General features: G+C 40.1%; 1 protein-coding gene across 1 annotated transcript; it reads right to left on the reverse strand.

Annotated features, from left to right (window-relative positions):
• Positions 1–1,990: 1,990 nt before the first annotated feature.
• On the reverse strand, positions 1,991–121,165 carry MARCHF11 (membrane associated ring-CH-type finger 11). Its single transcript, XM_030856594.2, has 4 exons — positions 120,517–121,165; positions 119,206–119,361; positions 23,569–23,761; positions 1,991–2,871 (listed from the first exon to the last, which is right to left on the reverse strand). The coding sequence occupies exons 1-4, from the start codon at positions 121,030–121,032 to the stop codon at positions 2,549–2,551; spliced, it is 1,188 nt and encodes a 395-aa protein (XP_030712454.1). The 5' UTR covers positions 121,033–121,165; the 3' UTR covers positions 1,991–2,548.
• Between the last annotated feature and the right edge of the window lie 23,014 nt (positions 121,166–144,179).

Below are 144,179 nucleotides of genomic sequence, written 5' to 3' on the forward strand. Positions count from 1 at the left end.
TTAGCAGCTGGGGCCTGTGAAGATGGTGAAGGAAGAAAATGGGTGTAGACGAAAGGTGCATCCAAAGGGCAGGGCCCTGGGAAGGAGAGGAAGCTCGGGGCACACGTTCCTTTCAGGCTGATAAACCCGCTGTACGTCTCATCTCCAGGTGTCTCTGCCTTGTGCACCCCATATAGGGGTTACAGAGAGAGGGTTTCCCATCCTCTGCCCCTCCTTGCTTTTGAGTGAGTTGATATGAATACAAAGGTGCATACTAGTTAGAATACAAACGTGTACGCTTGCTAAATACTGGAGCAGTGATAGTCTAATCTGTGTCTAAAGTCTCTTTATCTGGTATTTTTAACACAATGCTCTAAACAACAGCATCCACAATTATTCTCCATTAAATGTGGCGCCATTGATGACTTCCCTTAGTGATTAAAGTGTCCAGGACAAGCACCCACACCTGCGGGGCACAAATAATGGATTGCTGCTTTGACAGCAGGTCTGCATCCCTGGCTTCTCTATTAAACAGTCTGCCTTCCTGTCCCGGGTGGCTAAACTCAGGGCAGAGACCAGGTTGATAGGACTGATCTCCACCTCTCAGTGCCTCACCCAGGACTGTGCTCACGTGACATCAAACAATCAACGACACTCTCATTTCCTATATGTGCCCCGAAAGAGTGGTTGAATTTTCCTTCTTTCGTTACTTACTGATTCTTCATATTTCTGCAAATGGTCACATCTTTAATTCATTTGTGACACACTTTTTTAACTGGGGAAATATTATTTCAAGTGTTGGTAGAATTTGCTATGTAGGAATCACAATGCTACCTGTAAATGTTAACTATTCTATTATGAATCATTCAAAGGTTATTTTTTAGAAAATATTAATAGAATGTAAAGCATTTTATTTCATATGCTTTAAAATCTAATCATCAATTACTTCAAATGACCTACATGTCCAACTTCTGTTTCTAAGGAAAGCATGACCTCCTGCCTCATCTATTCTGTTGCTACCCATTAAAATATGTCATTTACCTCCATTAGAAGGAGAAAAAGGTGCAAAACCCCCAGGTATCACTATTTAGCAACCTGTTCATGGGGAGTCAATAGCCTCATTTTTCTTTTCCTCTTTTCATTTGAAAAATACTTATCTAGTCAAAGAGAAACACTTCTCGCTGCTGGAGAATATTGCTTCATTAAACCAAGTAATAGAATCAGTGTTTAGATGATTAAGTAGGTATATAAGCTTTCACAAAAGGAAAATCTAATTAAGATGGTACTCATAGAAATCAAGACACGAATAATTAACAAAAATAACTGCGGCTGGTCTATGAGAGGGCTATGCAAATGTGAGGCAGTGTTATTATTACACGTGCAATGGTGCAACATTTTGGTGAGCTTTCAGGGTTATAAGTATGCAGGGTGCCCTGTCTGTGTAATATGTACTGCAGGACAGGCACACCTTGTTTTATTGCGCTTCATTTCTTTCTTTTTCTTTTTTTTTTTATTGTGCTTCACAGACATTGCGTTTTTTTAGATTGAAGGTTTAGGGCAACCCTGTGTCAAGCAAGTCTATTGGCACCATTTTTCCAATAGCATTTGCTCACTTCATGTGTCTGTGTCACATTTTGGTAATTCTCACAATATTTCAAATTTTTCCATTATTAAACTTGTTATGTGACCTGGGATCAGTGATCTTTGATGTTACTATTACAACTTGAAGGTTCAGATGATGGCTAGCATATTTTAGATTTTTAAATTAAGGTATGTACATTGTGTTTTTAAGAATTAATGCTATTGCACACTTAATAGACTGAAGTATAGTGTAAACGTAACTTTTATATGCTCTGGGAAGCCGAAAAATTTAGTGGTTTGCTTTATTGAGATACTCACTTTATTGCGGGTCTGGAACTGAACCCACAATATCTTCAAAGTATGCCTGTAAGACTATTTTATTCCAATTATCTTTATCTTTTTACAAGCTCTCTGTACTGTTTCAGAAGTTAGAAAACAAGCCATAATTCCTAGAACTTGCATTCCTGGTGACAGGTTAATTCATCCTACACAAAAAGTCATGCTCAAGTGTGCCAACCAGCCTGAGGCATGAGGAAGACCAGTGCATCACAGAATCACCTCTGTGACTCGCCCTTGATGGGCACTTTGGAATTTGCCCACAGCATTCTAAACTCTTCCCCATTGGTAGCATGCCTGAAAAATTACACATGGAGCAAAACGTTTGATAAAAATATATTTAAAACAAGCAAGAAAAAAATAGTTTTGACCTTAAGGATAATGTTCACCATTCTTTTAACCAAGTAGAGTTAAATAATATGTATAATGATTTCAAGTACCAACTTATAAAAGATGTGATAAATCAGAAAGCAAAGAACAGGAGGACTCTTTTTTTCAGAAAAATGTATTTGCAATTCAAATGTTCATATAAAAAGCATAAATTTTAAAAAGTTCATAGATGTGTGTTTTTAGAAGTGCTATGGTTTTGCCATTCACTGCAATTACATTCCAAAATGTGCAGGGTGGTCCACACCGCACCTTCTTAGCTTTGTCACACTGAAGTCACTCTCATCACAACCTCCCCCGAGCTGTTATCTTCTGACAAATCTTCATGGGGCCTCATCCGATTGAACAGATGTAATAACATGTAGCCACACTGAAACCTTGGGGAGGTCAACTGTGTTGGGTGGACCAAGTTCCTGTTTCGTAGAGCCGTCAATGGCAACCATAAAGTTCTGCTTGTGGAAGACTCTCCCCGGCTGCTTTCTTCGATGTCTGTGGCTTTGTCATAATTTAATACATCCCAGTGTAAGTTGACAGCTCGCCAGCGTTTAAACACTCTGTAAACTGCAGCTCCTTCATGGACAATGAGACCTAAATTTGAGGGAAAAATGAAAAAGACTGGTCATCATCAAAAGTTGAGAATGTTATTTTGTATACAAGTAAGATTAAAGATATAGTCTATTCTCTGTTATGCATCATCATCAAAAACGTGGTATTCTGACTGCTCAAACACTATGTCTAATGGCAAGCTATTACCTGTATTACATAGGAGTTGTCAATATTCAAAAATAAGAATCCACTGCCATGCAGACAGTAAAGTCATCATGGGTATAAATTACTTGCTCCATTATGGCTCAGAACATCCTTAGGCATTTACGTTGCCTTAGGAGAACCATTAGGTTCGTTTCTTCATTCAGCATCTCTTTCTTGAGTGCCCACCATGAGCCAAGCAATGTGTTAGAGATTTGGTCCCAGTTGGCAACTTGATTTGTGAAAGAGACAAATATCAAGGTCACTGCCACCTCCTCAGCTTCTAGAACAATGTCTGACACACAGGAGATACGATCGAACCTTTTGTTATTTTTCCTCTCCTCAACAATTCAACAAATATTTATTAAGCGCCTACCTGAGAGATTTATGTATATTATCTCATTTATTTCTCACCAACCCCTTACAAAGTAAGCACTAGCATGTCCCCCATTTTACAAACAAGAAGTTGCTCAAGAGCAGACAGGTGGCAGCAGTGGAACAGGGATTCAAACCCAGGCAGGCGGGCTCCAGAGGGCTCTTTGCTGCTATACAGGGAATTGATGATTCCACATTTCTGAGACGAACTTTCAGGAAAGTAAACAAAATAATACGGGAACCTTGGGGACTACAAACTAGCCAACCGTAAGTTGGATATGGTGCCCTGTCGCATGGCTCCATCTCCACCATCCACTCCAGATCCCACCATACCCTGCATTTTTCACACATTTTATTTCAATGTGTAGTCCAAAAGCTTTTGAATCTGTGACCTAATACAAAAAGGAGTTCCTGGTGGGGAGGTCCCTTCAGGTAGAAAAGTGAGGAGGAGCTTCTCTCAGAGGAATTTGCAATTCCATTGAAAGTTGGAGGAGAAGCCAATGAAGTTTTTCTTAAGAATGGAATATGGCACGTAAGGAGGATGTGTCAGTTTTGACACAATCACTTTTAACCAAAATTTGAAAATGAGAAGATCTTACCACCTCCTAGCATTTAGAATCTCGGGAGTATGTCCTAGAGAAGCTCTCATAAATATGAAAAAGGAAGCATGTTCAAAAATGTTTATTACATATTTGTTTGAGAAAAAAAAAGCAAACAATCTCAATGTCCATCCTGAGAAGAATGGACAAATTGTACTGGGTGGATACAAAGGACTATAGCAATGAAAGAGAAGGGAACAGAGTCACATGCACTAACATGGATAAATCTTAAAATAAGAGTGGAAATCTCAAAGCCACATAACAAATGAAAATTTCAGAAGTATAAATGATTGGAGTGAAGAAATACTATAAATTTTTATGGATACAGATACATATGGTTAAAATGTTAAAACGTGCATGGGAATAATAACCATTAAATTCATGATAGTGGGGGGGGGTGAAATTGGAGAGAGGCTTCAAAGAGGGCTTTCTATTGTACCTTTAATATCGCGGTTTTTTTAAGCTGGGTGGTGGGGATATGAATGTTTAACGTGTTATTCTATATACTTTTCATGTACCCAAATAATTCATAATTTCAAAAGTTATGGAAAATTTATTAGGAAAGTTGACCTAAGATGGGTTGAAGAATAGACAACAGAAGTAGGGGAGACAAGTAAGGAGGTTACCACATTATATGTGAGGAGCAGAGCGTTAGCAGTAAGGAGAACACAGAGAAACAAAGCAATAAACTTGTCAGAGGAAAAACTGACAGAAATTGTAAATGCAAGAAGGGGAAAAAAAAAATCAGAGGCTCACATTTTTAAGGCTAGAAGCCTGGGTGACTGAAAGGATGATAGTAACCTTCCCAGAGGTATAATGAGTACGGGTTTTGAACAAGTTTTTATTGAGGAGATTCTTTCTTTTTTTTTTTTTGTCAATTAAAACAATGACACAGAGGTGATGGAGATACCCAGTCTTTGAAAAATCACACCTACCTAATATGAGAATTTAAATTTTACATCTATCCCTTACCAGGAGATAAACTTCTGGCACACGTGACTTAAGAGCATTCCAAAGATACTAACATAGGCCACTAAAAAATGCATATGCTCTAATAAATAAAAACGTCTTAAGCCCAATTATTGTACACCACCAAAATAATGAGAAGTAATGTAAACTTCTGCTAATCATAGCAATTCAATGGTTTGATTCCTTTTTCCTAAAGAATAATCAGAGTTGACCCAACTGACCAGATGTTTTGGGGAAACACTCAGAATTATAAGTCAAGACTACCAGAATTTAATTGGTAATTCTAATATTAGCTTTTTGAAATCTCCCTGGCTAATGATTTAACTTTTCTGGTTCTGTTTTTCCTCCTTAAAATGCAATTGGAATGCCTAATCTATACATTCAGTGGGATGGTATGAAGATAAATTGGAATTCATGAACTATAAAGCACTCAGATTTCTTTGGAGATGGCAACTATCTAAATACAAGACATTATTATTGATTAAAAAATCAATAGTGAATCTATGTGGTGAGAAGCATTCATTCACACTAATCATAAGACCATTACAGTCTGCAGCAGGTTCATTCTTGTTAAGTGCAGTGATGGGGGGCTGACTTCACCAGGGGAAACCACTTGTTTCACAGGATCCTCTTCTTTTTTTTTTAGTGATTTCCTTTGAAAGGCCAGAAATCAGATCATTTACTCAAGCTGAAAGTCATTTTCTGGGAATATATTCCTCGTAGCACTTTTCTAAATATTATACATAAATCTACCCAACGTGTAGAAATAAATCCCATAGGTCTTTATAGTACATTTTGATCTAAATTTAAAGAAAGAGAACTACTTGAAGTTCTCATGAAGACATAGTCCTCCTGAATTTCCAGCTCCATGTGCTGCTCCTTCATTGCATTCAGGTTATGAGTGACGTTTAGACTTTGCTTTATTCCCCGTGAAAGTTTGGAATTACTCCTCATCCTCTAGAGGCTTAAATTTTACTGAAATAGGAGGAACCCCATCTCACCCTCCTTTGTAATGTAAACTTTTCTCCTTAAGATTTTTCTGGGGCAGTGGCAAATGCCATTTGTACTAGTGGTTATGAGAAGACTTGACTACTGTGATCATTGAAATCCAGAGGTAAGGATTCATTTAACTCTAGTACAATGTGTTGAGAATCTGGCTATTAAAAGTCGTACTGCCCTCCTGTCTTGCTGATGATAGGTCCCCTCTTGTTTCATAACTGATCAGTTCACATCCTTGAGTAGCCTTCACTCTCTGTGTAATACCTCAAGTTAAGCCTTAAAATGAATCTGTCACCTTGACATTTCAGGTCATACGAAGACAGGCTTGGATTTGCTTCATCTGAGTCACTAACTCTGAAGGAAAAAGCAATTATAATTTCTATAAAATGTAAATATTAAATGTTACTTGCTACATTATTAATGGCAAAGGTGTCAACAAGGTGTGATTCATGGGAACTTGGGGTTTTGAAACTTGAGGACCGTGTGTGTGTAGGTGTCCCTGTGTGTGCAGTTGGTTGTTTCTTATCATTTTCTTGCCAGTAACATTAATTTGAGCATTGCCCTTATTGATGTGCAAAGGAACATTTTTGTTAGGGAATAATCTTTAACGACAGAGCAGGTTTAAGTATTTTCTGGTTTCATTGAAATAAGAGCACAGTGTTTATGTAAGTAAAATATATCCCAAATTTGGAAATGGTGTGTTAGTTGAAATTCTTACAAGGTAGTAGAAAATGGGCTAACTACCCATGAAATAATGGGAAGACTCTCAAGGTACACAGACTCACACATGTGCATGTGTGCGCACACTCACCATTTGTCTATGTTTATTTCAATATAGACAAATGGTGTGTTACAATTAACAGAGACTTGCAAAATTTATGTTCAAATACAAACAAATGTTGATATTAACTACCAAACCACCAGTCTAACCATTTCACTTCTTATGTTGCTTGTTTCAGCTTTTGTTTGAATAGATTTGGTCATTTTTCATAATTTAAAAACTAAATTTTTATCAAGGATCTGTTCTGTGCCAAGTGCTTTTACATGCACAATTTTCATTTAATCTTGACTGCGACTCTACAAATATATATTATTGAATAGTTTCATAGTTAAGGAAATTGAGACCTAGAGAGATTTAGCCAATTGTCCAACATTATGAAGATATCAGCTCTGAGAAGGAAGCCCAAAATTTGTCTATATGTAAACCTTGAGTGCTACAGTGCTATTCATTCTAAATATCCAGTGCATGGCAGCCTCTCCTAGTCATAGAATGACCAACTGAAAGAGATATTGCTATGGACTGAATGTTTGTATCTCCCCCAAATTCATTTGTTGAAGCCCCAATCTGCAACATGATGGTATTTGGAGGTAGGAGGTAATTCATGAGGGTGATTAATGCCCTTATAAAAATTGGGAGAGACATAAGTTTTCTCTGTGTGTGTGTGTGTGTGTGTGCGTGTGCATGCACCAAGGAAAGGCCATGTGACAACATAACGAGAAGATGGCTGTCTGCAAACCAAGAAGAGAGCCCTCACCAGACTGAATGTGCCAGCACCTTGACTTTGGACTTCCCACAGCCTTCGGAACTGTAAGAAATAAATGTTTGTTGTTTAAGCCACCCAGGCTGTGGTATTTCGTTAGAGCAGCTCAAACAGGCTAAGACAGACCTGGTATAAAAACTACATCATCCTCATTTAAAATATGAGTAAATTAAGCCCCGGAGACTATGATTTGGGCAAAGTTATACAATTAGTTGCCATTTTTAATATCCTTGTGTGTCACTGACACTGTTTCATCTCTAGGAGTGCCAATAAAACAGTGCCTTCCATCTGTCCCCATCCTAGGAGAGAAAAGGGTTGAGGAACCTCATATGAAGGCAACACTGTAAGTGGTGAACACTCCATCTGGTAAGCTGCACTCATCCTGAGCTTTCCCAAGAAATGTAAGATCCTGATAACACAGCCTAAACGCCTGTGTGCTGTTCAATCACAGAGACCCTTGGGAAAGCTAAAGAACTCGCAGCTCGCAGCGGATATTTGGCCAGAAAAGGCTCTCTTGATTGTGTGAAAATGTCTAAGATTTCTCAGTTAAATTTAACCATTCTCCCTGGCCAAGATTCTCATTCTCATTCTCCCTCTCTCCCCCTACCTCTCTCAGTGAGTTTCATTCTGGAAAGTCAGCGTGCACCAGAGCGGAATGGTGACTTTGGGGCCCCTATGGTTACAGTTAAGAAGAACAGGGCTTCCCTGGTGGTGCAGTGGTTGAGAATCCGCCTGCTAATGCAGGGGACACGGGTTCGTGCCCCGGTCCGGGAAGATCCCACATGCCGCGGAGCGGCTGGGCCCATGAGCCATGGCCGCTGAGCCTGCGCGTCTGGAGCTTGGGCTCCGCAACAAGAGAGGCCGCGACAGTGAGAGGCCCGCGCACCGTGATGAAGAGTGGCCCCTGCTTGCCGCAACTAGAAAAAGCCCACGCAGAGAAACGAAGACCCAACACAGCCAAAAATAAATAAATAAATAAATAAAATTAAAAAAAAAATAAAAGAAGAACAGATTAGAGAAGATTAGAGTCAACCTCATAAAGTGGCTCCATTTTTTAGTCCTTAATTCCCACTGGAACTTGGGGAAGACCAGAGTGTGGTTGCACAAAAGAGGGTTAACTAAATGAGACTGTGGCCCAAGATACCCTTTGTTGGGAATCATCGTTGCTAGAATGTAATCAAACGCATGAATCCTCCTGGCACATCTTCCTAAGATACTCTACATTTAAATGCCCAACCATTATGGAAACTTAGATGTAAGTGCAGAGGTGATCACTTTAAATGTTACTCTTCCATTGTTGAATCTTGTTAATGTGAATCTTGAAGAAATAACCACAAGTCATTTCTATATACACTGAACGATTTTTGTTGGGACTCAACTATATATGAAGCTTAAAGTAAAACAAAAGCCAGGAAAGAAAAAAAAAAGCAAAAATATAAAACTTAAAGAGAGATATAAAGATTGAAAGACAATACATATTCCATTACAGAAATCACTAAGCTCACAAAAGCAAGCTATCATCAGCTGATATCCTAAAATCTAGGCCTCTGGAAACTACAGTATCCTGATTATATATGGGGATTTTTGTGAAACATATTTCCAATATTGCCCATCAGAACAAATAATGAAAAGAAATATCCTGCATAAAATGTACTTATATCTCTAAAAGATGAGTTGATTCTTCTATTGTTGAATATTTTATATATATATATATATATATATATATATATATATATATAATAAGAACCAAGTTGAGAATGGCAGGTTGGTCATCAAAGTTTAAAGCTCAGGGGTTCAAACACAGATTCATCATTAGCATTGGTAGTAAGATCTGCTTTGCTAAGAAATGTGATAAGGACAACGAATTATTCAGAAACTTTCCACAACATGAAAACCCTTGACACTAGAGGCTGGCTAGTTTCCAAATATGGATGATCTAATCCACCTCACTCCCAAAGTAAAGAACAGCACACATGAAGAAATGATTATGACAATGATTATGACAACAGAGCCTAAATGACCGTTTCTCTGAGAGCACACAAAAGGAAATTCATGGTGTTTGTTTTACAACACTGCCACCCTCTATGTCTCCCTCTCCACTCAATGAAATCTGCCGTCATCAGCCTGGTTGCAAAGAACACATTTGTGCTGTTCCTTCAATGCTGAGGACCAACACTGCCTGGGCACAGAACAAGATGCAAAGGCAAATTTTAACATGGAGTGTAACCTCTCACTAGTTGGCAGTGAGGGAAGCACCCCCTTTTCTAGAAGGTCTTGACATAGGTTGGATCTGGTTCTTAACCTACCATCTCTATTTCAGTTAATGATCATCCCCCAAGTTAGTTAAGCTGAAACCCAAGAATCACCTAGACTAGTCTATCCTCTTGCATGAAATTCTGCTAATTCTCTCTTCTTAGCAAATCTGAGATGAAACCATGAAACACAGAATCATCTCTCCGTGACCCCAACCAGTCATGTGCTCCCTGAGGACAGGAACCCTATTCCTACTTCAATTACTGTCATGAATCCAATAGTCACAAAATGACGGTGCCCAGGCCAAAAGCCTAAGAGGCAGACATGGATTCCTCTCTTCTATTTCCAGGCAAAACAGGAGAATTAAAAAAATGCTGTCCATTTATCTGACCACTTGCTCTTCTAAGAAGCCAATCCATCAATCAATTATTTTAATGAATTTTTTTCTTCCTTAGTAGAGAGGAGATTCCGCTGAACTTTCAATTACTAGCCCTGGAGCACAAATCTACCATAGGCATATTCACAGAATATTCCTCAAAAGCTGCAAACTTGTTATACATTATAAAATACATGATATGTTAATTTTTTTAAAAAAGGATTAAAAGAATTCACTGGAGAGAAGAATTGTTATATTATCTAAGTTTCCATCCAAAAGTGCTTGAGGAAAAAAAGATCTATGGATATGATTATTTCAATAAAAGAAATAAAGGAATGAGTCCAATACTTTTATAGGTAATAAAGGTATCCTAGAGTTCCCCTGTAACTGGGAGCATGATTTAGAATCAGTTTAATTTCAGCTGAATGCAACTCCAATTCATGGACAGATGGAACACCTGGTAGCAAAGAGTAACATCATATCACAGAGATGAGAAGTTGTCAAATGTAGTCACTGAATTTCAAAATTAGGAAATATTGGGTATGATTTAACCCAACCTGTTCACATGGGGGGGGATGAAGTCTCTGAGGCCCAGAGAAGTGACATGGCTTGACCAACGGGCCACAGTTAAGTGTCCAAGCCCAGAATCAGAGCCAGACCCCTGATGCCTGGTCCAATGCATTCCCTCTGCAAGAACTCATATCTCAGGTGCCACCCCTGGCTGAAGCTGGTCCTCGCTAGTGTCTATTTGGCCCAAGGGATATTATACTGACTATGAAGTAGACAGAATCAAAATCTCTTTTCAGACTAAGCTGGTCAGTTCTCCTCTGGCCTTTATTCTAAAGTGTGCATTGCAGTATCTGGATGGTAGATGGGAGTGATCCTCTCAGTTTATAAAATAAATAACTCTGCAAACCTCAATATTACAGTATTTGGTTAAAAAGCTGATCAATGTCTATCTTCTGGGTTAATTAATGCCTCAAGGATTGGGAATCTACTTTGGTAGATTTCCATTTGTTTCCTACACTCTGGACCAAAGCCAGTTCTTAGAAGGAGTCTATTAGTGGACTTTTCCTAGCGGCAAGTCAAGATATGTACAACTAATGTTCCCTTCCATCTCCAATGGATAAACTGTCTACTCCAAACTTGCAGATTATGATTTTATTAATCTTTGGGGTAAACAATACATGTATTGATTGTTCCATTTCAGGGGTGAGAACAGCATTTTAAAAGTTTCAATTGATCTAATTAAAACCTGTGGGCTTCCCTGGTGGCGCAGTGGTTGAGAGTCCACCTGCCGATGCAGGGGACGCGGGTTCGTGCCCCGGTCCGGGAAGATCCCACATGCCGCGGAGCGGCTGGTTCCGTGAGCCACGACCGCTAAGCCTGCGCGTCCGGAGCCTGTGCTCCGCAGCGGGAGAGGCCACAACAGTGAGAGGCCCGTGTACCGCAAAAAAAAAAAAAAAAAAAAAAAAACCCAAAAACCTGTTTCTCTCTGGACCTGACATAGGCTATTTCATATTTGTTGGCTTTGCTTTTCATTTCTCTTAAATCACACAGACTGTGGGTAAAAATTCCAAACAGAAGCGGCCATCTCAGCATAAGTGCAGTTTCTAACTCTCTGAATTCATCCACATAACATCAGTAAGATTTTTAATTGAAAAAGCAATAAAAATTTTTATCCTGAATATAAAAATGCTCAGACCTTAAGTTTCCTTAATATTCTATTCTGTGATCTAGCAAGAAAATTCAAGGTTGAGATGTGATTCTTTACATAAATTATTCTTATCAAGAAACTGTTTCACTCAGAACAATGCAAAGAGAGAGACATGGCTTTTGGTATGGTATATTTTCCATTCTCTTTACTAATGTTTCTGTATGTTGTGGTTCTATGAATTTACAATAAATAAAGGCTTCGCAAAACAGCTACATTACTTTGGGTTTCTAAGGAAAATTTTTTCTTTATTTCTGATCTAAAATCAGTAGTTGAAGAAAGTATTTATTCCTGATTCCGTGCCTTAGGTGTTCGAGACAGCAACTGACGAAGTAGTTTCACTTTATTGAATAGACAACATTTTGTAAGTTAGCCATTTGAGCTCACCGTATAAGGAGATAGAATTAATCACATAAACATTTTTACACAGGCTCTGGAGTTGCAGTGTCCGGAGTCCAATCTTGGGTCCCTCTTCCAATCTGTGTGACCTCCGGAAACTGGTTAACGGCACCTTAGTTTTCTCATCTCTGAGGTGAGGAGAACGGTACCTACACCTCATTGGGTTGCTGTGAGGACTGAGTGTGAAAATGCACGTAAAGTGCTTAGAATGTTGCCTGGGCCAGGGTAAACACACTCTTAGTCATCACTGGAGATTTGATTTTAAAACCTCCTTTCAACGTATTTGGAAGCAGCTGAAAACATATACAGGCTCCACTTCTCTGCTCCTCTGTGTGCTTCCTCATGACCCCAGAGAAAGCCTGGCAGCGTGCCGCAGTCCCACATCCTCCGTGTGCTACGTAGGAGCATCATTTAGAAAAATCACGTTCACACTCTCCGTCGTGAGAAAGTTCTTTGTTGCAAAAGAGTGTGAAGCCAAGAGGCTCCCAAAGAGGTCGGTGCCAGTTCTGAAGAAGAATCTCCAGCTTCTCAGGTTAAGGGAGCTGTGTCATCTTGTCATTCCCATTACCACGGTCTACTCTGCTTTCTCTTGCAAGGAAAACGTCCCATGTCCAAGTTGAATTGGCCTCTTTAAGAACCTCATTTTAGAGTAGCCTAGGGATGTACTCAGATCTCTCTAAAGTAGTTGCAATTGTTCCAACCCTCACGTGTTTAGAAATCACACAACCACTCTCGTGGAAAACAGTAAAGACAAAGCAAGAGTGAAGTCGCACAAATCACACACACGTGCGCGCGCGTGAATGCTCACACACAGAGCGAAGCCACAAGGGGTGGCCCCTCCTGATGCCTCAGCTGACCCCTACAATCTCAGATGATTTGTCCCCTGGCTCCTGGATCTCCTCAGCCCCACAGACCCACACTCCTCAGGTCCATGTGGAAGACTTGACCATGACCTGACCTGCATAACCCTTGCCCTCTGCTGTCCCTCCTTCACTCCACCCCGGGCCTTTCCCTGCCAGAAACTGGTCCAAGTGCAAAAGCCCTGACACTGTACCAGCACTGCCGACAACCACCACCTCCACTGCTTCTCACTCACCCGCTTTCTTCCTTTCAATGAGTGCACCCGTTCTACTTCCTGAAGACCTCGAGCCCCTCTATTGGGCAATCTTTCTCCACTCTGCCAGCTTCTTTCTGGCTCTGGTTGCTTCCCCAGCCACCGAGAAAGCAACGCCATCCTGTAATCGTCCTCCACCACTCAAGGTGAAGGGCAAGGTTCATCTCGCTGCTGGTCTCCCAGCAGCTCTGTATATAAAACCTCATCTTAGCCCAGTCTCACCATTTCATCGCTCTGCACTCACTCTCAGCGCTAGTGGGTAAGAATACACAGCCTCATAGCCCTGGATGTTGGGGCCACCCCCGGCCCAGCCTCGGGAGGGCACGCAATCACGCCCAGTGGTTCTTCATGTCTCCTGGCTCAGCTCCCCTCCCCAAAGCCCTGCGCTGCTGACTGTCATTTTTAATTCTCTCCACAGACTCCTGTCCCCAGGCTGTGCCTTCCCTGTCTCCACAGATGACCATACTATCTGCCTGCCTGAAAAAGGGGAGATCTTTGGCAAGGAGGACCATCCACTTACCCTCCCAGAGCAGCGTGTGCAGCATCTCCAGCTGCGCCCGCCCTCTCCTCCCCCCCTGCCCATCTCAGGGGTGAGGGCGCCCTTCCTGTGCAAGACACGGATCCCTCCCCTGTGTGCTGGGCTCTATCTCCGCACCTCAGGGGCATCAAGCTGTCCCCTCCCACCTGGATCTTCAACCTGCCTTCTGATTTCTTCTGGGTCTGTCTTCTCAGCATTTTGCTCAAACCTCGCTCCACCATTAAAACAAATAAACAGGAACTTTCCTCAATTCTACACCCACCCCCCAGATTCTACCCTCATTTAACTGTGCCCCTTTTCCGCCAAGACTTATGAACTTACATTTTGAGCCCCTTCTGCCTATCCCAGCCATTCTCAGCAATCTTGTGTCTATCCACCGAACCCCCGTATTGCCAGATCCAGTGATACGTTTTTGTCTGGATTTCACCTGCTCTTGGTAAGGCATCTGGCACTGTTGGCCACTTGCTCCTCTGCCCCGGTCCCTTCCTCCCCTCGCCCGGCCCCACTCCCTCCTCCTGTGGCCGCTCTCCCCTCTCTGCCTGCTCTGTGTCTCACTGTGCTCCGCAAACTGCTGCTCATATCACCCAAATCACTTGCCCTCGCAGACGCTGGTTTCAACCACCAGATACAAACCCCCGGCTCAACTTTCCAACCCTAAGTATGATTAACCTTCCCCCACCTGCACTCACATACATTTCTCTCCTGGCACTTTCCACGTTGTATTTTATTTTATTTTTTATTTTTTTGGCATTACACGGGCCTCTCACTGTTGTGGCCTCTCCCGTTGCGGAGCACAGGCTCCGGGCACGCAGGCTCAGCGGCCATGGCTCACGGGCGCAGCCACTCCGCGGCATGTGGGATCCTCCGGACTGGGGCCCGAACCCGTGTCCCCTGCATCGGCAGGCGGACTCTCAACCACTGCGCCACCAGGGAAGCCCTCCAGGTTGTATTTTAATTGCTTATTTCCCTGACTGTCTCTTGTCAGCAGCTGGAGAGCAGGGAGGATGCTATATTCCAAAAGCTTTTCTGCAAAGGCCCAGATAGTAAATATTGTAGGTCATGCACACATCATGGTCCCTCTTTGATGAGGCTGCAAGCACTCACTGACAACATATCAGTGAATGGATATGACTGGGTTCCAAGAAAACTTTTTTTATGGCCACTGAAATTTATATATGATATAATTTTCATAGGCAGTGAAATAATATTCTTCTTTTAATGTTTGTTTGACCATTTCAAAATCATTCTTAGATCATGGATTATACAAAAACAGGCAGCAGACTGTGAACTACTTGTATTTCTATCCTGTACTTTATTATTGGGACACAATAAATACCCAGTGAATGCTGGCCTAATAGATGACTAATACTTATTTGGCTAAACCGCCCCAACTGAGACAGGCTGAAAGATTCACACTATTTCCTATGGAGGAAAGAAAAGTCAACAATAACAACATATTTGGTCTGCTGCTCGGCTTATCATGTCCATGTTTCTCCAAAAGAACTTGAACTGTACAAGGTCACAAGAGGGGAAGGTTTGGGGTTGCGTTTTCTCCCCCAGGAGGAGGCCTGAAGAGTTAACTCACTTTGAGAGACCATTTCAGGCACAGCCTTGAGGACAAGTAGGAAAAGCAAGTTCCTTTCTGCTTTCTCTCCGGGGGTTTTAAAGGCAGCGATACCACTAATAACAAACTATGATAATAATCTTTGGAAAAGTTGGTAAACATCAGTGTGATCAAGGCACAGGATAGCCTATAATTTGTACTTCCAGAGTAAAGAGATAATAACGGCCTGCTTCTCAAAGCATATAAAGGGTAAAGCTCTGTTCTTTCTCTAACGATGCTGAATTACAAGGGCCCATTCTGCCTCTCCGTCCAAGGGGCCTGGCTAGATTCTAAGTGAAGCTGGGGCACTTCCTGGGGCATCAAGCCCACGAACACATTCTGAGATCAGGAAATAATGATCTGTGCTTGTAAAGGAATTCTGCTCTAAGGAACGATTCCAAACAAGCCAGGAGAGCATCCGAATCTGGTAACAGGCACGGCTGCAAGGATGACAGACCAACCAGCGCGGCCCACCTCGCAGCCCAGTCCCGGCCTGGGAGGAAGCTTGAAGGGAAACCCAGAGGGGCTCTGGGCCAGAGTAGAAGGCCTCTGTCCAGCTGCTGGGCAAGGGTCTCCCAAGTGGCCAAACTGAGAGGCTGGAGGGACGTTGGTCCCCGATCAAATGAGAGATCAGGAAATTGAAGCAGGAAATGGAGCAGAGGTGGCTGACAGTTCTCTCCCGTCTGGAGGGAAAACTGTGATAGGACGATTCAAAAAGGAAACACCGGGCTAATCGACTTCCTTAGTTATTTTGCCAGACACCGTTCAAGCTGAGCTGCTTTTTTCTCACGCCTTATATGATTCACGCAGACTCACCCACATCCGTGCTTCCTATGAAACTCAGAGGGAGACAAGGGCAACACCACCTCCCCTCATCCGCTGCAACCTAAAGCGCCAACCAGGCACTCGCGCAGCCTTCTGCGTCTCCTCCCAGCCCCCCGCCTCCCCTCCGTGGCCGAATGTGGACCCACTGACGTCCAAGCTCCGTTTTCCTGAGTGATCCCAGTGGCTCAGATCCCAAACCTGGTGGTAGTGGTGGTGACTGGGGTGGGAGCGGGTGGAGTGTGATGAAAGGTGGGCTCCGCCCACCAAAAAAATCTACTTTACGTAGATTTGAAATCTTACGATCAAACTCCCTGACAATTTTAAATGAGTTGGCGCTGTACCATTTGGCGGTCCTGAGAAGAGGTGTCCCCACTTCCCAGAGAGAAAGTCTCTTCGATGCGGAGACGCCCCATGTCAGGTCACACTGGACTGACTCCGTGGTCTAGGCTGTCCCCTGGGAGGGCTGAGACGTCTGTCCAACATCCACAACCCCTTCTGTGAAACAGAGCGCCCCACAGGCCCTAGAGAGTGTGGTAAGCTTGAGTGTTCTCTCGGTAATTTTACATTTTTCTCCTGGAACTATTTGATAACTTTTATATTTGCCCATAAATATACTGCAGCTTAAAAAAATGCTATCTCTCTATCACGACCCAGGAGCTGAACTTTTTATAAATCTCGCCAACTGCTGTCCTTTCAATCACACATCTGTATGGTAATGACCCTGTGTGACAAGGTAAGAAGCAGAAGCCCTCTGGAGGGCGCTCCCCAGCAAACCCATTTTTCTCTGCTCTAAGTTACGGCATGTTTCAATTCCAATGTTACTTTCTTTCAGTAAATATGTTTTTCACCTAAAACACTTTAAGAAATATTGTCACCTTCTGAATCATGCTAGGAGATGCCAGCGAGCATGGACAATTTTAAACAGGGGATGGTTTCAATGTCATTTATATTTTGTTTGGAACGCATTAGAATTTTCTTCCCTTAGTTGATTCACTTTCTTACGCTTTGCTTATGCTAATTGGGTTATACGTGTTGAAAATGAGCCACAGGAAGGAAGATGACCTAAATGCACCATTTTAGGCGGAAGTAACCCTGGCATTCAATAGACAACTGGTCATCCTCCATGGCAAGGACTCATTTGTGGTAACCAAGACTCTGATTATCCTGAAATTCTTTGTCAAACTTCTTCACCTTTCCTCATACAATATCAAAAAAATAGAAAATGTACACTTTACATTTCACATTAATAAAATGTTAAATCATGTGTTACTGTTAGCTGCTCTATATGGAGAAAAAAATAGCAAAGTAAAGCAATACCAAAAGCAAGAGAGAATTACCGTGTCTTTTTTTTTCCCGGTACGCGGGCCTCTCACTGTCGTGGCCTCTCCCGTTGCGGAGCACAGGCTCCGGACGCGCAGGCTCAGTGGCCATGGCTCACGGGCCCAGCCGCTCCGCGGCATGTGGGATCTTCCCGGACCGGGGCACGAACCCGTGTCCCCTGCATGGTCAGGCGGACTCTCAACCACTGCGCCACCAGGGAAGCCCTACTGTGTCTTTTAAAAAGTAAATATAGGTCTTATATCACTAATCCAAAACCATAGGAATAGGTTGTATTTATCTATTGTTCTAAAGTTCTATAATGAAATGTGAATAAAAGTTACCAACTGGTAACTCTAGATAGTTTTCTTACATGTGCCTAAGTAGCTTTAGCTTGGTATATTACCAACTGTGAAAAACAGATTTTCAAAAGGGCCATGATATATATAAGAATTTATCTGAATTTTAAAAAAATTATTTAGATTTGAAACTTAGGAAAAGAAAACTTCATGTTGAAGAGTATGAGATTTCTGCAGAAGAAACATTCTTCAATACTGACTATAACTGATACAGAAAGAAGAAGAAACTTTGATCAGATCCTCGTCCTAGTATACCTCAGGTTATTTTTGAATACCATACTGAAATACCGGATCTGCGCTATAAACACTGCACTGATTCTTTTAGAAGATAAAATCCAGCAGGGGTGATCCAGATCACTGCCTCTCAAAACCCCTGGCTTCGCCAGCACGTTTAGGAGCTCTGGGGTCAGTTTGTCCTACCTATTATACTGTTGACACTGAGGGGATTTCAATTTTCAATCTCTTCTTTTCGTGTAGTAAATGCTCCCTGAAATTGCTTTAAGAAAAACTGCTTCCCTCTGTCGCACGGCTCTGTGGCTAAAGTACCGATTCTGTTATTGCTGGATCTTCTGATTATTCTATTTCTCAAATTCAAGTGCAAGCATGCAGAACAGAAGAGGTGCACACACACACACACACACAGGAAACAAGCAGCAACCAAAAGTACCTCTCAGGGCGCTTTTGAAATAATGAGATAAAGTATAAGATGGTTGTTTATGCCGTCCTGCTTTAGAAAGCTTCACGTGGCATCCCTGGTGTCCCCCAGAGATGCCAGGCAGGATGAGCTGCATAGCAGCAAGGCTCACTCTTACTTTCTTACATAAAATTGCCCCGCAAACCTAAATTGTCAGAGAATGGATTTTTAAGAAAACCACTAGAATGGGGTTAAATATAGTCCAAGCTACAAATGTCAAAAAGAAAACTGTGAAAAAGATCTGGAGGATACACATCAAAATGTTGAGAGGGGACATTTCTGCAAAGGAAGTGACATAACAAAAGGGCAGTGTGAGGGAAATCGTCTTTTTAAAAACGTTACATATTTCACAGTTGTAAACACAAAATGTTTTTTAATTTGAATAGGCATATATTTATACTGTGTGGACGACTGAGAAAATCTTTAAAAAAAAAACAAAAGTAATTCAAGTTTTTAAATTTTATAGCCATAACCAGTTCCTTCCCTTACCATCCCAGGGAAGATACAAATATTTTCCCGACGCGGTTTTGGCACTAACTTGGAGTGTTAATGTGATTAGGTATAAGCACTGCTACCTCTGTTTCGGGAATCCCACTAACATAGTAGGGTTTTCGTTTTAGTTTGTTGCTCCTACAAAGAGACTGAACTCACCTCATGAGGTTCCACCAGACACTGACGAGACTTGGTAAACTGCCCTCACCTTCCAGAGGCAACGTAATCAAATGACCCCCCGTCCTTATGGCCGAGTCTTACTTAGCCCCTCATTTCTGTGAGTCATTCATAAACGTATTCCTCTCGTGGCCCAAGCTTCCCTTGAGTTTCACGGCCGATGGAAGTGTTTTATGTGCAAAGTGTGGAGCTGAGACCCAGGTCCTGTGCCCGGAGCCTTCCGCCAGGCATTTGCTTTTCATTTCTAAGTTTGCTAATCTTTCTTTGTCCGCTGTGCAAATCTTCTTTGGGAGCCAGTGCAGGCCTGCTGTGCTTATTACGTCTCCCTAAGTTGCTGACCCTGGGCTACAACATCTTGGTGATTTAAATCCTTTATATTAGTTTTCCTGGTGCACAATCATAGTCTGAATGCCATCTATGTAAGTATTTATAAGAGCTCCACAAACATAATACAAAGTTATATCTCTTTGTACTTCCATTTCCTTAAGACATCTCCCTCTTACAGCTCCCTGTTTATCTCTTGACCACCACCCTCTCACCTTTAACACCCTTCTCCTAACCCTCTTGAACTCATTTTCACTTTATTCATCTCTCATGGAACAGAGTTACTTTATCGTTTAGGAAATACAGCCTGTTTATATAGACAAGGTGAAACTTGTTCATCAAACCCTCAGACATTTACTATTCCATCATCTAGAAATCTGTCCAATGTGGTAGCCACTAGCCACACGTGACTGAGTTAAATTTAAATTAATTTAAATAAAATTAAATTTAAGATTCAGTTTCTCATTCTCACTAACTACATTTCAAGTGCTCAACAGCTTAATGTAGCTAGTGTCCATGGTATTGGACAACACAGATACACAACATGTTCATCACTGCAGAAAATTCTGTTGGACAGCCCTGATCTAGGTATTTGAACAATAATGGTACCTAGACCCTTGGGATAATTCAAACTTTAATAGTAAGAAGAAACTGGATCTTGGGAAAGCAGAAAATATTTTACATAAATATAAATGAAAGCAACAAACAAATTTACTTTGCCTGGAAATAAGTAAATTTCCCCAAGTAAATAAATTTTCTACAAATCTTTACTTTTCTATTTAACACTCCAATAAAAATCTCTTCCTAAACATTACATGCACTGGCTGGATTATAACATATTTTTGGTTCTGCAATGGTCCTCTATGGATTCGCGGAATTGTTTTTTAAGAACATTTACGAAGCTGTCAATCTGCTCCTCGTTTAGGTACAAACAAGTTTGAAAAGCTTGGATGAGCAGGAATACGGGAATGTTTGCAACTACTTTAAAGCCCTCTGTATGGGGAGCCAATCTTACATCCTCCAGTGGTGACAGCGGGGCCATCTCCCCAATTGCCAAGCACCTCTTCATCCATCAGCCTGCTTGGCTATCACTTCCCCCATGAAATCTGCCTGAAAATGTTCCCTCCCTGCATAAAACAGCCAGCATCAATCTCCCCCTGCTTTGTCCAACGACCATCTCCTGTGCATACGTCCATCACTCTGCACATCCAGCTGAATTCTAGTTATTTCCACGTCTGTCCTGCTCTTGTGGCTGGGAGTCCTTAGGGGGACAGGAAAGTGACCGACTCTCCTTTGCATCCCCAGCACTTAGTACTGTGTTTGACACATACAAAGTTCATTGAACTGAGCTGAACAAATAGGACTCAGAGTTGAAAAGCCTGCTTTTCACTCTAACTCTGACTCTGGTCTTGCAGTCAGGGGTACGTATCTGAGGTATAATCAATGTAATCTACTTTGTTACCGTCCACATCTAATTAGAAGACATTTTAATTCATTTGAAATGGTAGCAGGAGCTATTACCTGCTATGATCCAGTCGGCTGTTGGTAGCCTACACGTATTTGCTTTCTGACTATAATGGTTTCTTGATTTCTTGGGAAAAAAAAAATAAGATTTTCTCTGGGTCCAAACAGGCTAACGAATGAGACTGCCAAATGAAATGAGCACTGTTGTTCAATCTGAATTCTTTAATATTTTTCAAAATACACATAAACTATTGTATGATGGGATTTTGATGTGATGAACAAAAAGACAATGAAAAGTATTGTCAATATTTAAAACTTAGATAAAAATCCACTCTCCAAAGCTTATTCAGGAAAATGTCAATTGGTTTTTGTCCCTAAGAAACTTGACTTTATAAAAAGGGCAAACACCCAAATTTCAAAAGGGAGGCCCAAAGACATCATACATTGTCAAAAAGATCGTTAGTTTATACATATGTGCTCTTAAAACCAGAATCCTAATAATCTTGATTAAAAGACTGGCATTAACAATGAAAATTTAAGATATAATAACTCAGCATTAAATTCAGGCTGCGGAATTCAAGAAAATGATTTCCTAACCAAGAAATACATGGCCCTTTTCAGTGCTGTAATAAAGTCAACTGGAATTTTTTTCCCTTCAGGTTGGATTGGGAGCCTAATGGCTCTTTTGCTTTTCATCTCCCCTTTTAATATCAGTGGAATACCACATTTTATAACTTTTATGTTGAAATATAGAATAAACACTGTTTCTGAATTTGCTGAGGGATTTGTAGAACAATTTTGTAATCCTTCTTAATTTAGAGCAATACCCCAGAGACTATATTTGTACAGAGATTTAGAATTTCCAAATGCTTACATATGCATTGTCACATTTAATGCAAATTGTTCATATACGTGATTAGCTCAGTTATTCAGGCAACATCTGTTCAGTTTACACATTATTCATGACATTTCCCTCCCTTCTTTTTCCGTTTCTGGCCTGAAATTTTATACATTTCTTTCTTATTAGTCTTATATTAGTAACAAGAGAGGAAAGAAGAAAAGGAGGTGAAATCCAAGCTGATCATATCTTTTAAATGTATAGAGCTCTTTTAGAAAAAAATGAGGCTATTAAAACTGCGAGTTAAATTAAGGGTCTAGTGAGTAGAGGCGTTAATTTAGGTGGTTTAAAGCATTTCAGTGTTCGTGACTTATTTAAATACTCTTAATCTACAACTTCCAATTAACAGCATAATTATTTTATAATAGTTATTTCCTGTACGCCTGTGTGCTAGGGATGCTTATTCCCATTTTTATAGGTGAGAGAGAGGACTATGGAGAGACGAAGTTGATCTATCCAAGCAGAGGCCAGCGTTACAAACCAAGGCACCTGATCCCAGGTCGGGAAGCCTTTCCCTGAAAACAGTGGCTCTCAAGCTTCATCGCACCTTGGCGAGCTTGTGAACACAGACTGCTGGGGTGGGGGGCACCCGGAAGTTTCTGATTCGGCAGATCTAGGGTGGGTCCTGAGAATGTGCATTTCTCAAAAAAAGCACTGCAGATGCTGCTGCCATGGGTGGTCCTTGGACCATTCTTAGCAAACCACGGCTGCCTCCCTCGGCTCTTTTTACATCCTTTAAGCTGTAAACCACATCAGAGCAGGGAATCTCCTGGATACGGTGCTGCCTCTCTCCATCCCCATCTCCTATCGCCAACTGGTCACCATCACAATGCCTGTGGCACCTCACACACACTGGGTAGACGTTGCATGAATTGAATCGACCTCCATTTTCTCATGGTATAAGGGAAACAAGAGATTGGTTAAGTGAGACACGTACGGAACCTTTTTTGTACGGTCTATTTAAGGTAAACTATTCTATCCTTTATTTCTCTTCTAAGCCACTGAATTTAATAAGTGAAACAAAGAGGCGCAGGACACCAAGTCCTTACCCTTCCAAGGGGCCCTTTATGCCCTCGGAGTCACCACACCACCACGTAAGACCTCCAGGTTATCAGTGCTCTCCCCAGATGTACAATATCGCCATTGGCACTAGTCAGTGCTTTCCCAGCTTTGTGAGGGGGATTTATGTGCTCCCATCCCTCAGAAATAAAGGACTATCCTTCCATCGCCCACTCCAAATAATTTCTTCAACTCCACCTTCCTTGTGTTGCAAAACAGATCACTTTAAACGGGCATTATCCTGTTCATTTTTTCAGACTACTTGAGAATAGAGGTGCTATGCTTTTTGAGAAAAGTGGCGAGATTGTGACACCCCAGATAGTCAATGAGCTGGATAACCGAGATCACGTGAACCACAACATTCTGCGTTAGATCCAACTGATGAAAACGTAAGAGCTGCAAGAAATGGATTACTGACAGTTTGTTAACGTTGAAGGTCATGATCTTACCTATGCACACTAGATCCATAAAACCATACATTCCATAGCAGATTTGAAAAAGGATGTCCTTCCTCTGCCACACTGCATAGGGACTGAAGGCTGACCAGAGGAGCCAGGTCACACTCGCTATTAAGAACAGGGATCCTAGGATTACAGCAATCATCTGAACTTTCTCAACCAGTGTTATAGAAATGCTTTGCCACTAAAAGAAAAACAGAGGCAGGTAAGGAAAAGGTGCTGTGTATAATGGAAAAAGAAAAAAAAAAAACATTTTCAGCCCCATGTTTCTCTTCATGTTAGACCCTTTTCAATCTGATTGGCCCCCAAATGAATTTTTCCATTTCATCCAGGCTATAAAAAATAGACAAGCAGATAAAGATTAATGAATGGCCTCTACTTCATTATTTTCAGTAATTCACCATTCTACAAGTTGAATCTAGTTTTATTCCAGATAACCACACTGAGTGTGAATGGTGAGGAATGTTTAGTACCTAGGAGTCACATTATCATCTTTCACATGTGCATGAAATTAAATACACTCTGAAGAAATATGGTGAGGACTCTTCTATTTGGAAATTTATTTTGCTCTTAACACATTTGCCTACTGCAAAAAAAAGGGAATTATCCCTTTTTTATGAAAAAAATGTAAAAAGCAAACAAATAAGCTATATAAGAACATCCGTGAAAAAGTCATTTAACACACTGAAATAATTATAAGGGAACTAGAAAATTGTATGTTATCTGTTACTGGTACATTTCATATGCTCAGATATTACTGGCCATTCATTATCTAATGAGTAATCCATGAAGCCATTCTTGTCAAGATTTAGAATTTGTACTTGAAGGAGTATCTTTGAAACTCACAAACTGTGTAAGCACACACCAGTCAATGGAGAAAGTAATTTGGTGTCTGAAGCATCAACGTTTGAGAGGGTTTATAGTATAAATGATGAAAAACCTTTCAAGGGTGTTATCAACTTGAGAGAATTTATTAGTCATGTTCTCACTTTCGCATCGCTGAGACAGGAACAAAACTAGAATTTCTGTTATAGTCTGCCAGTAAACAATGAAACTCAAAACAACCTGCACAATCTCCCTGTGTGTGAGAGTTATGGCTGCTGCAACATGGGGCTTGTCAGCAGAATCCCTAAACAGTTTAAATAACCTTGAAAACAACAAACTTGAACAGTCAGCATCCATTGGGTGAATCAGATATCTCCTTAACCTCTTTACTTACCTGGAGTCTGAATATGTGCATCCCCAGATAGGGGTCTATCACTACTCATAAATTCCCTCTCTCCCTCACTGCCTCTGTCTCTCATCATAAAGAATTAACATATAATGATTTTAAATATGCTTTGAGTCTTGCATATTCTTAGAGGCAAGGTTCTAAATTCTATACTTGTTAAAGATTAAATATCAAAATGCATTTGAAATATTTCATTCTCTCAGGTCATTTACTTCATGTTTCTCTTAAAAAAAAAACAGAACCAAATGACAAAGGTTGTAGATTCTATAAGAAAGGTATTTCTCACGATTTTAATACTAAGATTCATTGACTGAAAAGTGGTTCTTGCTTTTGCATGAATAATAACTGAACTAGTCAATATTATTTTATCATTACAAATGAATCAATGTTGTATTTCAAGCACGTATTTGAAGTTTTTTTTTTTACTAGCATCCTGACATAATTTTAAACACATTAATTTCAAATCACTAGGCATTTGAATTTTAAACCATTTTAAATTTGGTGTCACAAGTGTGAAGTGTCAATGTCTGTGGTCTTGTTTAGTTCTGATGCTCATTAAAATCTGCATTAAATACAACATGGTAAATGATATAGAAAACTACTTCCAACTAATATCCGTCCTAGATGGATGCTATCGTGTCTGTATGCACTACGTTAGCCTTTGTCAATTTATTAATCACATCAAATAGATGAAAACAAATCATCGTTTTAAATCCATGAGGCAAAGGTGTCCAACTTGTGTGCGTGTGTGTGTGTTTGATTTTCCCATGATGTGCTACATGTTTCAAAATACATATGCCTGAAACAAAGAAGTCGGGTAATCAAAAATGAGTGAAGAAGATTCACCAAGAATGCGTTTTACATACTGAAATCTATTTTCCTTTTGCCAGGAATCCTTTACGTTCCAGATTCATTATGTGATTTTAGTGGAGTTAAATTTGGACAGCTCAATATTGTATAATTAATTATATTTAGCTTCAGTTAGGCTTATTAATTAATTAGTTGATCCAGGCTGCCTGCATGCCAATTCAGTAACAACACGGTGGACCCTAGTAGGCACTCGGATTTGGGTGAACTGGTGGGTATAGTTTTATGGTGCTGTGGTGTGACCTGGGACAAGGAAACTGGTGGCCTTGGTCTCAGAGTCAGCATGATTGCCAGGACCCGGAGGCCATGCTCAGGTGGCAGGCTTCCCACACATGAGGCTCAGCTGTTCCTTGACAAGGAATGTCAATGAGCAAAGGGACAGACTTACTAGGAATAAGAAACATGTGATATGGCTTATATGTGGAATCTAAAAAAAAAATTGATACAAATGAACTTATATACAAAGCAGAAATAGACCCACAGACAGACAACAAACATGGTTAGCAAAGAGGAAAGGTGGGGGGAGGGATAAATTAGGATGTTGGGATTAAAATATACACACACTACTATATATAAAATAGATACGCGGGCTTCCCTGGTGGCGCAGTGGTTGTGAGTCCGCCTGCCGATGCAGGGGACACGGGTCTGTGCCCCGGTCCGGGAAGATCCCACATGCCGCAGAGCAGTTAGGCCCGTGAGCCATGGTCGCTACGCCTGAGCGTCCGGAGTCTGTGCTCCGCAACGGGAGAGGCCACATCAGTGAGAGGCCCGCGTACCGCAAATAAAAAATTAAAAATAAAAATAAAATAGATACGCAACAAGGACCTACTGTATAGCACAGGGAACTCTACTCAATATTTTGTAATAACCTATAAGGGAAAAGAGTCTGAAAAAGAATACATATAATATATAATATATATTATAGAACTGAATCACTTTGCTGTATACCTGAAACTAACTCAACATTGTAAATCAACTATACTTCAATAAAAAAAGAAAGAAACATCAATGCTTCACACTTGTGTGGTGTTACCAAATTTAAAATGGTTTAAAATTCAAATGCCTGGTCGTTTGAAATTAACGTGTTTAAAATTATGTCAGAAAGCTAGGAAAAAAAGAACAACTCGATTACAATATACTGGGAGGCTCAATTATTTACTATTATCACAGAAATTATTTTTGTTGTGGATATAAGAAGTAATTTGGGATTTCTGAAGTTTACTTTTAAAGAAGGATAAACTGTTTAAAATCTATAATGAGCCCCTTAAAAGTTTGGTTTTATGTCACTTCGCTAATAATGCAGGTGTGCAAATGTGTCTGAAAGTGCATAGATACTCTTCACATACTGATGAACCCTAAAATTAATACCATTTCACTGAATAGCTAATGAGGACAAACTGTTATGGAAACAAAGTTTATTAAACCAATTATGAACTTAGCGATTTCCCTTTGAACACTGATAACATCTTGATAATTTCTTTTCTCACTATACACTGCTCTCTTATTTTTACCATTATGTGTGAAAAGTGGGATAGCTCACATTCTTCCCCTAGGAAAAATAATGCTGCTTCCTACCACTAGGAAACAGCCACCTAGCGTCCTTGCCCTGGAAGACACACATCATCTACTAGGCTCAGCCTAAAGGAGCTGTGTTAATGCACCATTTGCTTGGACAATATAAACAGAAGAGGAGTGTCTTGGGTCTTCTCTCTCTACCCCAATGCTACGCAAGGCCTGAATTTCAGTTTGTAAAGCACTTCTGAATCTTGAACAAAATTTGTCAACTGCTGAGCACACTTCTCTCCTCTAAAACCTGATATATAAGTATGTATATATATTTTTTTCACTTAAATTTCTTCCCATATTTGGAAAGTAATATAACAATGACCAGATTGGCTTAGAGCCAATAATTGCTATTATTTTCTTTCTTTCCATAATATGTGAGTGTGTGTGACTCTTTTATAGCCCTGAAAAGCTGTTCACTTCTACACAACTATTGAACCTATTGTTTCTAGCAAAAATGGGCCCAATTGGTTCCTCTTTGGGAAGTTCATTCTAATTTTCTGTACTAGAAGAAGTCATTGAATATTCACAGCCTGTATTTATCTAGGGCTAATATGTGCCAGGCACTTTTCTAAGTCCTACGTACTAATTCAATTCATTTGATTCCCACAACAACCTTAGGAGGGAGGTACTATTATAATCCCATTTTACAGATAGGGAAACAAGCAGAGATAAGTTAAACAATTTGCCCAAGGTTAAACACCTAGTAAGGACTGGAGTCGAGATATAAACACAGATAAGTCTGACTTCTAGGCTCATGCTCTTCACCCTTATACTATTCTGTGTAATGATTCCACTGAGCTCTGATAACAATTAATTGCACACCCCCCATCATTTCAGTGCCATGGCAATTTCCTGATAAAAGCTTCAAGTCTGTCTTCTCCGGTCTACCGAGATAGCGTTCTAGCTGGATGTCCAGCTGTGAGTCATTCGCTGATCCTCCATGTAGCTCCCCAGTCTACATTCCTAATGAAAGAAAAGCTGCCCCTGCTGGGCTGGACTCCAAGCTCCATCCAGGAGGCTAAATATTTGGTTCAGCACATATTCCCAGTGCCTGGCACGTGACTGCTGCAGGAAGGATGAAGAAAAGAGATGTAGGAATATTACAAGGAGGAGAGGAAAGAAGAGAAGAAGAAAGTTGGAAGGATGAAGGGAAAGAAAGAAAGAAGGAAGGAAGGAAAGAAGGAAGAAAGGAAAAAAGGAAGGGAGGAAAAAAGGAAGGGAGGGAGGAGAGACAGAGGCACACTCCTCAATTTAGCTTCATCTGATTCTTCGTATTCTCCCAAATGCCGGGTACTTTGGTCCCTCTCTGCCTTTGAGCATGTATCTCACTTGATGAAGTCTCTCATCCATCCATAACTGGCTATGATGCCAGCTCTTCTAAAAAGCTGTCCCCCTCCTGCCCCTCCTTTTCTAAGCAGAAATCCTCCTTAGGGACCCCACAATCCACTATGTATACTTCTGCTTAGTGTGTATTTCTTTCACTGGAATCCCAGATAGCTGTTTCTCTCCCTGTTGTCCACGGACTGCATACCATGATAGCAGAAGCTGAGTCTCACCTCCCCTTATGTTCACCAAACAGCTGAACACACCTAGTCAATGCTTTAAATACACCAGAGGCTGATTTTCGTTTCCATCACCTATCTGATTGCCAGATTAACGTTCTCTCCACATCCATTCTATCACTGCCTACAAGATAAAGTTCAGCTCTGGCTGAGCCACCAGTGAGTAGAGAAGTGAGAATTTAAACTCAGATCTGTTTCCAAAGCGTAAGTTCTTTCTAATGTGTCCTTCTCTCTGCATAACGTCTGCCCTTCACACCTTCTCTCTGCCTACTTAAACTGACACATTTTACATCTAAAAGCAAAACCAAAAAGGACATAGTTACACCTATCTAAAAGGTAGCTGTAGGGGTGAAAAAAAAGTCAACAAATGCAAAACGCAGCTCAGCAGAGTATCGACTAAATCTGACCTATAACTTCCCAACTGGCATCCTCACATACTTCTTGAGTCTGAAAGCTGCAGTTTATTAAATGAGTATTAACATAAAGATGACACTCTCAAGGAGTTATACTTCTTTAATTTTAGTGAAGTTTGGAGGGAATTAAATAAACTCATATTGGAAATTATTATTTAATATTCTCTTTATATATGACTATTCAGAGACGCACCAAGTAAGGTCCCTCAGCCCTGGAAAGATACAACGTGTGTGGCCCCAAACTGGGCATCACTGTGTGTGAGGGTCCACGTTGGTGTGGCACCCTTCCTGTGAAACTGGATAAGTACCCCAATAATGACCACAGACTGCTCTGAAACCATGGCACTAATTGTTGCCCTTACCAATGAAATTATATCCCAGGTTTACTACTGCCTTCAGACAAAAAAGGATAGAAGAAAAAGCTCGGAATTTTCTTTAAAGAAATGATGGGAGTCCAAGCCATGACAAGACCGAGTCTTCCCCTTGTATAAATCACTTCTAGCCAGTAAGATAAGAACCAGAGAAAGGAGTGCACTCCATCAGGCCTCCAGGAAGCTATTTAGAAAGATGCTCTTGTCATTCCATTGTCTGAAAGAGTTGATGCAGCTTCTCAATTTAGAATCAATTTCCTCCCTGAAAATAACACATGCTCAGAGGGAATGAGGCTGAACTCAGAGAAAGTAGATCTTTCAGTATGCATTAGATCACTCAGTCTGAAGCACTGTTTCATCTTTGTTTTTACAAGGTAGGCCAGATATGAATCTTAGCTAATAGATTTGTAGTACAATGATTTATAGCACGCAGTGTGACAGGTGGGATTAGTTACTAGTGTCACAGGAGAGAACACCTCCTCTTAAGAAGTGTCCTCTTCAGAAAAATGAATTTAGCTGAGACCTATTTTCAGTCATCTTTAGATGGTGTTTAAATTGAACCACTAAAGTTGGGATTTGAAATGCTGGCAGAAAACATCTCAACGTGTAATCAATTTGACATGCGGATAAGACATTCAGTTAATTATATGCCCATTCTTTGTAGAGTTGTATTTATATGCTGCATATTAAAAATGATTTCATGGTTTAATTTGCGTCTTCTCTGCGAGAAAAGCATTTTCATAAACTTATCAGACATGAGGTAAAAGTCAGACAAAAGAAATTTACTTTGTCTGAGAAAGGTGAAATCTAAACCACCTAGAGAAAACAATTAGGGAAACACGAAACTGCTTCTTTTAAATGTTAACAAAACTGATAAAACTAGCAGGACTAACCAAGAAATGAAAGAGAGGATATGATGATGGATCCTACAGATGAAAAGAGAAGTAAAAGAATATTATAAACAGCTTTATGCTAATGAATTCAATTATACAGATGAAATAGACATGTCCTCTGAAAAACACAACTTATCAAAATTGACTCAAGAAGAAACAGAATGTATAGAAACAGAATGACGCTATATAAAATAAATTGAATTTTTAATCAAAAGCCTTCCACAAACAAATGAACAAACACCTCCAGGACCAGATGGTTTCACTGGAGAATTTTATCGAACATTTAGAAAACACAATGTCAATTTAACATATACTCTTTCAGAAAATAAAGGAGGACAGAATATTTCCCAACTCATTTTATGAGGTCAGCATAAACCAGATACCAAAACCTGACAAAAACATTACAAGAAAAAAATAATTTCGGACCATATTCCTTATAAGCATAGGTGAAGAAAAAAATCCTCTACAAAATATTAGCAAATCAAATCCATCAATATATAAAAATAATAATGCAGCACGAGTGAGTGGAGTTTATCCTAGGAATGTAAGGTTAATATAACATTCAAATATCAATCAATGTCTAAAAAAAAAACGGGAATAAAGATGCAGACCTACTAGAGAATGGACTTGAGGACACAGGGAGGGTGAGGGGTAAGCTGGGACAAAGTGAGAGAGTGGCATGGACATATATACACTACCAAATGTAAAATAGATAGCTAGTGGGAAGCAGCCGCATAGCACAGGGAGATCAGTTGGGTGCTTTCTGACCACCTAGAGGGGTGGGATAGGGAGGGTGGGAGGGAGACCTAAGAGGGAGGGGATATGGCGATATATGTATATGTATAGCTGATTCACTTTGTTATGAAGCAGAAACTAACAAACACACCACTGTAAAGCAATTATACTATGATAAAGATGTTAAAAAAAAAAGATAACTCATGAGAACCTACTGTATAGCACAGGGAACTCTACTCAGTGTTCTGTGGTGACCTAAATGGGAAGGAAATCTAAAAATAAGGGGATATATGTATACGTAAAACTGATTCACTTTGCTGTACAGCAGAGACTAACACAACGTTGTAAAGCAACGGCACTCCACTAAAAACTAATTTTAAAAAAATCAATGTAATTGATCATAAACTAAAAGCTAAAAGAGAAAATGTCTTTGGAAATAGGAGGCTGAGTCCCAAAGACTATCCTATCAGGCTGTCTCCAGATGCCCAGGAAGATAGCAGATCAAAGGAGTGGAAGGTGTGACGTTCTCTCATAAGGGACGAGTATCCTTAGTTTGGAAGGTTTTGCCTCACTGAGAAGTCTCTCAAGTGACTGAATCAAGAGGAGCAACAGCTTTTTGAACTAACAAGCATTATTTTAGCAACTCTAGGGTCTGGAGTCTACACGAGGACACCATAATTCTGGATCTCACTTAAGAAAAAGCATATTTGTTCCTCCAGTTTTCTCTCCTAATTCTTTCAAAACCATCCATATCTCATTTCTCAATGTAATCTCTTTGTTTGTTTTGATTGCTACAGATTTCCATACTTTTCAAGGGCATGTTGATCCAGATTCAACAGTCTAAATGTTGAAATAAAAATACACTTTAGCTCTTCAGTGTTCAAGAGTTTATACTGCACTTTCCCTGTCTGTGTTCATTCTTTCTTGCAAAAGCAGGTGCTATCCATTATTTCAAATCAGGGAAATTTGCCCCAAGTGTCAACTGTCTAATATAGTTAATCTCAGTAACCAGATTTTGTCCCATATGAATTAAAAGTGTATGTCTGCATGTAATGCATTTTTGTTTCAATATTCTTCTCAGTATTTGGTATTAATGATGTTTGAACACAAGCTCCCCAGGGGATCTCTAAGTAATTAGTAGGTGGTCATAATCGTATTTATTTGTTCTCTCCACAAGGAGTTGAAAGCTACCTTTGCTAAAGGAGCTTATTAAAACTCTCAATGGGCTGTTAACTGTTTTCAACGTTGTTTTTGGAACAGAATTTTCATGGAAAGCAACTACCTTCCCATTTGAAATACTCAGTTCATGTGGACTGATAAAAGAAATGTTCACATATTGAGGTATGGGGAAATCATTCTGGCTTATACATGAGTTAACATGAATTTTATGCTAACTAAAACATCCTGTTTGCGGCCCATCAAACATACATTGTACACCTGCTTTAATTATTAAAGAAAAGGGTGCATTGACCAGAAGTAAAGAATGTCCAGGTTAAAAATAAAGTTTAAATGCCTCCCTTCCCGGATGCCAATGCCGGTACTTCTTTGATAATAAGACTGTCTTCCCAGGTGCCAAGGCCATACTGTCTGGGTGTGTATATGCTGGTCTGTTTTTCTTGAAACCTTGAAGGAATGTATCCCTGACTTGTTTCATGTTTTTTCTTCTGACAAGATACAAAACTGTGCTGAAAACCATGCTTCTCTGGAGCAGTTCCTTGGAGTTATATGAGAGGGTGTCTCCTGGGATATACTCCTCAGTTTGTCTCAAATAAACTCTTTTCTATTCTTATTATAGATTGTTTATTTATTATTTTCATCGACAAGACCGAACACTGTATATTCTCCTGGTGGTCAGAAGAGCACCCTTGGTAATTAAGGACCACAGCATGAGTCAAGGTCACCTCTTCTGTGTAATTTATGCAGAGTCTTTACATAGTGGTTTTCCTTGGCTCTGGGGAGGCAGTATAATGTGCTGGTTCAAACAGAGAGCTGTGAATTGGCTCTTAGACCAAGTGAGTTATTCTTCTCATAAGGACCTCAGTGTTCTTCACTATAAAGTGACATCTGACATAGCTGTCTCAGAATAATTGTGTACTGACACCTCCATACCTAGCTCTCCTTCCTTAACTGGGTTCTAGACTCTGAACCAGTGGCTGTAAGACAGTGAAGCTGGTGAATCAGTAACAGGGAGGACAGAGCCCAAAAAACTGAGCATTGAACGTGCAGTGTCCACTGCGTGAAACTGGGCTTTGCCTCAGTTCTTGGTTAGAGAAGTCTCACTATGGGATGACACCACCAACGCAAAGGTGCACGGAATTCTGCCGCCTTTAAATTTCTGACATGTATATGTTGTTCATTCAACATATACTTACTTACTGGCAGCCTGGTACGTGCCAGGCCCTGCAGAAGGCAGTAGACTGAGGAAAAAGCCTTTTTCTCATGGGATCACTCACAAATAGAAAAAGAAATACATAAGGCTTCCAGGACAAGTGAGCTGAGTTTAAAAGTTTAGGTTAAAAAAAAGGGCTCGGTGGAAAGAAAGTATGCTGAAGATTTGGCAGAGAGATGGGAAGGGCAGGCAAAAAGAAGCATGTGCAAAGGAGCTAGTATATTTTGGAAAGAGTGAGATTTTTATTGTCACTGCAGAGTAGAATTCATGTTGGCAAGCGGTGCAGGCCAGCTCACGAGGGGCTTCCAGGATGTGGCTGTGGAGTTGCACTGTATCCCGTCAGGCAACGGCTGTTAGATAATCACAAGAAAGAGCGAGGTCTGAAGGTGACAGGATGCTTCCTAGTCCCGTCACACCTACCACCATGCCTGGGTACATAGCCGGTGCTCAGGCAGCTATAATTATCATTCCAAAGGCAAAAGAGCCTTAATTGAAAACTTCTCTGAGACAGGGAAACCTTGAGCCCTCCACTTTTAGATGTTTCTAGATGAAGTCTGATGGAGAACCACCACCAGTGTGTCTGGGGACGGCTGCCCCACCCAGCTCCCAGATACACCTCAAACCGTGACCCATTTCCTGACATCCTGCCACGGTTAACATAACACTTTGCTTAAGTGCAAAAAATCCTTTCCACTGACATAAGAAACTATAAATTCCTTAAGCAAGATTTGGCAACTCATTAATCGCCAGTAAGGGGGAGGCGAGTGGTGGGAAGAATAGCTATGATATCTTCTCATATCTTATTCTTTACTCTGAGCAATATTTTGAACAAAACACACAGACGAATGCTTCCTACTAGTTCCTGGAATTCCTCACTGTCTCGTAGTTTCCCCATCATCAAGGTTTTATACGAATAATAAAGAAGAAGCTTTTCCTCACTAAAGAGAGCTTCCCTTTGCTTAAACTTGAGGTCATTTGTTCACATTTGAATTGAGAACCTACTATTTGCCAGGCCAGGCGGAAGTACAGGATGGGACACTACTGTGAGATATGTCAGCCCCTGTTCTGGATACCTGAGCGTCGAGACACAGGACAGGTGCCCGCAGGGGATCTCCCAGCAACCACATCTGTGCACACAGCGTTCTCCAAGTGCAGAGCATAGGTATCCTTCATAATAGGCAGCCACAGAAGCATAAAGAAGGAGGTAAGGTGCTCTGGGGTTTGGAAGCATCAGTAGAGGCGCATTAGGCAGAAAAGAACGTGCCAGGCAGAAGACCAAGCGGCTCTCACTCTTTGGCTACAGGTTTTGCTTTAATTTCATTTTATCTTTCACGCATCTTTTCTAATAGATTTGAGTTCAATTCCCACACCTAGTTTTGCAAGCCAATAGCAGTTAAATAGTGAGTTCTTCGACCATTAACGTAAATATCCCAGTATAAGACCTGGTTTCCACCTCAAATAGCCCATAATCTACTTGAGTGATGAGGCCACTACATGGGAAACAGAGGGGGATCAAATAATGCAGCAAGCAGTTAAGCCATAAACCGTGCAGAAGAGACTGTGAGTTTCATAATGGGAGTTTGGTGGGCAGACATCAATACAAACTCAAGCAATCTAGAATGGCTTCCTGGAGGAGACTGGCCTGCCTATGAATGGCAGGGAGAACATGGAGATGTACAAGTCTGAGATTAAGACCTTCCAGGCAGAAGCGACCTAAGCAAGGCTCCAAGGTGAGGAAATGAACAAGGGATGTTTCTGTGGTGCCCAATTTAAAGTAAGGCTGTGTCTGCAGAACCCCCGAGGAACCATTTGAGAAGTGGTAAGTGACAGATAGAGAACAATCTGATAGATACAGAACATCCAGCAATATGACTAACTGTCTCCCTATTAAGTCACGCTGATACATGATTATCTGTTTACACGTCTGCTTCCCTGACCTCACTGTGAGCTCTGTGCAGGCAGGGATGGGACCTTATGGATGTCTGACTGAGTCCTTGTTACTTGGTACAGTGCCTGGCACATCAACAGAACTCATATTTGGTCAGCGAAGGAGACTTAGTTTTGCTTTACCTCTTTATGTGAGTGATTTGTTTTGACAGCATGAAAGGACCCCAAAGTCACTGTAACTTTCTAGTCTAGTTCTCAACCAGGCCCCAAATGTCGATAGTGCCAAGGTCAATAAACCTTAGTCTATCACACGTAAGACTAAAATAGATGCTGTGTTTGGACTGTGGCTGTTTTAGTTGTACTCTCTTCTGAACTTAAAGCACGCTTATCTATAAAAAAAAAAAAAATGAGGGGGAAAGAGCCTGATTCTTTTCAAGATAATTGCACTTAATTTCCTGGGAAACCTAACAGCAGTGATGTCCAAAATGTGTCACGGGTCATCTCATCAGCCAGCAAACTGCATTACATGGTGACTCAGCCAGAAAATGCATGAGAAACAGTGCAGGGAGGATAATGTCAGATGGTGACTAATAGGCTGATATGTTCAAGGTGCCTAATTAAAAACAAATTCAAATTCCTTGTGATCCTGCATGAAATAAGCTACAGCTATATAGTAACACAGGACGCTAATTTTTGAAATGAATGATAGATGATTCAATGAAGCATTGATAAAGGAAGGAAAAGCATGTTGCTTAAGGAAAGATTTCTTTATAACATGGGATAGATAGATAGGGATGCGTGGAAAGAAATGAGGGAGGGGAGGGATAGAAGGAGGAAGGAAGGATAGATGGGTGGATGGATGGGTGATAGGCAGATAAATGGATGGATGGATAAATGGATAGATGGACAGACTGAGCTACCCTCATCCAAGGCCAGAGCCAAGGTCACTATAACATCAACAACTGTATGGTCATCCTGCACTGTGTCTCTATTCACTGAAATAACCCAGATTAGTAAAAGCAGCTGGCCTTTTCTGGTTTTGATTAGGAATTGGAAGAAAGCTATTCAAAAATGTTAGGATAATTCTAATATTTTGACACCAAACAGCTTCCAGATTAGGCAAATCAGAGAGGGAAACTACCTTACAAACTAAATGATTGTGCTGTTCTAGAGAATGGATAGCTCTTCAGATAAGAGAGAAAAGCAAAATCAGTCTGGTTCTGAGGCAGATGATGGGCACGGATGAAAAAACAATGTGTCTACTGAGGAGGGACATCAGCCTATTCCAGATCTGAACATACCTATCTGAAAACCTGTCCTCATCAAAACACATTTGGAAGGAGGCAGAGAGCTCTTCAGAGGCCCTTTATTTTACAGAAGGGAAAAGAGTGGTCCAAGTAGAGAAGTAAGCTGCTGGGCAAGGCCACAAGCTGGCTGGCGGGACAGCAACATGACCACGGGCATCGATCCAGCCATCCTGTTACTCTGCCATGATGCCTCTGAACTCATCCTGAAACCTCTCCCTGTCTCAAACTGGGTCATCTTCTCACTCCTATGGGCTAATGCACTATTCACTCTAAATTCTTTCTTGCCAGTCCCACGGAGACAGCCCATTACTTATGACAGTGGCAGAAACCACCTGCTCCATGACCCACAATGTCAGAGGCAGCTCAGGGAGGACCCTCGACCCTGGCCAGGGACCTGGTTGCAGGTCAGATGTTTCACAAAGCTGCTCCTGTACTTCTTCTTAGGAAATCTCTGTCTATCCTGAAAAACATTCCAAAATGATGCACATTACAGAAGGAATGAATATGAAATTATTCATATGACAGCTGAACTAGCTTTTAAGCCATTTTACTTATAAACAGGATTTATCTGACAGGAGATGTGAAGGCGGCTTTTCTAGAGCTTTCCCTCCCCCAAGAAATGCTTAGAGTGAGAAAAATAAACTAAGTGGTTTAGAGAAAAGAGAAGGGCTTGAGGGAAGTACTATTGATTTTTTTGGAAATTAGATTACCGCATTATTGCTTTTTAGGAGGTTATATCCCTATTAAACAATAATTTATTCTTCAACAAACTTCTTTGACAAAAGTTTTGTAATTGGAAGCAGGAATGAATGACTGAAACTAAGCATGCTTTGCAAACAGTGAAATAAGGCAACCTGTATCCCCAAATAATTAATAAATTATTAAATAGCTACAACAATATTAAATGTGCCTCCCCACTAAAAGAAATAAAGCCTAAATCTGGGCAAGTTAGAGCTAAGAGATTGGAGAGGGACGGCAGGCACAGGGCTGCAGTGGTAGATGCAGAACTTGGAAGGTCCTGTCTTAACGTCTATCAGGGAAGAGAAGGGGGACCTGCCGGTGGCAGAACTGTCCCTACGCAGGACAAGCTCCAGATGGAGAAAAGGAGGGGCACAGAGGATCAGATCTGTTCACTTCCATAAGCCCCAGTGGCCTGGGGCAGGGGAGGGAGGGTGAAGAGGGGGCTGCAAAGTGAGAGATTCGGAGTTGAAGTGGCCCAAGAGAGCAGGCAACACAAAACAAGGCCAATGTATTTCCTAGTAGCTGAGGCACATGAGAGAAAAGTGTGCTCTGGTCTGTGTTTCTCCTGCAGCTGCAGAAACAGAACTCTGCATAAAGAGCTCTATGGAGAGAACGTTTGTATAGTGTGTGTAGTGTCTGTGTGTGTGTGTGTGTGTGTGTGTGTGTGTGTGTGCACGCGTGCCTATGAAAAGGGAACATTGCCAGCCATTCCAGTAAACTGCCATTGATGCCCACCATCAAGCCATCAGCCCCTGCAGTGGCATCCAATGGTGTGCCCTGAGGGGAATGCAGAATGAAGAAAAACAAGAAATGATCTATATTCTGGATACTGGCCCTAGATAGTTAAGATGCATATCTAAGAAACAATTTCAATGAGTCTAGACTCCTGCATCTCCCATACATAGAAAATCACTATAATCATTTTTTTGTGATTAGCAGTACTTGTGATGTTTGACAGCATGTTTTTTTTCAGCAAGAACTCCTATATACCCTGGCTCCTCCCTTACCTCTCTGGAACTGTCCCTCAGAGCTTTCTGAAAGGCTGGCTCCTGGGCTATAGTCCTCAGTAAGGTCCCCAAATAACTTAACTCACAACTGGTATGTTGTGCGTTTTTCTCCAGTCACCACACACGTGTGTACGTGTGGGTGAGTGTGTGTGTGTTCATGACCACATACCTGTGTCCTCCTCCTGGCATGGGTGATGGTTAACATCACAAGCCTCAGTGTGGTCCAGCCTCAATGAGAGCCCTAATTCTGCTATTTCCTACATAACCTTGAAAATTTGCTTGACTTTTCAGAGCCTTAGTTTCCTCATTTGCAAAACAGGATAATAATACCTACCTCATAGGACTGTTGTGAGCATCACAGGAGACAATTTTCATAAAATGCTTAGCAGCATCCCTGGAACAGAAGTGCTCAGTGAACTGCATCTAGCTATTAACTGTAAAAATGACAGAGTTCCCAGAAATTCACCAGCTGAGCCCTGAGAGAAGGCAGGCCCAGGCATGTTTAATCCAACAGGCAAAACCAGCAATTGCCTCTTTTTTTTTCCAGGACCACTGGTATAACATACCATTGACGTTTCATTTAGGGAATATATTTTCTTCACAGATTTCTAAAAAACTAGGCAAATTATATCATATATTTTTATTAATTTAGAAAATTTATAATATATGCAATTTTAAAGGTCTCCTTTAGAAGACAGAAATGATAAGACAAAGAATATTATTTAGGACACTAACTGAGACCGAGATCACAGAATTCAGTTTCCGTACTTTTAAGATTGTTTGGCACACGTGAATCATTACATCCTGTCACTGGACTCAAAGGAGACCAGATGTAGTTGAAGAAAACCATATAGCCCAGCCATCTACTGCACTTTTCCACTGCTTATATGTGGGCTACTAGTTGTGGGTGAAGACCAGCATTTTGGATATATGAATGCACAATTGTAATACAATAAAATAAAACTATATAATATTAAATAGATATTTATTTGAACTAGAGAATATTGGAGGTCAAAAACAAAGCAGAAAGTCTACCTCAAGAAACAAGAAAAACCTCAAATAAACAAACTAGCCTGCCATCTAAAGGAATTAGAACAAGAAGAATAAACACAGCCCAAAGTCAGCTGAAAGAAAAAGTATAATAAAGATCAGAGAGGAAATAAATAAAACAGAGGCCCCCAAAACAATAGAGAAGATCAATGAAACCAAGAGTCACGTTTTTTGAAAAGATGAACAAAAGTGATAAGCCGTGAGTCAGGCTCATCAAGAAGAAGGGAGAGACGACCCAAATAAACAAAATAAGAAATGAAAGAGGAGAAATAACAACTAATACCACATAGATACACAAAAATCTTTAAAAAAATACTATGAACAGTTACATGCCAACAAATTGGACAACCTAGAAGAAATGTTCAAATTTCTAGAAACAAAAACCTGCTGGGACCAAATCAGGAGGAAATAAACAATTGGAAAACTGTTAACTAGTAGTGAAATTGAATTTGTAATAAAAATTACTCTCAGTAAAAATAAGCCCAGGACCAGACAGCTTCACAGGGGAATTATACAAAACATTTAAATAGGAGCTAATATCTATCCTTATCAAACTATTCCAATAACTTGAGGAGGATGGAACACTCCCAAATTCGTCCTATGAGGTCACCATCACCTTGATACCACAACCAAAGACACAGACACTACATAAAAAGAAAATTACAGGCCATTATCTCTGATGAATATAGATGCAAAAATCCTCAGCAAAATCTTAGCAAACCAAATCCAACAGCATATAAAAAGGATAATACACCACGGTCAAGTGGAATTTATTCCAGGGATGCCAGGATGGTTTGATATTTACAAATCAATTAATGTGATATAGCACATTAACAAAAAGAAGGATAAAAATCACATGATCATCTCAATAGAAGCAGAAAAAAGCATTTGGCAAACTTCAACATCCATTCATAATAAAAACCCTCATCAAAGTTGGTATAGAGGGGGCTTCCCTGGTGGTGCAGTGGTTGAGAGTCCACCTGCTGATGCAGGGGACACGGGTTCATGCCCTGGTCCGGGAAGATCCCACATGCCATGGAGTGGCTGGGCCCGTGAGCCATGGCTGCTGAGCCTGCACGTCTGGAGCCTGTGCTCCGCAACAGGAGAGGCCACAACAGTGAGAGGCCTGCGTACCGCCAAAAAAAAAAAACAAACAAAAAGTTGGTATAGAGGGACCATATCTCAACACAATAAAGGCCACTTATGACAAACCCAAAGTTAACATCATACTCAGCAGTCTTTGCTCTAAAATCAAGAATAAGACAAGAATGCCAGCTCTCATCATTTCTACATAATATAGTATTGGAAAGAGAAAGCAAGAAAAAAATTATGTTTAAAAAATCTCACCAAGAAGAATAAAATACCTAGAATAAACTTAACCAAGGAGGTGAAAGACCTGTACTATGAAATCTATAAAACACTGATGAAGAAATTTGAATATGATACAAAGAAGTGGAAAGATATACTGTGTTCCTGTATTGGAAAAATTAGTATTGTTAAAATGTCCATACTACCCAAAGCAATCTACAGATTTAACACAATTCCTATCAATATACCCATGACATTTTTCACAGAAACAGAACAAATAAACTTAAAATTTATACTGAACCACAAAAGACCCTGAATTCCCAAAGCAATCTTGAGATAAAAGAACAAAGCTGTAGATACCATGCTTCCTGACTCCAAACTATACTACAAAAGCTACAGTAATCAAAACAGCATGGTACTGCCCCAGAAACAGACACACAGATCAATGAAGCAAATAGAGAGCCCGGAAATACACCCACGTACTTATGGTCATTTAATCTACAACAGATGAGGCAAGAATATACAATGGAGAAAAGACAGTCTCTTCAATAAGTGGTACTGGGAAAACTGGACACCTACATGAAAATGAATGAAATTAGAACATTTTCTCACACAGTATAAAAAGATAAACTCAAAATGGCTTAAAGACCTAAATGTATAACCAGAAACCATAAAACTCGTAGAGGAAAACATAGGCAGAACACTCTTTGACATAAATCTCAGCAATATTTTTTGGATCCTACTCCTAAAGCAAAGGAAATAAAAGCAAAAATAAACAAATGGTAACTAATTAAGCTTAAAAGCTTTTGCATGGCAAAGGAAACCACCAACAATACGAGGAAAACAACCTACTGAATGGGAGAAAATATTTACAAATGATGTGACCAATAAGGGGTTCATATTCAATACATATAAACAGCTCATACAACTCAACATCAAAAAAGAAAAAACCTGATTAAAAAATGAGCAAAAGATCTGAATAGACATTTTTCCAAAGAGGACATACGGATGGCCAACAGGCACATGAAAAGATGCTCAACATCACTAATCATCAGGGAAATGCAAATTAAAACCACAATGAGATATCACCTCACACCCGTCAGAACGGCTGTCATCAAAAAGAACACAAATAACAAATATTGGAGAGGATGTGGAGAAAAGGAAACCCTCCTACACTGTTGGTGGGAATGTAAATTGGTGCAGCCACTATGGAAAACAGTATGGAAATTCCTCAAAAAACTAATAATAGAACTACCATATAACCCAGCAATTCCACTCCTGAGTATATATCTGAAAAAAAAAAATGAAAACACTATTTCAAAAAGATACATGCCCCCCCAATGTTTATAGCAGCATTATTTACAATTGCCAAGATATGGGTGAAACCTAAGTGTCCGTCCACAGATGAATGAATATATCATACACAATGGAATACTACTCAGCCATAAAAAAGAATGAAATCCTGACATTTGCAACAACATGGATGGACATGGAGGGCATTATGCTAAGTGAAATAAGTTAGACTGAGAAAGATAAATACCATATTATATCAGTTATATGTGGACTGTAAAACGTACAATAAACTAGTGAATATAACAAAATAGAAACAGACTCACAGATATAGAGAGCAAACTAGTAGTGACCAGTGGGGAAAGAGAAGTGGGGAAGGGGCAGTGTAGGGATAGGGAATTAAGAGGTACAAATTAATATGTATAAAATAAATAAGATACAAGGATGTAATATACAGCACAAGGAATATATCCAATATTTTATAATAACTATAAATGGAGTATCACCTTTAAAAATTGTGAACCACTATATTGTATACCTGTAACTTATATAATATCGCACATCAACTATACTTTAATTTTAAAAATCTGAGCACCATGATGTCTTTGAAAAAATTTTAAAAATACAATCCTCCCTCTTAATAACAACACTTTATAACAAGAGCATATTTTTATTTTCGAAAGAAAGCTATTATCTTAGTTTTTCACAGAGCTGGTTTATAGTGCAAGAATTAAAAGTTAACAGAAATCTTGGTTTTAATATGTAAACTGAGATTTATGCAACTCAAGAAAAAAATACAGAAAGAGGCTAAAATCTGAAAAAGATTTTTTGTGTTTCATTTGTGCAGTGATTAGGTTTGTAGGTCGATTGCCAACATGCCCTTTTTTCTTACTTCCAGCTTGGTTGTCTCCAGTAAAGCATCATTACTCTTTTTTTTTTTTAACATCTTTATTGGGGTATAATTGCTTTACAATGGTGTGTTAGTTTCTGCTTTATAACAAAGTGAATCAGTTATACATATACATATGTTCCCATATCTCTTCCCTCTTGCATCTTCCTCCCTCCCACCCTCCCTATCCCACCCTTCCAGGCGGTCACAAAGCACCGAGCTGATATCCCTGTGCTATGCGGCTGCTTCCCAGTAGCTATCTGCCTTACGTTTGGTAGTGTATATATGTCCATGCCTCTCTCTCTCGCTTTGTCACAGCTCACCCTTCCCCCTCCCCATATCCTCAAGTCCGTTCTCCAGTAGGTCTGTGTCTTTATTCCTGTCTTACCCCTAGGTTCTTCATGACATTTTTTTTCTTAAATTCTATATATATGTGTTAGTATACGGTATTTGTCTTTCTCTTTCTGACTTACTTCACTCTGTATGACAGACTCTAGGTCTATCCACCTCATTACAAATAGGTCCATCATTACTCTTGAGTAGTAATCTCTCTTTTTGGTCCAGAGGTGTCACATTGCCCAAACAGTAGATTAGGAAGACCTTCTGTCATGTGCACAAGGGCTGATATTCTTGGAAGTCTTTTATTATAAGGAAGACATGGTTGCCATAATTATAAATATGAAAATGAAATACAATGTGGTTTCTCATATTTCCCCTTGATTAAATCTGCTCTGACTACTTGGATTGTTCTTTTAAGAATAAAAAAAGACCTGTGCTATGGAATCAAAAGCCATTATTCTAGGCTCTTCTAGTTGATGGTATTTATCTATAGCACTTACCTGCACACCATGGCTTACCCCGTTGTGATTATTTCATCCTTTTGCAGTGAATAAATTCCTGTCATCAGTGAAAGTCATGAATAAGGTTGTGAGTCTTGACTCTGCAGTAACATTTTTAATGGAGGCTGAGGTGGGACTTTGTAAAGGGCATTTTGCAGTGAGCATAACTTGAAATGAAATATTTACTCAATCTATTTCTTATGATAAAATTTGTGAGTCGAATTTAAAACATTATTTTATAATGAGTGCCCTCTCATTCCTTAATTCACCCATTTCCGTCATAACACTTGCATTCAACATGCACTTAGATCCTCTTCCTGTGCTTCCCTGAATTGCGTCTGTTGTGCTGCTGGCTTTCTCCTCAGCTGAGGAGCACCGTCAAGTGCAGCTTGATGTCACAGTCTCATGAGTTTAGGAGAGAAGAATGAACTCATCAGTAAAATCTGAATCAAGAGCTCAGCAAGGTAGAGGAGAGGACAGAAGCAGTGACAAGCAAAGAGAATCCTGCTTCTTAAAGAAGCATTTACAGGAAGCATGCGAGTTAGGAGTCATCTGGAATTTTTAACAGATTGGGTAAGAGGGATGGAATAAAAAGAGTGACATAAAAATTTTGTTATCAGTTAAACTGAAACTTGGAGCTTGCTTAGTTTTTTAAACCTCATCTTTTTATCTGGGAAAATTTCAGTATAAACAATTGGGTTGAGACTGGTTTTGCAGGTTCCTCTGCGGGAACAGGAAGCACAGGTGGACGTGCATTTTGCATGCATTTCGTGAGGCTGAGCATCGCTTACAGTGAGATGGCAAAAGTTTAGTGGCATGATTCTTGCCTTCAGAAATGTACTTATTAATGACCGTCAATAGAGAGACGCTGCAGGCAGCAAAGAAAATCATCCTCTTTATGTTTAATTATATCAAGTCAGTGAATAGTATTCTTGATGTTAGTGTCCTCAATCTCATCCGTCTGTCGGCAATCACCAAGTTGAATCTAGCTGTAAGAAATCAAACTGGCTGCATTTTGGTGCCTAGGGCCGGGGATTGATTCCCTCTCACCAGGAAATGTACTGCACCCACTACACTACCTTCATGACATGTGCCCCGTCTAACAGGGAGCTGGGATTGCCTGCTTTTCCATGCTTATGATTTCATCAAACAACTCTGAGTACCTGCAATGGCTTAGTTCCCTGTAACCTCTACCCCCAATTGCAGAGAACTGATATTACAGGTGATTTAGAAAATCGTTTCTGCTACCATATGAACTCCTCAAAGAAAGCAATACTGAACCACTGATTGTACTCTGTCTACTTTGACATAATAAAAAGATCCTATAAGGACTTTAGAAAAATTAATCTTAGGTTACTGGAATGACAAGTAAAAGCTGCTATGCTACTGTGCACAATTATATCACATTTTGAAATATTTGGAAAGAACTCAAAGGTATCACTTCATGCAATGATGAATAGGACTTCAGCATCCCAAAACAAATAGTATTCATGAATAGCATCCTTTAACATTTTAAAATCTCAAAGCTTGTAATTTTCATGGCTCTGGAAATTTAAACAAAACTATCTAAACCTAGGGACAAATGTTTAAGAAATCGAATTTGGGTAAAATTCCCCAAAGCACTCTTATAATAGAAGTTGCTTTCTCAGAGTCCCATCACCTCATGAAGGGTCAGACAGTAGGAAGTGCTAAGACTTTTTTCAGGCACAGGGATAAAAGCTCAAGGAAAAGAGCTGACACTGTCCAGCTAGGACATCTAAGGAGGACACAGATAATGGAGAAGAACTAAACTCTACTGTAAATGTCATTCTGGCGATTAGAACCTCAAAGCAATTATTTAAATTGCAAGTCAGAATTACACTGAGAAGGACAAATGGGCAAACACTGCAGTAGTACCGGCAGTGGGGATCTTACCAGAGAGGTAACGAGAGCAAGAGAGAGGATGAGTTTTACAGCTGTTCCATCTGAAAAGAACCACCTAACTTAACAACACACAGAGGAGGGGAAGTGGGTAAGCACTAGGAGACCAGGATTGCTCTGGAAATCTCCTCAAATTGCTTTCCTTCAATCCATAAATAAATAAAATATGACTGAATCAGCTGTGCTGTAACATGGCTCATTTGGGATGCTGTGAATTATTTATTCCTGACTGCATACCCATTTGGCATGTTGACTCACTAACCTTTTAAAGCCATCTGATAAAATGATGCAAACTTCTTAAATTGATTCATTTGGGTAGATATGCTTCAGGACCAGCTTCTTTCTTTGCAGTCCTGAACTAACTTCCATTTATACATCCGGAAAAAAAACATACATGTAGGAAGTGCTCTACACAAGGAACAGAGCACAGTCACACCCACATGTGGACTTGGTCCCTCAGGACGGTCACAGGCCCAAGGAAACTGATGACCGCTTTCTTCCAAAATAAACTAGGAAATAAAACTCACTCGTTCATCCTATAACTTAGTGCTTACTATGTGTCTGACGTGGGACGTGCGTTGGCGAAAAGACAGGCAAGATCCTGCATATGTGATGCTTACAGGCTAGCAGAAGATGCAGACATTAGAACAAAAATGGCACAAAGAAAGTGACATGTAACTATACATTGTGACACTTACTATGGGCAAGCACAGGCTGCTCTGAAGGAGGAAAGCAGAAAGTACTCATCTGGGTTTTGGGGTTCAGGGAAGCCTCTTCAATCAAAAGGCTCTTTATCCTGATACCCGAGGGATGGGTCTAAGGTCTCAGGATAAAGAATTCATCAGGAGAAGAGCCGGGGGACAGGTGTGCATGGCAAAGGGAAAAGCACTGAGCACCTGGGGGGATTTTGAGGAACACGTAGAACCGTAGGTGAAATATGGCCGGTGAACATACAAGTAACATGAAAGGAGCTCGAAGATGCAGGCATGGCCTGGGTCAGGCAGAGCCTGTGAGTCCTTTTAAGGATTGAGGTTTTCTTCCAAGCTCACAGGGGAACCAGCCACTGAAGGGTTTTAAGGCAGGGGGTGATGTTTCCTTCACTGCCATATAGGCAGAGAATGGATCTGAGCAGGAGAGAAGTAGAAAATCCATGTAAAACGTCATTCAACTGGTCCAAATAAGAGGTGGCCATGACTCGGGCCAGACGGTGGCTTGAGACGGCAAGTGAATGGGGGCACAGCACATGGAGATGGGGAGACTGGAGGAGGACGAGGTTTGAGGGGAAAGACCAAGAGTTCTGTTATAGACATTTAGTTTGAAATTCCCGTTAAACATTCAAGGGGAGATATCAAGTCGGTAGTTGGACTTATGAGCATGAAAGAATTACCATATTCGATAGAGAAGGAAGAACCAGGATGAAAACCAAAACAAAAAACAAAACAAAGCAGTCAGAGAGATAAGAACCCAGGAGAGAGGAATCAAGAGCAACAGAAGAAAGGAAGAGCCCACTGCCCACCGTGCCACGCTCTGCGATGTCTGAAGACCCCTCTTCCAGGCCATGACTGGGTTTGTCAAGAACATTCTCAGCAAAGTAGCAGAAGAAGAATCTCGCTTAGAGTGGGTTGAAGAATGACAGGGAAGTGAAGAGGTAGAAACAGCTAATCACGGGCAATACTTTTAAGGAGTGTGATGGGAAAGAAAAAGAGAGCAGTAGCTGAGTGGGTCAAAGGAAGGTTTATTTGTTAGCTTTTTGCTTTTTCTGTTCTGTTTCTTAGAATGGGGGGGAGACTCTAGAACTCTATACAACTACTCTTGGAAATAATCCAATTGAAGAAGAGATGCTGAAGAGTCAGGAAAGAGAAGAAACAACCAGGGAACAAAAGAAGAGAAGAAACATGAGTCCTGAAGAGGCTACTATGTCCTCTCTGGTACAAGGTGGGGAGAGATCATGCAGGAAGCATCACTGACATTACACACAGGGCTTGGAAAAAAACTGATTTTAATCCAAACTCCCAGAGCCATGAAGACTGGAAGCCTTGAGATTTTAAAATGTTGAAGGATGCCTACCCACGAAGACTATACGTTTGGGGATGCTAAAGTCCTATCAGCCAACAAAACAATTATGTTTACTGACTGCTGACAATACCTTTTAAGAATCCTCCAAGTCTGAGTTTACTTCACCAATTATTCCTCTAAGGCAAGGAAACGCAAGGCTCTGTGTTTTATTACTTCTATTTATAGCAATAAAAACTCAACCCACAGATTCAAATAAACATGCAGAATGAAATGAAGTAAAATGAACTAGCTTAAAATGCACTGTGTACTAAATAACCCTTCACAAATGGATTCCCTTAGGCTTTATGTCCATACTTATGCCACTAAGTGCTTAACTCAAGGACAGTCTCCTCCCAGCAGACGGTCCAAGGACAACAAGCAGGGCCTGCACCTGAGCAGCATCCATGAGCATCCTAGAGCCAGTGGGGTCCCTGGAGGAGTTTCTGAGAACGGGGCTCCATTTCTTTCTGTAAGTTCACCTTGGAAATCTAAAGTCCAACAGATTCATTTACTCATTCACTCATTCAACAAGTATGTATTGATCATCCACCATGTGGCAGCCATGGTCCTAGGTACTGAGAAAACTGTGGAAAATCAAACATTCCTTGCCCACAAGGATCTTGCACTCAAGATGACAGAGAGCGAGAATAAGCAGGGGATGGCTTCCAACATATATCTAGAATGTGGTCAATTCTCACGACTTTCACTGCTTCCACCCTAATTCAAGTTGCCACCAAGTCTCTCTTAAGATTATTGCAACAGCCTCCTAACTGGACATTCAACTTCCACTTTGCCCCTTTATGATCTCTTCACAGAGCAGCCAGAGAAACACTTTTCAATTATTAATTCAGATATGTCAACTTCTGCTCCAAAGCCTCAGATGGCTTTCCAGCTTACATTTACAACTTACATTATGAATAAAATACAAACTTACATTTACAGCTTGTGAGGCTGCACTCCTCTCTGACCTCATGCCCTGCCACTCCCCTCAGGGTAGATTGCAAAGAAATGGCCACAGTGCTTGGCAGTTTGTCCCATCAAGACGTGGAGCCAGTTCCCCACCCCTTGAATCTGGGCTTGGCCATGGGACTTGCTTTGACCAACCGAATGTGGCAGAAGTGACCCGCTGTATGAACAAGCATCCAATAACCTACTGGAGGAATATCAATGTGGGCCAGAGACTGGCCATCCTGCCTGTGGTCCCCAAGGCCAATCAGCACTCAGCTTCCTGATGGCTGCCAGAGACACATGAGTGAGCCCCGTCAAGACCAGAAGAAGAACTGCCCAGCTGAGCCCAGCCAAATGCCCACAACTAGGTTACTAAGCTAAATGAATGGTCATTGTTTTAAACCACTCAGCTTTGAGGTGGCTTATTATGCAGCAAAAGCTAACTGATACATCTCCCCTTGTCTGTTTCATCCCTGCCACACCCCCTTCCTTACCATTACATGAATACAAGTAAATTTTGTACCTCTGACCCTTTGCACTTGCTACTCCCAATACTTAAGAGCACTCCTCACCCAGATATCCACAAATATCACTCTCTTCAGATCTCTGTCCAGCTGTGAGCCCTAAGGGAGGGCTTCCCTGCACACACTATATAGAATTGCAAACCCACCACTCCAGCCCAGCACTTCTTTGTTTCTCTGCATAGGGTTTCTCACCATCTGACATATGAAATTTACCATATATTTAACCTATTTATTTGTTTTAAATCTACCTTTCCCATTAGAATATAAGTCCCATGAGGACCGGGACTTTCTCTTGTTTTGTCATCCTTATGTCTCCAGTAACTAAGACAACGCCTGGCACATGGTAGGACTGCAATACATATTGGTTAAATGAATAAGCCAATGAGTGAATGAAACAAACTAGGAAATACAGGATAGTAATAACTACTATAGGGTGATGAGGTAGTAAGTGAGCAGGTGCTCACTTTAGATTCAGTGGCAACGGAAGGCATCACCGAGGTGGTGACATTTGAGTGGACACCTGAATAAATTCAAGTTCTAACTATACAAGGTTCAGTTTGCATGTAAGTGTCACACCAATAATGTCACTGTCCCCAGTTGCAGCTGACTCTGCTACAATGGCTGAGGGACAGTGTCCATTGATAGATCCAAAAAGCAAGGAAAAGCTTTGTACCCGTCCTGAAGTAGGTAGTTTTTCCTGTCCTCTTCATCAATTACACCATCAATATCATTATAGCTACACTATCACAGCTGCCAACAATCACATGAACCTTTCCAAGTGATTGTACTGTGCCAGGCAATGTCCAAGGTACATCATGGGCTTTACCTCATTGGTACTGTCATTACCGTCATTGTCCAGACAGAAACTAGGAGACAGAGAATATAGGTACTTTGTCCAAGGGCACAGGACTCAAAAGCAGTAGGACTGGATTTAAACACAGGCAATTTGAGCAATCCCACTCCTGGGCATATATCTAGAGAAGAACATGGTTCGAAAGGATACATGCACCCCACTGTTCATTGCAGCACTATTTACAATAGCCAGGACATGGAAGCAACCTAAATGTCATCGACAGACGAATGGATAAAGAAGATGTGGTACATATATACAGTGGAATATTACTCAGCCATTAAAAAGAATGAAATAATGCCATGTGTAGCAACATGGATGGACCTGGAGATTACCATACTAAGTGATTAAGTCAGAGAGAGAAAGACAAATATCATATGATGTGACTTATACGCAGAATCTTTTAAAAATTATACAAATGAACTTATTTACAAAACAGAAACAGACTCACAGACTTAGAGAACAACTATGGTTACCTGGAGGGAAGCGGGGGGAGGGATAGATTGGGAGTTTGGGATTGACATGTACACCTACTATATTTAAAATAGATAATCAACAAGGACCTACTGTATAGCACAAGGAACTCTGCTCAATATTCTGTAATAACCTAAATAGGAAAAGAATTCAAAAAAGAATAGATACACGTATATGTATAACTGCATCACTTTGTTGTATACCTGAAACTAACACAACATTGTTAATCAACTATGTTCCAATATAAAATAAAAATATTTTTTAAAGAGTACATTGCAGTAACACGGATGGACCTAGAGTTTATCACACTAAGAGAAGTAAGTCAGAGAAAGACAAATATCATATGATATCACTTATACATGGAATGATACAAAAAATGATACAAATGAACTTATTTACAAGACAGAAATAGACTCACAGACATAGAAAACAAATTTATGGTGACCACAGGGGAAAGTTGGGGGAGGGATAAATTAGAAGTTTGGGATTAACAGATACACACTACTATATATAAAATAGATAAACAACAAGGACCTACTCTATGGCACAGGGAACCATATTCAATATCTTATAATATCCTAAAATGAAAATGAATCTGAAAAAGAATAGAAGTATATGTAAAACAATCACTTTGCTGTACACCTGAAACTAATACAACACTGTGAATCAACTACACTTCAATAAAAAGTTGCTTTGAAAAAAATAAAGTACCTATTTACATAGAAAAAAAGTAAAAACAGGCACGTTGGCTCTGTCGCCCACACCCTTTCTCATGCACTACACACTGCCTCACGTGGATCCCGATGCCTTGCTCAGAACTTTGACAGAAAGAAACGTCGGGGCCCTGGGACCTAAGCATCATGCTTTCCCTGGGAAGCCTTGAAGCAGGCACGGGGCATGGGCCTAGAGAGAGGGAGCAGAGTCTCCCAGGAGAGAACGGAAAAGCTTCTCCACTTTCACAGTGAAAGGTGAAAGCCAGCCTTGTGCCACCTACTGACTGTTCAAGTTCCAGAACCCACGTTTGGTCAGCAATCTGAAATACCAGTGCTCATCACATATGTGATATTCACGTTTATTATCTCTTAAGAGCCCAGCAGAAATAAGTCATATTGAAGGAAAAAAAATTATGTATTTTTTCGGTCAGTTTTATTGAGATATAACTGACCTACAGCACTGTATAAGCTTCAGGTGTCCAGCATAACCATACGACTTACATACACTATGAAATAATTACAATAAGTTTAGTGAGCATCCATCATCTCATATTGACACAAAATTAAAGAAATAGTTTAAAAAATCGTGTTTCCTTGTGATGAGAACTCTTAGGGTTTACTCTCAACAACTTTCGTATGTAACATAGAGTGTTAACTATATTTATCGTGTTGTATGTTACATCCCTAGTACCTTTTTATCCTATAACTGCAAGTTTTTGTCTTCTGACTGCCTTTGTTCAGTTCCCCCTCCTCCACCCTCTGCCTTTGGTAACCACAAATCTGATCTCTTTTCCTATGAGTTTGCTGGTTGGTTGGTTTTTGAAGTATAATCGACCTGCAACACTACGTTAGTCCCTGGTACACAACACAGTGATTCGATATTTCCATACATTTCAAAATGATCCCCATGGTAAGTCTAGTTACGATATGTCACCACACAAAGATATTACACAGTTATTGAATATATTCCCCACACTGTACATTTTATACCTGTGACTCATTTAGGAAAATTTTTTAAAATAAGAAGAATTATGCAAATGCCAGAAGCTCACAAAATGGCTCTCTTCTCACTGTGCCTAACAACTGCCTCGCTTTTCTATCTTACAGTGGTGGCCACGACGATTGTCCTCCATCCAGCCTGGATGCTCCATGCAGCCTTGTGACTTTCTCCCCCTCCTCTCTAGCATTCTCTCACCACACACCTCAGTGGCCCTGGCTTCCCTCTGCCTTGGTTACCCAGCGCGTCCCTTTCTAACTGCAGATTAAACCACCTGGGCAGTAAGGCGAGGAGCCCAGTACAGTGGAGGCTTGTTTGCCCCATTTCAGAATGAAGGGCACATCACCAAGAGAGAGGGCCATGGAGATGTCTGAGAAAAACCAGACCACACACGTCCATGTTCCCTGAAGAAAACACCACTGGTAAGACAAGCTCTGTTAAGCAGAAAGGCGAGTCTACGCCATCTCAGTCTTGCATGTGTTACCTACAATGAGCCATTCTTTCAGCAACTGTGCTGAGAGCCTGTAAATTCAGAGGCGCTTCCTCACGAGCTCACCTTGCCCGTTCTTGTTGAAAAGCCGCCACTCTTCACGCTCAACTCAGAAGCCACCTCCTCCAATGTAAACCTTTCCCTCTTTCAAACTCATCACTTCTTGTTTGTTCCATTTATTTCCCACATGTTATGGGCTGAATTGTGCCCCCCTAAAAATTTCCTATATTGAAGTCCTAACCCTCAGTGTCGTATTTGGAGATAGGGTCCTTATAGGTATTACCACGCATCTTAGTCCATTCGGACTGTTATGTCAAAGTACCATAGATTGGGTGGCTTTTAACAAAAGACTTTTTTTCTTACTGTTCTGAAGCCTGGAAGTCTGAGATCAGGGTGCCAGCATAATTGGTTCTGGTGAGGACCCTCCCCAGGGTGGCAGACTGCCTTCTTATCGCACCCTCACAAGGCAGAAAGAGAGCTAGACATCTCTCTGGCCTCCCTCTTCTTCCAAGGGCCATGATCTCATCATGGGGCTCCACCCTCATGACCTAATCACCTCCCAAAGGCCCCACCTCCTAATACCATCACACTGGAGACTAGATTTCAACACATGAATTTGAGAGGTATACATATATTCAGTCCATAACACCAGGTAACTGACGTAAAATAAGGTCATTAGGGTGGGCCCTGATCCAATATAACAGGTGTTCTTATAAGAAGTGGGGATTTGAAATGCAAAGAGACATATAGAGGAAAGACCATGTGAACACACAGGAGAAGTCAGCCATCTACAAGCCAAGGACAGAGGCCGGGAAGAGACCTTTCCCTCATGGCTCTCAGAAGGAGTCAATCCTGCTGACACCTTGACCTTGGACTCCTAGCCTCCAGAACTGTAAGACTATAAATTTCTGTTGTTCAAGCCAGCCAGTGTGTGGCACTCTGTTACCGCAGCCCTAGCAAACTCACACCGTAAATGGGCTTAGGATATGTCCTGTGCTGCCTTGTCACTGAACACCTAGGGTTTTATCTTATGACTTGATTTGGTTGCCTGGTATTGTTAGAAGGTGGTGAGGATGACAAGGAATTCAAAGATGAGACTCAGTAATCTGGACAAAAATGACCCCTCTTCTTCATTAATTCAAGAGAGGACAGAACCGTGAGTTGTAGGCAAACAGTTCTACACAGGATGGAGAGCTGGATCTGGAGGCCAGCATAATGGACTGAAAGTAGACGAGCAGGGAATACAAAAGCATGTTTTCTAGAAGTGGAGTCAAAACTGGAGGCATGGCCTCTTTCTCTATATGCTCCATTAATAAAGTTCGCTACGTCCCATAGGGCAGGCTGAAACATGCGACCCTACTAAGGAACCTCACATCCATTCACTTCAGTGACAGCTACAGGGAATTTGGTGTTTGAGGCATGTCCTCAGCCTGTGTCATCTCAGTTGCATAATCAAATTAAAACCCAAGGTAAGCCATGGTTTTGGAAATTCAGTCACCAATTCAGGGTAAATAATGTCTCAAGATATGAACTGAGGTTAGCCGAATGAAAATTTGTAGACATGGTGAGAACTATCAGATTTCATAAGACCTTCAAAAGGTTTGAGGCACATGAATAAAAATGATCTGCTTTGTTCAAACGTGATTGGAAACTATCTTTACAGAAACAATGTGATAGATCTGTCTCTCTGTTTTGCATAGTAATTTTTGAAAAGGTCTGCGTAATGATGGATTTACAGCTGAGGTTCCCAAATCTTCTCGGTTCATGGAGCCCCTAGCATCACAGTAAATTTTCTCACACTGCCCCTAGGCCAAAAGAAAGAGCTTACAGTTCTGTTTATGAAGTAGTCAGATCCAGACAATTTAATAAGTACTTATTTCTTAACAACTTCGCAGCCATTTGAAAAAATACTAATAATTGTCATCATTAAATGACCACAATTGCTTGTAATAGAACATGTGACCCTGCTGGGCACTGCTCAGCTTCTCAAATTTTGGACTGAGAGAAGACACTGACACCGCCACTCCCTGTTCCACATCTGTCTTCACGGGTCACTTTCACTGTATCACGGCAATCCTGAAAATCTGACTTTACCAACTATGATATCATCAAAAGGAAACTTGAAACCTGAAACCATGAATTACCTTGAGCTAGTAATTCACCCAATTCCCAACAGGTGGTGCTGTATTTTCCTTGAAAATTTACAATATCCGGTGGTATCCCCAGAAATTTCTGGGCATAAATTTCCAAGCCAGAGATTTATACCATCATTAGTTTATATCTCAAACACAACAATACACTTAGGGACAAGATTCATAATTAACAGTAGAAGATGCAAATCCACATCTTTGGATTTCTAATAATCTGTTAATCATTTCTAAGTTTTGGGCTGACTTTTCATCAGATCTGCTAGATTTGCACTGGTATGAGGAAGGCCAGCTGAGCCATGTTCTTATTTTTTGATTATGTGTGTATTATTATAATTGCCTTCAATCCAAGGTTTCTTTGCCAGAATATTTTTCAGCCTCTTGTCAGTTATGTGATGGTAAAGCGGAGTTTAAACCAAGTGTTGTCGTCTACAATATCAGTCCCACAGGGTCCTGATAACGTGATATGTCACATTAAGCTGAAATGAAACTCCGGTGAGGGTGACACTGCCAACCGCTCCTTCTCTGGAACATTGCTGATAGCATATTCATGACCATCTGACGTTTGAACTGAGCACTGGCACAAAAGCCAACCTGTATATTAAACATCAGTAAAGCTGCTCTTGTGTAGACTGAGGATAATACATGTAACTGTCCTAGAACTGGGATGGCACGTGGTTCAAGTTCAATAAATCCTATTATTATCATTATCCTAGAGCCCTCAGTGCTGTGAAGTCTCCAAAATGGACCCCTGCCATGTGGCTTTTAAAGTATGAAATAACTCTCCAGCAATGGTTGAGCTGCCATGAAGAATCTAGCCCCAAGGCTGGCATCTAAGCATGGATTTGGAGCTTGTAAAAGTAGCCAAGACCTTAGGACTGTTTCATCCATGGACACCTCTCAGCTGGGGAACCCTGGCTACCCGTAAGTTCATACTGACCGCTGCTTCATAATATTATCTAAGGGATCCATGTCAAGAAATCCAGAATATGTGGCCTGGTTATGAGAAAATCTAACTACATTTGCTCTGTGAGGGACCAAAAAGTTACATAAATAAGTGGTAAGAAATTTAGTACAAATCACTTTCAAGTTCAGCTGACAAATGTCAGGAGGCATGTGAGGTAACCTACGTTTTCTCTATGAGAAAAAAGACACAGCAAAGACATGTTGCCCCTGAAACCTGTATATACTAAGCCAATGTGATGAGAATTTTATCATGCTGATTTGTGAACATAACTTCTTGCTTGCAAATTTTTAGAAAGTGATCAGAATATGTGCTCGCTGGAAAGAATTCAGATGAATCCCTTAATTGTTTCAGTTGAGCTTCGGTGTCTTAAATAACATCACTCCAGCTAATGGTTATTGTGCAAATTAGGCACTGCAATGTGATGCAGTCAAGGAGAAATTGTTAACGAAGGACTAAAGGAGTCATCATTTTAACATAAACTATGGATGGTTGTAAGTTGGGGTGGTGGGTGGAAGGACCACATGGGGATCACTTGACATTTACAGAAAGGAAAATAAAGATAAATCACTTTCTCATCTGCATGGCACTCACCGATTCCATGAAGTCACACGCCAAGAATGTGCCATAGAAACGCCGCTAATTAACAACTAAATCATTTACAAGAAAACGTTGGCACATAGACCAATTTTTAAACACGTGAATTATTTTGTACTTTATTTCAAATTATAATACTTTGCAGCTGGAATTAAACTTAAGTTCTTAATAGCAAAGCCTCTTTAGATTGTTCTTATTGTTATAATAGCTACTTTTTTTTAATGCCCTACAGAGACATTTTATAAGCAAGAACTAAGTGCTTATAAAAATAAAAAATACGGAGACTTCTAGATGGTGTAGGAGTAAGATGTGGAGATCACCTTCCTCTCCTTAAATACATCAGAAATACATCTACATGTGGAACAGCTCCTATAGAACACCTACTGAACGCTGGCAGAAGACCTCAGACCTCCCAAAAGGCAAGAAACTCCCCACAAACCTGGGTAGAACAAAAGAAAAAAGAATAAACAGAGACAAAAGAATAGGGACGGGACCTGCACCAGTGGGAGGGAGTCGTGAAGGAGGAAAGGTTTCCACACACTAGGAAGCCCCTTCGCGAGCGGAGACTGCGGGTGGCAGAGGGGGAAGCTTCGGAGCCGTGGAGGAGAGCGCAGCAACAGGGGTGTGGAGGGCAAAGTGGAGAGATTCCCGCACAGAGGATGGGTGCCAACCAGCACTCACCAGCCCGAGAGGCTTGTCTGCTCCCCCGCTGGGGTGGACGGGGGCTGGGAGCTGAGCCTCGGGCTTCGGAGGTCGGATCCTAGAGAGAGGGCTACGGTTGGCAGCATGAACACAGCCTGAAGGGGGCTAGTGTGCCACAGCTAGCTGGGAGGGGATCCAGGAAATAGTGTAGAGCTGCCTAAGAGGCAAGAGGCCACTATTTTGGGTGCGCAAGAAGAGGGGATTCAGAGCACTGCTTAAAGAAGCTCCAGAGACGGGCACGAGCCGCGGCTATCAGCGCGGACCACGGAGATGGGCATGGGACACTAAGGCTGCTGCTGCCGCCACCAAGAAGCCTGTGTGCAAGCACAGGTCACCATCCACACCTCCGCTCCCGGGAGCCTGTGCAGCCCACCACCGCCAGGGTCCTGGGATCCAGGGACAACTTCCCTGGGAGAACGCACAGCGCGCCCCAGGCTGGTGCAACGTCACGCCGGCCTCTGCCGCTGCAGGCTCGCCCCACATCCGCAACCCTCCCTCCCCCCAGCCTGAGTGAGGCAGAGCCCCCGAAGCAGCTGCTCGTTTAACCCCATCCTGTCTGAGTGAAGAACAGACGCCCTCAGGCGACCTACATACAGAGGCGGGTCCAAATCCAAAGTTGAACCCTGGGAGCAGTGCAAACAAAGAAGAGAAGGAGAAATCTCTCCCAGCAGCCTCAGGAGCAGCGGATGAAATCTCCACCATCAACTTGACGTACCCTGCATCTGTGGGATACCTGAATAGACAATGAATCATCCGAAAATTGCGGTGGTGGACTTTGGGAGTAACGATATATATATTTTTTTCCTTTTTCTCTTTTTGTGAGTGTGTAGCTTTATGCTTCTTTGTGTGATTTTGCCTGTATAGCTTTGCTTTTACCATTTGTCCTAGGGTTCTGTCAGTCTTTTTTTTGTATAGTATTTAGCGCTTGTTATCAATGGTGGAATTGTTTTTTGGTTTGGTTGCTCTCTTCTTTCCTTCCTTTTTAATAATTATTTTTTATTTTAATAACTTTTTTATTTCATTTTCTTTTATTTTACTTTATTTTATTCTTTCTTTCTTTCTTTTTTGCTCCATTTTCTTCTGAGCCATGTAGCTGACAGGGTCTTGATGCTCCGGTCAGGTGTCAGGCCTGTGCCTCTGAGGTGGGAGAGCCAAGTTCAGGACACTGGTCCACCAGACACCTCCCAGCTCAACATAATATCAAGTGGCAAAAGCTCTCCCAGAGATCTCCATCTCAACGCTAAGACCCAGCTTCATTCAATGACCAGCAAGCTACAGTGCTGGACACCCCATGCCAAACAACTAGCAAGACAGGAGCACAACCCCACCCATTAGCAGAGAGGCTGCCTAAAATCATAATAAGGTCACAGACACCCCAAAACACACCATCAGACGTGGACCTGCCCACCAGAAACACAAAATCCAGCCTCATCCGCCAGAACACAGGCACTAGTCCCCTCCACCAGGAAGCCTACACAACCCACTGAACCAACCTTAGCCACTGGGAGCAGACACCAAAAACGACGGGAACTACGAACCTGCAGCCTGCGAAAAGAAGACCCCCAAACACAGTAAGCTAAGCAAAATGAGAAGACAGAGAAACACACAGCAGATGAAGGAGCTAGGTAAAAACCCACCAGACCTAACAAATGAAGAGGAAATAGGTAGTCTACCTGAAAAAGAATTCAGAATAATGATACTAAAGATGATCCAAAATCTTGGAAATAGAATGGAGAAAACACAAGAAACGTTTAATAAGGACCTAGAAGAACTAAAGAGCAAACAAACAATGACGAACAACTCAATAAATGAAATTAAAAATTCTCTAGAAGGAATCAATAGCAGAATGACTGATGCAGAAGAACGGATAAGTGACCTGTAAGATAAAACAGTGGAAATAACTACTGCAGAGCAGAATAAAGAAAAAAGAATGAAAAGAATAGAGGACAGTCTTAGAGATCTCTGGGAAAACATGAAACACGCCAACATTCTAAGTATAGGGGTCCCAGAAGAAGAGAAAAAGAAATGGAATGAGAAAATTTTTGAAGAGATTATAGTTGAAAACTTCCCTAATATGGGAAAGGAAATAGTCAATCAAGTCCAGGAAGCACAGAGAGTCCAATACAGGATAAATCCAAGGAGAAACACGCCAAGACACATATTAATCAAACTATCAAAAATTAAATACAAAGAAAAAATATTAAAAGCAGCAAGGGAAAACAACAAATAACATACAAGGGAATCCGCATAAGGTTAACAGCTGATGTTTCAGCAGAAACTCTGCAAGCCAGAAGGGAGTAGCAGGACATAATTAAAGTGATGAATGGGAAAAACCTACAACCAAGATTGCTCTATCCAGCAAGGATCTCATTCAGATTCGATGGAAAATTAAAACCTTTACAGACAAGCAAAAGCTAAGAGAACTCAGCACCACCAAACTAGCTTTACAACAAATGCTAAAGGAACTTCTCTAGGCAGGAAACACAAGAGAAGGAAAAGACCTACAATAACAAACCCCAAATGATTAAGAAAATGGTAACAGGAATATACGTATTCGATAATTACCTTAAATGTAAATGGATTAAATGCTCCCAGCAAAAGGCATAGACTGGCTGAATGGATACAAAAACAAGACCCACATATATGCTGTCTACCAGAGACCTACTTCAGACCTAGGGACACATACAGACTGAAAGTGAGGGGATGGGAAAAGGTATTCCATGCAAATTGAACTCAAATGAAATCTGGAGTAGCAATTCTCATATCAGACAAAATAGACTTTAAAACGAAGAGTATTACAAGAGACGAAGAAGGACACTACATAATAATCAATGGATCAATTCAAAAAGAAGATATAACAATTGTAAATATTTATGCACCCAACATAGGAGCACCTCAATACATAAGGCAAATGCTAACAGCCATAAAAGGGGAAATCGACAGTAACACAATCATAGTAGGGGACTTTAACACCCCACTTTCACCAACGGACAGATCATCCAACATGCAAATAAATAAGGAAACACAAGCTTTAAATGACACATTAAACAAGATGGACTTAATTGATATTTATAGGACATTCCATCCAAAAACAGAATACACTTTCTTCTCAAGTGCTCATGGGACATTCCGCAGGATAGATCATATCTTAGGTCACAAATTAAGCCTTAGTAAATTTAAGAAATTGAAATTGTATCAAGTTATCTTTTCAAACCACAATGCTGTGAGACTAGATACCAATTACAGGAAAAAATCTGTAAAAAATACAAACACATGGAGGCTAAACAATACACTACTTAATAACCAAGAGATCACTGAAGAAATCAAAGAGGAAATCAAAAAATACCTAGAAACATAAGACAATGAAAACACAACAAACCAAAGCCTATGCGATGCTGTAAAAGCAGTTATAAGAGGGAAGTTTATAGCAATACAATCCTACCTCAAGAAACTAGAAACATCTCAAATAAACAACCTATTCTTACACCTAAAGCAATTAGAGAAAGAAGAAGAACAACAAAAAAAAAACGCCAATGTTAACAGAAGGAAAGAAATCATAAAGATCAGATCAGAAATAAATGAAAAAGAAATGAAAGAAACAATAGCAGAGATCAATAAAACTAAAAGCTGGTTCTTTGAGAAGGTAAACAAAATTGATAAACCATTAGCCAGACTCATCAAGAAAAAAAGGGAGAAGACTCAAATCAATAGAATTAGAAATGAAAAAGGAGAAGTAACAACTGACACTGCAGAAATACAAAGGATCATGAGAGATTACTACAAGCAACTATATGCCAATAAAATGGACAACCTGGAAGAAATGGACACATTTTCGGAAAAGCATAACCTTCTGAGACTGAACCAGGAAGAAACAGAAAATATGAACAGACCATTCACAAGCACTGAAATTGAGACTGTGATTAAAAATCTTCCAACAAACAAAAGCCCAGGACCAGATGGCTTCACAGGCGAATTCTATCAAACATTTAGAGAAGAGCTAACACCTATCCTTCTCAAACTCTTCCATAATATAGCAGAGGGAGGAACACTCCCAAACGCATTCTACAAGGCCACCGTCACCCTGATACCAAAACCAGACAAAGATGTCACAGAGAAAGAAAACTACTGGCCAATATCACTGATGAACATAGATGCAAAAATCCTCCACAAAATACTGGCAAACAGAATCCAACAGCACATTAAAAGGATCATACACCATGTTCAAATGAGGTTTATCCCAGGAACGCAAGGATTCTTCAGTATCGCATATCAATCAATGTGATACACCATATTAACAAACCGAAGGGGAAAAACCATATGATCATCTCAATAAACACAGAAAAATCTTTTGACAAAATTCAACACCCATTTAGGATAAAAACCCTCCAGAAAGTAGGCATAGAGGGAACTTACCTCAACATAATAAAGGCCATATATGACAAACCCACAGCCAACATCGCTCTCAATGGTGAAAAACTGAAACCATTTCCACTAAGATCAGGAACAAGACAAGGTTGCCCATTCTCACCACTATTATTCAACATAGTTTTGGAAGTTTTAGCCACAGCAATCAGATAAGAAAAAGAAATAAAAGGAACCCAAATCAGAAAAGAAGAAGTAAAGCTGTCACTGTTTGCAGATGACATGATACTATACATAGAGAATCCTAAAGATGCTACCAGGAAACTACTAGAGCTAAAGTAGCAGGATACAAAATTAATGCACAGAAATCTCTTGCATTCCTATACACCAATGATGAAAAATCTGAAAGAGAAATTATGGAAACACCCCCCTTTACCACTGCAGCAAAAAGAATAAAATACCTAGGAATAAACCTACCTAAGGAGACAAGAGACCTGTATACAGAAAACTATAAGACACTGATGAAAGAAATTAAAGATGATACAAATAGATGGAGAAATATACCATATTCTTGGACTGGAAGAATCAACATTTTGAAAATGACTATACTACCCAAAGCAATTTACAGATTCAGTGCAATCCCTATCAAACTACCACTGGTGTTTTTCACAGAACTAGAACAAAAAAATTCACAATTTGTATGGAAACACAAGACCCCAAACAGCCAAAGCAATCTTGAGAAAGAAAAACGGAGCTGGAGGAATCAGGCTCCCTAATTTCAGACTATACTACAAAGCTACAATAATCAAGACAGTATGGTAGTGTCACAAAAAGAGAAATATAGATCAATGGAACAGGATAGAAAGCCCAGAGATAAACCCACGCACATATGATCACCTTATTTTTGATCAAAGAGGCAAGAATATACAATGGGGAAAAGACAGTCTCTTCAATAAGTGGTGCTGGGAGAACTGGACAGTTACATGTAAAAGAATGAAATTAGAACACTCCCTAACACCATACACAAAAATAAACTCAAAATGGATTCAAGACCTAAATGTAAGGCCAGACACTATCAAACTCTTAGAGGAAAACATAAGAAGAACACTCTGACATAAATTAGAGCAAGATCCTTTTTGACCCACCTCCCAGAGAAATGGAAAGAAAAACAAAAATAAACAAATGGGACCTAATGAAATGTAAAAGCTTTTGCACAGCAAAGGAAACCATAAACAAGATGAAAAGATAACCCTCAGAATGGGAGAAAATATTTGCGAACGAAGCAGCTGACAAAGGATTAATCTCCAAAATTTACAAGCGGCTCATGCTGCTCAGTATCAAAAAAACAAACAACCCAATCCAAAAATGGTCAGAAGACCTAAACAGACATTTATCCAAAGAAGATATACAGACAGCCAACAAACACATGTAAGAATGCTTAACATCACTAATCATTAGAGAAATGCAAATCAAAAGCACAATGAGGTATCACCTCACACCAGTCAGAATGGCCATCATCAAAAAATCTACAAACAATACATGCTGGAGAGGGTATGGAGAAAAGGGAACCCTCCTGTATTGTTGGTAGGAATGTAAATTGATACAGCCACTATGGAGGTTCCTCAGAAAACTAAAAATAGAACTACCATACGACCCAGCAATCCCACTACTAGGCATATACCCTGAGAAAACCATAATTTAAAAAGAGTCTTGTACCACAATGTTTAATGCAGCTCTATTTACAATAGCCAGGACCAGTAAGCAACTTAAATGTCCATCGACAGATGAATGAAGAAAGAAGATGTGGCACATATATACAATGGAATATTACTTAGCCATAAAAAGAAACAAAATTGAGTTATTTGTAGTGAGGTGGATGGATACAGTCTGTCATACAGAGTGAATAAGTCATAAAGAGAAAAACAAATACCATATGCTAACCCATATACATAGAATCTAAAAAAAAAAAAAAGGTTATGAAGAACCTAAGGGCATAAAGCAGAAACTAACACACCATTGTGAAGCAATTATACTCCAATAAAGATGTTAAAAAAAAAAAAAGAACCTAAGTGCAGGACAGGAATAAGGACACAGATGTAGAGAATGGACCTGAGGACACGGGGAGGGGGAATGGTAAGCTGGGATGAAGTGATAGAGTGGCATGGACAGATATACACTGCCAAATGTAAAACAGATAGCTAGTGGGAAGCAGCCACATAGCACAGGGAGATCAGCTTGGTGCTTTTTGACCACCTAGACGGGTGGGATAGGTGGGGCGGGATAGGCAGCATAGGAGGGAGACACAAGAGGGAGGAGATATGGGAATATATGTATATGTATAGCTGATTCACTTTGTTATAAAGCAGAAACTAATACACCATTGTAAAGCAATTATACTCCAATAAAGATATTTTAAATAAATAAATAAATAAATAAAAGCCTTTGGCAGAATTTTCCTGAAAAGAAAAAGAGAAAAATATTAGCATTACATGATGGTCCTATATTTCTTAGGGCAAGAAAAGCTAAATGATATATTCTTCCTCTGGACCTCTCTTTGGTTCTAAATATTTGGTTTCGAATATTTCAAGAGTCTCATATAATGGGACATGTAGAATTAAGATTCTAATTGCAGAGTTAAGATTCTAATAAGTACTGACATTAAATCAATTCACCATATTAACTGCTCAGCATAATACTGTTTGTTCTAACCTTAAGATATGACATCTTCAGAAGTCCTGCTTTGATAAGCATCTACTTTTAATGGCCATGGACGATTTATATGGAGTTAAATTAATAACTTGATTAAAGCACTAAAAATTGGGGGCATATTTTTGAAGAGTTGTAAATCTTTAATAACAACATAAATCTACCTACTTACATCATCTCGACTCAATCAAAAAAATAAAAAATAAAAAGCATCTCCCACGGTTCTTCCAAAAATGAATGGTGGAGATAATTAAAGTCGCATATAATTAAATAATTAGATAATTAAAGTAGCATATCTAGAGTAACTAGTTAAACATTCAGGTTTCACAGGGTATGGTGGAAATCCCTAGAATAACAAGAATTAATGGATATGCAATCATGGGGGCTGAGTATTCAATTAACTTGGGCTAAGGAGTTCCACTCACTCTAAGTTACATTCATCGTTGGGATTCAGGCACAGAACACAGACTGTCAAAACTCTTCAAAATCCTGCCTTTCTTTGCATTCAGGGTGGAGCCATGTAACTAAGTGGTCAAGAGGATATGAGTGGCGAGATGTCAGCCACTCCAGGCCTGGCCATAATATCATCTTATGTGATCCCCCCTCTATCTTCCTTCTTCTCTGGATCCTGGAGGCCCCGTGTTGCAAACGGTTTATCTACAAGACAGAAGGCACTTGACCCATCTTGGACTGGAACATGAGCAGGCAGTTCTCTTTGGGTTAAGTCACTGAGATTTGGGGGTTTGACCCACATCAAAACCTAACCTCATTTGATTAATACGAGGCATGTCTGGGCAGGTCTGGTGAAGTGCCTGGGTCAATGTAGGAGAAGTTTACTTGCCTGAGTAACCAGTCCCCTGGATGAGGACTCAAGCACCACAATTACAATCTTCATTGCTCTGCAGAGAAGAGGGACTATTCTGAGTGTGGCAAGGCATCTGTTTTGCAGATTTCTACTCTGACCCAGCTCCTAGGACCCATGTTTAGTGCAGTGTGAGAGAGGGGAGGGGAAGGAAAAGCTATGTGCCAAATACTCTTAGTTTGGGCCTCCACATCTCAATTCTGTCTTTTCCTGCTCTGTTCTTATGAAACCATCACATTAGCTCCCCTGCCCTCTGGCTTCAGGTTGGATGCAGCTACGGGAGGAGCCTGCAGGAGGTCAGAGGGAGGGAGGAGAGTGAAGTCGGGGTATCTGCTCCCCCTGCTTTTCCTTACCTGACAATGAACGTGGCAGTGGCTACATTCTTCTAACCTCAGCTCACCTCCTCTTCCACTGCCAAACCTCTGAACAGTCTCCAGGAAGCCTCCACCTGCCCCTTCACGCCCTAGGTGTCCACCATCTCTTGTTGGTTCTCTTAACCCTGCTCACAGCATCTACAAGACACATCCAGTGATCCATCTGTTTCCTACCAGGGCTGATGCAGGCCACGTGTAATTTAAAAAGCTAAAACTATCTTTATTGAAATTTCTGTAAGATGCCAAGACACAGGCAGTATTATCAGGTGAAGTGTAACCGAACAAAGGAAGTGAGGTGTTCCCCCGTTCTGACTCAAGGCAAGTGCAGCTGGACTATTTGCAGGCTCCCAGAAACCCACAGGTACATGAGGGCCCTAGTGAGTGAGTTGGCAGCCTCACAGCTCTGGTTGGAGGGACCCACAGGGACCACACCAGTCTGCAGGCAGCTCAAACATGGGCCCAAGAGGTTGCGGCTGGGTACTTCCAGGCAGCTTTGCAAATTGCTGAACAACTACTAACTGCCAAGGCGTACTCAAGCCCACTGAAATGACCCCTGGGGATGCCCAGGAATATTCCGGAAAGGGTCTGAAGCTGTTCAGGGTCCCTCTAGAGGAAGGAATGGCAAGAACCAGAGAAATAGAATTTAATGCTCTTGAAGTCACCAGCTATGTAATTCTATACTGACGTGGCCTGGGGAGATAATCTTTCTTAGAGAAGGTGGTGTAGGAAAAGTCTCTGAGTATAGAATGTGCCCTAACAAAAGAAATAACATCCTTGGAATGAATTTTAGAGTTTACCAGTCATGTACTAAACTCTGTGTGTGTGTGTGTGTGTGTGTGTGTGTGTGTGTGTGTAAAACCACGACTTCAAATGTGTCTTTCAGAGTCCATAAGAAAACATCCAATATTCCAAAATTTAGGGGAAAAATGTGAGTGAGCTTGACCATCTGTTCATGCAAGTAACTCATAAAACACCAATTCCAGATGTATATTTAAACCTTAGACATTCATTTACTCTGCCCTTTTGTGCCTAGTTGTTTTCATTTTCCAAAATGTCTCTTTTATTTTGTACATAAGACCACTCCCCTTTCAACATTTATGTTTATGCAAAGAAGTCCCATTAACCCTTGATTAGTAAGGGTTGATTAAAAGACGAGCTTACAGATAAATGTCTCTAATTTTAGTATCATAATTCAGTCCTTCATGTGGCAACTCAGAACTTATCAACTGTTAATCATAGTTCCTGCAATTGGCACAATTGACATGTAACTGACATGAGCTGCTATGCTGCTGCTTACCCTGGAGTAATACTTTTTCTCATTTCTGAAAAGCCAGATGTCTTACAAATAAAACAGTAAATGTTTGACCATCCAAAGACATTTGTAGATATTTAAAGCTGGGGAATGGCTGGGAATGTTTTCTATCATCTTAACACTATTATCAGTGTTTTTTTTTTTTTTTTTTTTGCGGTACGCGGGCCTCTCACTGTTGTGGCCTCTCCCGTTGCGGAGCACAGGCTCCGGACGCGCAGGCTCAGCGGCCATGGCTCACGGGCCCAGCCGCTCCATGGCATGTGGGATCTTCCCGGACCGGGGCACAAACCAGTGTCCCCTGCATCGGCAGGCAGACTCGCAACCACTGCGCCACCAGGGAAGCCCTATCAGTGTTTTTTGACTATATTTTCTTGGCATTGCTTAGGAAATGCTTTTTCTAGCATATAGTTTGTGCCCTTCATTTTTTTCTATAAAGCAATGTACTAGAACAAACAACTTTTAAAGTCACAGTTTACAATGGAAAAATTTTCTTACTTTTCAGACAAGTGTTTTATATGAAACAGCTATGCCAAATTTAACTTTATTTAATATAAAGATGTCCAAATAGAGATATTTAAAATATTTATTTTAGGGTTATTTTACATTCCTATTATACTTTAAGTAAATTATTTTTCAAACAACTTGCTGACTGAGCAATACTTTATTTCTACACTGAGTTTCAGTGATTCCAAAAAAGACTGTATAAAAGTTAGCTGTAGAATTAAGTAAGATATTATTAATACAGTACCATTCTTGAGTTTGTTTTCAGGTGTTTCAATAGAGAAATAGTAATTTTCAATTGACATTCATCGCAGTAAGTTACATAATTGTTTTGTTTGAGGTCATTTTATGCCACTTGTCCCAACTTAATTTTGCCCTCACATGGCACTGGGACTATGTTACTGGAGTGAGGAATGCCTATTAGTGAGACAAGGACCAAAAGAAAAATAAATCAAAATGAAAAAAAAAAAGAGAATGCAGTCAAATTTGTGCTATGAAATACAAAGAGGATGAAATTTCCATGTTTTCCCTTTCTTAGCATTTCAAGATCTATTTCCTAGGAAATTAATAAAGACAAAATATTTCATCAGTTACAGAGAAAATGAGATATTTATTGCCCTTAAGACTTTACCTAACTGAATTATGTAAATATAGGTAAAATATCAATTTAGTAAATTCAATAATTATATCCAGATTCAATTTTGGAAATTTGGTCCACCTCTCAGCTAATAATTCATATTAACTGCTGTACTGATGGAAGCACCATCAATTCTAGGTGATAGACGCACACGTATTATAGGTGTGTTCACATTTTTACTAACCATTTGTTAAACGTTGGTCAATGTTTCTAACCAATGAAGATCATGAGCTCTTCAAAAAGACTGTGTGTACAGACCTTGAACTTGAATACTTCTGCTATGCTAAATACACTCAAAAATTAGGATATTGTGACACAAAATACTGTTCTGATGATATCTGGGCTTTATAAACATAGTTTTGCTGTTTTCCAGACTTCTGTAGAGCTGTGGGATGTTACAGAACAAAATCAGTGCAGGGTGCCACTCACTGGAAGACTACTCACTCTTTGGAAAATAAAACATCCTTGGTTCTGGTAACAAACAAACAAACAAAAATATGGAGATTGGCTCAAGATGGTGGAGTAGAAGGACATGCTCTCACTCCTTCTTTCGAGAACACTGATATCACAACTAACTGCCGAACAAACATCGACAGGAAGACACTGGAACTCACCAAAAAAGATACCCCACATGCAAAGACAAAGGAGAAGCTGCAATGAGATGGCAGGAGGGGCGCTATCACAATAAAATCAAATCCCATAACTTCCAGGTGGGTGACTCACAAACTGGAGAAAACTTATACCACAGAAGTCCACTCACTGGAGTGAAGGTTCTAAGCCACACATAATGCTTCCCAACCTGGGGATCTGGCAATGGGAGGAGGAATTCATAGAGAATCAGACTTGGAAGGCTAGTGGGATTTGACTGCAGGACTTTGGCAGCACTGGGGGAAACAGAGACTCCACTCTTGGAGGGCACACACAAAGTAGTGTGTGCATTGGGACCCAGGGCAAGGAGCAGTGACCTCATAGGAGACTGAACCAGACCTACCTGCTAGTGTTGGAGGGTCTCCTGCAGAGGCAGGGGGCAGCTGTGGCTCACCAGGGGACAAGGACACTGGCAGCACAAGTTCTGGGAAGTACTCCTTGGTGTGAGCCCTCCCAGAGTCCGCCATTAGCCCCACCAAAGAGCCCGGGAAGGCTCCAGTGTTGGGTTGCCTCAGCCCAAACAACCAAAAGGGAGGGAACCCAGCCAGGCCCATCAGCAGACAAGCGGATTAAAGTTTTACTGAGCTCTGCCCACCAGAGCAACAGCCAGCTCTACCCACCACCAGTACCTCCCATCAGGAAACTTCCACAAGCCTCTTAGATAGCTTCATCCACCATAGGGCAGACAGCAGAAGCAAGAAATGCTACAATCCTGCAGCCTGTGGAACAAAACCACATTCACAGAAAGGTAGACAAGATGAAAAGGCAGAGGGCTATGTACCAGATGAAGGAACAAGACAAAACCCCAGAAAAACAACTAAATCAAATACAGATATGCAACCTTCCAGAAAAAGAATTCAGAATAACGATAGTAAAGATGATCCAGGGCCTCGGAAAAAGAATGGAGGCAAATATCGAGAAGATGCAAGAAATGTTTAACAAAGATCTAGAAGAATTAAAGAACAAAAAAACAGAGAAAAACAATACAATAACTGAAGTGAAAAATACACTAGAAGGAATCAATAGCAGAATAACTGAGGCAGAAGAACGGATAAGTGACCTGGAAGACAGAATGGTGGAATTCACTGCTGCAAAAAGAATAAAGAAAAAGAATGAAAAGAAGTGAAGACAGCCTAAGAGACCTCTGGGACAACACTAAACGCAACAACATTCACATTACAGGAGTCAGAGAAGGAGAAGAGAGAGAGAAAGGACCGGAGAAAATATTTGAAGAGATTATAGTCAAAAACTTCCCTAACATGGGAAAGGAAATAGCCACCCAAGTCCAGGAAGCGCAGAGAGTCTCATACAGGATGAACCCGAGGAGAAACACACCGAGACACATAGTAACCAAATTGGCAAAAATTTAAGACAAAGAAAAATTACTGAAAGCAGCAAGGAAAAAATGACAAATAACATACAAGCGAACTCCCATTAGGTTAACAGCTGATTTCTCAGCAGACACTCTACAAGCCAGAAGGGAGTGGCATGATATACTTAAAGTGATGAAAGGGAAGAACCTACAACCAAGATTACTCTACCTGGCAAGGATTACATTCAGATTCGATGGAGAAATCAAAAGCTTTACAGACAAGCAAAAGGTAAGAGAACTCAGCACCACCAAACCAGCTCTACAACAAATGCTAAATGAATGTCTCTAAGTGGGAAACACAAGAGATGAAAAGGACCTACAAAAACAAACCCAAAACAATTAATAAAATGGTCATACGAACATACATATTGATAATTACCTTAAACTGAATGGATTAAATGCTCCAACCAAAAGACACAGGCTTGCTGAATGGATACAAAAACAAGACCCATATATATGCTGTCTACAAGAGACCCACTCCAGACCTAGGGACACATACAGACTGAAAGTGAGGGGATGGAAAAAGATATAACATGAAAATGGAAATCAAAAGAAAGCTGGAGTACCAATACTCTTATCAGATAAAATAGACTTTAAAATAAAGAATGTTACAAGAGACAAGGAAGGACACTACATAATGATCAAGAGATCAATCCCAGAAGAAGATATAACATTTATAAATATATATGCACCCAACATAGGAACACCTCAATACATAAGGCAACTGCTAACAGCTATAAAACAGGAAATCGACAGTACCACAATAAGAGCAGGGGACTTTAACACCTCATTTACACCAATGGACAGATCATCCAAAATGAAAATAAATAAGGAAACAGAAGCTTTAAATGACACAATAGACCAGATAGATTTTATTGATAATTATAGGACATTCCATCTAAAAACAGCAGATTACACTTTCTACTCAAGTGCATACGGAACATTCTCCAGAATAGATCACATCTTGGGACACAAATCAAGCCTCAGTAAATTTAGGAAAACTGAAATCATATGAAGCATCTTTTTGACCACAACACTATGAGATTATAAATCAATTACAGGGGGAAAAAACATAAAAAACACAAACACGTGGAGGCTAAACAATACATTACTAACCAACCAAGAGATCACTGAAGAAATCAAAGAGGAAATCAAAAAATACCTAGAGACAAATGATGATGAAAAGACGATGATCCAAAACCTATGGGATGTAGCAAAAGCAGTTCTAAGAGGGAAGTTTATAGCTATACAAGCCTACCTCAAGAAGCAAGAAAAATCTCAAATAAACAATCTAACCCTACACCTAAAGGAACTAGAGAAAGAAGAGCAAACAAAACCCAGAGTTAGCAGAAGGAAAGAAATCATAAAGATCAGAGCAGAAATAAATGAAATAGAAACAAAGAAAACAATAGCAAAGATCAATAAAACTAAAAGCTGGTTCTTTGGGGAGATAAACAAAATTGACTCAAATCAATAAAATTAGAAATGAAAAAGGAGAAGTTACAATGGACACTCAGAAATACAAAGCATCCTAAGAGACTACTACAAGCAATTCTATGCCAATAAGATGGACAACCTGGAAGAAATGGACAAATTCTTAGAAAGGTATAACATTCCAAGACTGAACCAGGAAGAAATAGAAAATATGAACAGACCAATCACAAGTAATGAAATTGAAACTGTGATTAAAAACCTTCCAACAAACAAAAGTCCAGGACCAGATGGCTTCACAGGTGAATTCTATCAAACATTTAGAGAAGAGCTAACACCCATCCTTCTCAAACTTTTCCAAAAAATTGCTGAGGAAAGACAACTCCCAAACTCATTCTACAAGGCCACAATCACCCTGATACAAAAACCAGACAAAGATACTACAAAAAAAGAAAATTACAGACCAATATCACTGATGAATATAGATGCAAAAATACGTAACAAAACACTACCAACAGAACCCAACAACACATTAAAAGGATCATACACCATGATCAAGTGGGATTTATCCTAAAGATGCAAGGATTCTTCAATATACGCAAATCAATCAACGTGATACATCATATTAACAAATTGAAGAAGAAAAACCATATGATCATCTCAATAGATGCAGAAAAAGCTTTTGACAAAATTCAATGCCCATTTAGGATAAAAACTCTCCAGAAAGTGGACACAGAGGGAACCTACTTCAACATAATAAAGGCCATCTACGACAAACTCACTGCCAACATCGTTCTCAATTGTGAAAAACTGAAAGCATTTCCTCTAAGATAAGGAACAAGACAAGGATGTCCACTCTCACCACTATTATTCAACATAGTTTTGGAAGTCCTAGCCACGACAATCAGGGAAGAAAAAGATATAAAAGGAATACAAATTGGAAAAGAAGAAGTAGGACTGTCACTGTTTGCAGATGATATGATACTATACATAGGGAATCCTAAAGAGGCCACCAGAAAACTACTAGAGCTAATCAATGAATATGGTAAAGTTTCAGTATACAAAATTAATGCACAAAAATCTTTTGCATTCCTATACATTAATGATGAAAAACCTGAAAGAGAAATTAAGGAAACAACACTCCCATTTACCACTGCAACAAGAAGAATAAAATACCTAAGAATAAACCTACCGAGGGAGACAAAAAACCTGTATGCAGAAAACTATAAGACACTGATGAAAGAAATTAAAGATGATACCAACAGATGGAGAGATATACCATGTTCTTGGATTGGAAGAATCAACATTGTGAAAATGACTCTACTACCCAAAGCAATCTACAGATTCAATGCAATCCCTATCAAATTACCAGTGGCATTTTTTACAGAACTAGAACAAAAAAATCTTAAAATTTGTATGGAGACACAAAAGGCCCTAAATAGCCAAAGCAGTTTTGAGGGAAAAAATCGGAGCTGGAGGAAACAGACTCCCTGACTTCAGACTATACTACAAAGCTACAGTAATCAAGACAATATGGTACTGGCACAAAAACAGAAATATAGATCAATGGAACAGGATAGAAAGCCCAGAGGTAAAACCATGCACCTATGGTCAACTAATCTATGACAAAGGAGGCAAGGACATACAATGGGGAAAAGACAGTCTCTTCAATAAGTGGTGCTGGGAGAACTGGACAGCTACATGTAAAAGAATGAAATTAGAACACTCCCTAACACCATACACAAAAATAAACTCAAAATGGATTAGAGACCTAAATGTAAGACTGGGCACTATAAAACTCTTAGAGGAAAACATAGGAAGAACACTCTTTGATATAAATCACAGCATGATCTTTTTTGATCCACCTACTAGAGAAATGGAAATAAAAACAAAAATAAACAAATGGGACCTAATGAAATGTAAAAGCTTTTGCACAGCAAAGGAAACAAACCATAAACAAGACGAAAAGACAACCCTCAGAGTGGGAGAAAATATTTGCAAATGAATCATCAGACAAAGGATTAATCTCCAAAATATATAAACAGCTCATGCAACTCAATATTAAAGAAACAACCAACCCAATCCAAAAATGGGCAGAAGACCTAAATAGACATTTCTCCAAAGAAGATATACAGATGACCAAGAAGCACATGAAAAGCTGCTCAACGTCACTAATGATTAGAGAAATGCAAATCAAAACTACAATCAGGTATCACCTCACACCAGTTAGAATGGGCATCATCAGAGAATCTACAAACAACAAATGCTGGAGAGGGTGTGGAGCAAAGAGGACCCTCTTGCACTGTTTGTGGGAATGTAAATTGATACAGCCACTATGGAGAACAGTATGGAGGTTCCTTAAAGAACTAAAAATAGAATTACCATATGACCCAGCAATCCCACTACTGGGCATATACCCAGAGAAAACCATAATTCCAAAAGACACATGCATCCCAATGTTCATTGCAGCACTATTTACAATAGCCAGGTCACAGAAACAACCTAAATGCCCATTGACAGACGAATGGATAAAGAAGATATGGTACATATATACAATGGAATATTAGTCATGAAAAGGAACGAAATTGGGTCATTTGTAGTGACATGGATGGATTTAGAGACTATCATACAGAGTGAAGTAAATCAGAAAGAGAAAAACAAATATCCTATATTAACACATATATGTGGAACCTAGAAAATGGTACAGATGAACCAGTTTGCAGAGCAGAAACTGAGACACAGATGTAGAGAACAAACGTACGGACACCAAGGGGGGAAAGCGGCAGAGGGGTGGGGGTGGTGGTGGGATGAATTGGGAGATTGGGATTGACATGTATACACTGATGTGTATAAAATGGATAATTAATAAGAAAATAAACAAACAAATAAATAAATAAACATTAAGAAAAAATCTGATGATGACATACATTAAAGGGATAGACATAAAAGGGCAAAAGGCAATAACAATTTCATAGATGAAAACAACTGAGAAGGCATTATTAAACAAAGTCAGAGTGCTCAAAATATACTTCTAATTTGTCATTACTGAGGTAGAAGACAATTGTCATCACTCGCACATCAAACCAGTAACGCTGTCAAAGATCCAACCATAATCTGACAGTCTAACTCCAGATGTGTTTACATAATAGGCACTACATTTTCCATTCTTACTGAAATTAGTTCACTTCCTAAATCTTTTTCCATCTCACAAAATTTATTGTGATCTCTATGTCTGAAGGCTCATGTTAATTTACCAGGCAAATATGATCTGATGGGATCCTTCATTTTAAATAGATGAAATAATGGTGAATATTTACACATGCTTTAGATATGCATTTTAAAGCCAGCAGTAGCTTGACTCCTCCATTTAACAGAGGAAAGCCTGGAGAACTAGGATAGAAGGACAGGCTCAACTAACACGGACGCACATGTAATATTAAGGCAAGTGCTGCAACAGTGAAACATAATTCTTTTTTAAAAAGTTCCAAACTCTAATCCTAATGGCAATAACTCATTACTTTGTAAGGAAGAAACCAAACAATCATTATGAAAGAAATATCAGGCAGTAATGCAGTTTAATTCACAAGCAGTAACATAATCCCAGTAGAATTACCTTTTGTGTAGAAATAGAAGCAGAAAATAGTAAATTACAATTTGTTACTTATGATTTTCTAGACAACCAGAAATAGATTCTGGAAATATTTTCGATTTTGAAATATAGAAAATATAGAAAATTGTAATTATACCAGGACAAATGTGAAAAAGTTTTGGACCCTGGTAGTAGAAAGAAAAGAAAATACAATCTAAAATAAAATATGTTATCAGCAAAGTAGTGTAAAGAGCTGGGGGGAAAATAAAGGATAAAAAGGCAGTGGATTGATGGGACCTGGATCTGATTTCCCATTCTGGAATCATGAATGAATCATTCCTACCCCTCTGGGGCTCAGTTTCTTCCAGTTAAACCTGATGATCTCTTAGATCCCTTTCAGCTCAAATATTCTGGGAACACTGCCATCTCGCAAAGAACAGCTTAAACAGAAAGATCACTTTACTTTGTGCTTAGGAGCTGAAATACATGTCCTTTTTTTAATCTAAATACCTACTCAGTTCTCTCTTCTGCCAGCTCTTGATGTGAGGTATTAAATAGTGGTGATGTGGCATTTAAAAGGGAGACACAATAATCAAGTCACAGATGCTCTGAGGTAAGGTAAGGTTCACCCACATAGAAAGAACAGAAAAGAAAAGCAGAGAGGAAGCCAATGACTTCGGCCCAAGAGTGTAGTCCAGAGCCAGCTATGGAGGATTCCTTTCATCTCTGATCCATGGCCCCAGGGCAAGAGCTCAAAGCATCCCCAGCTGTGGCTGGACAATGTGGCAAGGGCAGCCCTTCCTCTTACCTTTAAAGCAGAGCAGCTGCCATGTTCAGAACCAAGCGTAATAACGTGAGTTATTCTCAAGGTGTTTAAATGGCTTAAGAGCAAAGAGGAAATAATTATCTGGCTGAGAAAGAGAAGGTATAAAGTATAATGAGCACCATTCTGAATATGTTCCTTTTGGTCTGTTCTTACCAGCCTCAGGCCAGTGAAGTGTGTCCTATCAGTCCAACTTAGTACCTATTTCAGGGCTCCATTCCTTGCTGGTCTGGAAGCTTCCATTTTGCATCCACCTTTGGCTTCTTCCTCCCTAACATGGTCCTCATAACCCCCCTATAGTGTCTGGACTGCCAGGACCAATGATGTTTAATGATGGAAAGTTTGTACAGTCCTCCATGGTATCTGCAGGGGATTGGTTCCCGGACCAAAATCTGTGCATGGTCAAGTCCCATAGACAGCTTTCTGTATCTGAGGTTCTGCATCTGTTCATTCAACCAACTTTGGATGTGTAGTACTGTAATATGAAAAAAAAATCCATGTATAAGTGGATGTATGCAGTTCAAACCCATGTTGTTCAAGGGTCAACAGTACATGGAAATTTAGTTCTATATGGAGAGCTTTTTACAAGCAAGGTAATAAGATATGGAAAAAGTTTCAGTAACAGGCAAATGAAGGGTTGCATTTGGATTTGGATGATTTATATTTAAAGTGTCAGAGAACAAGATGTGTGGAGTGTTAGCCTGGAGACCAAAAATAAGAAAGCTGACGTTTTATTAAAGGAACCCAAAGAACATTTTAGAAGACTTCTTGGAAGCCTCAGAAGTATAAAAGAAGCAATGCCTATAAGAACTAGAAGCAGAAAATAACAAGGAAAGAAAATCCTCAGATGAAAAGTCAACAGGAACAGATAGAAACACAACTTACCAAGACAGAGGTAAAGATAAATAATTGCAAGGAAATAAAAACACATAATAGGCAAATCAAAATTCACATTGGAGTAAGCAACTGACATCAACACAAGGAATAGTAATAGATACAATAATCAAAGACATACTGAAGAAAATCTCCTTGCACTTAAAAAAAAAAGAGTAAAATTAATTAATTTTAAAATGTCTCTTAGATACACCCTAGAAAACTCTTTGAAACAAAAGGATGAGGAAATACCCTAAAAGAATCCAGTGAAAAAACAAAAACAAAAAACAAACAAACAAAAACCAAACTAGTCACCTACTGTGGAAAATTAAAAGAATGTCCACAATTATCCCCTCCTCCCTTTACCCATGCCTTTTGCAATGCATTTTGCAATTCCTCCCGTTGAGAGGTGGAGGCTATTTCTCCACTCCTTGAATCTGGTCTGGTTCTGTGACTTGTTTTTGCCAATAAATGTATCAGAAATAGCTGTGTACCAGTTCCAAGCCTTTTTGGAACCCTACCATTTGAACAAGCCAAGCTAGCTTGCTGAAGAAGAAAGAACTGAGTTGCCCTAGCTTAGGCCATCAGGATTCAGCCAGCCTGCCATTGCCCAAAATGCAAGAGATTTTGGCTAAGATCAGCAGAAACAACTCCCTCCCTCACAGCTGACTGCAGAGGCATGAGACATGCCAGTCAAGACCAGAAGACCACATAGACTGCCCAAAGGCTAATAAACAATGACAAAGGATTATTGTTGTAAGACACTGAGTTTGGGAAATTTTTTGTTACACAGTGCTAGCTAACTAATTTACCTAAATAGGAACAAAAAATCGTCACATGCACACACACGCACCCACATATTCATACACATATATTTGTAAAAATATGAAAAATCTTGAAACATTTGAAATGCCTTCAAAGGATATAGGCAAAACTTTATACATCAACAGACAACTGGGCAAAGAATCTCTTTAGACAATTTACAGAAAAAATACAAATGGCTAATAAATATCACAGTTTACACAATTCCATAGATGAAAGAAAGAAAAATTAAAGCAAAGAAATGCCAGTTTTCCATTTCCTATATTAAATTGACAACAAAATTTAAAACTCATAAGGCTACATGCTGAGGTTGGCATGGGAAGGCAACCACTCAAAACACATTCCTGGTGAGAATGTAAAGTGGTAATGGCCATTCTCATGACTAATCTCATATTTTGAGCCTGAAAAATGCTCATGCTTATGTTATATTTCTGTACATGTAGTACTTCGCAATAAAACACTTAAACAAACAAGCAAATTGGCACCGAAAAAAAATCCTCACGCTCTTCCACTTATTAATTCTACATCTCGGACATTATCTTAATAAAAGAGTTATAAATATGGACAAAATTTGGTAATACAAGACCTTGTATTACCAGTAAGGGAGTGACTGACTAAATTCTGGTATAGCCTTATCATTTAAAAGTATGCAGCCATTACAAAAACTATAAATAAAGAATATTTACCAAAATGAGATAACATAGCAATACAAAGAGAAAAAATACTAAATTTTAGGTATTTAAATCATGACTAAAGTTTAATAAAATTATGTGTGTATATATACTTAAGACCAGAAGGAAACACAAAATCATGCTAAGTAAACTTTGTACCTGTAGGAGTATGATTATGGGTGATATTACACACACACACTCACATACACAGAGTTTTCAAATGTCCTACAGTAAGCATACATTAATTTTATAAATGCAACCAATAAATTCACTTTTTAAACAATTAGTTATATAGCAACCTAAGTGCCCATCAATAAACGAATGGATAAAGAGGTGGGGGGTGAGAGGAGGGAGAATTAGATGAAGGTGGTCAAAAGGTACAAACTTCCAGTCATAAGATAAGTAAGTAGCAGGGATGTAATGCACAGCATGATAAATATAATCAACACTGCTGTGTTCTACAGGAAAGCTGTTAAGAGAGGAAATCCTAAGAGCTCTCATCACAAGGGAAAAATATGTTTTCTATTTTTCAAATTTTGCATCTATATGAGATGATGGATGTTCACCAAACTCACCGTGGTCATCAGTTCATGATGTACGTGAGTCCAATCATTATGCTCTACACCTTAAACTCATACAGTGCTGTATGTCAATAATAAAACTGGAAGAAAAAAACAATTGTTATAGGTTTGGATGAATTTTTGAAGTCAATTCCTGGCCCAGTACATTTTACAATCTCTTCATTGGTCACTACACAGTGGCACAGTATATAAACTTAATAACTTTGGATCTTTCACCAAACCAGAAGACTTTATGAATTCAGAATGACATTGTTAAATGCTGAAGTGATTGGAAACGAACAGGATGAGATCCAAAAGGGACGTCTGCTGGGTCATTTACAGAGGATGCACTAATTACACAATGCAATACAGAGAGTGAGTGCAGGTGTATCTAATACAGATCCAGGAGTTGGTGGACCAGAAGCTGAATGGATGTGAATTAGAAAGCTGTATGTAAAATCAAGTACGTTATTGAAAACTACATCAAAACTACAATAAAACATGAGATTAATTCCTCCCCGCCCTACTGACCATATATAGTCTTTATATCATCTATAGTTTTTTGGATCCAGAGTTTAAAAAAGAAAAGTTCAAAGGAAAACATTATATAATACTATCTCTTCAGGTAGAGATCATGTAGCCCAAAGGGAACACTATTGAAAAGTTTAGAAGTCTTAGGATAGGTGAAAGCTGCCAGTGACCAGGTGGTCTCCATGTCTACTGAGAAAACGCCCCCAACGACATGACAGTTACAGCCACATTTTTATTTGGCTGTAAAAGATGTGGGAAAAGATATCAAAAACAATAAGAATGAAGGAGGGGAGGGAAGGAGAGCGTGGGAGGTGTGTGGTTGGGGGAGGGGGTGGGCAGAGAAAAGGAGGGAAAGAGGAGGAACAAACTTGGAAAGGTCTTCAATAGGAAGACAGGTGCCCCTCTAAAAAGACAGAGAGAAGGTAGACCTGGGTTTGAATCCTAGCCAGTCCTGTCTCTTACTATGCCTCAGTTTCTCATCTACAAATTAAGAAGGATGATAAATGAAATATGATCTCTAAAAAGTCTGGGAGAAAGTGATAGAAGTTAGATAAGGAGATGCTATATTTGCATAAATGGTGTCCTAGAATAAGGAAAAGCAAAAGAGACAGATAAATACATACGTATGTAATGCAAGTAATGCAAGAAAATGTTTAGAAATAAACAGACTGGAAGTGCACACTGGGTACCAGAAAAAAAAAAAAGATAAGTAACAATAAACATGAAGCTAGTGGAATTCAACAATAAAGAAAAATCCTTTGGGGATCCAGGTAGGATAAAGAGATAAATATATCTTGAAGGAAAAGACATGAGCTAACCTTGGCTTCTCCCCAGAAACATTCAATATTGAGACATGGTATAAGGCCTCCAAAGTCCTTGGGCAAAGAAAGCCAAGAGGCAAATAAAAACCTTCAGCAAAATGCCTAGTAGTGATCACTGACTGCATTTAATCAAGGAATGAGAATTAAAGCCACCGTGAAAACAGGAAGAGAAGCCAAAAGGTGGCAGAATGCACTGGTTGACTCACCTTTTATAGCCAGGGTAAAAACATAACATTTAAATCCTGTAAAGGAAAAGAAAAAGAAATGTAACCAGATTAAAAATATAAAGGGAAATAGTAGAACAACTAAAAATATGTAGTGTAATCAACTAAAATCAGGTGGTAGAAAGAAGGAATGGAAAGTAGAAAGAAGTAGAATTATGTGTATTTCTTCATGAGTCTTAGGAGGCATAAATAGATACTGGTTAAAAGAGTATAATTAGCTAAATATAACTATGAAGCTACAGTTATAAAGGTTATCACTAAAAGAGTTATGACATAACTCAGGCAAGAACTTTCCAAATAACAGGAAAAAAACACACAGTTAAACTGAGACCATATAATTAAAAGTTAAGTAATAAAGCGAAGAATAGCATAAAGTATAATTACAGAATTAAGACTAAATACATCCATTATAGTAAAAAACACATTTGCATTATGTGCAAAAATCAAAACAAAAAGCCTCAGACTGGTTCCCAAAGAAAAAAACAAATTGTATTCCCTATGTCAGAAACACCTGAAATAAAGTGACTCAGAAAAGTTGAAAATAAAAGTCTGGGTAAAGGCATGCCAGGCAAGTACCAACAAAAAATCAGAAATCCTGATCTTAGTATCAAGCACACTGAATTCAAAGCAAATAGCATCCAATAAGAAAAGGCTCCTTTAAAACTGCAAGAGAATACAATCCACAGTAAGCAGTTATAAATATGGCATCATCATTTATATAGCAAAACCTATACGAAATACAAAAGCATAAGAAATACAGACTATTGAAATTTATTTCCGCTGAAGAAGGATCACATGAACAAGAAATAAGAATAAAATCACAAAGCTGTTCTAATTGATATATAAACGGAATTCCATATCTTAAAGCAGAAAATATGACTTCTTCACAAATCTCCATGGAATATGTTGACCATTTATTAGGTCAAAAATAAAGCCTCAATCAATTAACAAAAATTAAAATGAAATAAAAATAATTTCTGTTCACAGTAAAAAACCAGAAAATCAAGAGATCCCACCATCTGAAAAATTTTTACTTCTCCAAGATATACTTTGTGTCAAAAATGAAATTAAAGCTAAGAACACAGAATACGCAGAAAATAATAAAACGGAGTGCTCTCTATTGCAGTCTCTGGGATATAGCTATGATGTGCTCAAAGGAAAACGTACCACCTAAACTACTTATATCAATAAAAAACAAAGAGTCATCTTTTCAAGTTAAGAACGCTAAGGCCAATGAATGAGATAAACCTCTGACTAACCAAAATAAAGAAAAAAAATAAAGTGAGAATATAGAAATAATCACAAATTGTTCATGAAATATATGAATCGGCTGAAAAATATTATAATAAATGTAAAAACCTAAACGAATGGATGATTTTTGTACATTACCAATTACCACAAATGAAACTGTAGTACATGTTTAAAGAATGACCCCTCCCAGAGATGCAAGAGGGAGGGTATATGGGGATACATGTATATGTATAGCTGATTCACTTTGTTATACAGCAGAAACTGACACAACATTGTAAAGCAATCATACTCCAATAAAGATGTTAATAAAAAGAAAAAAGAAAAGAATGATCCCTCCCAAAGTGCACCAGACTTAATCAATTTCACACTTGTGAATTCTACGAATCCTTAAAGGAACGGATAATTTCAATGCTATTTACAATGCACCCAGAAAAGGAAGAGAAGCTTTTGACGATTTCGACAAAACCAGCATAACATCAACACCAACATCTGACAGAGACAGCACACCCACAGAAAAAGAAACTATGGGCAAATTTCACTTACATTCTCAATGCAGAAATTTTAAATATGTGCCGTGAGCCCCAATTAACCAATTGTGCAGCTCACTGGGGCTCACAACAGGTGTTCGTGGCCTGTTCAACGTTAGAGCATATGTCGACATAATTCTTTGTATTAGTAAGTAAAAAGAGAAAATTTATGTTTTCCACTAATTAATTAACTGGACAAAATTTGATAGAATTTAAAATTTATCCACTTTTGATTTTTAAAAACTCTTAATAAAATAGGAAACGGCAACATCGCAACATCATAATAATGACTAACATTTATAAAGTGCTTCTTACGTGCCCGGTGCTGTTTTAGGTGGACGTGTACCTATTCAGAACTGCGCTTTTTTCTTTTCCTAAAGTGATGGTGAAGTAAGGCAATGGCAGTGGGAGCGAAGGATGCAGGGAACCAGAGCCCACACTCTAGGCTCCTGATTTCTTCTGAACGTTGCAGAAATCATCTAGCTGCCAAACCAGAAGAAGAAACATCTAAAGCCTACCTCCCAGAATTCTTTCTACCCTCTAGACAGGACACCTCAGGCACTGTGTACAAAGTGCTCTGCTTTATCCAACAGCTGATGCATAACCCATCAGATGGCAAACACACTCACAGAACATGCGAATATTCACTGAGTGCCTGCTGGGTGCTAGGCACCGTTCTAGGTGCTGGAGGTTTAGCAGTAGAATAAACTGCCCTGGTCTGTCTCACATTTCGGCCCTAAATCTAAAAGCAGGAAGAAGTGAGTAGTGCAAATCCTCTTCATTAGTAGCAAACACTCCCAAAATCTTAGGCACTGAGTAAAAGGAAAACAAAACTGCGGTCCTTCCCAAGCTGCCCGCGGCGCACACAGGCCGTGCAGGCCGTGTGGAAACAGGAACTGTGACTACCCTAGTCATTTCCTATTGGCAAAATAAAAGAAGGATGTCTTTGGAAAGTCATAAACAGAAATAGGAGAGAAATACACCCACCAGCAGCTAAATAATGGCTTGGGAACACCCTTGTCTACACGGCAGCATCACCTTAATATTCTGAAGGAAAATGACATTTTTAAGAACAATAAAATTTTCTTTCCATTCACCTTGAAAATGTGAATTGAAGCTCAGAGCCAAGAAGCACATGAGAACAATATATTCTGACCTTGAGCAAAAAGAGTGGCATTGCCTTCAAAACCTCTACGTTGTGGAAAGTACTTTCCGGTACCTGAGCACTTCATGCTCATTACCTCACAGCACAGGGACCCCTCAAGGCCGTCAGCAACCAGGATGTTGCTTGATTTTTAAGAGATTTCTCTCCCTTTTTCCTAGCAAATCACTTTAATACAGAGATTTTAAAAGTCAAGTCACAGCCTCCCCGTGGTTTCCACATGAGTCACTGCCAAGAATTTAGAAGCCAGCCTTGTGATCCTTTTTAAGAGGAAAAATAGCAGATTCTATCTTATTCACAGAGTATCAACTCAGGCCAGTATGACTAAAAACCTCACTGGAAGAGCTAACATCACTATTTCCGAAACCAAAATGGTTATCAACAAGCAGTTAAAATTGAGGGGAAACTATTAAAGTGCAAAGGCAAGTCATTTCTGAGGTGAGCTGTTTAAGAGGCAAAAGCATCCAAGAACTTGACAACCATAACATGGCTTTCTGGACCACCTGGAACCTTCATCATCTCCTCTACCCACACTCGCTTTCCTTGTTAAAATAACAACATGAAGAGTAATTCTGCTCTGGGACCATTGGGACAGATTTCAAAACTCCCTCTTCTGAGTCCAACAGCGTCTTAAGCCAAGTAGATGGCTCATAACTCAACCAGATAAACAATATATCATAGAGTAAGTACCACAAGGCAGCCTGGTTTTGCACCGAGGATTCAAACTGCCGACAAGTTCCGGAGGCCAGCGTTTCAGCGGAGCACAGTGTGCTGTGCTGTCTGGTGGGCCAGGGGAAGTTCACCACCATCGCTGCTTCTCTTACCCCTGCCTTCCTCTCCTTTGTCAGTCCACTCAGAGGGAAAGCCCTGCTTATACCTTGTGCGTTTTACCTTCTATTGCATAAAAGCAAAGAGTATCAGACCTTAAAAGGGGCAAAACACCCCATCCCCTATCTCCTCCCTTCTCCTTTCTCTGTCCTTTGTCTCCTTACCTGTCCTTGGCTCTCCACTCTGAGACTCTTGTAGCTGACTGCTTTGTGCCATCCCTGTTTCTAAGATAGCACAGGGAGGTGGAGAGTCAGGGAGCACCGTGAACATGCTGGAGTCGGGGAGGTAGGGTGGGATGGGAGAGGACAGCTGATGGGAGACACGTCTTGACCCGCCCTCTGCTCCTGCTTCCCAGTCATTCCCTGTCCCTCTGACAACTCAATGCCTGGCTGGCCTCCCGGGCCAAGGCAGTCTGGCTGCCCTGGTCCTCCCTGGCTGGCCTGTTCCTCCTCACTGGCTCCCAGGAGCTGGCTCACTGTGCCACTGAAGGTAGACGTTCCCCCTTCTGAAATGAACTTGTCTTTAGAGTCCCTTTGACCTCGCAAGCAGCTAACCTGAACGCCATTCAACAAGAACGTGTACTCGGGTGAGAGCTGTCCTGAGCAAGAGCCACGCCCTAGATAGCATTCCAGGAACAAAGGAATCTTCCCTCAACTCCAATTCACTCTTTTTACCTCAACCAGACAGATACAGCAAGGTCAAAGAGAGAGAGGTGGACTTCCCTGGTGGCACAGTGGTTAAGAATCCACCTGCCACTGCAGGGGACATGGGTTCAAGCCCTGGTCTGGGAAGATCCCTCATGCCACGGAACAACTAAGCCCGTGCGCCACAACTACTGATCCTGCGCTCTAGATCCCACGAGCCACAACTACTGAGCCCGCAAGCCACAACTACTGAAGCCTGTGCGCCTAGAGCCCGTGCTCTGCAACAAGAGAAGCCACCTCAATGAGAAGCCCGCGCACCACAAGGAAGAGTAGCCCCCGCTCGCCGCAACTAGACAAAGCCCGCGCGCAGCAACAAAGACCTAATGCAGACAAAAATAAAAGATTTTTAAAATAAACAAATAAATAAAATAATTTTTTTTTAAAAAAAGAGGGAGGCAGGTATTGAGAGAATTTCGTCTTTGTCTAGCAGAGGGTGAGCATGGAGTGGCACGTGCAGTCGTAATCCTCAGGCCTGAGTTTGGGTGACTGCTCCCCAAAAAGAAACCTGGCTGAGACATCCTGATAGTAAAAGCTCCTCAAAAAGGAAACGGGCAGGATGTCAGAAGTCGTTTGACTTAAATGCATTGCAGTGGATCCCACTGCAAGAGCCGCCGTCCAGAGACCCACGTGCAGGGCTCCCTCCCGGTTCAGCCCTCCCTAGCAGTGAAGGTTACTCACTCGTGTTAACTGAAGCCAGTTGACTTGAACTGACTAACAGAAATTCCCGCTTCTTTATCTCTGAACAAGTGATCCAGGATAAATTGCTTAATCTCCCCAAGCCTCAATGGACCCAACTGTAAAATGGGACTAATGAAATTAACATCATATATTTTCACATGGGATTACTGAGCTAATGCATGTGAAAGCACCTTATACATAGAAAAACAAGAAGAAAATGTTAATTATTGTTTCTCAGAGAAACAGAATTAACACTGTAAAATGAGTTTAGTAAAGAAAAAAGTCAAGAATATGTTTTTGAATGCTCTTTAAATATTCGTTGAGATGACTTAATGCCCTTTAAAATAAGATTTATCAAATTGCTCCGAGATGCCCAGACCATACACCCTCTCCTGGTGTGTTATCATCTCAATCATCTGCCATCATCAGCAGGTCCTCACTTCCCTCTCCATAATGGAACGCTTTCTAACAGCATCACTTACACTCTTATTCTCTCTTTTCTTCGTTCTCTAGCACTATCAAATGTGTGCTCACCGACCTTCTCTCCTCTTTATCCCATACATAATCCTACTTCTTGTTTTTCCATCAGCCCGTTTGATTGATTTGGGGGGTTTTGCTTTTAGTTAAAGCACGCAGCACTCTGATTCTTAATCAAAGCAACATATTGCAATCTGTTTATCAAGCACCCAGAGGAATGCTCAGATATGAGTCACATGGCTCCACATCCCTTGAAACTATATATAGTTTAATAGCAAAGTGAGAAATTCATGGTGCCAAAGTAAGTGTCTTACTCTGCAGCGCCAAACTCTGTGATTAAAAAATAATTTTCAGTTTGTTATCTGAATTTTTAGGCTATTAGGCAAACATTTAAATTAAGTGGAAACAGGATAGCTGACTAAATTTTTCAGTCTTAATCTGGATTTTAAATGCCGTGCGTGCACAACAGAAAAAAGGCAAAATTAAGAGTGACAGCTGACAGAAATGAGAAAAGGAGAAAGCACATGGAGCTTGCAGGAAGATCACTAGACAGTCTTCCCGTTAGAGTTAGGATAAGATCAGAACCGGGATTCACTGAGACGTTACAGGTTAACAGAAGAGAGTTTAATACGTTCATTTAATGAAGTCAAAAATCTTGCACCCTTTGAATGTGGAATGCACTTGCCAACTTGTTTTCAAAGAGCAAATTATGGAAGGAGGTGGGAGGAGGAAGGAACTGTAGAGCAGAGAAACCTGACAAACACTGCCACAAACTGGGTGCTCAAGGCCAACATCAATGGTTATATATAAGTCCTGTTGGTAGCACGTACCCTCAATACAACGTGGTAAGGACGGCACTTCACCTCTATGGTCTTCCTCCCCAAAAGCCAGAATCATAATCCCAGTCTATCTAAGAGAGAAAAACATTAGCATACCCAAACTGAGCAACATTCTAGCAGGCACCTGGCCAATACTCCTCAAATCTGCCAAGGTCATCAAAAACAAGGAAGGTCTTGAAAATGTCACAGCCAAGAGGAGCCTAGGGAGACACGACAACTAAACATACAGTGGTGCCCTGGAGCGGATTCTGAAAGAGAAAAAAATTTATTACGGGGGAAAACAGTGAAATTTTAGTAAAGCTTAATCAATAATAATGTGCCAGTGTTTCTTTCCTAGCTGTGAAAAGTGCACCATAGTTAATATAAGATGCTAATAATAAGGAAAACCGGGTGTAGGGTATACAAGAATGCTCTATACTAGGTGGCAGAGATGGAGATGGTCAATCTGGAGGATGCTGAGCTCACCTCCCCACCATGAACACAGCAAAAATACAACTATAGTGGAGCATCTCTCACCGAAAGCAACCAGGAGACTGGCAGAAAGGCTCTCCTGCAGGCAAGGCTGTAACGAAAGGTCCACACAGAGTCTGGTAGGAAGGGTGGGGACCTGTACCCCTAGCAGGGGACACAGAAGAGGAGGAGGATATCACAGGCACAGTGATCCTCCCTAAGGAGTGAGGGGTTCGAGCCACTTATTAGGCACCCCAGCCCTGGGGTCAGACACCAGGAAGATGTGTCCCCTTAGCTGGTTTGAACACCAGTGGGACTTACCAGAGGGCTCTAAGAAACCGACATTCCACTCCTGAAGAGCACATGCACACTTGCTCACTCCTGGTCACAGAACGGAGGCAACAGACAGAAACTGCCTGGTCCTGAGGTTGGCTGGTCAGGACGGCCCCAGCGTGCAGCCCAGCCTGAGCCAGGCACCTGCTCCGGCCCTTCTTGCTCTGGTCCTGCTCTCCACTAGGGCAAAGTTTGCTATTGCCAAGGAGAGTGTGCATACTTAGAGGAAACAGAACCAACTCAGACCCAACCTTGCCTCTCACAAGGGTGGAGGCGGCATGTACAAGTGTGCGAGTCCCTGCCCACATCTGGGAGGAGCAAAACTAGCTCCAGGGCAGAGAATAACATTCCCTGCAGGAGCAAAGCCAGCTCAGTCGTGAGGCACCAACCCCTCTGGCCCCAACTCAGCCTCTAAACAAATGACCCACAGTGAGGACAAAGTGAAACCAGCACAGAAGTGCAGCCCCAAGCCACTTGCCACTACCCCAACCAAGGTGGAGACTACTCTCACACACTCGGGAGAAGCCCAATCCCTCAGGGCTTCTCCTCCAGCCCCTTGGGCCCCGACCTTACCCCTGATAGGATGGTGACCACCACTGAGCATAGGAGAAGCCCTGGCTCACAACTGGTTCTGGCTCTAGCCTTCCATCTCCAGCCTTACCTCCTACCAAGGAGGTGGCTGCAGCACACCTGGGGGAAGATGTGACCTATGCTCACTCAGATCCAGCTCTCCTCCCAAAGCCTCTGGGCACACACAGACGGCATAGGGATGCTCCCACACGAGAACACCCCTTCAAGACTGGGCTAGGTAGCTGTTGCACCTAATTTCATAGAGTCAGAGAAAGTTAAAACAAAATGAGAAGACAGAGGAACATGTTTCAAATGAAAGAACAAGGAAAAATAACCTGAAAAAAACACCTAATGAAATAATTTACCAGATAAATAGTTCAAAGCAACAGTAACAAGAATGCTAATTGAACTTGGGAAAAGAACAGATGAACACAGTGAGAATTTTAACAAGGAACTGGAAAATATATAAAAGAACCAGTCAAAGCTAAACAATACAGTAACTGAAATGAAAAATACACTAGAATGAACACTGTTAAGCAGACTAGGTGATACAGAAGCACGCATAAGCAATCTGGAAGACAGAATAATGGAAAACACCCAATCAAAGAAAAACGAATTTTAAAAAAATGAGGATAGTTTAAGGGACCTGTGAGATAACATCAAGCATACTAACATTCTCATTATAGGGATCCCAGAAGAAGAGAGAGCAAAATTGGTAGAAAATGTATTTGGTGAAATTATGGCCTAAAACTTCCTGAACCTGAAGAAGGAAACAGATACCCAGGTACAGGAAGTGTAGAGAGTCCCAAACAAGATGAACCCAGAAAGACTCACACCAAGACATATATATCATTATTAAAATGGCAAAAGTTAAAGAGAGAATTTTAAAGGCAGCAAAAGAAAAACAGAGTCATACAAGGGAACCCCCATAAGGCTATCAGCTGCTTTTTCCACAGAAACTTTGCAGGACAGAGGAAGTGGCATGATCTATCAACTTAAAACAAGTAGATATAGTTATATTCAACATATATGAACTCCAGGGTAACCACAAATCTAAAACCTACAACAGATCCACAAAAACTATAGAGAAAGGAACACAAGCATAACACTAAAGAAAATAATCAAACTCTTTAGGGAAGAGACAACAGAAGAAGAAAAGAACAGAAGAGCACTATAAAAACAACCAGAAAAAAAGCAACAAAATGGTAATAAGTACAGACCTATCAATAATCACTTTAAATGTCAATGGCTTTAACGTTCCAACCAAAAGATGTAGGGTGGCCGACTGGATAAAAACACAAGACCCATCTATGTGCTGCCTATAAGAGACTCCAGAGCTCAAGACATACACAGAATGAAAGTGAGGGAATGGAAAAAGATATTCCATGCAAATGGAAACAAAAAGAAACCTGGGGTAGCAATACTCATATCAGACAAAGTAGGCTTTAAAACAAAGTCTATAACAAAAGACAAATAATTATATAGGCATTACATAAGCAATATAATGATAAAGGACTCAATAAAGAAGAGACTATAGCATTCATACATATGTATGCACCAAATATAGGAGTAAATATATACAGCAAAGATTAACAGAAATAAAGGGAGATATACACTAATAATGAACTATCAGAAAGAGAAAACAAGAACACTATCTTGTTTAAAATTGCATCAGAAAGAATCAAATACCTAGGAATAAACTTAACCACAGAAGTGAAAGACCCATACTCTGAAAACTCTAAGATACTGATGAAGGAAATTGAAGATGATATGAAGAAATGGAAAGATATCCTGTGTTCATGGACTGAAAGAATTAATATTGTTAAATGTCCATACCAAAGCCATCAGCATATTTAAAGAAATCCCTATTATGATATTCATGACATTTTTCATAGAAGTAGAATAATCCTAAAATTTATATGGAATCACAGAAGACCCTGAATTGCCAAAGCAATTTTGAGAAAAAAGAACAAAGTGGGACATATCATGCTCCCTGGCTTCAGACTATACTACAAAGCTACAGTAATCAAAACAGTATGGTACTGTCACAAAAACAGACACACATAGATCAATGGAACAGAATAGAGCCCAGAAATAAACACACACACATATGATCAATTAATCTACAACAAAGGAGGCAAAAATACACAATGGGGAAAAGACAATTTCTTCAACAAGTGGTGCTGGGAAAACTAGACAGCTGCATGAAAAAGAATGAATTAGAACACGTTCTCACAGCATATACAAAAATAAACTCAAAATGGATTAAAGACCTAAATGTAAGACCTGAAAACATAAAACTCCTAGAAGAGAACATCAGGCAATACACTCTTTGACATAAGTCTCAGCAATATTTTTTTGGATCTGTGTCCTCAGGCAAGGAAAACAAAAGCAAAAATAAACAAATGGGACCTAATTAAACTTAAAATCATTTTCACAGCAAAGGAAACCATTGACAATATGAAAAGACAACTTATGGAATGGAAGAAAATATTTGCAAATAATATATCTGATAGAGGGTTAATATCTAAAATATATAAACAGCTCATACAACTCAATATCAAAAAAAAAAACTTAAAAATGGGCAGAAGACCTGAATAGACAATTTTCCTAAAGAAGACAATACAGATGGCTAACAGGCACATGAAGAGATGCTCAACATCATTAATTGGCAGGGAAACGCAAATCAAAACCACGATGAGATATCACCTCATACCTGCCAGAATGGCTATCACCGAAAAGACAACAAATAACAAATGTTGGCAAGGAAGTGGAGAAAAGGGAAACCTAGTACACTGTTGGTGGGAATGTAAATTGGTGCAGCCACTATGGAAAACAATAAGGAAATTTCTCAAAAAATTAAGAATAGAACTACCATATGATCCAGCAATTTCACTCCTGGCTCTATATCTGAAGAAACTGACACCAATTCAAAAAGATACATGCACCCCAATGTTCATAGCAGCATTATTTACAATAGTCAAGATATGAAAGCAACCTAACTGTCCATCAACACATGAATGGATAAAGAAGATGTGGATAAAGAAGAACATATATACAGTGGAATATTAATTAGCCATAAAAAAGAATGAAATTTTGCCATTTGCAACAACAAGGATGGACCTGGAGGGTATTATGCTTAGTGAAATAAGTCTGACAGAGAAAGACAAATACTGTAAGTTTTCATTTATATGTGGAATCTGAAAAATAAATAAATGAATATAACAAAACAGAAACAGACTCACAGATATAGAGAACAAATGAGTGGTTACCAGTGGGGAAAGGGAAGGGGAGGGGCAAGATCGGGGCAGGGGATTAAGAGGTACAAACCACTATGTATAAAATAAATAAGATACAAGGATGTAATCTACAGCACAGGGAATATAGCCAATATTTTATAATAACTTTAAATGGGTTATAAGCTCTAAAAATGCTGAATCACTACGTTGTATATCTGCAATGAATGTGATATTGTAAATGAACTATACTTCAATAAAAATAATTTAAGAAGAACACTCTATACTATCTCTGAATCTCTTCTGTAAAGTAAAACTATTCTAAAATAAAAAGTTTATCAAAATATCACAGATCATTAACTGGAAAAACTAAAATTAATTACTTTCATTGCTAGCACTTTATAGGCCTCGGATAAATAGAAGGTAAATTTTGTTTTATTGCTGTTTCTACATCCTCAAATTCCAAATCAGGCCTCTCTTTCATCTTCTTCTTGTCCCCCTTTCTGCCCTGGTGCTAGGTTTCTTCTGCTGCCACTAAACTGCCAAGGAGAGGCCTCCATCTCTAGCCAGCTCTCCCTCTAAAGGCCCTAAACTTAGTCCCTTTCCTGGCTGTACCCTAAACTCTACCCCCTGTTCCCTGGGAGTAACTGCTCCATTCATGGATGTTAATGTATCAATAGCTCTTAAGTAATCTACAGGTCACTGGAGTAATTCATTTAAAGACAACAAAATGAATTTAATGTGAAAGGTCCATAAATTGGGGGGTAAAGCAAGCTTTTCTGGACTTTTCCATCATGCCCAGGGAACGTTAGAGGGCCCACTCTTCAAGGAGACAGCTGGATGGAATGTGTAAACTAAATCTCAGTGTCTTACTCAGACCTTAAGGAAAATCAACAATTAAACTGCTTTCATTTTGTAGTTATCTACTTAAGACCAAAAGTAAGTCCTTCCTGTGGACTGAATTATGTCCCCCAACAAAATTTTTATGTTCAAGCCCTAATCCCCAATGTGACCGTATCTGGAAATAGGATCTTTACGAGGTAATGAAGATTAAATGAGGTCATAAAAGTGGGGCCCTAATCTGACAGAAGAAGAGAGTCCTCCATGTGAGGACACAGGAAGAAGATGTCCGTCTACAAGCCAGGAAGAAAGCCACACCTGGAATCGCATCAGCCAGCACCTCAATCTTGGGCTTCCCAGCCTCCAGGGCTGCGAGAAATAAAGGTCTGTTGGTTAAGCTACTTAGCCTGTGCTATTTTGTTATAGCAGCACAAGCTGACTAATATAGTTCTTTATGAAGGAAAAAGTAGTTTTAGAATATGGGAGCAAACATATTTACTCTCTATAAAATGATACTTGTTGAAAAGATCAGTTTGTCAATGTTGACAGAGTGTATTTTGGGAAAGTATAAACCCTGTCCCTTTTTTTCTCATTCCAGCACATGCTCTTATCCAATCAAATGCATAAAGATTTTTTCTTTATGGGGAAAAAAGTGATTCACTGAATCACTATCTCCATATTTCAGTACGCACGTGACACATGACCCTCAGATGGGTGCCCTACACACGGTACATTTCCTTCCTTTTCTAGGTAAGTTTTATCCATATTTATCCAGGGAAAAAATTAGATAAAATTTTACCACTTTTATGCACTGGATCTTAAAAGAGGGTTCTGTGTGGAAGCATTTCAAATCCCTTATGTCTAATTCAGTTAATACTCCCCCAAATTTCATAACTGGGGTGCATGATCCAGTTGCATTCAGTTAGTGAACATCTGAATGCAAAGCTCATAATAATTTTCAAGAACAGGGGAAAACAGCTTGATTTTGTAAATAATTAAAAGAATTGGGACATAAGGTCAACCTCCTCAATCATGAGCGGCTAATGATCTTGTTCATCTCCCTGTGTAACTGCCAAGACCCAATGTGTTTCTATTTTATTAAAATAAAGGGGCAGGCAGTATCCCTATAATCTCTCACAGTGGCCTTCTTTGTATTATACCAATCATTCTAACTCACCGAAGTTGATGCCTACTACTCATCAGTTAAAATCACAACAAGGTACAGACAAGCAAAGGCTTCGATTTGCTAAAAGCATCCTATTTTTTTCTCTCTTTAGCTCTGATGATTGAAATAGTTTCAAAAAGAGTATTCATGCTACGAAAGGAAGACCTCAACTCAAGACTGCAGAATTCTCTCTGGTTCACCACCACTTGGAGAAGAGTGAAAATATCCTTGGACTGGGGGACCGAGACTTCAGGGCTCACTCCACCAGCTCGATGATCTTGAAGGTTTGGAGTATACGATGTCTGAAGTACCTGCAGCTCGAACAACTAAAAACCTGAAACTAATTCAAGGTTCTGATTTGAAAGGCTGAGAGAAGAAGAAGAAACTGGGGTGTGTTGTTTCCAAGTTTTGAAGTCTGTGGCACAATAGCTAAACTGGAGGATAATCCATCATCTCAGTTCAGCTTTCTGCTGTAACACAATTTGAAAGCAGTCCAGCTAGTGCAGAAGCAGAAATACAGGCTGTAGCAGGCACGTGGCTTAAGCAGTACGACTCCTGCCTTCTATTACAGTGCTTTGTAGGAGACCAGATATTAAGGGTAAAACCGGAAATTCTAGCTTAGCTATTCTGTGCTAAAACTCTTTAAAAGATGGAAACAGAGACTGACTGACAGAGACAGAGAAGATGCTGAGCTATAACAGCTTTCAAGTCAACCAGAGTGGAACCACTGGAAGTAGCTCAAGAGTTCTCAGATCAATTTTCTCAAAAGAAGGGACATTTCAAAGAACTCCCTTCATTTGCTATCATGGTAGATGTCATGTTTGAGGTGACTGTGCTTAGAGTAGGTCACAGCCATGACAGCACTGGTTTTGACTGGTTAATCTATAGGTGCTTCTATGAACACCTTGAACACTTTGAATCAATACTTAGTTTCCCTTTGCCTTCAACTGTAAAGCCCTTCCTTTAGAAAAACCTTGCTAACGCCAGCTGACATTTACTGAGTGCTTACTCCATGCATCCCTCTGCTAAATGCATTACATGCATCATCTCATTTAATCCTCCCCAAAACTCTGTGACACAGTTACTATTATTATCATCTGCTCTTGACAACAGAGAAAACTGGGACACCCAGAGGTTAAAAAAACTGGCTCAAGTTTACAAAGCAAGTAAAAGCAGACAGACTCAAAACCTGACCTGTGGGATTATTAAACCAGGCCCTCACCTGCAAAGCCACTTGGGAGAAACAGCAGACCCTAGTTCTTGACACGGCTCAGCCATTAATTACCTCGGGGAGCTTGGCTACCTCATCCCTTCTTTGAGTAAAGAGGATTGGTCTAGATGATCTCTAATGTGTTCAGGGAAATCTAAAATTGGGATTGCCCAGATATGTGGAAAGACCATGGCTCTGTCCTAGTTATCTCAGAGAAGCCTGTCCTGGGCAGTGGAGCCTACTGGATCTATTTATGCTAACTTAATATTGTGCTGCACACATAGCAATTCCTAACACTCTGCATGTTGGTTTGTAGTTATCTGGGTCCATGTCTATGTTCGACTAGAAATCCTTGAAGGCAGGAAACATAATTCATCACTGCATTCCTCCACACTGTCTACCCGGTGTCTTGAGTATGATTCACATTCAATGAGCACACCCCGATGGACTGAATCAGCTACGGAACCCAGGGAGGAACGGCTGGTTTATACAACTGTATATTCCAGGAAATGTCTACGCCACCTGCAAGGCCACTGGGGTGCACCCTTGGTGGCACTAACATGTCATGAGGAAATTTCTATAAAGTGTGTTTTTCTTAATCTGCCTCTAAAATTTTGCACACTTTAGGAAATTTTCAGGAAAAATGGGGGGGCCAGTTGCATTCAACAGCATATCTATTTAATGAATGATCAGAGTACGAAGTAAGCGTGCTATTAGGAAGCAGCGGACGTGAATTTAGTTTTTGTTAAAAGAAAAACAACTGGTAAGATTAAATTTATGGGAAAATCATATATGTGTATATATGTGTGTGTGTGTGTATACCCACACACAATGAGTCAAAAAACATACACATCATAAATGTAACACTGCTTCATGGTCCCAGATGATTTCTATACCCCTTATGAAACAATGGCTACCCAGAAATTGACCAAATTCAAGTGGCTATGTGGGATTTTCCTCTCCTCTTTCCTTCTTTCCTCACTAGTCTACACAGACCCCAGCAACATTTGGCCATCTTCCCCTACCACTGGCACCAAAGTCCAACTATAATTAGTATTGACCCTTGTCCAAATGCATGTGCACCATGGTGGGTTTGGTGATGAAGACAGGGAAAGAGAGAATAAGTCTCCCATCTTTTCATGGCCAGTTCCCCATGCCACCTATTAATTCTCCCCCAGCCAACAACTAGGCACCTCGTGAGCCGCCCCTTACCCATCTCCTTACCCAGGGTCCTACTTACCCTGTCCAGCACTGCTCCTGCCCCGGGGCCCTGCTCTTCCCCCAAGCCCTCACCCCAACTTCCAAGGCCTTCTTTTGAAACCTAAGTGAGGTCTTCCCAGAAAGTCATGAATACATCTTGTTTTAAAGACCTAGTGTCTAAGTGAAATGAAGAATAAGGGCAATGGAAAGTTGAGATGAGGAAGGAGCCTTTTTACACTACGGATGCTTCCTGACTGTGGTTAGAATTAAAAGTCATAAGTACCAAAGCATTGGCAAGGACATGGAACAGCTTGAGTTTTCTTACACTGCTGGTGGGAATATAAATTCGTACAAGCACTTAGGAAACTCTTTGGTGGAACCTACTGAAGTTATATATACATATGTCCTATAACCCAGTGTCACTGACTACATACGGCCCAAGTTCTTCACCTTGCCCTATATCCATGTCATTAGCAGTGTAACTTTGCAGTTTTTCCCGCATCTATTGATACACTTTCTGCTCCTTGACTTTGGACCCAGCCATGTGCCTGGCTTAGGCCAATGGAATGTTGGCAGATGTTGCTTGCATGCTTTGTCATGTTCCCTTGTGCCTAAGGCACCTCCTTAGAAACAACATGTCCAGTGGTCCAAGGGGAAAGACAGCAGTATAGCTGACCAATGGATGTGCATCTCTAGGGTGGCCATACGACAGTACTACGCGGCAGTAAGAAAGAGTTAACTACTGATGCATGCAATGATGAATCTCACAGATGTAACGATAAGCTAAAGAAGCCCAAGATAAACAGTAAATACGGTAAGATTTCATTTCTATGACGTCCATAAACAGATAAAACCAATCTAGTTTAATAGACATTAGAATCATGCTTACCTTTGAGAGACCATCTGCAGGGAGGGAGCAGCAGGAAGCGTGCTGGGGACTGACCTGGATGGTGTTTACACAGGTGTGTGTGTATACACACGTAAAAATGCATCAAGCCAGATTTGTGCCCTTCATTCTCTATGAATCATTCTTCCATGAAAGAGTACATCATTACAAATAAATTACATAATTCTTAGGCTTTAGAGGGGTCGAGTGTCTGCTTCAGGAACAGCAGGAAGCTCTGAGAACCCGTTCTGGTTGCACCAAGACAAGAAGCTGCACAGCTCAGAACCAGGATAGAGTAGGAGGAGGGGCTTGATTCCCCAGGCCCCGGACGCCCGTCACGCAGTTGGAGAGAGTAGAGATGAGGAGAAATGTGTTTCCTGCCCCCTCAAATCCAGAAATCAACTCACCTGAGAAGCACAGTATGCGCTGCTACTGGACATACAGGCTGACTGGCCTCCAGGGCAAGCCTGCTAAAGCTACGCTGTCTCCGTGAGTGAAAAAGCACTGCTATTTCCAGACAAGTTAAATGCATTACCCGTTGGTAGGCTGCAGGCAGCCTTTTCTGCCCGTGTAAACGTTCATGTTCATTTCTAGCACTGGTTACTCCCCAGCTTGCTAACCCATCCTCTGAGTTCAGCTCACACTCGTCACTCCTGCAAACTCCCCACATGCAGCCCCTCACCCTCTCCCCCTATTCACCACACTCTAGGCTTAGGTAGTTACCGTTTCCAGTATTCGCACAGTGCCCTGGGCACAGCTTCATAGATGCATTTCCCACACTGGATGGTAACTTATGTGCTTCTATTCTCCGCTAGGCTATAAGCTCCTTGAGCCTGAAGGCCACAACGTATATGGGATTCCTGGTGCCTGCCTCACTGCATCACACAAACTTTGCTGGCGAAGGAATGCTTTACCCCAACCTAAGATGCTGTTCCCGCCTCTCCACCCATCCAAACCCTAACTTGGATAAATGACTCAATTCAAGTGCTTCCTCCTGTGTGAGGCTCTCTTTGACCTTTCTGGCTACACTGAGCTTCCCCTTCGCTGAAACCCTGAGACCTTTAAGGGTTCATTGTAAGTATCTCTCATCACTCCCCATCAGCTTCGAGTTTGCATGTATCTTCCCAGTTAGATTTTTAATTATCAACGTCAATATTTTAGCAAATGTTTTTTCTAGCTATCTCTTTACGTTCATAGATACGTTTAGATATATAGATATGAATCTACATATCTATTCAACTACTAAGTAGAATGAGAGCATACATGTGTTCTGGAACCTCCTTTTTGTCCTCGAAATAGGTTGTAGAAATTCTCCCAAGTCAATACACTTCATTGGCTTCGTAGTACTACACCCTTATGGATGAGCATTTAAGTGTTTTCCAATATTTCTCTATCACAAACGAGGCAGAAATCCATATCTTAGTACATACATCATTTCAGACTGGTATAATTATATCCTTAGAGTAAACCTCTTGAGGTGTGATTGCCAAGTCAAAGAGTCAAAGATTTTATATTTGTATAAACATTCCTAGATTACTTTCCAAAAACACAGTGTCAGTTAATAGGCCCAAATCCTTTGCCCAGAACCACTCCTCCGCCACATCCCACTCTTTGAAACTGATTAATTATTTTCTCTCCTAGAAGGACAAAAACCTGGCAGCTGAATTTTGCATTTTGCCTTAAGAGTGTGTGTGTGTGTGTGTGTGTGTGCGCGCGCGTGCACGTGCGCACTATTGAAAGGCGATATCAATCGGAGTTCTCCCTTCCATGTCTCTAGTTACTGCCACAAGTAAACATTTCAACTCTCATTCTTAACACTGGCAATAAACATATGAAAAGATACCCAATGTCCCCACTAATCAAAGGAATGCAAATAAAATAATAATGACTGTTTTGGTTTTATTTTCTTGTTGTTTTTGTCATTTGGGGGTGAAGGCATAGAATAATATTCTCTGTTGATGCAAGTGTGGGGAAAAGACACTTATGTTCATTTTTTGGTTCTCTTTCCTAATTGCGGTAGCTAGCACTTCCAGAAAATTTTCAAACTACTGTGGTGACAGCAGCGCGCATGTTCTGATCCTGACACTAGTAGTTGTATTTCCAGCATCTCGGTCATCAAGCACAAAAAAGTTTTTAGTTGAACTTTATATTTTTATTTATATTTCACTCACAGTTCGCTTATAATTAAATGACTTTTACCAAATGAAGTTTTTGCATATCTTTCAAGATAAATATACACTGATTCAGATGCTTACGATGGGTGTGATATAAACCAGACGGTTTCTACCTGCCTACCCGTCTGTCTAACAAAGAACTTTTTTAGTTTCTGTCCAAACATGAGGTTTGTTCCACATTTCTGGACTAATGTGCAAAAATATAGTTAAAACACATGTTCTGAGTGTATGTACAGCATAAGAATAATAAGTACTATCAAGATCCATGTCACAAACCGTATCAAGCCCTGTTTATTAATTTCATCTTAGAGAAACTAAGCCAAATTTTGGCAAGATCCAGTCTGATGCAAAGAAATCCTGTTTGAGACAAGATAGATATAAAACCACAGGATAAGATTACCTATAAACAGCTTTCACAGCAAAATCAGACATCCATTTCTTACCCTCAGTGAGACACAAATGGAGCCCAAGATGTTTCATCACTCCTTCCCAAAGTTTATGAAATAAAGTGCCCCCTGATGAATCCAATTTCAGGAACTGGCATTGTTTCTAAATTCTGCTTCCTCTATTTGGCTAAGAATAAATCTGTTAAAATATTAAGATATGCAGTAAGTGGTATCATGTTTTCTCTCCCCGCCTGCAGCTACTTATGGTATCTTTGAACTAAAAGCATCTCTGCTTATTACTGTGATCAAGCACTGACCACGTCATTTGGACCACACAGAGAATAGATTACGTTAATGTAATGTAATATTGTAGATTTGTATAAAATAAATATTATGGCACTAAATGCACACATTTTACAATCAATCAATCATTCACTTTATTTAACTTCCTTTATTGATGTATCATTGTCCAATGTTATACACATGGTTAGGATGGAAAAGTAACTCAGGCACCAGTTCTGCCCTCAAATGCTTCCTGGTGTAATGGAGAGACAAAATGTGGACACAGTTACAGAAGCTCAGAAAAGATAGTGTCGTGGTAGTTCCAACAGGAAGATTATGCACATTTTGGAGTGATCAGAGATGTCTCAATGGACATGTGGCTTTCAGATTAGACTCAAGAAGCAAGAGGAGATTTCTCCATGTAGAAAACAGAGAAATCGCATTCCTAGATGACAAAGGAGTGTCATCGGCACAGGAACTAAGACAGGGTTCACGGTTTGTGCTGGGAAAACAAGAATAACTCTTAGGCAGGATCACAAGAAGAAGCACAGGAAGCAGGCATACTTTTGGTAACTTCAGATATGGCCAGCTCAGTTAAGATCTTGACGTCAACACCATGCTAGGGAGCATGAATGTGACTCTGTAGGCAACTGGTAGTTGCTGAAGAGGCTCTTAAGAAGGGGTACAGCATGCTCAGAGTTGTGTTTAAGATGTGGAAAAGGTGGAGTTCTAAGTATTTTAACAAAGATTGCACACAAACTTAAGTTTGGTATTCTTTATACTTCAGGACACTTGTATTCAATAAACTGAGTATTAACTGATAGATGTACATATTGATAGAACTTATAGCAGAGACTGCTAATCGTTGCTCAATACCTATTTATCCCTTTTGTTAAAGTCCTCCCAAAATTAGGCTGGTCACAGGCTACCAGAATAAAGATCAAACAGTTCCTAGTTTGCCTTGCAGCTAGATGTGATCATCAGACTAAGTGGTAGCCCATGGGACATAGTCTGAAGTACTGTGCCCCACTTCTGAGAAGTGGCCTCTAGACATTTCCACACATCTCTAGAGGAGTGTTCTTTCCCTTCTTTTTTCCTTTGTCCTGGAATGTAGATGTAATGTCTGAAGCTGAAGCAGCCATTATCGGCAATAAGATGAACTTGAGATGGAGGTCACATATATCAGGACAATAGGAGGAAGAGCTTGGACTCTGACACATGGAGCACCTGCACCACCCTGGAGCACCTTACCTGACATTTTTATGAAAGAAAGAAAGAAATTCTTATATTTTCTGAGCTTCAGATATTTTGGATATTCACCACTGGCATCTAAACCAAATCCTATCTGACATGGTTGGGAAAGGAGCTTTCTGTAGCTACATGTCCAACAAATCTGTTAGCTTCACCTTAGGAACTCAAAAATTCTGTAAGGGGTGGGGCAAGCTGTACTGGACAATCCAATTAAACTTGAGAAACTGCATCCAATAACTGAAGAAAACACATTCTTCTCAAGCACACATCACACATTTATAGAAATTAACCATATAGCTGGCCAAAATTCAAGTCTCACCAAATATTGAAAGACTGAATTCATATCAAGTATGTTTTCTAATCACAAGGCTATCAGTAACACAAAGATAATCCTCATACGTTTAAAAATTAACTGCATGATGACTTGTTAATGTCTATATCCCAATTAGATTCTAAGTTATATAAGAGAAACTCACAGATCAAGCTGGCCAAGAAAAGGGGAAAAGTTTGTAATGATGTGAACGTAAATTTTTAAACAAATAAACTTGATCTCGATCAAAAACAGGCAAAGGATATGAACATATTTGCACACACACAGAAATGCCAATGGTTAGTAAACACAGAAAGCAGTATTCCACCTCACTAATAATTAAGAAAATGCAATTTAAAATAACAAGCTATTACTTGTATAAAACATTAATAATTTAGTTTACTAGTAATTAATAATTGATGATTTCCAGTGTTGCTGAAGATACAGAAAATGGCCACTGTCTCACGCTGCTGACGGAGAGTCATATTAATACAGTGCTGATGGTGGTCAATTTGCAAGTGTCTTTCAAAAGTTTAACGGCACATACTTCATAACCCAGCATTTCCACATCTGGCTCAATCCTACCGTAATGTTCCCAACATGTGTGTAGGGTTAACTGCAGCATTTTTATAACAGTGAAAAATTATAAACTACCTAAGTGTCCCTCAACAGGAAAACTGTTAAATAAACTGTTAGATTCATTCTGAAGAATATAATTAATGCATTAGTTAAAAAAATAATAGTCATGTGTGATGACATACTATCAAGTAAAAGAAACTAAAGAATAAGGCACGAAGTGAGGGAAAAATACTATAAATACACAAACATATATGTATATACGTGTAAATGCATTCTTCAAAAAGTACTAGAAGGCTACAGACCAATGTTTTAACAGTGATTACCTGGATTGGGGTGGGGCCTTGGGGGTAAAAAAAGAGAGGAATTATCCATTTTACTGGTCTCTGTATTATCTGAATTACTAAAATTTTAACATACTTTTTATTATGTTTTCCTGAGTTACTTGTGTAGTTAAAAACAGTTCAGTAAATTATTAAATTTACCCCAAATCTCACAGTGATATGTGGTGACTCATAAACTAGGATTCAGGCTCCTTAACAGGTCGGAAAGTGTTTTTCCATTTTCCCAAAATGATTTAAACTTTTCTGAACGCCAGAGAGTTTGATTGATCCTGTACATGCGGGCACAACTTATACTGAAGCACCTCCAAGTGAGACACATTTTTCTACACGCTCGTTCTTACAGCATTTGTGAGAATTAAGTCAGGCAATGCCTCTTAAGCACACAAGAGCTCAATAAATGGCAGTTATTATTATTATCAGTTAGAATCTCTATAAGCAGTCCTTGTAGTGCGACACAAACTTTACAATAAATGTGCTTATTTTCTGAGCTCATCAAAGGCTCAGCCACAGTCAGCCTGAGAAAGCGTGTACAAGGGGAGATGCCCAAACATACCCTACATCCTCCTACACCAGATCGCTCTCAACCACACTTAAGAAACACTTTCAGTCCTGGAAATGATGTATTGGGATTTGCTTAAAGTAAACGCTTGTCTGATCTACATCACTTTACACTGTTGCTTGCCATGCAATCAAGTTAGTTTTAATCCATAAATATCTCTAAGTATACAAAGCAATATAATTTTTGTACTGAGTTCTGAATGGATTTACTAGATCCTTAAAAGATAATAATCGTATAATTTAATCATTGTAAAGTCATTTTGCTGGCACTGTTTGGTTTTGATCAGACATGTAGAAGAAATTCCATTATCAGACTCTGATACCACATGAGAAATGAGCTCGCTTCTAAAGTGCTGGCCAAATTCTGACTCACAATTGATAAGGAGTTCTGTGTTACTTTTTAGATCATAGAACTGTCATCCATATATAATTAGCACCTTATCTGAAGTATAGTTTGCCTTCAAACTATAAACTAAAACTGCCTTCAACGATGGCCAATATTCTCCTAGTTCTTTATGGAAATACTAGTCTTATGTCAATGTGGAGCTGCTGGGAAATGGTTAAAGGAATATGTTTTAATACAGAACGTGTAATGCAGATACATTATTGATGTAAGAATTTCTCTCCTTACTCTCAATGAAACTTCATGCTATTTCATTGAAAACTGTCCCAATTTGCTATCAACCCTTTGCTGCAATAGCACCATAAAATGAATACGCTCTGTATTTTGCTAAAGACTTAACTGCTGAAAACATGTTATTGTTCTCGCGAAATAATTTTAATTTACTTGTGTTTATTTCATTTAGCACCTATGGTCTGCTACTCAGACAAAAAGGCATTTACTAAGTAACATAAGCCATTTTTCTCACCCTATGAAAATCTGAGGAAGAACATTTTTCTAGTTGTCCAAACTAAAACATACACGATCAAGATATTCAGCTACAAATTAACCACGCTAATTTATGCAATCATTATCATGTTTAGCTTTTTAAATCTTCTCTGAAATCTATGCTGGCCTCAAAATACTTTCCAATTTTTAATAAGGCAAGAATATCTTTATGTAAAAGGCAGTGTACTTCTTTTATATATTTATCTGTTCACTTAAAGTCCCCCCCCACCTTATCCCTATTTAAAACATATTTAATGAATGTTATGCTCCCATAGTCATCTATCGGAAGCCTCATATACCTACAGGCCCCCACCCGGCCTGTGATGCTGGAAACCACAGTGTTGAAATGGTTTTCCCCGACAGAGCATAACATCCTTTCCACCTTTTACCATGCTTTCCTGTCCTTCTTAATAAATGAGTTACTCAGCCAAAAAGGCAGGGACAGTGTTACTAACCAAGTTCTTTGAGCTAGTTATGTATTGTTCATTTTCAGTAACTAATAGGTCATCTTTTCCAAGCATTGAACTAAGAGTAACTGTGGCCTCATTGCTCTGGAAAGGATAGTCACATACTTCCAGACAAATAACCTGTTTGTCTAATACCCACTATTAATGTTCTTGAAATGTTTTGTACCTCCAAAATAAAAATATAGTTCCCATTTAGAAAAAGAAAATTCTATCTTTCCTTTTTCCTTCCTCTATTGCTTTTTTTTTATTCCAGTTATTTCCAGGGTACAAAGCCTTTCCTGGGGACTCAAAACCAGACAGAAACACTCACTCTTCATGGTCCGTCCCCCGAGTGACGAACCTCAGGAGATGGCCGGGACCGCTTAATTAAGGTTCCTCTGGTTGTTAGCTAAGAACTTAACCCTCTTGGAAAAAATTTTCTCCCTCAATCAAGATGACCTGCCATTAGTAAAAACAATCAGCAGTAATTAAAAACCTCATTTTCACACATAGTTCCTAAGTTTTACATCATGAAAATTGCTTCTCATCTAATACTCTTTAAAAATGTTGCCCTGAGCAAAATAAAAGGCCCTCTTTGAAAAAGACTAAAGCTGAACAAAAGAAGCTGAAATATAATCAGTTTCTCTTTCAAATAATGAAACTGCCCCAATATTTGGTCAACAGTTTTTCTTAAATACATGAATCCAAATAAGGGATATTCTTTTCGTCTTATTTCAAAAATATCTAAAATACTTGATCATCAATATGTTACAAATACTTTGGCAGAGACGCTAGATGTCGTAATTATCTTCTGTTTAAACTTGTTGTACCCAAATATTCAACGGGCAATCAAAATGTGAATGTACTCCCTAAAATAACTTTAAATGGATTTAACATTCTGCTTGAGTTCACATGATTTATATTCTTAAACTATTTAATAAGTAGTTATTCCAAAATCTCTGAACAGACTAAAGTTTAAAACCCCAAACTTGCAAAGTGGAATTAAAAAAACAGACAATGTTTGATATAATCAAAATCTAATCAAATTGGGGGGTGGGGGGAAGTGCCTTTTCTGAAACAAATTAGGTAAATAATAACAGATGTCAAAGCCTTTTAAGTAAATGGAACCTAGGCCAAATTTATTTTCAAACGAGATGGAAAAATATATATATAAATATCTCTAACCTAATGGAATTCTGGGCACCATGGGTCAAATTTCGAGAACATGACTGTAGTTATCAGGAGACACTAGAGGGCAGAGTTGCCCAGAGAAGCTCTTCTGACATCTAATTAGCAAAAGGGATACCAATAATCAGATGCTTGCTCTTTATATAAACCCTCAAGATACTGACTTATCTTGAAAGGTTTTAGACTTTTAACAGATGATCTAAACTAGTCCAGTACAATCAAACAAACAAAGGAAACCCACACTAGGGCTCCATGGAGAATACTTGTCCTAAGAATGATCTATCTTCCTTCCTGTACATGTTCATGACTATAACATCTCACTCCCCATGAAACAACCATCACTTTTCTCCTGAATAAAAGATCTTACTAACCCACTTATGCTCATGCCTTCAAAAGCTAGGGGCTTTAAGTTTCAGATGACATTTCCCATCAAATCTGGGGAACGGATTATTCCAAGTACCATAAGCTCAAACAAAATTTGTTTCCATATTATTAAAAGTTTTCTGAAGAGGAGGAAGAAGTGTTCAACCTTCAGAACTCCTTTGTGTTCATTCTCTGTCAATGACAGAGATTCAACAAAGATGGGCTGCCCGGCATTCCACTGCACTGATTAATGGAAGCCATTTATGTCAAGTGGATTTTGGAAGCCCAAATATCAATTTCTGTAGCTCTAAGAGCAACATAAAAAGTCATTTCCCCTCTTTCAGCCACTGCATGACTTTCACAGTGACCAAGTCATGTACAAGCCACATCAATAGCTCCTAATTATAGTAACTTGAAAATTAAAGCCTCACACATTCATTCTCCAAAGAGCCAAGTTTCCTCGATGGCATTCCATGAGGTGATGGAGCTTCTCTTCAAAACAATCCATCTCAGAAAATGTGTGTTTTTCAACAGAAATAAAATGTATTTGTCCTAGAAGAGTGTTTTATTATCACTGTATTTATAAAATATACTCATAAAAATCAGTATTTAAAATAGTTATAATTCAAATAGGCTAAATTTCTCATATGTTTCTCATATGTGATGATGGCTTTTAAGATCCTAACCCCTTGATAATTCTGTAGCTTGAACAGTGAATGTGACAACATAAACATATATTTTAAATAACTCAGGAAGAGCAAATTAAGCATTTGTGATTCTTAGAATCTAGAATACATTTTTCACTATTTCTCACTACTCTTTTTCTCTTAATACCTGTCTGATCGTACCCTTTTTTCCTGGCTTTTAAAACCAATGTCTTGAATATTCATCATAATATCCAACATATACATACAACGGATCAAGGAAATTGGGCCCCTGTTGAGGCATTTAATATATTGATGCAAATTATAAAACTATAGGCTGTAAAATATTGACCTCTCCAGTCCACTCGTGGAAAACTAAAACTCAGAATGAAATGTACTTCAGCAGGAAAACTAATCATGGTAAACATTCACTAGTATATCTTATTTCTAGAAAGCCATAGATGAAGAATTTCTGTCAATCAACATCAAAGATGGCCTTCCCTAACCACTTCATCTAAAATTTTAACCACCCCTCTCAACATTTCATATCCCCCTTCTTTGCCCAGTGTTTTTCCCTTAGCACTTACCATTAATTAATTTACGAATTCTTTTACTTGGAATTTTTACTTGTATATTATCAGTCTCCCTCTCTGGAATGTATGCCCTCTGAGGGCAGGGATTTTATTTCTTTTGTTTATTCTTTTTTTCATCTCCAGTCCCTAGAACAGTGCCTGGCACCTAGTAAAGTAATTAATAAATATTTGCTGGATTATTAAATGGATGAATAAATAAATGAATAAACAACAAATCCAAAACCTGGCAGAACTGTACGTGTTCCAACAGAATAACAGATCCTTCTAAATTGATAATTGCACAAAAAAAGCAATCTCAACAACATTCGTTGACTTTCGTAAGGCTCTATTTCAGGAATAACTATATACAGGTCCAAATAACCCAACTATATGCTGTCTGCAAGAGACACACTAGAGATTCAAAAACCAAATAGGTTGAAAGTAAAAGAATGAAAAAGATACATCACAAAACAGTAACCAAAAGAGAGCTGGAGTGGCTATACCAATATCTTAAAGATAAAAATTGTTACTAGAGACCAAGGCCATTTTCTCATGATAAAAAAGTCGATCTGTCAAGAAGATTTAACACTTACAAATGTATTTGCCCTTAATAACAGAGCCCCAAGATATATAAAGCAAAAACTGACAGAATTGAAGAGAGAAAAAGACAATTCAACAATGACATTTAGAGACTTCAATACCCCACTTTCAACTAGACAAAAGATCAACAAGGAAATAAAAGACATGAACAACACTAAAAACTAACTACACCAAGCAGACCTTTATAGAACACACCACTCAACAACAGCAGAATACGCACTCTTCTTAAGAGCACATGGAACAATTCTACAAGATAGACCATATGTTAGATCAAAATCCCTTACCCAAAACACTTTGGGCCATATGTGTTTCAGAATTCCAAATTGTCCAGATTTTGAAAATATGATATGGTACATTTTTATTGTATTATGTAATATCCCACATGCTCAGCAGGATCTAGGTCAACATCCTGTAACCAATCACAATATTTCTATGGCACAATATATGAAAGTTGACACTACCTGAGATAAAGACTATAAATAGCTTCAACTCAGTTCAGGTGTTTTGTCACAAAATAAATTACAAAAAATTTTTTTAACTCTTGCTTCTACTTTCAAAGCATTTTTCAAATGGATCCACTCTTCTTCATCTCTGCTGCCATCATCCTAATATGAGCGCCCCTGTTATGTCCTTCCCAGCCATCGGGGAGCATTCTAACAGCACCCCTGCTCTCAGCCCAGGCTCCTTCCAACCCAGTCTTTACAAGGTAACCAAAGGCATTTGTTACTTTTATTATATTGCTCCTCTGCCTGAGACTCTACAGTGATGTCCCATTGCTCCTAGAGTGAAACACGCCTCCCTCACGATGGCCTCCGTGGTAAGGTGCATCCCGGCTTCCCCAAGGTCTCCTACTCCTACTCACTCGTGGACTTCTTCTTACTCCCTTCAACGCAACGAGCTCTTTCCTACTTAGTCTTTAGTCTAGCCGCTTCCCCTTCCAGAATGCTCTTCAAAGAGTTTTTTCAGAGGGGAATCATCACCAGTCTTTAGATCTAAGCTCGGATGTCACCTCTTCAAAGACTTTCCCTACCCCTTCTATCTAAATACACTTAGCCTTCCCCATACCTTTAAAACAAACAAACAAACAAAACACGGGGGACTTCCCTGGCGGTCCAGTGGTTAAGACTGCAGTGCTTCCACTGCAGGGGGTGCAGGTCGGATCACTGGTCAGGGAACTAAGATCCCACATGCCGCACAGCGTGTACAAAAAATAAAAATTTTTTTTTTTAATTTTTAAGAAACTGAATTTTAAAGTTGCTTTAGATGTACATAAAAGTTGCAAAGATAGTACAAAGAGTTCCCATATATGCTGCACACAGTTTCCTCTACTGTCAACCTTTTACATTGCTAAGGTACATTTATTTACAACTTAGTAAACCAACCCTGGTACGTTACTATAATATTAACTAAGCTCCACACTTTACTAAGATCTCACTAGTTCTTCCCTAATGTCCTTTTTCTGTTCTAGGACTCCATCCAGGACACCACATGACATTTAGTCATCATGTCTCCTTAGCTTTCTCTGCTCTGTGACAGTTTGTCAAACTTTCCTTGTTTTTTCTTCACAGTGTTGAAGAGTACCGGTCAGGTATTTTGCAGACTGTCCCCCAACTTGGTTTGACCTGCTCTTTTTCTCATGGTTAAACTAGGGCTATGGAGTTTTAGGGGGAAGACCACAGAGATAAAGTAGTCTCATTACATCATACCGAAGGCATACAGTATCAACATGACATCACCGATAATGTTAAACTTGGTCACCGGGCTTAGGTAGCATTTGCCAGGCTTCTCCACTGTAAAGTTACTCCCTCTCCCCACTTTCCACTCTGTAACCAATCTACTCTTTGGAAACAAGTCACCAAGTACAGCCCACACTCAAGGGCCAGGGGGAGTTGAGGTCCACCTCCTGGAGGGGACAGTATATAAATAAATAATTTGGAATTCTTCTGTAAGGGAGATTGTCTATTTCCCCCATTTACTGATTCATTCAGTCATTTATTTATAACAATATGCACTCGTAGATGTTCATATTAGAGTTTAGGTTATAACCCAAAACTACATTATTTGTTTCATTGCTCAAATCACTCCTGGTTTAGCCACTGGGGGCTCTTTCAAGTTGGCTCTTATGTTCCTTTGCTATGCCTCATCCTTTTGTCTTTTTGAGCACTCCACTTTCTGGAGCAAGATACTCCAGTCTCACCTTGTGTAAGAATAGCACCTTGTATGAGACTGGTTCCTTTTATTGGAGAATGGTTTTGGAAACCAAGATCTGGTGCTAGGTAAACTTATTGTTACTGGGGTGTTACTATTAGGCCTTCTCAATAGACAGAGCTAGGAAATGTATGTGTGTATACTAACCCAGGCACAAGCACAGATCTAAAAATATTTCCATATGTAACCGTTTGTATCTGTATTAAGCAAAACATGAGTTTATACTGATGTTCCCACCTCTAATCCAGTATCACATGATTCGTTGTAGGATTCCATTTTTTTAATCACTCAGATTCTTTTCCACCGGAATTATTAACATAATCTAAAATTACCTAGTTTGTTTACTTACTGTTTGTCCCTTATCATCAAGAATTTAAATTTTAACAAATTCTGGAGCTCTAGAACCTAGAACAGTGCCTGCAACATGGTAGTGGTTTATTGATCAGTGAAAAAATAATCGATAAAGAAGTACTGATTATTTGATTTATAGTAGGAGAAAAAAGATGAAATATTTTGAGGCTACCCCTTGATATGAGTAAGATCATCTTCTAAACGAAAAATAAACACATATTCATCCAACGCTATGCCCTGTTATATTAATAATCTCCACGCATTCACCATCACTTGGCATTGGAATTTCCCCCACAAGCAATTCAAGGAATGCTTGACAATTTTCCCCTAGAGTTTACTATAGTAGAGCTTAATCATGTCCAAAATGAAAGTAACGTATTTCTTCCTCAGGTTTCCTCCTATGTAACACATACTATCTTCAGTCTTAGTAGGGTGTAGGTCAGAGAGAAGAGGCAGACAGGAGGTAGGGAGATTCCTCACCCATCCTTACATGTTTCACTAAACTACCCAAGGAGGTTTCAGTGTCTTTCCCCCCATAGTCTAAGGACCATGTGTCACTCAAAGCTACAGTTAGTTGTAATTTTGTTGGCTTAGCATTTTCCTACTTCTTTCTACTACTTCTCAAATTGCCGAAAAGTCTTGTCTAGATCTGAAAATGCCTTTCATAGAAGCTACTGTGGTATGAAAGGTAAAGAAAGACAGTTCGGGAGGGGATTGAAAGGGATTTTTCATTCAAGATTTTCTTTAACCTTCCAGGTTTGCACTTGGGCATGCTTGTTGGTCCTAGAGAACACAGTGTGGGCAAGGGCTGTCACCCCTGTTCACTGTGTCTTTCTCTCCAAAGAACTGGAGGTTCCCCCGGAAACCTCCCATCTACTTGCTCCCACTAAAAAGATACGGGTATGTCAAGAAAAGAAATAAAGAGGTGGAAGGAGGGTAAGAGAAATACTGAATGCTCAATGTATGCCTGGCAAATCCTGTGCTCTTTACTACCCTACTCTCAAGATTGCAACTAATTTTACCAAAATTTGGTAAAATTTTTTTTATTTTTTTCCTTTAAATTAATAGAGGGGGCACTTACATACATACTGATATTAAAATCTGCAAATGTAACACAGAAAAGAAGTTAATACTGGGGCGGGGGGAGAAAAGAGCAAAAGTCTTTCCCGTGGCTTCTGGAATATTCTTTCACAATAAGTAAAATCCCCTAATATTTGTGAGAGATGTTATCCTTCTTAAAATCTTTTTTTTAAAAAAAACAAGCTGAACAAACCAAGGCAAGCCTGTATACATTTCTTGAAATAGTTCCTTGTTTATTTGAACTATTTTGTACCTCGGAGCCATGACACGTAAGTGTCAGCGCACAACTGCACGTCCATATATAACAAAGGAGTGCCCAGAGGGTTCCCGAAATAAGAGCTTGATGCTCAGTTCATGTGAGGAGGGCCCCCTATGCCCAAATTAAGCCTTGGCCACTTGCACATAATTAGCATACCAAAATGAGAAATGAAACCAAAAGGCACACTAGGGCAATGGAACTCTGTTACCATGTTAAGGATACAGTGCCCAGGTGTCATCAGTCAAAATGAACTATGTCAAAGAGATGAAAACTGAAGAAGAAAACAGGTTTCCAGACAGCAGCTTTCAGAGCATATACACCTAAAGGAAGGACTGAATAAGAAATATCTCCCCAGTAAGTTCTCTTATCGACTTTACCTACACAGAAACGCTTCCAGGTTTTTGTCACATCTTCCCACAGGACTGCTCCCAGCCCACCTCTACTCATGTGGGACTTCATTTGGCTGAGTCATAAGAACAGCTGTTGAATTATGAGTTATGGGCACAGGCAAGAAGCTGTCAAATGTCCAAGGACACAGAAAGCACAAGCCACAAGTGCAGTTTTTCTTGGCCGAGTCCTCAGTGTCTGCCATCCATTTACTTGTAATTGTAGGTGATTATCTCGTCCCCTCCCTGCCACTCTGAAGGGTCGGAAGCACTCGAGCTGTGCCCTCAGAGTCATCCCATTCTACTCTTAGAAGGTCCAAAAATAGAAGGAAGCTGAGTTTCCTTTGTTCCAATCCTTTCAGCAAACATCAGTCACATCACAGCAAAGCCACGCGCCAAGACAAAGCAGGAAATGAGTAAGGGATAAAGAGTTTGTTCTCTTGCTGCCTTTCCCTGTGTTGGAGTATTGTACTCACCAGTGGAAACTCATTTTCGAAGTTATGTTGCAGCTGTACAAACTGCTCATTGAAAAAAAAAAATCCGTCACCTTGTTTTCAGCCCAGTGGCAGATTTCACATCAAAAATATTATACCCAGTAGACATTCCTAGCAGTTCATCTATATCTTCAATCATACAGTAAAATTTCCAACAAATTATTCAAATTCTCTGAACAAATGCTAGATGAAATCCTTCAACCAGTGACAACCTCAAGAAACCAAGTGTGTCACACATGGGTAATTTCACATTCACGGAGGCTTTTCTCATGACATTTTATTTTCTGAAAAGAGCAGATATGTCTCACTGGAAGCATTTTTTCTTTTTATTTTAGGTTTTTAAAAATAGATCCTGCTCTTAAGACTTCTTCCTGTGGTCTGAAGAACTGAACATATTTTCCCAGGCAGATTCAGAATAGAATTATCAGATCAATTTAAGAACAAGTTGAAAATTGACAGTAGATGGCTAATGGGTGAGCGGTAAATGCAACTTGTTTCCTTAAGTCATATTCTCACTGCAGAAATATGAACATGACCCCCATGATTCTCTCTACCTTTCTAAAACACTGACTCATGTATTCATTCACTCATTCATACCACAAATACTCACTGAATACCCACAAAGTGACCAAGAAAATGACTGTCAAGCTACATTCAGCTGTGTCACATAATCTTTTCCAAAATCCATCCCACTCAGATCCTCCTTTCTTCTACAGGCAGCTGAGTGGAGAGGCCAAGAGAGCAAAGAAGAGAAAGCCGTCGAAAGGAAAATACATTTAAAAAGAGCTATAAAGAATGTAGAAAAGCAAACACATGTGGAGAAGAAAGTTCTGGAGAGTTAACACCATCGGGACCACATCAGCCCCAATCCTCTCTGCATAAAGGATAAAAGCAAACACCAGTCCACGATGCCCTAAATGGTCCCCATCTTTTTTTTTTTTTTACTACCATCTCAGAACCATCTGGCTTTGAAACAAATTGTAAAATCACTGTACATATGGTCTATACAGTAAATAAGATGGCTATGGTAGTAGACAAAGTATAATTTACATATTTTATTCACTAGAGGATCATTAATCTGTTCTAGTGAGTAAAATGCAGATTTGAGTGTTTTGAGAATTAGTAAGCAAATGAAACAAAAATCACCTCAAAGGCCAGAGAGTTGCCTCGTGATGTGTTCTTTGTTAATTCTGACGTTTCTAATTACCTATCAAATATGTCAGTACGTGTATTTAAATACTACGTTTTAACATTGTTCCTTAGCTATTCAGGCATGGTAATAAAAAGCTTCCCCTCTGCTTGTCATTTGCTATCAAACCTATAAGAGCAACAGTTAGAGAAGTAAAAGTGGTGGCTTTACCACTTCAACCAGGCTGTATGTATGCAGACATTCTTAATCCATAAAATACAAACGCCTTGAAGTATTTCAACTGACAGCATGCAACACTGTCATGCGCTGACGTTTTCGCTGACGTTTTCTTAATACACTTTCAAAATCGCACGTCAATTTTCAATGAGGATTTGTCAGTCTCTTCTAGTGCATCAGCTATGTCATGAGAACAACTTAATCAGTTCTGAAGAAGGAAATACCCCTTTCATGACAGAGCCCTATTTAGGAAAATAATGATCAGAGGGCCCTCAAGAATTTCATTAAAGTTCTATAAACGCTTTACAAGTAGGTTCAGAAGCTGCACCTTAGAACAGTAGCCAAGGTGAACCTACCTAGTGCCAACTTCCTCTCTAATTCAAAACTATCATGATGAACCCCATCATGATAAGAATATGGATAAAAATGAAAACTACCCTCCTTCCTAGGAGTCTCTCCAGTCATTCTCACTGCTGTAAGAAGACTTGCTGCTGACAGCCCATTTTAAGAGTTTAAAGGAAAAGCAGTAAGGGGAAGACTAATACAAAAGTTAAAGGCTGGTAAAGATGGCCAGGGCTCTACTATCCGCAAAGACAGGTGGCCCATCTGCAAGTCTCAATCCCTACTCCGCAAGTCCCTTGCCAGTCCTTTCCTCTGGTGCTCTGAGTAACAAAGGAGGAAAACAAGCTGATGGACACCACGATTCGCTGTGACTGATGCTGGACTACCTGCCTGTGTCCTTTGCGATTTCCCCTTGCCCGGGATCTCTGGGGGTTCTTCAACCTCCTGCTTTACTCACATACACCCCAACCACCAGGGGCCTTTCCAAAGCATAAACACACACCGGTACCCAGTGACGCCGAAGAGCGCTGCCTTGTGCTTGGCCACATGCAAAAGCATCTCATAACTCCGCTTCTGAGCTGACTCCAATGAAGACCCATGGGGAGGGACGACTGGAGAGCAAATATGCTCCCATGTGCTGAGATCATTATAGCTCACTACATCTGAGTTTTCTTTTCTTTTTTTTTTTTTTTGCGGTACGTGGGCCTCTCACTGTTGTGGCCTCTCCCGTTGCGGAGCACAGGCTCCGGACGCGCAGGCTCAGCGGCCATGGCTCACAGGCCCAGATGCTCCGCGGCACGTGGGATCTTCCCGGACCGGGACACGAACCCGTGTCCCCTGCATCGGCAGGCGGACTCTCAACCACTGCGCCACTGGGGAAGCCCTACATCTGATTTTTTAAATGCTGATTCCTTCTTTATTTACAATAACAAATTTGGTCAGAAACCAAGGTGGCCTCACCTAGAAAAAGCAGGGAGTAAATATCCAGAGATAAAGAATGATATGGAAAGAAGAGTCATTAACTTCATTTTGGTGACAAGAGATTGAAGGAGATAACGGGGACCTGTGAGCACTGCTGCTGTGAGCAAATGAAGGTCCCCATCTGCTAGCTGATTGAACAAGTAAAAATCATCAGCGCCAACACTAAAATGACACCTACTATTGTTAGCACTATTCTAAGCACTCCATAGGTATGTATGTATTTCATCCTCAAAATACGTATAAAACAGGCGCCATTATTATCTTTTAAAGATGAGTGAACTGAGGCACAAATAGTTAAGTAACTCGTCCACGGTAACACAGCTATTGCCTTCCGTGAACGCTCTATTTTCCTATGTTTAGGCATTATAGTCCATCCCTTACAAAAAGTTTAAAGTTTCCCGTACAACACTTCATCTAGTAAATGTCATCTCTTCAAACATCTCTATTTCTCCAAAAAGTACTGAAAGCATTCATAACCCTAAATATACTCGCTTAATTAGTTTAAAATATCACCATCTCAAAATAAATTTGATCTTATAGGTTCTTAGATTGCACTTATTTTATACCATACTGTGAGATTCAAAACAGAATTAGCTTTTACTCTTAAAATATCATTAATGCATCATCTTGAATATGGTAATCGATAAAAGAGATTCTGCAAGGAGGTAGGAACATAAATGCATGTTAATTATTTCTAATGTCTTAATTAACTCCTACTGCTAATGACACAGTAATTAAGGTTTAAATATATTGTAGAGGATACATCAGTTTTCTATTGGGTCGTGTTTAAGCATTAAACATGATTAAACAGATTAATCATCACTAAAATCTCACAAAATGGGGAGATTTAGACCCAAATTCTCATTGAGATTAGAATTCTGTGTCTAAAACTAAGGTTTTAGACACAGTGCAACATGGTTTCCTCACACACACCTGCTTCCTGGTTAGCTCTTCTTCTCCTTCTCTGTCCCCATGTCCCTCTGAGCACCCAGAGGTACGTCATGGCAATAATCACTTCTGAAAGTGGTTTAGTATATGCATCAAGCACCACTGATGAAGTCAAACTCCCATACATTTTTTTAACCTTCTTGATTTCCGAGCCCTGGGAGGGAAGTGATGGTGATGCCTGTTGACTGACCTGGACCTGATGAGGACCAAATGTAAAGACCAGAGTAGGTAGAGAGTGCCATTTTAGAAGCTATCTCCTATTGTGGATTAAAGAGGTCCACTCCCTTTAAAGAAGGGCAGACTCCAGCGGTGGAGTCTATTTTTCCTTCTCTTTAATCTGGTTGATCCTGTGACTTGCTTCAATCAAGGGAGTGCAGCAGACATAAAGGCATGTCACTTCCAAGGCTGGGCCTTAAGAGATCTGCAACTTCCTCTTTTATGCTCCTGGAACCCAATCATCACGGTTGTGAGCCATCCAAATCACATGGAAAGAGAAGTGAGTAACCAGCTGACAGCCCCAACTGAGCTTCCAACCAACAGCCAGCACAAACAGCAAGTCAAATGAGTGAGCCACCTTGCATGTTCCCATCCAGTCAAAACTCTGAATGATGCCGCATGTGGACAGCAACCTCCCAATTGATCTCAGTCAACCCGCAGACTCTTAAGAGATAATACATGATGGTTGTTGTTTAAACCACTAAGTATATGAGGTAGTTTGACTATACAGCAATAGATAGTCAAAGCCTTTCTAGACCCTCAAAGAGACTCAGGCTGAAACCAGTTCCTGCTTGACTTAGCATAACACAGGATTAGTCGTGGTGGACCCAGACACATCAGGATGGCTACAAGGAAGTTGAAAAGAACACTTTCCAGTGGGGGCACAGTGGCTAAGACCATGAACCTCGGAGCCAGACTGTTTGAATCCTGGCTTTGCCTTTTACTAGATATGCACCTAGTAGAGGTTATTTAACTATTCTGTGCCTCAGTTTGCCTCCATATAAAATAGAGATAATAATATTCTCTACCTCATAGGTTTATTTTGAAGACTAAATATCAGTATCACTATGTGTAAAGCACTTAGAACAGTGCCTGGCACAAAGTAAGTGTTCGGTAAATGTTTATTATTCTCTTGAACGTCCAAGGAATCACCCACTCACAGCTCTGGGAGGGCTCTATACTTAGAACAAAGGGATATGGAAAGTGAAGGGGAGGGTCATAACATGGTTCCTGTTTGATCCTGTGCCATGAGGAAACGGATCTCTGCCATGCCATAAAAGCACAAATATGATAAATGCTAAATCTGATTAGCCTCACACCAGCAAGGGAGAAACCCAAAAATCAGAGTAAATGCTCAGTTTCTGGGTCATCAGTAATAGAAATGTCAGACAATCAGTCACATTTTATCTGAGAATAAACTACTCCTAGGTATAATAATCCACACTTTGGATTTTATAACTGATTTCTGTTCATTAAGTGTCCTGAGCTTTATAAACGTATAATGCAGTCCTGGTAAGTTATGTTCTCAGGCATGATCTGAACTACCATCATCATACTCATATCAGTTTTGTTTCTAAATATTATTTTGCAGTTCACTGCAACAAACAGATCAGGCTACCGATTACAGCAGTTTTTGCATATGTCATAATAAAATTAATCTTAAATGTATTAGTAATACCAGGTTAGTTTTTGGCTTTTGGTTGCTTTTTGTTTTCTTTTGATTTTTTGGTCATATCATATACACACTTCGGGAACTGTTTTTGTTAAAATGATTATTGATTTTTTTAAATGAAGCAAAATACAGTAATAACTCATTTTGCTATAGGATTAGAATTAGTAACTAGTATTTTTTGCCCCAACTCTTTGTCTCTTCTCTATTTTAAAATTATATCAAGGACCTATTTATATTTACTTCAGAAGTAACCAGCCCAAGTGAATTAATATATTGTGGCCATAAGTTAAAGTTTTTGAAATATTTAGCAATCTTGAACATCTGACCATAGCACTTCTCATGGGACTTTTCACTGGAGCCTCAAAGCTCTCCATTTCTCATCTCCACATACTCTATTCATAAAATTATTGCAGATTCAATTATACTACTCATATTCTGGTATTTGGACATGTCTCCCTCTGTTTTTCAAGAGAACTATGATGGATCAATAAATTGATACCAAGTAGTTCAATCAATTAGCAGTTCTGAGAAAATATGTCAGGTTTGTGCCTATCTTCACCATGATAACATCATTCATCCACATTAGTTATTCATCTTCTTTCCAAATTATTTATAAGCCTGAGATCAGCTTGAGAAAATTCATACTTTCATTTCATACCTGCTAGTCATGCCTTAAATGGTGACTATCAGAGATGCAAATTAATTGCAACTATATGAAGGATGCACAAACTAAAAACTATGAAATTTAAATTATTAATTCAGCATCCAGATTCCTTCTGCAATCACTAACAATTTCACCTGTTTTATTGCTCAATGCAAACTAAATTTGGTAATTTAAATAGAAATAGAGAACACTAGACCTTATCACTGTTTCCCTCCTAACTTTAAGTCCCTCTTCCTTTTCCTTCCATTATCTCCTTCGTCTCTGTGTTTTGAACCTACTCTTTTATGTCTGCTGAACTTCAGTCCCATGTCATTGTCAGATCTCATCAACTACACACTATTCTGCTTTAATCTAAGATGTCATTCTTAATATTATTTTACATCCCACCAGTCTATTCCAAGAACCTGAATCCGTTCCACTATACCAAAAAAAACCAAAAGCCTATTTTTCCATGGGCTTTTGTCGGGTTATGGGCATTATGTTATTATGTGATTATGCACTAAAAGTTTTAAGAATATATACAATTTCGGTAGTATTATTGAGAGTAACTGTTGGGAATACTTCTGCATCCACTATGTAGCTGAACAGAGCAATGAATGAAAGTAGGCAAAATGTAACTGTGAAAAAAACTCATATGAAAAAGAAAGCTTGGTTAAGTAAAAAGGCTGTTCAGATTAGAACTAATAGGTTCAACCAAAGTTTTCAGACTAGTAAAGTTTTGCTTTACGTGCATCTATTTTCTGTAAATGGAGCCCGTTTAGAGTTTCAATGCTTAAATTAACAAAATAATTTGTGTAACGTTTCTAATGAATAAAATTGAGTTAATTGAGTGTAAGACATTTGTACCAACTTGCCCTTTTAGAAACAAGGATGGGTATAATTTCATCAATAAACAACAAATAAAGGAGAACATTTGAATAAAAATGGCTTTTGAGTTTCTCAGATAAAAATGTCACAGATTTCTCAAAGCACATCTCTACAAATTCTAAATCTTGGTTTTAGTGTGATTTGCATAAAATGTCTTAAGTAGCATATGCAAATATTCTCATGTCTAGCAACATTATTTCAGGGGGAAAAAAATGTCACAAATGTCTACCTGGCAAGGTTGCTTCATTTTAATGGCTATGACATGGTATCTGTAACAGCAGAGTTCACAGGTCCAGGAACCCCTCTCACTGATCCACTTCAGCAAGCAAAGCTGATGTGTATACCGAACGGACCCGTCACATCGGCAGGGGTTTAACAGCTCCCCCTGGAAAGAAAACAACTCAGTATGAATATATATTGTGTCTCTATTTTAAAAAGCCAACAGTTGCTTTCTTTTCTTTCAAAGCCATTTACCCAGAAGGATACAAGCATCAAACTCTATCCTAGAAAATGAAATTAAATGTTCATACCTCTGGTGGGAATGCAACTAAAGTCTTAAAACTATTTCAAAGATATTACTTAGAGTTATGACATAAATGTTCTACCAACATACGAAATATCTGCAGGATACAGCTCCCAATACCCTAGGGGAAAAGCTGTACTATTAAATCTCTTTAATAACTTTTAAGTGGACGGTCAGATGCAATTCCTCTGCAGTTATTCTTAATCATTGTTAAAGAAGAAATGCATGCCATCCCAGAAAGTAGCTTGCAATAGCATTATGCTTTTATTTTTTCTAACTGTGGCATCATAAATATTGACTTAGGGGACTATATTCCTGAAAGCCTTCATATTCTTATGCAATTTCCTTACTTTGAAAAATATTAAACCTAATGTTTTCTCAGACCACACATTTTGTAAGAGAGATGTATTATCCCTGTTGTCTTCGTGATTACTCGCATGTAAGTTTGCATGCACCTCTAATGGAGTTTATAATTTTAGAATTGTGTTTCTTTCTTTCACAAGGTCAAAGTAGTTTTAGTTCTCTTATGAAAACTCTAACATGCTTTTCACCTCAGTGATATTGAGTCACCAAAATGGGCAATAAGGAAAGACCCTGCCCTTTTTGGTTTTGACATGACTCACCCCCTGTTTGTCCTCTAAGACTATCTGCCTCACGATACACCTGTAGAAAAGGAATACAGGTTTGTCTCTATGTATAAACCAGACCCATCAAGGAATTCACACAAGAGATACTTATGGCATTAACACTAAAACACCTGAGGAATGTGTAACTGCAAAACCAGGTAGAAAAAATCAAGTGTAGCCCAAAGCAAACACTATTCGCCACCGGGACAATTGTATCTGCTTTCACAGGAAAGGAAAAGGGAACGCGCAGGAGCCGCCAGGCAACCGCTCAGCCCAGGAACCCAGAGGCGGGCGCTGTCCGTGGTGCTGACAGGGCGCCGTCGAGAGCGGGAGTCAGCCCAGCCCTGCCGGACCCCACAGCAAGCTGCGCCCGGGGCCCGCCGGGCCTTACCTGCTCGGCGCCCTGGAAGCAGATCTTGCAGATGGGCTGGTGGTGCTGGTGCTGGTGCCCGGAGCGCCGGTCGCCGCCGCCGCTGCTGCTGCTGCGGCTGCTGCATACCGAGCGCGTCTCGGGACGGTCGCTGGAGCCCCGCCGCTCTCCCTCCCCACCCGCGCGGACCTCCGGCTCCCCGGGGCCCTCCTTCCCCGCCGCCGCCTCCGGGACCGTCGTCTCCGGAAGGCGCCTCGGACCTGCCCCGGAGTCGCCTGCCGCGGCCACCTCCTGCCCTGCCGGCGGCAGCTCCTCCGCGCCGCTGCGCCGCGGGACCACCTCCGCTGGCGACTCGTCTGGCCCCGCGGGGCGCTCGGGGGACGCGGGCGGCGCGGGCAGCGGTGGCAGGTAGCGCGGGGGCGCGGGGACCGAGGCTGGCTCTCCTGGCGACGGCGGCGGAGGCGACGGGGGCGGCTCGGCGTCCCCGCTCTCCTCCCCGCGGCGCCGACTGCCGCTGGGGCCGCCCTCAAAGCTCATGGTGGTGGGGCCACCGCCGCCGCCCTCCTGCCAGCCCGGCTAGCGCCCCCGGCTCGGGCTGCAGGCGAAGGGAGAAAGGAGGGGGGAGGAAGAAAGGAGGGAGGAAAGCGGGGCGGGAGGAGGGTGGGGACGGAGCCTGGGGCGCCAGGGGCCGAGGGGCGGGACGGGGAGGCGACGCAGAGGGCCCGGCTGCGACGGCGGCGGCTGCTCCGCGGAACCGCGGGCTCGGCTCTGATGGAGGCGGTGCCGAATTCCGTGGCGCGTGAGAGCCGGGCCGCTGGGGGGCGGGGGGGGGGGCGACGGCGGGGGCCGGGGAAACCCGGGGAGGGGGGAGGAGCGGCGCAGCAGAGGGGATGGGCCGGGGGGAGGTATTTGGAGGGAACTGGAGCGGGGCGGTAGGTGTGGAGGAGCGGAGGGTCGTTCCCGGGAATGGGGATGTGGAGGGCCGGGTGCGAACCCCGGGGGAGGTGCGGAGACCGCGGGCCGGCATTGGGGGCGTGGGGGAAATCCCTCAGCCGCCTCCGCCGACCCCGCCCCAGGGCCGCTCACGTGTGTTCCGGGGCGGATTACCCCTCCCCAAGCAGCGCGGCGCTGCAGCTCTTGTGAGCGGGGGCGGGGGGGACGGGTGGAGGAGAGGGGGAAGGGTCGGAGGCCACGGGTCCAGAAGCCGTTACTGGATGGGCGAGTGGGATTCCGCGGCGCGGGGCTGGAAGGGGCCGGGATGATCGAACGCGAGACTCGCGAGGGCAAAGGGGGTCGCGAGACTGACGCCGCGGGCGCGCCCGAGCCGGCTAAGCAGGGGTCGAGGGGAAGGTCGCGTGGGCCCCGAGGACTAACGGACGCTCCCAGGAGACCGCTTCCAGCCCTGTGCGCCCTCTCCCTCAAAGGTACTCTCACCGACCTTCCAGAGCCCCAAAAACAGACGCCTCTGGAACCTGCATCCTCCCTCTGCCCTCCTCGCCCTCTCCCTCCTGCAGGGAGTATCTGGGTTTATTTGAAACCGTTCTGGTGACTTTGTAAATATCGTTTCCTGCAGTGGTTGCTCCTAGTGAACCCTGGTGCCACGTTCTGTGGCGGGCGTGCTCTTCCACCCTTGCGGTAGGAGAAAGGACTCAAAGGACACCTCTCGTGCAGAAGTTGCTGCAACCGCGGATTTCGGTTGTATGCACCCCGAAGCCAGCTGGTTTCTCTATAGTTAACTCCACTCCGCAAAACCTCTCTGGGACTTATCTTCCGGCAGGGCAACAGTGCCCTCAATTCTTTTCTGAAAATAAACTACCTTACCTGCAGGAAAGTAGACGAAAACAGTGCACAGGCAGTAGTTTCTAAATTCGAACAGTGTAAACGCATAAAGCAATAGATTTATATATAGTGCAATGTGTCTAGTCAAAGCCTTGGTGATTTTCACTAGTGTAACCCTTTGATGTCTTTGACGCAACCGACTTGCTCTTACGGCAGTCATTTTTGGCTGCATAGAGCCGGGATCAGATAGGCAAAGTAACTTGTTCAAGGTCACAGAACTGTTAACGAAGAACTTTTGAGCTCCCTGACTCCAGATTTTCCGGCTCAAACACTGAATGATTTTTTTTTTCCCTCAGTTCTCCTGCCTCCTAAAACAATATGTAATACATGGTGCGTTTGGTGGCACTGACTACCATTAATAGTTAGATGGGTTTTTTTTTTTGGGGGGGGGGTTGTTTTTTTCTTTTGCGTTACACGGGCCTGTCAGTGTTGTGGCCTCACCCGTTGCGGAGCACAGGCTCCGGACGCGCAGGTCCAGCGGCCTTGGCTCATGGGCCCAGCCGCTCCGCGGCATGTGGGATCTTCCCGGACCGGACCGGGGCACGAACCTGCGTCCCCTACATCGGCAGGCAGACTCTCAACCACTGCGCCACCAGGGGAGCCCTAGTTAGTTGTTCTTAAATGGTTAAGATAAACTACCAGCTTAAGTTAATTTTTCCAGTATACATTTTGGCAGTAAGAAGTATATTTGGTTTAAAAAAAAAAAAAAGGTCCAGCTCTTTTGACAGAAATTGGTCTGGTTGGAAAGCAGAGAAGGAGGTAGTAAAAAAAGTCAAGAATGCTTTGTTACAAATGGTCCCAGATGAAATAGTTCCCAGAAATGTCCTCTAACACTTAGCACCCTCAGACTGACTTAGTTTTGGTGGCGAAATGGCAAGCAGCAAGCACATTTTGTTAGAAATCATAATCCCTGAACGTCCTAGGAACTTATCACACTGAAGAAATGTGGTTGTAGATAATGCTTTCATTCTCAGTCTTCACCTGTCAAAATGACATTGCGCAAGATTGTGTATTGCCACAGTCATAAGATAATCCTAAACCTTGATTCTAAATTCTTGAATTAAATGGAGTCTAAATTCAATTTATGACTAATACATTTCTACCAAGTATGATAAAGTACATTATTATTTGAAGGACAGCATAAAAGCTGTGGGTTCTGGATAAACAATGCACAGTGACTCAGGCAGCAAAGTAACATGGATGGAAGAGGAGAAGGCCACAATGCTAGATGTATCCTCTCAGTTGATTGTTGGAAAATAACTCCGGTAAGAGAAGATTAACCTTCCTTGATATGGTGAGTAGCCACATAAAAACATTATTTCCTAGCGTCTGTGACCTCCAAAGCTGACCTCTCCATGAAAAAGGGAAACTTGTTCATGATCTTCAGTTAACTCAGTGAGTCTTCAACGAATCAAGGAAAAATACCTTTGTAACTTTGATTGCATCCTCTGCCATAAAAATATAGAACAATGGGGAACACAAAAAGGATGAACCACTCTCAGCTGCTGGGACCCAAGTAGAAGAGCTGCTAGAGAGACACAGACATCGCATAAAGAACAACAGGGCACCCACAGCTGCTGACAGCCATCCAATAGCCAACATGGCTCCACCAACTAAAAAAATGGATGAAGGGAGAGGCAATTCTATCAATTTGAGCAAATAGTGAAAGGCACATCCAACCTGCTTCAACCTATATAAATGAAGAGAGAGATATAAATACAACAAATGCTTGAAAAGTCTCCATTCTCATGTTTCTCCCTACCCACGCACCCATACATGCAGAGAGTTAAATATACCCTTTACCAAAAGAGGTCTTTCATTAGGAACATGCAAACTCTTTAGACACCAGGAATCTCTTGAGTTGAATCCAAGGATGGAGGGGAGGTGGGAGGGTCCCAGGCAAGTATGTCCCAAAAATTTCTTTGGTGATATTAATGGATATCTGTAGGATATTCTCCTTGAACTTCCCAAGTGACCATGTCCTGAAGGTGTCCCCTGAAGTCACCTCAGGGATATTAGGTAGAAAAGAGTCCAGGCTACACTAGGTCAGAGTTGTTTCAGAATGACTTTGAAGCTATATTAGTTGTGATGACCTTGATGTGTCCTCCAATAGGAGAGTTAGCCTGAAGAGCTCTTTAAAATTGCCTTTCAGATGAACCTAGAGATTATCATGCTAAGTGAAGTATGTCAGACAGAGACAAATATTATATGACATCACTTACATGTGGAATCTTTAAAAAAAAGATACAAATGAGTTTATTTCCAAAGCAGAAATAGACTCACAGACCTAGAAAGCAAACTTATGGTTACCAAAAGGAAAGGGGGGGGTAGGAAGGGGTAAATTAGGAGTTTAGGATTAACAGATACAAAGTACTATATATAAAATAGATAAACAACAAGAACCTACTGTATAGCACAGGGAACTATATTCAACTATCTTGTAATAATGGAAAAGAATCTGAAAAAGAATGTATATATATATATATATCTGAATCACTTTGCTGTACACCTGAAACTTTGTAAACCAAGTATAGTTTCAATAAAAAATTAAAATTAAAAAATGGTCTTTCAATTCTTTTTAAGTTTAGCTTTTAGAGATATTCCAAAATTTTTCACTTGGCACCTTTGGGGTGCATTTATTTGTCTCTGTGGTCACTGAGTACAGAACAGAGAATTCTCAACTGTCTTCAAATACCCGAGAGAAAAGAACTTGAGAACTCCAAGTATGTTATAGAGCAATAAGGTTATGTTGTGTGAGTGGGAGGGTAATTTTTAAAGAGGACAGTGAAGTGTGATCTGTGGATTGCGAGCACTTGGTGCAGAGTATAGCTTTGTCATACACCAGAAACGAAGCAGTGTCAGCCCAATGCCATATACAGAAAAGTCCACAATTTATGTCTCCTATTCTAACCTGTTGATTGAATTCCAGCCTTCTGTGTCAAGTCGCCTCTATGACTGCTCTGCTTAGATACCTAAGAGCTATTCTAAACTAACCCAGTCCAGAAGCACACAACACTCTCAAACCTGCTCATTTCCCAGTCTTCGTCATGCCGGTAAACCAGTTGTTCACTCATCCAGTTACTTAAGCCTTGGAGTCGTCCCTTGACTTTAATTGTTCACGTCATATATTCAGTGTATCACAAAATTATTTCGCATGTACTTTCAAAATATACTTCAAATTTCACTACTATATTTCACCTCCACTCCCGCCATCCCAGTTCAAATCAACGTGATGCCCCAGGATCATCAAAATAGCCTCCTGTCACCCTGCTTCTTATTCTTGAATCTGTCCCCAACAGCAGCCTGGATAATCCTATTGAAATGTAAGTCCAGTCATGTCATCCCGCTGCTTGGTACCCACCAGTGGCTCCCCAACACACTTGGTGCAATGTCAGAAATCTTAGCATGCCCTACCAATCCTCAGTCTAGCTCCTGGCTACATCTCTGAAGCTATCAATCTCCATATCCTCTTCACCACCCTCTCCCGGTCGGTCCCTATTATTCATTCCTACTCCACTGACTTCCTTGCTACTCCCCAGGTACATTCCCTCCTCACTCCTCCAGTTACCATGGCTCACTCCTTCACTCCTCTCATCTTGCTCAGAGACACTTCATCCAAAAGACCTTCCTCAACCTTCCTAACTGAAATAGAATCCTCCACTCCCATTTTTTTTAACTCTAACCTTTGCCCAGTTTTACTTTTTCATATCCATTTACTATTCAACATTATATATTGATATTTACATATTGTGTGCATTTCTTTTGCTTTTTTTATTTTTTCTCGTCTAATATCTTCCACTGGAACACTGGCTCCATTGGAGACTATTTTGTTCACTGCTCTGTCCTTACTGTGCCTAGAACTGTGCCTGGTCAGAGTAGTGCTCGGCCAATACTTAGAGAACCATTATATGAAGAATTCAAGCAATCAAGCAGGTAATTATTAATCAGCTTCTGTGTTTAAGGCACTGTGCAGCTTGTTAAACCATAGTTTCCAGGTGGGAATGCAATCTGTAGGACAAAGAAGGATGTAGTCACAGCATTTTGGTGCACTCCATGTGATGCCATTGTTTTTCATTGCTTAACCAACTTACCTAAAAATATTCTTTCCCTTAGTAATTTATATTAGCTGCTTAATGTGTCATTTGCTACTATGTATGTGAAGTCAACATCTTGGTTGACCTTGATCCTCACATTCAATGAAGATATCAGAAATTTGAAAACGCACACCCCTGGTCTTAAGGTAAAGTGAAGGAGTGTGGATGGAGGGTCTCCATCTCCGACCAATTTCACTGATCATGAATCATGCTCCTCTTTTGATTTTATGCTACACTGCATTCTAACATTTGTCAATTCTACCTGTAGAATTGGATACCATACTCTCCTTCCATTTTTCTATCTTTGCCTCTTGTATCTCTCCACTGTTCCCTGTCCCTGCCTTGGTCTCCCTTGGTCTCCCTTGGTCTCCCTACCTTGAAACCTGGACATGTAGAAGGGATTTTTACCTGACAGATTGAAAACATGGAAATATGTTGAATCACTGTGTACACTGGAAATCCTAAACCTGACTGACATCTGGAATGCCGTTGAATCAGCAGGACCTGACAGGGCCACCCAAGCTTTACAAGGATCTTGAATAAAGCTAGCCCTGATTCCCCTCAGCTGAAAATCATCTATTTTTCTACCAAACTCACATATTAAATATGATTTTTATGACCTCTATTATATTGTACCTTGCCTTGTGGTTTGTTATGCACTTATCTGCGTTTTTTTGTGTTTTTTTTTTTCCTCTTGTGCTAGATTGTAAGCTACTTGGAGTTTGAGCCTATCTGTTTAAGTGAACCTTTTATCTTCATATACTCTGATGGCTGACATTAGTGGCAGCTCAGTAAATATGCACTAAGTAAATATTAACAGAAGTCTTAATTCCAAAGAACTACTATTTATTTGTTAAAAGTTACTGATAGAGTTCTGCACAAATAACAACTCAAAGATAGCTATGCTTCCATGATGTTTGGATGAAGTGCAGTAAATTAGTTTATATACTAGACAGAGAACTTGCTAGACAAAGACAAACCCTTGTATGGGTAAATTGTTCAGAGTCCCTCAGGATCAATCTGAGGTTAATAAGTACAGTGAAACACCCGGGTGTCCTTTCTCTTCTCCCTTCCCCTGCCCACTCTCCCTTAGGAGATTTATCTCACTCACCTAGGACGTGATCAGTTTCACCACCAATCTGAGAAGAGTGGAAATGAAGCAGGAAACATGCAAGGATGCTATGCCAGAGCTTGGCTCCAGTGGGGTCCTGTTCTCAACCCTGGTTTCTCTCCCATAGAATCCTGGGGTCTCTACTTTTTCCACAGAGCCTCTGCCTAGATTAGGATTACTGGTCTGTTTCCCTCTGTCTTAGAAAAGTCCTTGTTCAGACAAGAAGAGGAAGGAACTCCACACCTACACCAGGTCACAAATTTCATACTCCACCCCCAGTTCTACCTCAATCCACCCCTTTTCCAGACTTTAAAGTTTTCAGGAAAGGACCATGAGTGACTCAGTCTGGAAGATGAGCTGCTGACTAGTCGCTGAAGTCATCTTCAACAGAATTACATCGTTATGGGTAAACAGCAACTCCTCGAAGAGAAATGTTGCTTTCAGGGGAATGACTGCTTGACAAATACAACTAGATGCCAACTCTCCCCACATTGTGGAATTTGACATCTAGCACATACAATTTACAGTACTTGTCAGCTCCTTCCTCCTGTCCAGCTGAACTCCTGAACTTAGCCCTTCCCAGCTAAGCCAACAACATCAAACTGCACTCCAAAAGATACAGAAATGCAAAATCGAGAGTTATAAACCGCAACTATAGCAAGGCTTCTTAAATGCAGGAAGTTTTAAATAAGTGGACCTAACAGTACAAGTAAAGAAAATTAACCTTTGATATTATAAGCATGAGTTCAACATACAGGTGTGTGCATGCACACGCACGTGACCACATGTCTGTGTGGTGGGAGGATGAGTGGATGACTGGGTAGGGTATGTCACAAATGATGGGTATCATCAAAAAGAAAATGAGTGCAAGCCATAAAACACCATCTTTTTGTGCAATCAATAATCAGCAAGTGACAATTTTTGGTAATGCACTTTGAGAGATGGATGGACCTGACCTCAAAAAAGCCCTAGTCCAACTAAGAAGATAGGCACATAGATATAAACATGTTACATATATTAAGAGTTACAGTAGGAGGATTAAAAGTGTTATGGAAGTACAGATATAAACAATTCTGCATGAGAAAGGTGATTCATCCTAAGAAAAAGTTTCTCAGAGTAGGTATTTGAGCTGGGCTCTGAAGGCTGGATAGGAGTGCGCCAGGTATGATCCATCTCATCAACTAACTCAATAGGTTAGAGAAACTGCTGTGGACCTTAGACTTAAGTGTGAGGACTATAGAGACAAGGAAGGATGAGAGAGGATATGATTCGAGCTCATAAAAAATGAAGATGGTGACAAGTAGGATAAAAGTGAACCTACTACATACTGAAATATTAGAAGAGAGGCACAACTTCTGTTAGCAAATTGTCACTATAAGTAGAACTTAGATCATTTAATTACCAAGAAGTCACTATCCCATCAAATGCAACCAGAGCCACCTAAGAACCAGGAAATAAGCAAATCAGCCTCCAAAAACCACTACAGTCCATCCCACACGCTACCGCATAAAAATCCATTTACAAATGCTTCCACTTTCCTGTCAGGTGAGACTACTAAATCTGTGATATTTGATTTTAAATATAATCCTAATAAACATGCTTACCTAATTTCTCTGTCCACAGCAAATTACAAATAACAAACTTAGAAATGTAAGCAGAATAGCAGCTCCGGGAAACAACAGCTAATAGTCCAGCCCTCTTGAAGAAGCCGATCCAGTGATTTTTAAACCTCTGCAGTTTAAGAGTTTATTTAAAAGCAGACAGCTCTATAGGCAGTGTAGTAAGCCACTAGAGGTCTGTCTGCCTTTTAGACTTGCACAATCACTGGTAATTTTAATAAAGGGTGCAAATATCCAAGAAACATTTACACCTGGGCATGTATGTTGATTAATCTGTAAGCATGATGAGACACGTGTTCATAAGACCCCCTTTCAACATGGTTAATTACAAATTTTTACCACTTAAAATATCGAGATTAGAAAGTTCCCTTATCCTTCTCTGGGCCTCCCTCCACCTCCAACCCTGGGCTGTGCCCGTATTCAATCGCACTGCGCCCTTGTGAGCACGCCCTACCAGCGCCCTCCCCTTACTCCACCAGCAGATGGCAAGTTATTTGAGGCCAGATCATTTATATACATATAAAATGTATAGTTTGTCCCCAGCAGTTAGTACAAATGCATTGGTACGTAATGGGTATTCAAAAAAGTTTTATATGATGAACAAAAGAAAAATGAAGTTTTTGTAACACTTTTAGAGAAGATTTATGTTAAAAATGAATGAGTCTCCAATTACGTGAACAATTCTTTTGCACTTACCAATGATAACTAAAATTGGTTGATCATTTACTGGGTCAGACACTGGCCCAAGCACTTCACATGTGTTAATTTGTTCAATCCTCAGCCACAGTCTGTGAAGCAGGTACTATTACCCGCATTACACTGATGAGGAAAGTGAGGCCAAGGAAAATGAGTTGTGACGATTCAGGGAGCTGAATTGTGAGAGACAAGGGGCTGCCTTCCCTACTGGACACTCTGGCTCCCACGCCTGCACCCTTAACCACACAGTTATTTGCCTCCTGTGTCATTGAATTTATTACAGACCCGAAAAGAAACTTGTGCTACCAGAGGTGGCTAAGACCATCAACATAGCTTCACCAGTTTGAAAAAACACTCAGTTTTTAAATCATTCTTCTACTCTCTGTTTTTGTAAGTTCAACTGTTTTACATTCTGTATATAAGTGAGATCATACATTATTCTTTTTTTGTCTCATTTAACAAATGCTCTCAAGGTTCATCCATGTTGTTGCAAATGGCAGGATTTCTTTTTCTTTTTTTTGAATTATATTTTATTTATTTTTATACAGCAGGTTCTTCTTAGTTATCTATTTTAAACATATTAGTGTTGTATACGTCAATCCCAATCTCCCAGTTCATCACACCACCACCACCCCTGCTTTCCCCCCTTGGTGTCCATACGTTTGTTCTTTACAGCTGTATCTCTATTTCTGCCTTGCAAACTGGTTCATCTGTACCGTTTTTCTAGATTCCACATATATGCGATAATATATGATATTTATTTTTCTCTTTCTGATTTACTTCACTCTGTATGACAGTCTCTAGATCCATCCACGTCTCTTCAGATGACTCAATTTCGTTCCTTTTTATGGCTGAGTAATATTCCATTGTATATAGGTGCCACATCTTCTTTATCCATTCATCTGACGATGGACACTTAGGTTGCTTCCATGACCTGGCTATTGTAAATAGTGCTGCAATGAACATTGGGATGCATGTGTCTTTTGGAATTATGGTTTTCTCTGGATATATGCCCAGTAGTGGGATTGCTGGGTCATATGATAGTGCTATTTTTAGTTTTTTAAGGAACCTCCATACTGCTCTCCATAGTGGCCATATCAATTCACATTCCCACCAACAGTGCAAGAAGGTTCCTTTTTCTCCAAACCCTCTCCAGCATTTGTTGTTTATAGATTTTCTGATGATGCCCATTCTGACAGGTGTGAGGTGATACCTCATTGTAGTTTTGATTTGCATTTCTCTAATAATAAGTGATGCTGAGCAGCTTTTCATGTGCCTCTTGGCCATCTGTATGTCTTCTTTGGAGAAATGTCCATTTAGCACTTCTGCCCATTTTAGGACTGGGTTGTTTGTTTTTTTAATATTGAGCTGCATAAGCTGCTTGTAAATTTTGGAGATTAATCCTTTGCCAGTTGCTTCATTTGCAAATATTTTCTCCCATTCTGAAGGTTGACTTTTCGTCTTGTTTATGGTTTCCTTTGCTGTGCAAAAGCTTTTACGTTTCATTAGGTTCCATTTGTTTATTTTTGTTTTTATTTCCATTTCTCTAGGAAGTGGGCCAAAAAAGATCTTGCTGTGCCTTATGTCAAAGGGTGTTCTTCCTATATTTTCCCCTAAGAGTTTTATAGTGTCTGGTCTTACATTTAGGTCTCGAATCCATTTTGAGTTTATTTTTGTGTATGGTGTTAAGGAGTGTTCTAATATCATTCTTTTACATGTAGCTGTCCAGTTTTCCCAGCACCATTTATAGAAGAGGCTGTCTTTTCTCCATTGTATATCCTTGCCTCCCTTGTCATAGACTAGTTGACCATAGGTGTGTGGGTTTATCTCTGGGCTTTCTATCCTGTTCCATTGATCTATATTTCTGTTTTTGTGCCAGTACCATCTTGTCTTGATTACTGTAGCTTTGTAGTATAGTCTGAAGTCAGGGAGTCTGATTCCTCCAGCTCCTTTTTTCTTCCCTCAAGATTGATTTTGCTATTTGGGGTCTTTTGTGTTTCCATATAAATTTTAAGATTTTTTGTTCTAGTTCTGTAAAAAATGCCATTGGTAACTTGATAGGGATTGCATTGAATGTATAGATTGCTTTGGGGAGTAAAGTCATTTTCACAATATTGACTCTTGCAATCCAAGAACGTGGTATACTGCATCTGTTTTTGTCATCTTTGATTTCTTTCATCAGTGTCTTACAGTTTTCTGAGTACAGGTCTTTTACCTCCTTAGGTAGGTTTATTCCTAGGTATTTTATTCTTTTTGTTGCAATGGTGAAGGGCATTGTTTCCTTAATTTTCTTTCTGGTCTTTTTTTGTAAGTGTATGGGAATGCAAGAAATTTCTGTGTGTTAATTTTTTATCCTGCATTTTTACCAAATTCATTGATTAGCTCTAGTAGTTTTGTGGTGACATCTTTACGATTATCTATGTATAGTATCATGCCATCTGCAAACAATGACAGTTTTACTTCTTCTTTTCCAATTTGGATTCCTTTTATTTCTTTTTCTTCTCTGATTGCCGTGGCTAGGACTTCCGAAACTATGTTGAATAATAGTGACGAGAGTGGACATCCTTGACTTGTTCCTGATCTTAGAGGAAATGCTTTCAGTTTTTCACCATTGAGAATGATGTTTGCTGTGGGTTTGTCGTATATGGCCTTTATTATGTTGAGTTAGATTCCATCTATGCCCACTTTCTGGAGAGTTTTTATCCTAAATGGGCATTGAATTTTGTCAAAAGCTTTTTCTGCGTTTATTGAGATGATCATATGGTTTTTCTTCTTCAATTTTTCAATGTGGTATATCACATTGATTGATTTGTGTATATTCAAGAATCCTTGCATCCCTGGGATTAATCCCACTTGATCATGGTGTATGATCCTTTTAATGTGTTGTTGGATTCTGTTGGCTAGTATTTTGTTGAGGATTTTTACATCTATATTCATCAGTGATATTGGTCTGTAATTTTCTTTTTTTGTAGTATCTTTGTCTGGTTTTGTTATCAGGATGATGGTGGTGTCGTAGAATGAGTTTGAGAGTGTTCTTTTCTCAGCAATTTTTTGGAAGAGTTTGAGAAGGATGGGTGTTAGCTCTTCTCTAAATGATTGGTAGAATTCATCTGTGAAGCCATCTGGTCCTGGACTTCTGTTTGTTGGAAGATTTTTAATCACAGTTTCAATTTCATTACTTGTGATTGGTCTGTTCATATTTTCTATTTCTTCCTGGTTCAGTCTTGGAATGTTATACCTTTCTAAGAATTTGTCCATTTCTTCCAGGTTGTCCATCTTATTGGCATAGAATTGCTTGTAGTAGTCCCTTAGGATGCTTTGTATTTCTGAGTGCCCATTGTAACTTCTCCTTTTTCATTTCTAATTTTATTGATTTGAGTCCTCTCCCTCTTTTTCTTGATGAGTCTGGCTAATGGTTTGTCAATATTGTTTATCTTCTGAAAGAACCAGCTTTTAGTTTTATTGATCTTTGCTATTGTTTTTTTTTGTTTCTACTTAATTTATTTCTGCTCTGATCTTTATGATTTCTTTCCTTCTACTAACTGGGTTTTGTTTGTCCTTCTTTCTCTAGTTCCTTTAGGTGTAAGGTTAGATTGTTTATTTGAGATTTTTCTTGCTTCTTGAGGTAGGCTTGTATAGCTGTAAACTTCCCTTTTAGACCTGCTTTTGCTGCATCCCATAGGTTTTGGATCGTCATGTTTTCATTGTCATTTGTCTTTAGGTATTTTCTGATTTCCTCTTTGATTTCTTCAGTGACCTCTTGGTTATTTAGTAACATATTGTTTAGGCTCCATGTGTTTGTGTATTTTACGTTTTTTCCACTGTAATTCATTTCTAATCTCATAGTGATGTGGTCAGAAAAGATGCTTGATATGATTTCAATTTTCTTAAATTTACTGAGGCTTGATTTGTGACCCAAGATGTGATCTCTCCTGCAGAATGTTTCGTGTGCACTTGAGAAGAAAGTGTAATCTGCTGTTTTTGGATGGAATGTCCTATAAATATCAATTAAGTCTATCTGGTCTATTGTGTCATTTAAAGCTTCTCTTTTCTTATTTATTTTCATTTTGGATGATCTGTCCATTGGTGTTAGTGAGGGGTTAAAGTCTCTCACTATTATTGTGTTACTGTCAATTTCTGCTTTTATAGCTGTTAGCAGTTGCCTTATGTATTGATATGCTCCTATGTTGGGTGCATATATATTTATCATTGTTATATCTTCTTCTTGGATTGATCCCTTGATCATTATGTAGTGTCCTTCTTTGTCTCTTATAACATTCTTTATTTTAAAGTCTATTGTATCTGATATGAGTATTGCTACTCCAACTTTCTTTTGATTTCCTTTTGCATGGAATATCTTTTTCCATCCCTTCACTTTCAGTCTGTATGTTTCCCTAGGTCTGAAGTGGGTCTCTTGTAGAACAGCATATATATGGGTCTTGTTTTTTTATCCATTCAGCAAGCCTGTGTCTTTTGGTTGGAGCATTTATTCCATTCACATTTAAGGTAATTATCAATATGTATGTTCCTATGACCATTTTCTTAATTGTTTTGGGTTTGTTTTTGTAGGTCCTTTTCTTCTCTGTGTTTCCCACTTAAAGAAGTTCCTTTAGTATTTGTTGTAGAGCTGGTTTGGTGGTGCTGAATTCTCTTGGCTTTTGTCTGTAAAGCTTTTGATTTCTCCATCAAATCTGCATGAGATCCTTGCCAGCAAGAGTAATCTTGGTTGTAGTTTCTTCCTTTTCATCACTTTAAATATATTGTGCCACTCCCTTCTGGCCTGTGGAGTTTCTGCTGAGAAATCAGCTGTTAATCTTATGGGAGTTCCTTTGTATGTTATTTGTTGTTTTTCGTTTGTTGCTTTTAATAATTTTTCTTTATCTTTAATTTTTGCCAATTTGATTCCTATGTGTCTTGGCGTGTTTCTCCTTGGGTTTATCCTGCCTGGGACTCTCTGCACTTCTTGGCCTTGGGTGGCTATTTCCTTTCCCATGTTAGAGTAGTTTTCAACTATAATCTCTTCAAATATTTTCTCGGGTCCTTTCTCTCTCTCTTCTCCTTCTGGGACCCCTACATATGAATGTTGTTGTGTTTAATGTTGTCCCAGAGGTCTCTTAGGCTGTCTTCACTTCTTTTCATTCTTTTTCTTTATTCTGTTCCAAAGCAGTGAATTCCACCATTCTGTCTTCCAGGTCACTTATCTGTTCTTCTGCCTCAGTTATTGTTATTCTGCTATTGATTCCTTCTAATGTATTTTTCATTTCAGTTATTGTATTGTTCATTTCTGTTGTTTGTTCTTTAATTCTTCTAGGTCTTCGTTAAACTTTTCTTGCATCTTCTCAACCTTTGCCTCCATTCTTTTTCCGAGGTCCTGGATCATCTTCACTATCATTATTCTGAATTCTTTTTCTGGAAGGTTGCCTATCTCCACTTCATTTAATTGGTTTTTTGGGGGTTTTATCTTGTTCCTTCATCTTGTACATAGTCCTCTGCCTTTTCATTTTGTCTATCTTTCTGTGAATGTGGTTTCGTTCTACAGACTGCAGGATTTTAGTTCTTCTTTCTTCTGCTGTCTGCCCTCTGGTGGATGAGTCTATCAAAGAGGCTTGTGCAAGCTTCCTGATGGGAGAGACTGGTGGTGGGTAGAGCTGGGTTTTGCTCTGGTGGGCAGGGCTCAGTAAAACTTTTATCTGCTTGTCTGCTGATGGGTGGGGCTGAGTTCCCTCCCTGTTGGTTTTTAGGCCTGAGGTGACCCAGCACTGGAGGCTACAGACTCTTTGGTGGGGCTAATGGTGGACTCTGGGTGGGCTCACGCCAAGGAGTACTTCCTAGAATTTCTGCTGCCAGTGTCCTTGTCCCTGCAGTGAGCCACAGCCACCCCTCGCCTCTGCAGGATACCCACCAACACTAGCAGGTGGGTCTGGTTCAGTCTCCTATGGGGTCACTTCTCCTTGCCCTGGGTTGTGTGTGCCCTCCAGGAGTGGAGTCTCTGTTTCCCCTAGTCCTGTCAAAATCCTGCAATCAAATCCTGCTAGTCCTCAAAGTCTAAATCTCTGGAAATTCCTCCTCCCATTGCCAGACCCCCAGGTTGGAAGCCTGACGAGGGGCTCAGAACGTTCAGTCCAGTGAGTGGACTTCTGTGGTATAAGTGTTCTCCAGTTTGTGAGTCACCCACCCAGCAGTTATGGGATTTGATTTTATTGTGATAGTGCCCTTCTGACCGCCTCACTGCAGCTTCTCCTTTGTCTTTGGTTGTGGGGTATCTTTTTTGGTGAGTTCCAGTATCTTCCTGTTGATGCTTGTTCAGCAGTTCAGGATTTCTTTCTTTTTTAAGGCTAAATAATATTCCACTGTATTTATAGATCACATTTTCTTTACCCATTCATCCACTGATGGGCACTTAAATGGTTTCCATAATTTGGCTATTGTGACTAATGCCACAATGGACATGAGAATACAGTCTTAAAAGATAAACTGAGGCATATTTAAATTTTTTAATAGTTTGAGTAGAAATTGATTCATATGGGACCACATCCAATCTGGTAGATAGAAAGGAACTTCAGAGGTCTGTACAAAATGAAAGACTTTTATAAGCAGAAGGGAGCAGGAACAAGCAAGTTATATCAGGTAAAACAAAGTGGGTTAGTTATTGGAAGATTACTTTTCTTTAGGGGATGGCAGCAAGGTATCATGCAGATTACCTAACTAGTACTGATCAGGTGATTCCTGATTGACTGGTTTAAAATTTCATTTCTGGAAGAGCTGAAACTATAATTATGTCTCAATTTGGTGACATTGGGCTTAGCATAAGTAAATCCATCTTGGGCCTGTTGTCTTGTTTTTAACAGAGGTAAACTGAGCTTTCATCTACATTTTCAGATTTTTGCTCCTGAGTAGCAGGGAAACTTAGGGGGTGGGGGTGTTACATGTCTGACCTTTTGAGATTGATAGCATGAAGTGTCATAACCATACTCTTTTAATTGTTTTTTGATGCTACTGGCAGAAAGAAAATAACAGGAGTGGAGGGGCACTGAGTTGAATAAGTATGACATACATTTCCTGGTGTAATGTTAACTTAAAACAATAAGACAGACAGTTATTTTACTAGCATTTATTTGGGGTCAGCAAAGAATTGCAATTCAGGATGTGCAACTAAAGGAAAGGAGAGGAAGCTCTTTTATAGAGGAGAGAGGCAAACTGGGAAGGACTGTTATAAACAAAAATTCCATTGGAGGAAACTGGGAATTTGAAATATAGTGGCTTTTCATTGGCTGAGTTGTGACAGTCTCTGATTGGCTGAGCTGTTGCCAGGCTAGGAGAAAATCTTTCTTCCTCCTGCCGGCAGTGGTAAAGTAGTGTCACTTCCCCCCAGAGACGCAGGTATGTCTCTTCCTAATGGGGTTTATGTTGATGTCCAGTGGTATGTGCATGACAGCTCTCCCTTCTGATCTCCTCACTCAGTTTTACTGAGGCTTCCCTTTATTAATTTGCACACCCTTCTCTGTGTACTGACTGAAAAAACAATCCTGCCATAGAAGACCTATTTACTTTAATGCTTCAGAGAATAATTCATTCATAAATCATGATTGAAAACAGAAACACAAGCCTAAAACTTACCCTAACTCTCTGTTTCTCAACAGGAAGCAACTTTGCCCCCTCTTGCTCCTATCTTCAGGGGACACTTGTCTGTGGCTGGAGGCATTTTTGATTGCCACAACTAGTGGGGTACTGTTTCTGGCCCGGAGTTGGGTAGAGGCCAGAGGTGCAGCCTAATATCCTACAATATACAGAACAGCCCCCAAAACAAAGAATTATCTGGCCCCAAATTTTAATAGTGCCGAGGTAGAGAACTCCCACCCTAAATAACAGCATAATTTCCCCGAAGATCTGAGTAAAGGAGAAAGAGTTAAAAATTTTAAAGCAACACTAAAAAGGAAATGATAAATTATACAAAGGAGGATAGTCTAATTTTTTCTTAGAATTAAAAAAAAAGAAAGTTTAAAATCAGAGTTTTTTAAATCTTGAAAGAAGTAGAAACAATTAGGAAAAAAGGACAATGTCCAAAGACTAATTGAACAGGCTGTGCATAATACAAGAGCATATGCTTAAAATAAAATGCTAATTTAAAATAGATTAAAGTAATGCATGTGCATGATGTAACTCAGACTGGTGAGAGTCACTTTCTTTCAGCTTATTTTTCATCTTTTCCAATGCTCAGTGGACAGCCTTCCCAGTTATTTCAAAGTATATTTTGGCTCTGAGATTAGCTTTATAGAAGCTAAAAATTAGACATTAAAAATTATTGACTCCTGATCATTTAGATTTTGAAACTCCTAAAGTAAAAGGACATGCTACTAAACAACATGTACTAAACAATGATAAATATTTTGATGATGGTAATGAGAATGATATCTGTATTTCTAGAAGAGGTGTTAGTGATGATATGAAAAAATCTGACTAGTATAAGAAAATGTTATCCTAATAAAGTGAGTTTGAAACCAAAAACACACAGAAGAAATCCTCAATCATTAAAAAGATCATGTTAGTAACTCTTAAACAGACAAAAAAAAAATATTTAATATGATATTAGTTGCATTTTTTTCAAATTTTATCATTTATATATGAAGAGGAGCAGAATATGCCACCCCAAAATATGCCTCTTTGGCATAAGGATTATCTTGAGCTGATTATTTTTAAGAAACAGCAGACTCAGGAAAAGCTCTGAAAACTAAGAAGTTGCTCTTTGTAAGGGACAGTTACCTTTATAAGGAAAATCTCCATTTGTAAGGTTGTATCCCTCCCTGTATTAGGAAGAGAAGAATGATTCTAAATCTCTAGAAACTCTTGTCAATGGAGAAGGCAATGACCTTAATCTGCAAAACAACCTTACCTTTGTTTACTGTGCTTTGTTTACTGTGCCTTACCATAACTGTACCCACTGTCCCAACACACTCGTATCTACCTTATGTCTTTAGTTGAAGATGGTATTTAAGGTGGTGGCTTGGGCCATTTCAAGGAGTTACTCAGTTTTCCTGCGTATCTTAAGTGTATACAGGTGGTATACAGGTCATTAAACTTCTGTTTGTTTTTCTCCTGTTAACCTATCTTTTACTAATGGGGCTTCTCAGCCAAGAACCTAGAAAGATAGAGAAAAAATTATTTTTTTCTCCCCTACATATATGTTGTTTGCTGAAATTTTGAAAAACGCAGAAAACCAAATAGAAGAAGAAAACAATGACTCCTAATTCTACCATCCGGTAATAACAAACATGTGCATTTGTAGGGAAGGAACTTTTCTCTCCACTCTAGAAATCCCTTCCAAGGAGGAAGATCTTTGGTAAGAGGAGGAAAAGAGCCACAGTCTCCACTGGAATAATGATGCAGCAGAGGTAGAGTCAGAGTGTCTGCTGGGAGGGAAAAGTTATGTTGTGCAAATGCTTTCTTTTTGTTTCATACTTTTCTCTGAAGCACCCAGAGATACCTTCCACAAGCCCCTCCATTCCACCTGGGGGTGGGGGTAAACAGGAAGGTACCAATTGACTAAGTTGCAAGAGCCTCCAGGGAAGACAAAGACAAGGAAACTTTAAGATGGGTTTTCTTTTTTTTTTTAGATGTTGGGGGTAAGAGTTTATTAATTAATTAATTAATTTTTGCTGTGTTGGGTCTTTGTTTCTGTGCGAGGGCTTTCTCCAGTTGTGGCAAGTGGGGGCCACTCTTCATCGCGGTGCGCGGGCCTCTCACTGTTGTGGCCTCTCTCGTTGCGGAGCACAGGCTCCAGATGCGCAGGCTCAGTAGTTATGGCTCACGGGCCTAGTTGCTCCACGGCATGCGGGATCCTCCCAGACCAGGGCTCGAACCCGTGTCCCCTGCATTCGCAGGCAAATTCTCAACCGCTGTGCCACCAGAGAAGCCCTTAAGATGGGTTTTAATGCTAGAGTAAGAGCCAGAGGAGAGACGGACCAATTACTTTAGGAGGGAACATAAGGACCAAGAACACCCTTATCAGCATAAGAAATCTTCTCTACAAGCTAGTCTTTAGGGTGCACACTCATCAGAAAGATTTCCTTTAGTTAATTAACTAAACCCTCTAGTCCTCCCAAGCATTATGGCTCAGCTAAGGGAATTCTACTCTACAGACAGTATATTTTGATCATCTTTTTCATATCTTTCTAAAATATACTTTTTATTGGAGAGATGGCACCATATATTACATGGATGTCTCATTTATTTATTTCCTGCTAGGATATTTTGGTTATTGCCTATTGTTTTCTCTTTTTTCTATTTTTGGGTTTGGTTTTGTTTTGTTTTTTATGGGAGAAGGGCAGGCCAGGACTATTAGCAATAATGTTTGTATATGCATCAATACAGACATTTTTCTGATTATTTCCTAAGGGAAAATCACTAAAGGAGAACCCATGGGCCAAGCAGTATAAAACTGAAGCCATAATGGGATGGACACAGTACAGATGTAAAACCAAGCTTCAGTTACTCTCTAGGTTCCAGATGGCCCTCCCTTGAACTTTGAGAATCTCAACAGCTGCTGGCTGTGCTTGTTGAGATAGGTCCTGGACCTTGGCTTCCTACGAAACTATGTAGGTATCTAAAGCTGGATCCATGTGGAACTGCTCTGTATGGCAGCTTGCTTCATCAACTGTGCAGATTAGAAGAGCCAGAGAGAGGGAATTCAGCAAGAGGGAAGTCAGTCTTTTGTAACCTACTCTTGGAAGCCATATCCCATCACTTTTATTGTATTGTTTGTTAGAAGCAAGTGTGGGTCCAGCCCACCCTCTAGGCTTTTTCTTTCTTTCTTTTTATTGAAGTAGAGTTGATTTACAATATTAGTTTCAGGTGTACAAAAGAGTGATTCGATATTTTTACAGATTATACTCCGCTTATAGTTATTATAAAATATTGGCTATATTCCATGTTTGTGGATGTGAGATCCCACATCCCTTGTCATACCCTAGGGGACCTGGGATACTAAGGAACCTTGCACCTTGGGATGAGCTCCAGCGCGGGGCCCATTCCCAAGGCCTCCCACGTCAGAATTCCTCCTTCACAATTCCAGAGGGAGTGAGCTGGGAATCAGTTCCAGAAGCAGCCTCTCTCTAGGGGTGGGGTTGGGGAAAAAAATAATTCTTTCTCAGCGGTTGCCTTTTCAGAATCTGGCAGACCACCAGTACTAGTGCTTTCTCCTGGTCCTGCGAATTTTTTGGAGCTCAAGTTACAGAGTGGTAAGGTTGTAGTTTCTCAGCTCCATTAGCATTTACTATTAATCAATTACCAACTGCTTTGTATGTCACAGAATTTTCAGTTTTATTAAGCCACTGGCACCCCTCACTGGTTTTTCAATATCTTGTGGATTTATTTAGATATTCTTATTTTAATAGGGTTTGAGAAGGGAAGGTGATAACTATGCCTCTCATTATGTAAACTGGACCAGAATTCAAATGTTCTTTATGTAATAAGATTGCCTATGTTCAAAATTAGGCTCCATCCTTTACCAGCTGTTTGACTTGGACAAATTACTGTGCCTCAGTTTCCTTATTTGCAAAATGTGAATAATAAGACATAGTGTTGCCATAGAGAGACCCTGTTCAGGGCACTCCATAAAATCTAGCTGTTGTTATTATTTTCTCTGTCATATATATTGTAAAAGTTGTCTTCTACTTGTAATTCTGTATGTTTATGTGTGTATATATATGAGTGTGTGTACATATCTTTATGCTTTTCAACAGTAAAGGCTAGAACTTATATAGTGCTTACCACGTACCTTTTAAGCACTTCACATATATTAATCTATGGTTCAGAAGGAGAAATTACAATGGAAATTAGAAAATATTTTGAACTGATAATGAAAACACAACCTAATAAAAATTATGGGGTGTGTTTTCCATTATGTTTCCTAATTACCCATCACTGGTGTCTTAAAAATGTTTTAGTTTCTGTTCATTTATTTTGAATCTAGTTTTAATGCTGAACAAAGCCTCAGGCAGAGGGCTTATGAGCTATTAGTTTATTAGGAATTATCATTCCTGGGAGCAGGAAAGAGGCACAAGGGGAGTGAAGAGGGGGAGATGGGCGATTCCATGTGAGCATGCGTTACGGAGATGGCTGTCTGTAGGTGTGCTCGCTCCAAGCCCAGGACCCACCCCTGAGGAGCTATGTGAACTGCACTTCCAGTCTTGGCGGTGCAGGTGTCGGGGGATGTGAAGGGAATGGGGAAGAATGGCACATTCTTTGGCAAGGAAGGGGAAATACTTTACCAACTTCCATCCTCTTCTTTCTCTCTGGGATATTAGCTCCTCAATTCCCAACCTTGGCAGAAATCCAACCCAATAAGCTCCTTTCTCTCCAGGAACTTGGTCCCTCAAGTCCAAGCTGCTTCAGCTGTCTCTAAGCTTTCAAACAGAATCCCTCTTTCAATATATCCAGCTTTCCTGGTAGTTCTCCTAGAAACATTGGTCTACTACAAACCATATCATTGAGGTCAGAAGTGAAAGTTCATCTGTATGCTTTGATTTGTGATTATTTTCATTGCTACTTTTCCCTAAATAATTAAGAGTTTTAGTTTTGATTAACTCTTGGCTGAAGAATCATTAAGAAGTATATTGGGTTTTGTTTTTGTCAATTAGTTTTCTATTGCTGTTGCTCTAAAACTTGGTAGGTTAAAACTACAGCATAAATTATCTCACCATTTCTATGGGTCGAGAACCTGGGCAGGGCTCAGCTGAGTGCCCCTGGCTTAGCAGCTGTCCCAGGCTGCAAGCAAGGTGCCAGCCAGGACTGAACCACCTTAAGGTTCCACTAGGAAAGGACCTGCCTCCAAGCTCACTCATGGGTTTGTTGGCTCAATTCCATTTTTCCAAAGGATACTGAAGTGAGGTCCTCAGTTCCGCCCTGGCTGCTGCCCTGAGGGGTCTTCAGCTCCTTGCCAGGTGGGCAGTTCAACAGGACAGCTGGCTTCATCAACTGAGCATTTGAGAAGAGCCAGAGAGAGGGAATTCAGCAAGAGGGAAGTCAGTCTTTTGTAACCTACTCTTGGAAGTAATATCCCATCACTTTTATTGTATTCTCTTCGTTAGAAGCAAGTCCCTGGGTCCAGCCCACCCTCTAGGCTTTTTCTTTCTTTCTTTCTTTTTTATTGAAGTATGGTTGATTTACGTTATTATATTAGCTCCAGGTGTACAACATAGTGATTTGATATTTTTATAAATTATAGTCCATTTAAAGTTGTTACAGAATATTGGCTATATTCCCTGAGCGTAGCTTATTTATTTTATACATAGAAGTTTGTGCCTGTTAATCTAGGCTTTTTCTATGTTTGAAGAATCCCCTGTTGTACTTGGAAAAGCCTATAAACCTCTACAGAAAATGAAAACGTCAGACGCTGCATATTCACTACCCTCCTGGTGGCTGGCATACAGATACATGATCTATGCTTATTCACCGAGGTGTGCCACTGCAGACGTTGAAATAAAAGCATCTTATGGGAAGAAACAGGGTGGCGGCAGCAGGGCAGCGGTATCCAAGTGCCAGGCACAGCAGCGAGGTGGAAGCATTCCGGATCCAGCATTCAATACTTCTGCAGTCCAAGCTGTGATATCTTTGCCTGATTATTTGCCTACTTCCTGGTTACCTAGACTCCAAGCCTGATCTGGGACCCTCTGGGAGATATTGTGAATTAACCAATATTTTTAAGTAAATTCCTTTTTTGTTAAATTAACCAGAATGGTTTTCTTTAGCCAGTGAAGAAAGCTGAGTGCTCAAATGTCCTCATTATCCCTTTACTCCCTTCCTTCTAGTGTCTTCAACAAGATCGGCAGCTCTCCATCTCTGCTCTTCATCTTCCATCTTCATTTCTTTTTTCTTTCTTCTTTTGCCTCACCTTTTTGTACTTTCCTGTGTATTCTAAGATATGTGTGTGTGTGTTTCACCTAATGATTTGTTTCTCTGCAGTATCAATGGGTCTTCAAATAACAACTTGACTTCTGTAATTTTTTCTTTGCATTGTTTTCAGTCTTCCCCTTTGCAATCAGTTATTTCTTATTTCTACCTGCCTCTCAGGTGTATTCTTATTCATGTGAGACTGGGATTTTCATCTCTTCAGCAATCTCTTCTTTCCAGAATTTATCTACTCTTAAATTTTATTGAGCATCAAAGCAAATGTTTCCCCCAGCTAACCTTTGTTTTCCATAGTAAAATTTTAAATGTAGACGCTTTTCCTCTATCTTAAGTGCTATGTTCTCTGTCATCTGAGGTGCAGAATTCTTTCAAAGACCCACTATTACAAGGAATATAAGTTGCTTCAGGAGACTCACTGTG

The sequence above is a fragment of the Globicephala melas genome, chromosome 3 (genome assembly GCF_963455315.2).
Source record: "Globicephala melas chromosome 3, mGloMel1.2, whole genome shotgun sequence".
Lineage (NCBI taxonomy): Eukaryota > Metazoa > Chordata > Mammalia > Artiodactyla > Delphinidae > Globicephala > Globicephala melas.

Excerpts from the sequence above, each read along its gene's own strand:
- MARCHF11 (XM_030856594.2), bottom strand. The coding sequence starts at position 121,032 with ATGAGCTTTGAGGGCGGCCCCAGCGGCAGTCGGCGCCGCGGGGAGGAG. Across the intron at positions 119,362-120,516 it reads GCTTCCAGGGCGCCGAGCAG|GGGGAGCTGTTAAACCCCTG; the intron begins GTAAGGCCCGGC and ends TTTTCTTTCCAG. Across the intron at positions 2,872-23,568 it reads TATGGATCTAGTGTGCATAG|GTCTCATTGTCCATGAAGGA; the intron begins GTAAGATCATGA and ends CCTCAAATTTAG.